We start from the raw sequence: 144,179 nt of genomic DNA, 5'->3' as shown, positions 1-144,179 counted from the left end.
CTCTGTAAAATGTAATTAGAAGTGATGGGTAATCAGTGTGTTTGACTTTCTGGTTTGCTGTCTGTGAGAATGCTTCAATGTGATAGACTGCTTGATGACGCCACTATTGTTGGATACCTGGAGATCCCCTTGACACTGTTTCCGATTTAAACTAACAGCAGAAGACAGAGGTTCCACACGGAAGAGGTTGCTGGATCTTTGTGATTGTATACAGTGGACAATCAATGCATCCATGGGAACAGAAGAGATCGAGAGTGCAATCAGTCCAGGATTGTGACAACCATACTTGGATATGTTGACAGTGTAGAAGGTTTCAAAGGTGACACCATACTGCACATAAAAGAGGATGCGATTTTGACAATCAACCCTCCCAGAAAGTACTACATTCACAAAAAGAAAGTCTTTAAGAAACTGGATGGCATGGAACACAATGGCATCATGTGTCATGTGAATTGCCAAAAAGCCTGGTGTAGTTTTATTTTAATTGTGTAGTGGGGGTCTGTTTGGATGTGATACACCTAGACTTCTCCCAAAAGAAGATCTTGCACAAGATTCCAAGGGAATTGAATCCCTAGCTCATAGAAGCTAGTTAGTTTTCCAAGCAGTTGGCAAGCATGGATATTAGTCAGTACACTATGCCAGGGAATCTCAGGCAACTACAGCCTTTAGAAAACTGTTTGGAAGATACTGGGCTGAATTTTACATTTGTTTTTGGCAAAGGCTGAATTGCATTGAGTCCTTTGGAGAGCTTTTCTCTGCAAAGCTTGGCAGGTTCTCATGCTGTATGTTGCTAAATTTTCCACATTAATTATCTATCCCTAAGCCACTATGGTAGTTCTCATGTCCAATTCTGGCCCCATCTGAACTGTGTACCACTCCCAGAACAACTTGTCACTCCGCTGGTATCCTAGAATTCACCAGTATTCTTTGTATCCGTGCTGTTATCAAAAAGCTTGCTGTGCACCCAGACAAGGACCGTTAGTCCAGAGCCACATCACATACTTCCTGACATTTGTCCCAGAGTTGATAAATAGGGGCAAATTGGCACCCTGCTATGTTGGTAGGGTGCTGGAAGTTCTACTGGATGGGGTGGTGCAGAGATAGGACTTCCAGATCCAAATTTGCGTTCCGAGCTAAAGTCTAGAGGAAAGCCCAGCAATGTAGGAAGGAGGGCAATTGCATTCTCCACTCTGCCAGCACAAGTGCCACTCTCTTCCCTATGTTACCTCACGCTCAAGTCTGTTTCTGCTACTGTACCCATCCCTTATCAAGGGTCATGTTCTACCACTCTCACTAATATCTTCAATGTCGTCTCTCATTTGCTGTCACTGATCTCAATCCCTCACACCACTAACCCTGCCTTCCTTCTGCGCTGTCTATTCACTCAGTGGATACACCTTCCTACCTTAGGGCATTCAGCTCCTGACCTCCTGACTTTGACTGCTCTGAGTGGCTAATTAACCAGGTATCTGGACCAGTATCGGTTTACTGTGCCAGGACTCCCTGAGTGAAAACTAAGCGCTTGATTCAACCGAGGTCTGCTGACAACCATGACCAGCTTCCTTCCCTTGTGTCTGTGTTAAAGGTAATATCTGGAAATAGTTGTCGGAATTTATAGGGATCTGAGCAATATGAGCTATTGTGAGAGGGCAGGGCAAGGCAGAATATGAGCCCGATAGTTGCAGCAGCAGCAGCAAATTGCAAAAAGGCAATGCAAGGCAGGGGATGCTGTGAGCCTCTCAGTAAGAGTGCACTATGACAGAAAGAAACAGGCTAGAGGTGCAGTCTGATCCCATCACAGTCTCAGTATGTGTCTCTGAGCACAAAGGGTTATAATGGTAGGTCCCTGTGTATCTTCAAATGCAGAAGCATTACAAAAGTAGATGGGAGACATGACATGATGGCTCTAGATAGTGGCTCATATCAGGTGTTAATGTCCGCGGATATGGGATGTTTTTACTGGTGTCAAGGAGCGTGACCTACAATGTTGATGCCAAGTTTCCAACATCGAAGTCATTAGGAGCAAGTGGCAAGCTGAATTTGCCAGGTACCTGCTCTGGTTTCCACGTTGAGCTTGTTTGATGAGTTAGATCACATAGAAAGCAAAAAGTTACTGAGATAAGTTGTGGTGTTAATAAGGTATTCAACAAGTTATAAGCCCTTTAATTGGCAAGTTGCTGCTGTTTAGCAAGAAACTCACCAAGCCACTTGTGAAAAGTGTAAAAGATAGAATGCATTGCTTCCAACATTGAAATGGGCCTTTCTGGACTCCTCACCCAATTCTGTCATATATCTCACCAAAGCTCATATCGATCAGATTCCTATAAATTCCACTTACTATTTCCAGACATCACTTTTCAGTTTGTCAATCAGTGAGGATCTGTAACAGTAACAATCTGGACAGAAGTACAGTTTTAAATCTGTGCTCCCTTATTCTGTAAAGTTTCACACTTCCAAAAGGTTACACCACAATGAGATCGAGAAGAGTTGTCAAACTGCTAGAACAATATATGGACTATTTGGCATCTGTACTGGTAAATTTCTCAATCCTTGCCTCTGTATAGCTAACTAAGTTTGCTATTGCCAATTGTTTGGTTTTGACTTGTGGCGTATTCTGTAAAGAGTAAGGGTGCACTTTGTCAAGAATACCCCATTGGTGGAAACATCTTCTCAACATCTATCATATCAAGATGCCAAGAATCATTGTATGTTTTAATAAGATCACTCCTCATCCTTCTAAACTCTGAAGAATAAATATCTAAGCTGTTTATCTTCTCGTGAAAAGTCAACACCTTCATCCCAGGATTCAGTCTAGTGAGTCTCTTTTGAACTGCCTGCAATGTCAGTGTATTTTTTTATTAAATATTGGGACAAAGCTAGACACAATATTCCAGATACAGTCTCACCAACACGCTGTACAGTTGTAATAAGACTTCCTTTTGTCAAACTTCAAACTCCAAGCAATAAATGCCAAATTAACATCTGCCATTTTAGTTACTTGTTGTTTCACTCACTGAATCATTTTCAACAGTAATAAGAACTGGGTGAATAATAGTCAAATCAATATTTTTGGGTGTATATATTCAGGTTGTGGAATCTGTCCTGACCTAGGCAAAGTTGAAAATGTAAGACAAATGCCTGCCGCACAAGAAAACAAGACATACAAAGATGTGTTGGGGATTCTTTGACTTCTTGGCATCGTACATTCCAAACTTTTCGATGGGAAGGACCTTCACTGAGAGAGCTCCTAAAGAAAAATGTAAGATGTGCATGACAAGAGGACCATTAACATATCTTCAAGACAAACATTGTCCATAGAAAACTGAACCGTACAATACAACAATCAAAGTCTGAAGAAACTTCCAAGAAACTTCCTGGAAGGTTTTGTTTTGGGGAAAGGGTTTGGAATTTAGCAAATGGCGAGTGAGCCATGCGACATCCTATCACATTGCCCTAAATCAAACAGTCTCGCTGAGCAAGTGGTTCACACAAATAAATAATACATCCTGAAGTGTAGAACAACAAAACATAACTTTGCATCATCAAAAGTATAACTGTGGATATGGGGTTACCATGTCTAGCAGTGACCATGTTTGAACAGTAGATGAGAATGACATTGTGAAGCCTCCATGTATCTCTGAAATGAAAGATGCAGTTCTCGACAACTGAAGAAGGATGAAGGTGGTACATGACTAACATCTGGGTGCAGGACTAGTTGAACTATATATAAGACAATAGGGCAGTCACCACAATTCACAATGGGAACATGATTACCCTCAAAGGTTTCCAATGTCATGACACCTGATAGAGTATTGATAAGGAGGAATAGAAGCCAGTTAAGGCAAGTGTATAATACACCCATGTTCTGCACAGCAAACATGAAATAAAATGCCAGATGATAGTGTGATATAACTCCAGGACAACAATCAACACATTGGTGATACATTTGCATATCAAACATAACCAAGGATGAAATGCACACTTCCAAAGGTTACACCATAATGAGATCTAGAAGAGTTGTCAAACTACTAGAACAATATATGGTCAAAGTTTGGGTGAAGATTTGTAGCTCGGGTGCTCGTTGTTGTGGTTCTGTTCGCCGAGCTGGAAATTTTTGTTGCAAACGTTTCGTCCCCTGTCTAGGTGACATCCTCAGTGCTTGGGAGCCTCCTGTGAAGCGCTTCTGTGGTGTTTCCTCCGGCATTTATAGTGGCCTGTCCCTGCCGCTTCCGGTTGTCAGTTTCAGCTGTCTGCTGTAGTGGCCGGTATATTGGGTCCAGGTCGATGTGTTTGTTGATGGAGTTTGTGGATGAGTGCCATGCTTCTAGGAATTCCTTGGCTGTTCTTTGTTTGGCTTGCCCTATAATGGTAGTGTTGTCCCAGTCGAATTCATGTTGCTTGTCGTCTGCGTGTGTGGCTACTAAGGATAGCTGGTCGTGGCATTTCGTGGCTAGTTGATGTTCATGGATGCGGAGCGTTAGCTGTCTTCCTGTTTGTCCTATATAGTGTGACACCTAGCATCAGCAAAACTAATGTAGTGTACAAATTCCCATGCAAGGACTGCACAAAACACTATATAGGACAAACAGGAAGACAGCTAACGATCCGCATCCATGAACATCAACTAGCCACGAAATGCCACGACCAGCTATCCTTAGTAGCCACACACGCAGATGACAAGCAACATGAATTCGACTGGGACAACACTACCATTATAGGGCAAGCCAAACAAAGAACAGCCAAGGAATTCCTAGAAGCATGGCACTCATCCACAAACTCCCATCAACAAACACATCGACCTGGACCCAATATACCGGCCACTACAGCGGACAGCTGAAACTGACAACCGGAAGCGGCAGGGACAGGCCACTATAAATGCTGGAGGAAACACCACAGAAGCGCTTCACAGGAGGCTCCCAAGCACTGAGGATGTCATCTAGACAGGGGACGAAATGTTTGCAACAAAAATTTCCAGCTCGGCGAACAGAACCCCAACAATATATGGTCTATTTGACATCTGTATAGGTTAATCTCTCAATACTTCACTCTGTATAACTAACTAAATTTGCTATTGCCCCAATGTTTGTTTTTGACATGTGACATATGAAAGCTTTCTTTGCAGGATAAAGGGGATGTTGCCTTTTTCACATTTGGATGGTGTCCCTTTCAGAAGCTTAACATACAAGTAAGCCAGATTTTTTTCACATGACCAAAGGCTGTCTGTCGTGTTGCACTCTAAGTGCAGGCTGTGTTTGGAGAAAGTTCTGCTGCATATATTAGTTCAGCTGCAAATAAACCTCCTAGAGATCTTCAAGTAAACAGAATCTATGTGTACTCACTTGTTTCACTTAAAATGTAACATAACAATATTATTCCATAGTTGGTCCTCGGGCTTTCAATTAACAACTTGCAGAAAAAATGCTATTTTGCACCATTCTATATGTGCAAGGTAATACAAAGCGAGCTGTACAGAGATTGGTGAGCAATTGGCTGGCCAGGACATAGACCTTGGTTAAGATGTCATTCCCTTGAGTTCTGAATTTTATTTTCAAGAAAAACAACAGATGTGAATCCCATTCCTACTGGAAACAACAATTGCATCTGTGAAGCTGTCACACCTACATCAATCCACAATGTCAACCGTTGAGGTGACAATAATTTCCTGACTAAGGTGATAATTGAATCTTGTTACATTATATCATGGAATCAAAACCCATCCTGAGATGTGGCATGCTTGAGTGATTTTTGTGGGCCCACAGCATCAGGTAAAGACATTGGAACAAAGGGGATATGGAATATTTCACTATTCAGGGAACAATCCTAAAGCCCTCACTGTAGCCTCATTACATGGAAACAATCTTCTTTAGCTGCAGCTCTGCAATTTTCTATGAAGTATGGCAATGTTGAATATGTTGTACAATACACACTGCACATATTTCCTTCCACCTAGCTACAAGCTATTTTGTTTCCTGTTTGTCCAGTTAATGATTGTAAAATGGATAATACTCAGCAGGATCCTATGTTACATGCTTAAAAATTGAACAACCAGCACGTAGGGTATTTAGAGATTTAGTAATAGGGATAAACTGATAGGCATTGCAAATGTCATCAAGCATCAGTAACTCTGTATGAATAAGTACTGTTCTGTGATATTACTGTGTTAAAAATTACAGAGGGCCTGGTGATAACACAGGTAATTGGCACACATACAATGGACTGAATGGTTTCCCTCTGTGCTGTGAATTTTCTATGTTCATTGATTTCATGTTTGTTCTACGCCGTAAAATTATATCTAACATGGCATGTGGAGGTTTTGTTCAGGATAATATATTGTCTGTAGGATTTAGTAAATCATTTCTGCATAAACCTGCAGTAATTATACTGCATAATAGTCCTTGAGAATAAACATCATTGCTAATTAGTGAGGTGGAACATACTGAGTACTTCACTGATGACCACTGCTGTAAGAATGATGAACCAAAACTCAATTAAAGTAACTCATAAAATTTAGGTGCAGAAGCACAAATAGTGTAGGAAGGTCCATAAAATTAAATAATACAATTAAAATACTTGAATGCTATTTGATTTCCATTCTGTGCCTGCCATCTTGGAACTGACCCAGCAGAGAAAGCACTGCTGCGCATTCAATCTCTCCCGCTGCCTGTTAGCATATTGCCAGTGATGAATAATGCATCATACACAGACTCAAAGGAAAGCATCTGTCCTCTGCCTGACCCTGAGAGAGGACGGCCATAAGAACACATGCAAATATTCAAAGGTTGACGGACAGAAAGAGACCTCTTGTTTAATCCAGGCTGCCCTACACAATTCTGATGCCTTTTCATGCATCATAATAAATATCCCCTCCACTCTGAATCATATAACCTCCTGGCAATACAATTCAATTTCTACAGAAGGAAAATACCATTGATGCAGTGGATATGACATTTGAAACAAAACTCTAGAAATATTCACGAGTTCAGGTAGCATCTATGGAGAGAAAAACTCTTAATACTTCAGGTTCTGCAAGTTTTTATCAGGTTGGGCTGGTGAAATCTTGCATTGTAGAGGTGGGGACAGCTGGTGGAAAGCCATTGCTTTGGATTAAGTCATGAAGAGGCAGCGTAATGGTTGTTTTCATGACTCACATCTCAACCAGGGGTAATTTCTCACAGGTGCAGTGCAGATATTGTTCTTGAAGATCATCACTGGAGCCTTGGACAGAAGTGCGTGGGGTTTCTGAGACTAGTCAGGGAGTAATGGGAGAGAGGAATAAAGGAAGGGTCATTGTCAAGAGCACAGATAGTTTGCTTCACATAGTTCAGCCATTTCCACTGGTGATCCTCCACTGGGTGTTCTCCTTTGTCATTAATTAACTGTGAACTGTGTACAGTAATTGTGCCCCTTTGACAGACAAGTCATCACATAATGTCCCAATTTGACCACCAAAGTGACTAATTTGGTTCACTGACTGCTATTCAGCTCAGTTTCCATTATTAACCAAAAATGACACAATTTGTTGTATTACATTTAATTTTAACAAATAGTAGAGAAAAGAAAGGATTCATACTCTATTCCTGTGCAGCTTAAATATACCCCTTTAAAAGCCCCAAATGTACACACACACGCATTCACAACTGAAAGAAACAAAAGACAGGCAGTTTGACAGAGATATCATGGGTGGAAAAAACATGTATAGACAATGAGCAAAATTCTGAAAAGTCCAGATAATAAGGGTATTTTAATAATTATTTTTCTCTCACAGTTCCTTTGATTTTCGCAATGATGACTACAGAGTTAGTCATTCTTCACTTTGAAAGTTGATCAGTGGAGCCGGTTTAGATTAGATTAGATTACTTACAGTGTGGAAACAGGCCCTTCGGCCCAACAAGTCCACACCAACCCACCGAAGCGCAACCCACCCAGACCCATTCCCCTACATTTACCCCTTCACCTAACACTACGGGCAATTTAGCATGGCCAATTCACCTAACCTGCCAACTTTTGGTCTGTGGGTGGAAACTGGCACCTGGAGGAAACCCACGCAGACTCAGGGAGAATATGCAAACTCCACACAGTCAGTTGCCTGAGGCGGGAATTGAACCTGGGTCTCTGGCGCTGTTCTTTTCTTCCTACAATTATTTCTTTTAAACATCCTTAGTTTTTTCTGTCTTTTCACACACACCAGGAACTGAGGGGGGAGAGTAAGAAAGAGAGAGACTGATGTTTTCAGTTTGTTGTTTCTGGTGGTTTCTGACTGCTCTGAATTTACAGTTTTGTCGTAAACTGTACCTAACAAATCTGAGGACTGTCCCCAGGCAGTCGTTCATTAACTTTTGGCGCTACTCTGACCCAAAACTCACCTGTTACTTTACCTTTAGAGCTGTGTTTGAATTCTGTAAAGATTTTGGAGTGGCACGATAGCACAGTGGTTAGCACTGCTGCCTCACATTGCCAGAGACCCGAGTTTCATTCCAGCCTTGGCTGACTGTCTGTGTAGAATCTCCACAATCTCCCCATGTCAGCATGGGTTTCCTCTGGGTGCTCTGGTTTCCTCCCACAATCCAAAGATGTGCAGGTTAGGTGAATCGGCCATGCTAAATTGCCCATAATGTTCAGGGATATGTAGGTTAGCTGCATTAGTCAGGGAATAGATCTGGTTAGGTTACTCTTTGGAGGGTCAATGTGGACTTGTTGGGCGGAAGGGTCTGTTTCCCCACTGTAGTGATTCTATTCCATTCTATATGATATCTGGCTAGATGGGTAACAATGGGGAAGAACAGGAGGATATAGACAGATTGGTGAGATGAACAATTCAGTGGCAAATAGAGTTTACTCCGATAAGTATGAAGTGATGCTCTTTGGAAGAAACAATAAGACAAGGAAGTACTCAATGAATGGCAGATCAAGGGAACAAAGGGATCTTAAATCCCTCTAGCCTTTTGAGACACTGGCCTTTATCAGTTGTGGCATAGAGTAGAAGAGTGGGGAGGTTATGTTGGAGGTGTGCAGGACTTTGGTTAGGCACAGCAAGTGCATTTTGTGTGGTTCTGTTCACCACACTATTGGAAAGGTGGGATTGCAATGAAGGGATGCAGGGGAAATTCACCAGGACATTGCCTGGGACAAAGCTATGAAGAAAGCTTGGATAAGTTTGGGTTGTTTTCTTTGTAACAGAGAAGGCTGAGTGGGAAGCTGATTTAGATGCATAAGATTATGAGGGGCACAGACAGAGTGGTTAGAATTCAGCTGTTCCCCTTAGTTGAAGGCTCAATATAAGGGAACACAATTTGAAGGTGAAAGGGAGGAGGTTTGGGAGGATTTTAGGAAACAAATTTTCACTCAGGTTGGTGGAAATCTGGAATGCACTACTCAGGATGATGTTAGAAGCAGGAAATTTTACAACCCTTAAAAAGTATTTGGATGAACACTGGAAATGTCAGAACATTGAAGGCTATTGGCCAAGTGCTAGAAGTGGGACTAGAATAGATTTTGGATCTTTTTTTCAGCTGTGCAGAATTGATGGACCAAAGAGCCTCTTCTGTACTGTATGATTCTATGGTTCCATGAAATTCAGATTTTACATTACTCTTGGTTATGGGTTGTAAGTTTGCTCGTTGAGCTAGAAGGCTTGTTCTCAGATGTTTCATTACCATGCTCGGTAAATCATCAGTGAGCCTCTGGTGAAACGCTGGTTCTATCAAATAGAACCGGAAATGATATCACCCACTGTAACAGACCAAGGCACATAATTAGAAAGCAGAACAGACCATCAGCACTTCACCAGAGGCTCACTGATAATGTTACCTCGCATGGTGACAAAACGTCTGAAAACAAACCTTGCAGCTCAGCGAGCAAACTTACAAACTAAACCTCAACCTGAGCTACAAATCTTCTCAAAAATCACATTATTAGTTACAAATAGAAAAAGATTTTTTTAAAAATAGGAACAGTGCACAGGTTGCAGTTGCACTGAACCTATAAAGCAAATGAATGCAAAACAAAACAGATGTTTAAAATATTCACTGGCCATGCCAAAAGGCACACAACTTCAATCTTAGAAGAAACTTAAAACAACAGTTTTAGCTGTTTAATAAAGGGAACAGTAAGATGGACTGGTGAGGGAAGCAGCTAGAGTTAATTGTCTCAGCAATTCACAATAAAAGCATTGAAGAAATAGGAGGTATTGTAGGATGATATATCTCCAGTAGCCAGACGGCTAGGCAGTAGTATACAGAATGTTATCCCAGATGGAGTTAGAATTCAATAAGCAACTAAACCTAAAGGAATTGTAACTTCAAAACCATGGAAATATCTTTGTATCTTGCTTACAACGCAACAGTGTCTGCACTTCAAAAGAAATCCATGGGCTATAAAGTGCTTTGGGTTACCTCAAGATTGTGAATGGAGCTTCATAACTGAAGTTTTCTTGTATGTATGTATCTGTTATTAACTGAATTTAATGTGAATTCCATAATTTTAATATGGCTCTTGTTGTTGTCTACTAAAGTATGCTGACTATTGTACTGTTACAATAATGACATTAGTGATAATAAAGCTTTTTATACAATATTCATGGAACAGAAAAATGCCTTTTACAGATGAAATTAGCTGAAACCAAAATGAGCATCAGATTAAACAAAACGTATGTTAATGCAGAGCAGTCATTAAGATAATAAAAGATAAGACTGAAAGCTTCCTAACTTTGTTACATATCAACGCTAAGCTTAGACTAAGCAAAATGTACAAAATATCCCCATGTCCAAATAATGAGAACATTATAATTGCCTTCCCATTTAAATTATTAGGTTCCAGTGTAGAGTCTGAAAATTTTAAATTGACTTATCTCCTATGGTAACGTTCAAGAAGAATCCATCTCTGGAATATGCATTTGATGCTCACAGCCACCTAAGGTAAGAGCCAAAACTGGTTTTGTCCATTATTGTAAAACAGAAAATGGACAGTACCAAGACCTAGCTTGACATTTTTAAAGTTAAAATATTACCTCTCTTGGCAATGCTACATGCTGCATGGCTTCTCTAATGTTAGACGTAGAATCTTTTAGGGACCTGAATAACACATACTATGGTGAGATTTAGAACAGGATTGCCCAAGATGCCCAGTCTCAAAGTCTACAGCAACTCCTTGCATCCTTTATGCACTTATTGGCTTTGAGGCAAGTTTCTCACTAGGCAGCAACAAGTTACCTATTGAAGGGCATTATCACTTTTTTAACCAGTTCATTGCTGCTTTATCATGCCTCACTACTATGCAGCTTCCTATCTTTAGAAATGCACAGACCAATTGGATGCCGCAAATTCTCAACATGAAATTCACAGTGGGTACCTCGCGGCAACAGCTCACTGCTACCTGTGAAAAGCTTACATTACCCAAAACAAACTAGCATCTCAGTGCACAAAGCACAGGCACCCAGCCATGTGCACCCATCACCCATAAACACTGACATATGAGATATATGAACCTCTCATGATGCTCTCAGATTCATTTGCAGGATGCTTAGGAAGTACAGACCTGTATCACAGGGTTCACAAGCAGTTAGCATTGAAAGGTTTTTACAAGGACACTGCACACAGGGCCAGGCCAACTCACAGATTAGACCCAGCTGCATTTCAGGGCTGCTCGCTTACTCTCTTAGCACTTATTAGCACCTACTTGCATATTCACACTATCCATACCTTGCTATTCTGTGCCATGCCTGTTAGTGCATTAGTGCTTTAGCCAGAGTGTAAAGGCAATCAGTATTCCCCAAACACACACACACTCGCATGCTCCCTTAACACACACACACACGTGCATGTATACACACACACAACATTCACATACATACAGGCCGACAGTCAGTAGGGAACAGTCTGGGAGTGGAGGAACACATCTTGCTAGCAACCTAACCCTTACCCTATCACAGGTGAAATGTCAGTGTAATACCCAGAGTAAGCCAGCAGCCTGTCTGGCAAAAACACAACCTACTTGTTCAATCAAATGGCCATGTCAGAAAATGGGTGGAGGTCATCCTCTGTCCAACCAAGGTGTGATTCTGTACAGGCCGGGGACTTGGATATGGTCAGTCCTCCACTCAGGCCAGGGGCAGAGGGTGATATTTACAGAATGTGTTTAGACAGAATATAGCTAGTGACAGGTAAATGGTGTGGCCTGGTTAAACAGTGAAAGGGTGAAAGAATGGGATTGCATATACAAGTGAGTGTCAGCCATACTGGATATGTGCCGTGAGCAATGTGGTTTTGTGGCTGCTGTGCCAATGTATTGTCAGTGATAGCCAATGCTCGTCAGGGTATGCAGCTCCTTTTAATGATGGCATGGACCCAGGAATGTCTGCATTTTATCTAACAGATGAGAGAATGGAAAAATGTACATTAATGATGCGAGATTAAGTAATTACACATTGCAAATAGGCCTCTTTCCACTAACTAGCAAGAATGTCATCACATTATTTAACACTTGGTTGGAAAAGGGAACTTCCTGCTCTCTATAAAGGGTGGATATCTTGTGCAATTTTCCCAACATCCTCACCATGGCCCACATCATTCTGTTCTTGGGAAAATTCCACTCTATGTTTCATAGTCCACCACATGTCTGGGTTAATATGAAGTTAATAGGCTACAACAGAGCAGCATGTTGCAGATGATTCATGTTAAGATGGAGTATGAGATCTTTATACTCTCAAATCACATGCTATGATACAGTGGTGTCACGAGTGTCCCCCAAAATTATACTGGTGTATTGACTGTGAGATAGAACACAACACCACATAGACCCTGCTGCATCTGCCAGAGGTGCTTCAAGTACAGTCCCATAAATATAGCAGCATTTGTGTATTGGTGACCTACACTTCCTGCCTTCTCCATAAGAATGCAAAAAAAAAGCATAATTTGCTTCCAGAAAAACACTGAGTATTTCCAGACACATTGTAATGGCAAAGTTATCATAGATTGTGAGATTACTATGTCTTGAATGCCTGATCATTTGAATGTTGGTGCTGGGTCCATCATGAAGCACCTTTGTAGATTGGTATGAAAATTCATTACTTGGGGCTAACATTAATAATGATATAATGACTGAGTATTTTAATTGCATTCAGGTCATTGAGACTCATTATGTTTCAATATCTCGGTACAGACAGAAAATATATTTTTGGGTTTAATGGTGCATGTTCTGAATATGTGCTCAAAATAAATGCTTCTACGTGTGTGAAGATTGGATCGAGTTCTGTCCTTCAGAACGTTTTATGAAAACAGTGTTGCTTAAATTTGAAAAACTGGCATCATATCAGCTGGCTAGTTTGCATGATGTCAGGAAAATTCAGTGTTACAGTTGCTGAGTGCAGACTCAGAGTACTTTTGCAGGCATCATTTTGCACAGGCTTTGCTGCACACATCACATTTCAACCACTGGTCACACAGCAATGCTTGAGAAGTAGAGCTGTACCTCTTGTTGTGCCACCTCAGGCAGTTCTACACAGATAAATATTATGCCAATAGTGGCCAATGTTAACATCAAGCTGCAGTCGAAACAACTTCCTGACTTTGGAAGTGCTTCATCTCAATTTGCTTTAATTAATTCTGTTTTAGCACCTTTGAAAAAGAAATTTCCAAAGCTCAGAAACACAAGCTTTCAAAGCATCCAAAAATTTCCTTTACTGCCGGATAACACAAAAATAGCTTTGTGACCACTCCTACCCGTCAATTATGCAATGGAGGAAAATAATTTTGTATTTTTAACATATGTCATTGTTCTCAACTCCAAATAAAGAAATGCTTAATACCAACATTATCCTACATGCGCTTTGTGCTGAAATGGTTAATTGCAACCCTGCATTATTCAGGAAAAGAATTAGAATTGACTTCCTGAGAAATATGATATTGCTACTATGCGTGAAGTTGATGGCAGCCCATCTGTTGTTGCTGAAGCTGCTTTTGAAGATGCAACTGGCAATGTGTCTGTGATATGTCACCTGGCAGCTGACAACCATCACACCCAGGACAATAAAATTTATCACATTTTAAAATTTTAGAACTGCTAATTAGACATATCTAGTGAATTCACAGCTAGACTCTGATAAACAGATTGAAAGAAGTAAAAATTGGTGTAGATAATTCTATACTGAAGCACAAGCACTCTTTTTTAAATGGTGTCTCCTGTCAAATAAAAATGCCTTCTCCTCTTGAACTGTAGTCCAGCATTTAAGTGCATTATGCACATTTTAATCAATACTAAGAGCAATGTGTTCCCATTACAATTTGTAATCTTTGAGCGCTAGCAAAGGTATGTTTATTGCAGCTGTAACTAGCAACTAAAGGAAGCAATATTGCATTGAATGTGTGCAAAATGAAAAAAAAAACTAAGTGCGTATACTTAATTTGGAAGGTATTAAATTCCAAGGTTTTTTTCATTAAGGTATGCCTATGGCACACATTGGGACTTCACCGAGAGATGCAGTGTTGAGTGACCCAAGCTTAACAGGCAAGAAGATGGAAGATTAAATATTTCAGCACAAAAATGAAGTACACCACGTGTCTCATTAAAATTCCAGGATCTTCAGCACACAAAAAAAATCATAATTTTCAATTAAAAGCTGGTCCAGTGAAAAGGAGCATCAGTATGCAAAATAAATTATGGGAAAGGTCACTTTTGCAGAGGACTGTGGGGGTCATGGGGGGGTGAGGTTCAATAATTACACCTGATGTATTTCATGTGTTATTGGGAAATAACACAGATTAAGTAGTGTGAATTCAGTTTGAGTGAAAATCTAATTTGTTTACTTGATAACTCAGGCTATAATTTGCACTGTATGCATCCTCCTTTGAGTATATTTCTGTTGAACTGCACATGGCAGCTGCTCATGTGGTTTTATGCTGGCTTTCAGCTCTTAAAAGAGCACAGAATCTTAAAACAACAATGCATCAACCTTCTTTTCTGCTCTGGGATCTCCAAGGCATACAGCAAAAGGCTTGTCACCTGCTTCTGACAGCCTCTTCAGCTCCATTACCCTGTTTACTATTGCAGTTTCATGGCTCAGGTTCTGATCAGTTCTGACACACAACAGCGAAGAAGGTCCGAGCTGTAGAAACATAGAAAAATAGAAAATAGGAGTAAAAGTAGGCCATTCGGCCCTTCAAGCCTGCTCTACCATTCAATATGATCATAGCTGATCATCCAACTCAGTCCCTTGCTACTGCTTTCTCCCCATACCTTTTGATCCTTTTAGCCCTCAGAATAATATCTAACTTCTTCTTGAAAATATTCACTGCTTTGGCCTCAATCTCTTTCTGTGGCAATTAATTCCACAGGCTCATCACTGTCTGGGTGAAGACATTTCTCCTCATCTCCATTCTAAGTGGCCTACCCAGTATTCTCAGACTGTGACCTCTGATTATGGTCTCCCTCCACCTTAGTTTGGTTTGTGGAGTTGTGATCAGTGAGGTTGATGAGGGTCCATCAGTCTGAGAACAACTATCTGGTTATCTCCTGCCATGCTGAACAACTTGAGGGTGTGAAGATACCGGAAGCCTTCAAAGAACTACAAGGCCAGATGGTACAACTCTCTCTCCAATACGATACCTAAAACCTGACAAAGGCCAATTTGTTTTCCCTCACCAATTGGTGTAAATCTTTGGCCTTTAACCAGTAACTAAGACATTTTAAGGTACCAATCACTTCTGCCTCCTGCAAAGAAATTGAAAGGACCTGGAGATAAGAGATTGAAAAACAATAAATCCTGGCAAGCTAAAGGGCATCCAGCACATCCTTTTGATTGGGGTAGTTAAATTGCTTTCCCAACATCTGTAACACAAATGTTGTTTTGTCTGCCTGTGTATAGAGAAAAGCTTTAGAAGTGAGTTATTTTTAACTGGTGGAGTTATATCTCAACAGTTCATAATAGTTCACCTGTAGTTAGAACGTATTCATTCCTGAAAATTGCAATTCTTGTTGAGTACAGAAACTTTGTTTTCTGTTAACTTGAACAAGTAATTTGGGGATGTTTCTTACTTTCAGAAAATATTTCAGTGACAACTCCAGGAATAGTGGGACTTGATTTCCTACATGCTACCCCAGTAAATGTTAAATTTATGTATAACATTACAGAAATAAATAGTGAATGAGTACTGACACAAAGTTAGAGTCATAGAAATGTACAGCATGGAAACAGACCCCTCGGTTCAACCTGTCCATGCCGACCCGATGTCCCAACCCAATCTAGTCCCACCTGCCAGCACCCGGCCCATATCCCTCCAAACCCCTCCTATTCATATACCCATCCAAATGCCTCCTAAATGTTGGATTTGTACCAGCCTACATCACTTCCTTTGGCAGCTCATTCCATACCCGTACCACCCTCTGTGTGAAAATGTTGCCCCTGAGATCTCTTTTATATCTTTCCCCTCTCACCCTAAACCTATGCCCTCTAGTTCTGGACTCCCGGACCCCAGGGAAAAGACTTTGCCTATTTACCCTATCCATGCCCCTCATAATTTTGTAAGTCTCTGTAAGGTCACTCCTCAGCCTCCAACGCTCCAGGGAAAACAGCCCCAGTCTGTCCAGCCTCTCTTTATAGCTCAAATCCTCCAACACTGGCAACATCCTTGTAAATATTTTTTGAACCCTTTCAAGTTTCACAATATCTTTACGATAGGAAGGAGACCAGAATTGCGCACAATATTCCAACAGTGGCCGAACCAATGTCCTGTACAGCCGCAACATGACCTCCCAACTCCTGTACTCAATACTCTGACCAATAACAGAAAGCATACTAAATGCCTTCTTCACTATCCTATATACCTGTGACTCCACTTTCAAAGAGCTATGAACCTCCACTCCAAGATCTCTTTGTTCAGCAACACTCCCTAGGACGTTACCATTAAGTGTATAAGTCCTGCTAAGATTTGCTTTCCCAAAATGCAGCACCTCGCATTCTCTGAATTAAACTGCATCTGCCACCTCTCTGCCCATTGGCCTATCTGGTCAAGATCCTGTTGTAATCTGAGGTAACCCTTTCCGCTGTCCAATACATCTCCAAATTTGGTGTCATCTACAAACTTACTAACTGTTCCTCTTATGCTCTCATCCAAATCATTTATGTAAATGACAAAAAGTAGTGGACCTAGCACCAATCCTTGTGGCACTCACTGGCCACAGGCGTCCTGTCTGAAAAACAACCCTCCACCTCCAAGCTCTGTCTTCTACCTTTGAGCCAGTTCTGTATCCAAATGGTTAGTTCTCCCTGTATTCCATGAGATCTAACCTTGCTGATCAGTCTCCCATGGGGAACCTTGTCGAACGCTTACTGAAGTCCATACAGATCACATCTACCGCTCTGCCCTCTTTAATCTTCTTTGTTACTTCTTCAAAAAACTCAATCAAGTTTGTGAGACATGATTTCCCAAGTAGAAAGTCATGTTGATTATCCCTAATCAGTCCTTGCCTTTCCAAATACATGTACATCCTTGCCCTTAGGATTCCCTCCAACAACTTGCCCACCACCGACGTCAGGCTCACTGGTCCATAGTTCCCTGGCTTGTCCTTAAACAGTGGCACCACATTTGCCAACCTCCAGTCATCCGGCACCTCACCTGTGACTATCGATGATACAAATATCTCAACCAGAGGCCCGGGAATCACTTTTCTAGCTTCCCACAGAGTTCTTGGGTACACCTGATCAGCTCCTGGGGGTTTATCCACCTTTCCCCATTTCAAGACATCGAGCACTTCCTCCTCTGTAATCTGGACATTTTGCAAGATGTCACCATCTATTTCCCAACAGTCTATATTTTCCATATCCTTTTCCACAGTAAATACTGATGGAAAATTCTCATTTAGTATCTCTCCCATTTTGTGTGGCTCCACACAAAGGCTGCCTTGCTGATCTTTGAGGGGCTCTATTCTCTCCCTAGTTACCCTTTTGTCCTTTATGTATTTGTAAAAACCTTTGGATTCTCCTTAATTATATTTGCCAAAGCTATCTCATGTCCCCTTTTTGCCCTCCTGATTTCCTTCTTAAGCATATTCCTACTTCCTTTATACTTTTCTAAGGATTCACTCGATCTATCCTGTCTATACCTTACATATGCTTCCTTCTTTTTCTTAACCAAACCTTCAATTTCTTTAGTCATCCAGCATTCCCTATACCTACCAGCCTTTCCTTTCACCCTGACAGGAATATACTTTCTCTGGATTCTTGTTATCTCATTTCTGAAGGCTTCCCATTTTCCAGCTGTCCCTTTACCTGCGAACATCTGCCCTCAATCAGCTTTCAAAAGTTCTTGCCTAATACTATCAAAATTGGCCTTGCTCCAGTTTAGAACTTCAGCTTTTAGATCTGGTCTATCCTTTTCCATCATTATTTTAAAACGAATAGAATTATGGTCGCTGGCCCCAAAGTAGTCCCCCACTGACACCTCAGTCACCTGCCTTCCTTATTTCCCAAGAGTAGGTCAAGTTTTGCACCTTCCCTAGTAGGTACATCCATATACTGAATCAGAAAATTTTCTTGTACACACTTAAGAAATTCTTCTCCATCTAAACCCTTAACACAATGGCAGTCCCATTCTAAGTTTGGAAAGTTAAAATCCCCTACCATAACCACCCTATTATTCTTACAGATAGCTGAGATCTCTTGACAAGTTTGTTTCTCAATTTCTCTCTGACTATTAGGGGGTCTATAATACAATCCCAATAAGGTTATCGTCCCTTTCTTATTTCTCAGTTCCACCCAAATAACTTCCATGGATGTATTTCTGGGAATATCCTCCCTCAGCACAGCTGTAATGCTATCCCTTATCAAAAACGCCACTACCCCTCCTCTCTTGCCTCCCTTTCTAACCTTCCTTTAGCATTTGTATCCTGGAATATTAAGCTGCCAGACCTGCCCATCCCTGAGCCATGTTTCTGTAATTGCTATGATATCCAGGTCCCATGTTCCTAACCATGCCCTGAGTTCATCTGCCTTCCCTGTTAGGCCCCTTGCATTGAAATAAATGCAGTTTATTTTATTCGTCCTACCTTGTCCCTGTTTGCCCTGACTGTTTGACTTGCTTCTGTTCTCACCTGTACAAGTCTCAGATTGATCTCTTTCCTCACTATCTCCCTGGGTCCCACCCCCCCCCCCCCCAAACCTTACCAGTTTAAGTGCTCCTGAGCAGCTCTCGCACTTTTCCCTGCCAATATATTAGTCTCCTTCCAATTTTGGTGCAGTCCGTCCTCCTTGTACAGGTCACTTCTGCCCCAAAATAGATTCCAATGATCCAAAAATGTGAATCCTTCTCCCATACACCAGCTCCTCAGCCATGTATTCATCTGCTCTTTCCTCCTATTCCTGCCCTCACTAGCTAGTAGCAACGGGAGTAATCCATATATTACTACTTTGAGGATCTCCTTTTTAAATTCCTGCCTAACTCTCTGTAATCTCCCTTCAGAATCTCAACCTTTTCCCTTCCTATGTCGTTGGTTCCAATATGAACAATGACCTCTTGCTGGCCCCCCTCTCCCGTGAGAACATTCTGCACCCTCTCTGGGACATCCTTGATCCTGGCACCAGGGAAGCAACACACCATTCTGCTTTTTCACTGCTGGCCACAGAATCATCTGTCTGTACCTCAGTCTTCAGAATCCCCTAACACAATTGATCTCTTGGAAGCCGATGTACCCCTCGTTGCATTAGAGCCAGTCTCAATACCAGAAACTTGGCTTTCGTGCTACATTCCCCTGAGAATCCATCATCCCCTACATTTTCCAAAACAGCATACCTGTTTGAAATGGGTATAGCCACAAAAGACTCCTGCCCTAGATACTTACCTCTCTTACCTTCCCTGGAGTTAACCCATCTGGGTGATTGTGTCTGAGACTTTCCCCTCTTCCTATGCCATCCATCACATACTGTTGCTGTTGCAAATGCCTCATTGCTTCTAACTGTCTCTCCAACTGATCCAATCGATCTGATAAGATTCACAGCCAACAGCATTTATGGCAGATATAATCTGCGGTAACCCTTAAATTCTCTTTAAACTCCCACATCTGACAAGAAGTACATATCACTGTACTAAAAGCCATTTTTGCTCCTTCACAATCTACAGACCTAGAAAATAGCACCGTCTTATTCCTCTACAAAACACTGCCACAGGTTAAATTAATAGTTATGTCTTACATTTTAAGTTTAATCAAGAGACATATCTCCAAAAATATATAAACAAGAAAAAACCCACTCTACTCACTACTGTAGCCTTTCTGTTGGACAGACTTAAAACAATGATTAACTTATCTGATTCTGTGTTGTGAACTTCACCCAAACAGGTTCCTCCAAGATTAATTGTGAATTTCACTGTTTGTTAATTTTCCCAGACGTATTCCGATGTCCATCGATACATGAATTCAAAACAGCAAAGGCAGTAACTGTGCAGGTTCTCTTTCTCTCTCTCCTGCACTGTCGTCACCATGTGCTTCCTTTTGTCACTACTCAAAAATAATTGTAGGTTTTCTGTTGCCAAACATGCTTTTTCCATTTGCCAAATCAATACTGAGAAATTGTAAGTGTCTATGTTAAAGCTAGTTGAGTATTCAGCATTATAAATACTGGAAAATATGACAATTCCACAATGTCAATAGCAAGCCATATATCTGCAACTTTGTTTCGTAGTAAGATGTAAATATGGGTGAAAAAGACATGAGCCAAACTATGGTCATGTGATCAATATGGGTGACAACTTGCATTGAATGACATTTGTTCTTTTCTTCTTTAATCTGCATCTGTTCTCTCTGTCTAAATATAAAATTTGGCAAAGGTAAGTTGTTATCTTTTCATGCATCACAGGCTAGGCCAGTATTTATTGTCCAGAGAGCAGTGAGGTCAATTACATTGCTGTGGATCTGGAGTTAGATGAAGCTTAAACCAGGTAAGTATATTCGTGAACCAGATCAGTTTTTAAACAACTACTATGGTTGCACAGTCGTCCTTAGGTTAGCATTATATTGGGTTCAATTTCACCATCCACTATGGTGGATGTTGAACCCATACCCCCAGAATGTGAGTTTTGTCCACCCTTTCCAAGCCATGTATTATCTTGTAAGTTTCTATTAGATCTCCCCTTAATCTTCTAAACTCCAATGAATACAATCCCAGGATCCTCAGCCGTTCCTCGTATGTTAGACCTACCATTCCAGGGATCATCCGTGTGAATCTCCGCTGGACATGCTCCAGTGCCAGTATGTCCTTCCTGAGGTGTGGGGACCAAAACTGGACACAGTACTCCAAATAGGGCATAACCAGAGCTTTATAAAGTCTCAGTAGCACAACGGTGCTTTTATATTCCAACCCTCTTGAGGTAAATGACAACATTGCATTCGCTTTCTTAATCACGGACTCAACCTGCATGTTTACCTTAAGAGAATCCTCAACTAGCACTCCCAGATCCCTTTGTACTTTGGTTTTATGAATTTTCTCACCGTTTAGAAAGTAGTCCATGCTTGTATTCTTTTTTCCAAAGTGCAAGACCTTGCATTTGCTCACATTGAATTCCATCAGCCATTTCCTGGACCACTCTCCCAAACTGTCTAGATCCTTCTGCAGCCTCCCCACTTACTCAGTACTACCTGCCTGTCCATCTAACTTTGTATCATCGGCAAACTTCACTAGAATGCCCCCAGTCCCTTCATCCAGATCATTAATATATAACGTGAACAGCTGCGGCCCCAACACTGAACCCTGCGGGACACTGCTTGTCACCGGCTGCCATTTCGTAAAAGAACCTTTTATCCCAACTCTCTGCCTTCTGTCAGACAGCCAATCCTCAATCCATACCAGTAGCTCACCTCAAACACCATGGGCCCTCACCTTACTCAGCAGCCTCCCGTGTGGCACCTTATCAAAGGCCTTTTGGAAGTCTAGATAGACCACATCCACTAAGTTTTCCTGGTCTAACCTACTTGTCACCTCTTCAAAGAATTCCAACAGGTTTGTCAGGCACGACCTCCCCTTACTAAATCCATGTTGACTTGTTCTAATCCGACCCTGCTCTTCCAAGAATTTAGAAACCTCATCCTTAGTTTTGGATTCTAGAATTTTACCAACAACCGAGGTTAGGCTAATTGGCCTATAATTTTCCTTCTTTTGTCTTGATCCTTTCTTGAACAAGGGGATTACAACAGTGATCTTCCAATCTTCCGGGACTTTCCCTGACTCCAGTGACTTTTGAAAGATCTCAACGCCTCTGCTATTTCCTCAGCCACCTCTCTCAGAACTCTAGGATGTAGCCGATTGGGGCCAAGAGATTTATCAATTTTAAGACCTTTTAGCTTTTCTAGCACTTTCTCTTTTGTAATGGCAACCATACTCAACTCAGCCCCCTGACTCCCTTTAATTGTTGGGGTATTACTCATGTCTTCCACTGTGAAGACTGACGCAACGTACTTATTAAGTTCTCCAGCTATTTCCTTATCTCCCATCACTAGGCTTCTAGCATCAGTTTGAAGTGGCCCAATGTCTACTTTTGACTATCGTTTGTTTCTTATGTATTGAAAGAAACCTTTACTATCATTTCTAATATTACTGGCTAGCCTACCTTCATATTTGGTCCTCTCCTTCCTTATTTCTCTCTTTGTTATCCTCTGTTTGTTTTAGTAGCCTTCCCAATCTTCTGGTTTCCCAGTGCTCTTGGCCACTTTATAGGATCTCTCTTTTTCTTTAATACATTTCCTGACTTCCTTTGTCAGCCATGGCTGTCTAATCCCTCCCTGGATAATCTTTCCTTTCTTGGGGATGAACCTCTGTACAGTGTCCTCAATTATACCCACAAACTCCTGCCATTTTTGTTCTACTGTCTTCCCCGCTAAGCTCTGCTTCCAGTCAATTTTCGTCAGTTCCTCTCTCATGCCCTCATAATTACCTTTATTTAACTGTAACACCATTACATCTGATTTTGCCTTCTCTCTTTCAAACTGCAGACTGAACTCTACCATATTATGATCGCTGCTTCCTAAGTGTTCCCTTTCTTTAAGATTTTTTATAAAGTCTGGTTCATTACAAAGCACTAGGTCCAGAATAGCCTGCTCCCTTGTGGGCTCCATGTCAAGCTGTTCCAAAAGATGTTGATGGTTCAGGTTAAGTTCATTTAATCTAAACTATTAACATCTTTTCTCCCCTAGAACACTCCACACCCACACCCCACCTCTCACCCCCACCCCCGCAAAACCAACTGTTGCATAAATACTGCTCTTTCCACACTTCACTTCAGCTCTAATGAAAAGTCATCAAAACTCAAAACATTAGCTTGCTCTCTCTCTCTGTAGATGCTGCCTGACCCACTGTGATCTCCATTATTTGTTGTTTGCAGTATAGATTCCAGCATCTGCAGTAATTTGTTCCTGCATTGTACTGATGTAGAAGTTGGAAATAGCAAAAACTGAAGGACCTCCAACTAGGTGTAAGAAATATTGCTGGCATTTCATCAATCTAACCAGAGTTCACCAGCTGCAGAAATTATACATTAAGTTCAGTAGCCTAATCAATGCAGTGTTTACTTAACAATCCAATGTTTATTGTTGAAATCCATCATTTTACTATGGAATTGGTGAAACTAGCCATTTGAGAACACGAATCAGAAATTTAATATGAATTTAGGAAACAGAGTTGACCATCCCTATCCTTTGTCTGACTTTCATCTGATTTCAGACCCACATTATGTAGCTTCTCTGATATCTTAAAGTTCAGTAATAAGACAAAACACAGAAGAGAGACAAGTCCCTATTGATGGCCATTGTGGGAGCTATGCATTACTACAGTGACTGGAGAAATTCCATGAGAAGGTCTCCAAACAATTTCTCTGAGAAATTTGTGACTGGCGATAAATAATGACCATGTCAAGAATAAACTCACACAGACAGCAAATTACAAAAACAAAATTTTCTAAGACCAGTTTATATTTTCATTACTTGGCGCTAACTGGGAAGAATCAGAGTTGAAGAGTATGTTGCTGGAAAAGCACAGCTAGTCAAGCAACATCCAAGGAGCAGGCAGTGCTTTACCAGCACCACATTCTTTGACTCTGATCTCCAGCATTTGCATTCCTTATTTTCTCCCTGGGAAGAATCATAGCCAGCCAGTATGGTCAGTCATATCTTGTGTCAGTTAATGTTGGTTGGTTTATTCCAAATAGGAGTCTGGAATACTGAAGACCTGCCTGGCTCAGATAGCAAATTACTTTGATTCCTGATGAAGGGCTTTTGCCCGAAGCGTCGATTTTCCTGCTCCTTGGATGCTGCCTGGCCTGCTGTGCTTTTCCAGCACCACTCTAATCTTGACTCTGATCTCCAGCATCTTGCGTCAGTTAATGTTGGTTGGTTTATTCCAAATAGAGGTCTGGAATACTGAAGACCTGCCTTGCTCAGATAGCGAATTACTTTGATTCCTGAAGAAGGGCTCATGCCCGAAACGTCGATTCTCCTGCTCCTTGGATGCTGCCTGACCTGCTGCGCTTTTCCAGCAACACATTTTCAGCTCTGATATCCAGCATCCACAGTACTCACTTTTGCCTTGCTAATTACTTTGCCTACCAATTCAAATGCAGAGGGGATTTGGGAAAAAAAACATTTTTACTCAGCTAGTGGTAAGAATCTGGAATGCACGACCTGGGAAGATAGGGGAGGCTGGAAACCTTACAACTTTTTAAAAATATTTGGGTGAGCACTTCATATATCATGACTTTCAAAGATATGGGACAAATTGGGATTAGCACACTTTTAGCTGTATTTATGTCAGAGCAGACTTGATGGGCTGAAGGGACTTTTCTGCTCCGTCTGAATCTATAAATTTAAACCAGACAAAATCAACTTAATTTCAATTGATCCTCTCAAAGTATGTCATTTTATTCTCAAAGGGACCTTATGGGAATTTTCAGTTTCAGTGGCAGAAAACAAGAATTATTGTACCAGTGCAAATGACATTAATGGAGAAAATACTAGGGGGTGCTCTACTCTAGTTGAACTTGAAAATTGCCTATAAAGTTTTTATTGATAGGCCAACAAAGATGGAGACAGGGCCATCCCAATAACCAGTCATTAGTTTTAATCCAATTTCACAATTAATATCTGCTCTGTGATAGTCCCTTCCAAATCATAATCTTTTGCTGTTTGGTCAGTAAAATCCTACATTCTGGAATTGCTGTCATAATCAAATGGCCATTCTCTGTGCTTTTTTTTAATCCAAAAGACATGAGCGGAAGTATTTTGTTCGGATAATCAAATGTTCGAATAATCGAATGTTCGGATAATCGAATGCCGAATAACTCAGTTTAGCCAAGCATCGGGACCTTGCGATCTTACCCAGATAATCCGAAATTCGGATAATCAAACACCGGATAATTGAGGTTTCTCTGTACCAATGTAGGAGCAGGAGGGAATACACTCACTATATTCTTTGTAAGACTCCTGTTGTAAGCACAAGAGAGTTGGATGGAAAGGTTTAATATACAAACCAAACAAGATAGCCTTGTATTGACTTTTCTTTTCTCTCAGTTCTATCAATAGTATAAGACTGCCACTTCTGTATTAGAAGACATAGATAGCTTATTTCAAAGCTGCACCATTATATGAAGGTGTAATTACGAACCTATTGGTGGAATTTGAACAGATTTGACATTTAAGTAAAATGAGTTATTCTAGGCTACCTCATCTGTTGATCTTCAATACACTGCCACACAGCAAATTATTGTTTGTGCGACTCAAAATGTTAAATTACATTTAAGATTGCCTACTTTATCTCATACTCTTATATTTAGTTAGATCTACAGGTTTCCATATACTTGTTGTCAAATATACTCATCTCTTCCAAAATTAGTTTATTATCCTGCTGGTTACCACCTAGCATCCTCCTTCAGCTGATGAGTTAGTACTATTTTACATTGAACACCAATCAGAATAGTACTGAACATAATAAGAGGACATGATGTACGCTGAGTGAAGACCTCAGTATGTCTCCCAAAGAGCGGCTTGGGAGCAATGCAGCTGACTGAACTGGCTGAGTCCTACCAATCTGAACTTGTGAGAAAACCAACTCAAGCCCAAAGATGTGCACGTTAGGTAGACTGGCCATGCTAAATTGCCCATAGTATTCAGAGATTTGTTGGTTAGGTGCATTAGCCATGGGAAATGCAGCATTATAAGGATAGGGTCTGGTGGGATGCTCTTCAGAAGGTCAATGTTGGCTCGTTGAACCAAAGGGCCTGTTTCTCCACTGTAAGAACTCTGTATGTATATAAGTAGAAGAACCAAATTGACTTTGCCCTACTTAATCTAACTGATGCATATGTATTTATCCATGGTAATGTGGTTAGAAATGAACACAGCACAGTTAGCTTCTTCTTCAGCTTGAGATTGCCTCCATTAGGTTGTGAGTCAGTACCACCATGCTAAATGTAATAGATTCAGTCAAATAACTCCATGGAATCCTGTCACCAAGTACCCTTTATTCACATGTGGAGAGTACTTGACATTGATCCAGATCTCTCAGAGCTACTGGATGTCAGATTTCCCTGTTCTTATCTGTCAGCCAGGGTCCTGATTGAACAAGATTAATACCCCAATCAGGAATCTATGCTCTATGAGGTCCACCTGGCCAACATCTTTACAATGACTACATCCCTCTGTCTCTCTGAATCCAAGGACATGGGCCAGTGTTTGTTTTGTAGCTCATACTGGTGCATTTTAGCACCGGGTCAGGTTCCTCCAACTCTGCCTCTGATACAGGCAGCATGTCATGCACAATAGCTCACCTCCTGTGCCCAGAGGGTTCAGAAGAAACTCATTCTCTTCTCCAGGTAGAAAAGGCATTGAGGCGGCAATGTCCACCATGAATATCTCATATTCTGAAATAGATTCAATGTCTGATAGTGGGAGAGCTCATGGTTTCCAGAACTGTCAGAAAAGCTGTTTTTCTCTTGCACTGCTTGCAAGTTTACAGTTTACATTTGGTCCATGTGCTTGTTTAGGAATATCTCACCCATCCAAATCTTAAACATCACTGGACTGGATTTCCCGGCGAACCATGCAGTGCTATTCCGATGGATCCCAGACCAAAGTTCATCCCTAAAGCAAACAATCTCTCTCATTTAGTGCAGTATTGTGTCCAGCATTGGCGTTTCCATTGGAATACCCTGCAACTCATATGCTCCACTTGCCACATTTTCCAAATGATAAAGCCAACTGTAGTGCCTGTTGGGTATCAGCTAGTAGTCACTTTTGCATGGTTGCATCATTAATCCCACATTCTAAATGGTACCTCAGCATCTCCTTAAGATTAAACCAAAATTGCATGCCTCTGTAAGTCATCTTAACCTCATGAAAATTCTCAATACAGATTCCCCTTGCTTGTGAATTGCTGAGTAAAACCAATAGCATCTCAGGATTAGGAGAGGCTTGGGGTCATAATACTCCCTAAATAAATCCATCAAATCTTGAAAGGTTTCTGTATCTGGTGCCTCAGGAAAGGTTAGGCTCCTAATAACCGAAAAAGTGTGGGCCCGCAAGCTGTCAGGAGAATGACTCATTGTTTTGCTTCATTATTAGCACATAGTTGAAGATTACCAGCTAAAGTTCAATACTTGTAAACAAGGATCTTTTTGTTCTTCTTCCTTGGGGGTCTGCATATCAAACCCAGCATTTGTTATCCATCTCTCATTACCTTTGAGCTCAGTGTGCATTTCAGTGTAAGTTACAAGTTAATAGTCAAGAATATGTGCATTGCTGTAGCTTCAGTTACAAGTGATAATCCAACTTTGCCTTTGATATTACCATGAGGTAATTTCTGATGTGATATTTAAAGTGACCATTGAAACATAAGAGAAGAGTTTGGGTTGCACCATCCTACATCATAAATCTGATATTTGGGTGAATTTCAAGTCATCATGAAAAACTGTCAATCGACTAATTCACTTCGCTGAAACTTTTTGTCAACCTTGCCTTGCACTCAACCAATCTCTGCCCTGAGAGTTGCTGCTCATTTCTCTTGACAAACATCTGCAAGCTCCAACAACCTTTCAATAATAATTTTAAATAAATTTATGTTTGATTTCTCATCAGCTTTCAGATAATGGAGAATGTTGAAAAACTAACATCTAGCAAGAATATGGCATATTCTATTGCCATATTGTACTGAACATTGGGCTAGTGTGATGAATGACTTTCAATTCAAGATCATGATATAAATGTATATTTAATTTCAACAAAGTGAGTTTTAATTAGCCACCCTGAAAGCTGTGGTTCATTACAAGATCTTTCTCTAGTGATGTCTCATAGGTTTCAATTTGTGTTTGACTGCTCTTTCATCTTTATCAATATTCGTGTGTTCATTACTTATTTATCAGGCCTTAATATCTTCAAGGAGCAAATCCAGCTGGACATACACAGCATATTTGGTGCAAATATCACATTAGTATCCTCTGATACTGTCTGGATTCAGAAAAGTAAATTGATTCAGTGACGATTTTGCAGTTAATTATCATTCGGAGACCCAGTCTGCTTTGGATATTTACTATAGTGATTTTAATATTAGTTTTTCTTGGACACAATTTCAGTAAAATATTTATTGCCAGTGATTTGATCATGCTGTTATTAAATAACATAAGATTCACTTTGGAAATGTCTACATTTCCACACCAATCAACTCTGAGTAGAGCAATGTGACATGCGTGGGTTGCTTTTTCTATGGAACACTTGAGGCCAAATGAACTGGCTTCATCACTCATCCCACTTTCAGTAAATTCCCGCTTTATCCTTATCAGTTTACTACTTATCAACACTCATTTTTTCCCTTACCTGTCCCCTGTCGTCCTACCCTATTACAATATAAAGTTCACCACCTTGATGCTATTTTCTCTGCCCCACCTATTCCAGTTAGTTTCAGCTTTGTTCAAATGTTCCCACAGAGTTAGTTTAGACAATCAATTTACCCTGAATGAAATAACTCATACTTGGCCTTTAGCAGAAAGTACTGCTTCTAGGCATTTTGATGCCATTCTGAAGTTACTTATTCTTTGTTGTTGCTTGTTGATGAGAAGGAAATTAAAGTGATTACTTTGTTAATATTTGTCAATATATTACTTGCTAAATAGGATTGTATTCCAGTGGTAAACTTAAATTGAATCCATACCTGTCAAAGGGCCTCACCTGTGAGAATTCCATAATTAACTCCAAAACCTAATGATTTTTCATGTTCCTATCAACGGCAAAACAGAAACAGAAGCATTTTGCACATGCCTAACTGTTGCCCCTTGCATATTAATTAAATGTAATTTTATTTTTACCAATCCTTTATTTTCATTCTCACTGAGAATGCTAACCATCTTACTAATGTATTAGCATCCAATTCTGGCTTCCCTGTAGACAAAATCTCTCATTTACTGATACTATGTGGTTGTTTCTGTTCTAATTTAAATTAATAAACCTTTTTAAAATAAGAATCTTTCATTTTTCTGTTACCTCTGTTCTAAAATCCGCAGCGATGTGGGATTAAGTGCTAACATGGGATTCTAAATGTGATTCTTTTTATCCTGACAGCTCTTGCCATCCTCTATGCTGGGTGCCATTGTTCTAGATAACTGTGCTTTTGTCCTTTGGTTAGTGGAATTTAACAAGGTCTGCCTTTCATAACTTTGTTTGTCTAATGCCAAAATTTTGAGATACTCTTTTTGATCCATTTATGGCTGACCGGCACTTAATCCAACAAAGAGTTATTTCTTGAGGAAGACTGAATTTCCTGATAAATTTAGGATTGCATTCACCAATAACATTCTGGTAATTGTTCAATATAAAAAGACATGGATCCTATATTCTATATTTAAACAAGTTACTTCAGCATTTTTGAAAAGTTACAGCAATAACATCGAGTGAGGAAAACTGGTGTAACACAAAGTGTAGATGCCTTTCATTTTGACAGCATACTTCCTTTCGAAGAATGTCTCTGGTGTCCATGTGTCCAACTGCATGCTTTGTGAGCGTATAATCTTCCCTTCTGTAGGATTAACTGTGACTGACAACCTCTCCAATACTACACCACACATTCATCTGTTCTGTGGTGTGCATGAACAACTCAAAGTGACTGGATTAACTAGGGACATGTTCCTGTGACTGACTGTTGCATTCACATGTGTGTGGGGTACGTAGAGTAAATTTATTTGAAGGGCAGTTAAAATGGAAGCATTCATGTTGATCAAGCACACAGGAAGAAAAAGATAATTCAAAGGTCATTCTCTTTCTGAGCATCAGTTTTCTTCACTCTGCAAAATTTTCCATTATGTCGGTTCACTAATCCTGTTTCAAAGACAACACTGATCTACTCTCACTCAAGCTACATCTGTGAGAAATGCAATTAACCTGAATCTTTTTTTTTGCTGTCCCTTTCAAAAACTCTTTCTCCTCGTATTTTCAAACTTAATTCAGTTTGTTTCATTTTCATGCTCACGCTCTTTTACTTGATTCTGTCAACAATCTGCTTCCCTTCATTCATTGTTTCTTTGTGGCAACAAATAATGCTTTTGTACCAACGATTCCATCCAGAATTTCAGTTGAGTTGTATATGCAAGTATTCTCAAGGCTATATGAGAGAAAAGAGAGATATTGTAGCTAGTTCACCTACAAGGGCAAGCTTTTTTTTCAAATCTATTCATCAGTGAAACCCAGTTCTCAAACAGCCTCTAGTGGTTCACCTGAATAGTTATGCCACCAGATAATGTAAGACATCAAAAACTCCAAGCACATCCCCAATGAGCAATTCAATCAGCTCATAGTGGAAGACCCTGTCTGAATTAATGCTCTAATGATGAATCCAACGAATTAGGTATGCTGTCTCCAAGGAGAATTGAGATGTAGTCTGGTTTTCTGTGGTTTATAAGATATCCTACAGGAAGGAAAACAGAAAGTCTATTTTCTTACATGTTTAGCCTTGCAGTATACTTAATAGCACTGATGAAATCCAAAATAATAAGATTAAGTAAATTAGGAACACATTATTAACTGTAGATCTAAAACCTGTAGCTGGATTATTATTTGTTGGCTTTCATTACCATAAACTTAAAAATCACCTAGAATTACACTTTGTGTAATTGCATTCAAAATGTTGGAACATATTTATGACTTTATTGCAACAGTGTCAGTTTAACCTACTGTCCAGTTTATAGAGAAAAAAGCAACTTGTATCAGTTGGGTGATTGATGGGTTATGCTAAGTTATACCTTCAGGCTTCAGCTCTCAGGACTGTCTTTCTACTTTTCCCTCTCTCAGACCAGATTGTTTTATAAAAGACATGACAGCTCATCCTTGCTTGCCACAGCACATTCCTTCATTGCACTAGATTCCCAGGTGGCCTTGCTGCACTCAGACAAAGAGGCAATTTTGTGTTACTTATCCACAGCTTACCTTTCCTCTTGTTACTGGTCATCACCATGCCCTTTTGAAAGCAAGGCTGAAATAAAAAGCAAGCAAATAACAAATATTCCAAAGCAAACTTTCAAACCAAGCCATCCGATGTTCCATATAAGCTGAACTAATTGACGTTTTTCATTTCCTGAATGCCTGTCTTTTCTGTGCTTAAGCCTGTTCTAGTGCTCCTAGAAAGTGCCACCCCATTGCCTGCCATGTGGTTAATGGAAACTGTTGACTATCAACGGAGGACACTGCAGGGGGCTTTTCAAGATGATTGCAAGAAGGTCTCACCATTCAACTTCTGACTTCCACCTGTGCCCCCTTTATTGAGAGCAGTATTCTTGCTGACTGGCAATGACAGCAGCGCTGGCATACTGGCAGTGGTGGATGTAAAACTATTGTCATTGTGATTGAGGACAGCAGGTTTGTTCCCCACAGAGCCACTACCACTGCATCATGGTGGTCCTAAGCAATCCTACAAAATGTATTGAAGCACAAATTGCTGGAGAGCTACAAGATCCAGTAAGCCCCTTGACATGCTGGGCATCCTGAACCATTATCACTGCAGTCTGAGCTGGCATGACAATAGAGATGACATAAATTCGGCAGCAATCAAATACTGGATGGCGTCTGCTTTTTCTCCAGTGGAAGCGAAAACAAAAACTATCAGATCCAGCTTTGTGGATGTTGAATGCCCAAGTGTGCTACTGGAATTAGTGTCCCATAAAGTTTCTATGGGACCATAGGGTTTCATTAAACAGAAATTACTGATGGTGAGTTGAACCTGAGTGTCACCATGCTTTGGGTGAGGGATGAGGTCGAGAAGGCATGACCTCATGGTGACACCCTGACGAAGGGCTTTTGCCTGAAATGTCGATTTTCCTACTCCTCGGATGCTGTCTGACCTGCTGTGCTTTTCCGGCACCACTCTAATCTTGACTCCGACATCTGTAGTCCTCACTTTTGTCTCATGGTGACCCCAACCAGTATGGGAGTTGAACTTGTGCTGTTGGTGTTACTCTGCATTTCAGACAGCCTTCCAGTCAACTGAGCTAATTGACCCGCATCTGGCCCCATAACCCTGCTGCAAAGGAAAAATTCCAGACTCTGTGCAACTTGTGAGCAAGGTTGGGGCCAGGTTCTGCTTTGTTTTCCAATATTACCAGCATTACAGTATTTCTGGGCAGGCTTGCCAATACCCCAAGTATTTCCCTGTACATTCCCACCAGCATTTTCCTGCAGTGAGGCCTCTTCTGTCATATTGTCTGCAGTCCTGGTTGTTCTGTTTTAGGAAGAATATTATTAAGCTGGAGAGGGTTCAGAAAAGATTTACCAGGATATCACCAGGAATAGAGGGCTTGAGATATAAAAATAGACTGGAAACACTCGAACTTTTGTTCTGAAGCCCAGAAGGTTAACGAGTAACCTTCATGAGGTTTATAAAATCACGAGGGGCGCAGAAAAGGTGAATAGCATGGTTCTTTTCCCTGGGGTGGGTGAGTTCAAAACTAGGAGGCATATTTCTAAGGTGAGAGGGGAAAGATTTAATAAGGATGCGAGGAGCTACTTTTTCACACAGCCAGTTTGTGTAGATTGGACTGCCAGAGGAAGTGGTGGATGTAGTAGAGTTACGATGTTGAAAAGAAATTTGGAAAATTCATGAATAGGAAAGATGTAGAGGGCTAAGGGCCAGGCGCAGGGAAGTGGGACTAATTTAGTTTGGGAACATGGTTGGCATGGACTGTTTAGATCGAATGGTCTGTTTTTATGCTGTATGACTATGACACTTAAACCCTCATCGGAGTCTTCTGTAGCAGAAACCGAATGTTACCGCACTCTCTGAAGTGGATCTGTGCTATGCATGTCCCCATTTCTGACTGCAGACCACTTTTGTCCAGTTTCACCACATGCGCAGATCTCAGTCCAGAGATAACCTCTGAACATGCACAATGTCAGCATCTGAGCTGGTAACTGTGACTGCCAGATCACGTAATGATGTTTCATCGACAGCATCTGCTCCTTGTTCTGTTTTTGTGCTACTACATCATTGCCTGACTAGGTGGCTGTTCTGCAACATTTATAAGGAGAAAGACACAAAGGCCATTACGCTGAGGGAGTAAACATGTGGTGCAAGCTTGCACTTTCTGCCACTTATAACTCGGAAGAGTTTGAGGAACGAGGGCAGTGTGATGTGAGGAGGAAGATTAGATATGAATATACAGCTATCTGCATCAGTGTAAGGGTATGGAGCCATACCTGTACTTGGCAGTTAGGTAGCCTGCTGTGGTTCTGCCATACCTTTTGTTCCAAGGAATCCACTGTGAGACTACAGCAATCATTTTAGGTAAGTGCCAGTTGTGGTTGAATACCTGATGATTGTAAGCAAAGAGACACAATTGCAGCAGTGGGAAATGTTTAAAGATGAGATGCAGATATAAATGTAAGATGTGGGTGGTAGCTGATGTAGATTATTGATAGATGAGTCAACTGAGATGTCAAACTGTGTAGTGTGATCCATTCCTAAGGATATAAATTTTAATGACACAATCACTGGCCTTGGCTGCTCCGGTGAGGTCATTGACCTTCCTACTGCACTGTCTCAAAGCAGTCGTGATTTGGACTGTTTTGATGCTGGTGTTGGACTGGCAAAGTTAAAACCACCTAAAGGAGCTCTGAAAGCTAGTGTGCTTCAATTAAACCTTTCTTTTAGATTACTTACAGTGTGGAAACAGGCCCTTCGGCCCAATAAGTCCACACCGATCTGCCGAAGCGCAACCCACCCAGACCCATTCCCCTATATTTACCCCTTCACCAAACAGTACGGGCAATTTAGCATGGCCAATTCACCTAACCTGCACATTTTTGGATTGTGGAAGGAAACCGGAGCAACCGGAGGAAACCCACGCAGACACAGGGAGAATGAGCAAATTCCACACAGTCAGTCGCCTGAGGCGGGAATTGAACCCAGGTCCCAGGCGCTGCAAGGCAGCAGTGCTAACCACTGTGCCACCATGCCACCTGTTGGACTATAATCTGGTGTTGTGTGATTTTTAACTTTGTCTCAAAGCAGACTGCTGACACAGGTAACCAGGAAGGCTTATGGAACGTTGACCCTTATTTCATAGGGGTTGGACCATAAGGGTAGGGAAGCTTTACTGCAACTGTACAAGCTGCTGGTGAGACCACATCTAGAATACTGTGGGCAGTTTTGGTCCCCTTATTTAAGGAAAGATATAATTTCATTGGAGGCAGTTCAGAGAAGGTCTGCTCAGATGATATCTTTTTTGGAGGGATTGTTTTGCGGACAAAGTCTAAACAGGTTGAGGCTCTACTCATTGGAGTTTAGAAGAATGAGAGGTGATCTCATCGAAACATATAGGATTCTTACGGAGCAATGCTTGGAGGATGTTTCCTCTAATGGGAGAATCGCGAACCAGTGGGCATAGTTTCAGAATAAGCGGGTGTTGATTTAAGACTGAGATGAGGTGGAATTTCTTCTTTCAAAGGGTTGTGAGTCTTCAGAACTTCTGGCCACAGAGAGCTGGGGGCAGAGTTTTTGTAGTATATTTAAGGCTGAGAGAGATGGACTCCTAAGCAGTATGGCAACCAAGGGTTAAAGGGAAAGGGCAGGAAAGTGGACGTGAGGAATGTTGGATCAGCTGTGATCCTATTGAATGGTGAAGCTGACTCGAGGAGCCCATTTCTTGATCTTACGATCTTTTTAACCACTCTGCTCCCACATCATCTCTTCTCCTTCCCACCTTTTGCATCAAGATATCCAGCTCACAAAACCTTGGACCATGCTCTTTATCCTATTGCACTATTATTCTGTGGATTTCCTGCTCTAACACTTCTTTATTCCAGCTGCCTCCCCCACCCATTGTGAACACAATACTTCAGAAAATGCAGATTAACTTTAGATGCGTTACCTTTGCCATTAAAGCATTCAAAATGTTAAAATAGAATTATAGGCACTGAAGTAAATCTATGAGGTTACAGACATGTTTCATTTTTTGATGCATTTACTTGGACTTTAACCTCCATCCTGCCATTTTGAAAAATATTATTTTCATTTCCATAATGTATTATTGAGCAAAATAGTTAACAGCGGAATGGTTGATCAGTGTAAATGTCATTACAATAGGTAATTATATCAACATGAACCTTTAAAAAAATCAACTTCATTGCACTTAGCACAAAATTGAATTTGTGGCTCCAGCAAATGTGTACTAATTATTTGCATAACTGCAATGAAACCAGAGAAGAATTAGTAAATATTCAATTGATAATTAGACTAAATGCTAACCTCAGAAAGATCTATCCCTTGGCCTCAAATCCAGTTTCTAATCTGTTTTGTCTCGATTGATCTGCTGGCTTCATTTAGAATGAAAAATTGGTGGTGCTGTAATGAGTCTGCATGCATCTGATAGAATTTTGAGTTTATTTTTCTTCCCTAGACTGTCAAACACAAGTAAATGAGTTTTTCCTCTTTGTCTTCAACACACGATATCAATGTGTCTGCCTTTGATTTCTGCCTAAAGTCCTCATGCTAGCTGTAAACTGTGGAGTGGGTGCATGTGTCATTATCCTCACTTAGGTAGACTCCAGGCTTTGAAAGAGTGCAGAAATATTTGCAGTTTTCTCAAGCTTCTTTTTAATTGTATATATATTGCTGAAAAGGCTTAGGTCTTCAAAACCTACTGTTTGTGTTGCATTTGAAAAACCTTGATCATCTAGCTAATAACAAACTTTATACATGATTGAAATCCTGAGGTATACAACATTGAAACTTGTTTTGTTTGTGCGAGTGTGTAATATTCTTCTATCATACTTAGTTTTAACTAGGCACAAAATCAGACAATAATTGGCATTTATGTATAGGCTAATTTACATGTTACTTATTGCATGATTGGAGTTGAAGTCAATTAAATACAGCACTTGAAGTTGTGAAGGTTAAACCTCAGGGACATTGTTTAACTGCATCAACTGCAGTGAGGAGTACATCTCTTTTCTTGACTATTGTTTAGAATACAAGATACTGTACAACAATATACTTCTCTTGCAAATACTTAACAAGGGGAACAAATGTACATGGTCGACATTACAGGGTGCTCCAATTTTACAGTAAAAACATTCTAGCATTGATGCGCATGCTTTTTTGTGGTAAATACATAAGAACATTGAGAAACGAAAGGCAATATTGCTATGTAAATGAGTCTGGACCCACAGGATATGAGAGGCATGTGTGGCAGCTGGTTCTAGAAGTTCTTCAATGCCAGTCAGTTTCACACAAGTGTACTCAGCATGTCAAGTATGGGGACAACCTGCTGTGACACCTGTGTCCCGCAGTATTGCAAAACACTTTACAGTGTGCTCTGGTTTTATGCGTGTGGTTAAATCAATACTTCACAGTTTCCACAAGCCTTTTGACATATGGGGCTAATTACTTTCTCCTTCTCTCTCTCTCTCACACATACATACACACACTCTCTCTCTGTCTCTCTGTCGCGCTCTCTCTCCCTGTCTCTCTGTCTTGCACGCTCTCAGATTCTGGTGCTAATAAGGGGACAGCACCTGTGCACTATTTTTGAGTCCTTTTAACTGTTTTGGCCTGATGAAGAATATTTCCAAAAGAGAATTGGCCTTCTGCCGCTTGTAGTCTCGTGTACTTTCATACTTGATCTTACTTAATGGTTACAAGTAAGGTCGACTTCACCATCAAACATTCTAACTTGTTCTGAGTGATGCTCCTCATTTTCCGGAATCATATAATCACTTATTACCTGAGCTCTTACATATCGGGGCAGCTGATTGGACAGAAGAAAACATTGCTGGAGGATAAAATGTGTTTTACTTATTTTTGTGTTCACACATGCTGAGGATGTCACAGGATTATGCACAAATACTAAAAATTATGATGGAGCAGTTAAATCCTACACCTATTTTCTGCAAGAAAACTGCACACATACAGCATAGCCTAATCTATAAAGAAGGGATCGATTTACATCATTAAATGGAGCATGATTTTATAAACTGGTCCAAGTAGTAAAAGCTTAAGTATTATCATTTTCTCCTTTCAGCAAGTCAATTTGTCAGCAGTATGTCCAATTTTGATGACAGCCAAAATGTGCATTTACTTAGAACCTTTAGCAAGAGTTATCAATTAATGCCATTACCAAGACACAGAAGGTGTTATCAGAACAGATGACCAAAAGCTTGGTCAGGATTAAGTTTTAGGAACCATCGTAAAGGAGTGGGATAGAGAGGCAGGATGATACAGGAAGACAATTCCAGAGCCTATGGCAGAGGTAGCTGATAGCCTAGCTCCTTGATCCAAAATTGGAGGAGTGCAGTGATCTCAAAGGTCACTTGGAATTGAGGAGACTACAAGGTGATTTTTTTTTAGCAAGTAGATGTCATGCGATTCATCTTCATTTTAATGCTGTATCTAGAAATAGGTGTTGTATATTTTTATGAATTATTTCACTGAAGGTTTTACGAACAGTACAATTTTGCTCTTATACTGATCATACGATGGATACAATCTGCACAAGATAAACATAAATCAAAATAACTACATTGACCAAATCATGTCCAAAGTAACCAAATTTACCAAACTATCACCAAATGAAGAAATCAGCAAAAATAATTATTTTTTGTTTTAAATCAGATCAAAAGCAAATTAGACATGAATTAAGAAACAAATTTGTACTTCAAATAAACAGATTTGAAACTCAGCATATGACATTTAGGATTCCTCATTTTCCCACTCAATGTTTGATCATGTTCACCAGTAACTGGACTTCATTCGAGGCCTCTGGATACAGTTAATGCAACAGTTCCCTTTCTCTAAAAACCTTCGACCACTTGGGTCGTGTCTTTCCTGAAGGATGTAGTTGTCTATATCTGGTTCATGATCTGATACAAGGCCTCACCTCTTTTAGTTTCCTGAACTATCTGCTTTTAAGGTTCTGTTCCATTGAGCGGAGTTATACATCAATTCTGGAATTCTAAATCTCTTTTTATTTTCAAAAAGAAAACTGACCCTTTGAAAAGAGCTCAGTTTGCTCATAAACACAATGGAATTTGATAAGGTGCCTTGCTGCAACACCACTTTATGTCTGACAGCAACATAGCTCCTGATTTTAGTTACTTTCCTACTGGTACTGCTTCCAAGTCAAGGGTTACTATATTGCATGAACTCGCATTTATTATTCAAGTGTGCAGGTCAGGTAAATTGGCCATGCTAAACTGCTCATAGTGTTAAATGCAATTGTCAGAGTGAAATGGGTCTGGATGGGTTACTCTTTGGGGTGGCACAGTGGCTCAGTGGTTAGCACTGTAGCCTCACAGCGCCAGGGACCTGGGTTTCATTCCTGCCTTGGACTACTGTCTATTTGGAGTTTGCACATTCTCCCCGTGGGTTCCCTCCAGGTACTCCAGTTTCCTTCCACAATCCAAAGATGTGCAGGTCAGGTGAATTGGCCATGCTCAATTGCCCATGGTGTTAGGAGCATTAATCTGGGGTAAATATAGGGTAGGGGAATGGGTCTGGGTTACTCTTTAGAGGGCCGTGTGGACTTGTTGGGCCAAATGTATGGAATCTAAATCTAAGTAAATTATAACTGATGCCTTATCAATGAACGTAGTCTTAAACATCGTTTTAAACATAATTAAGATCACCAATAACTTGAACAGATATCATAAAGATACTACAAATTTTACCTATTGTCTGGGTTAAAAGTCATCATCAGATCAAGTGGCTGATTTAGAATATATGAACTATATTGGAAAATTTGAAGTGATGCAACAGAGGGAATTATAAGATCCTAATGTTTTATGTGAAATTTCTGCATCAACATGATTCAACAGCAACAATGTGCTAATTTTATTAAGATCACGAGCATCAAAAACTTAGAAATTGTGTCTCTCTTTGTAAGGTTGTTCTTTTGCTAATAGACATAAAGAAAATGCACTAAGGGTTTATATGGAACATCAAGATTAATGTAAATTGGAATGTGTTCAGTTTTAAAAATTATTTTAAATATAGGATACATTAGTAACCCTACATGTATTACCAATAACTAGAATATATTCTTTCAAAGTGTGAAATATTTTCAGGAAATGTTTGCTCATGCAATCTTTGTGTTGGTTAGTTGAATATTTTATTTTCCTGTGGAAGAGTGATCTTGGCATTTATATGTGTTATAATTAGGGCTTTCCAACCACTTTTGTTTTCACAGGAGAGAAGGGGATGTTATATTTAAGGGTTGCTAAATAACTCTGCAGAGGCTAATATCCTGTCAGCAAGTCATCCTTTATTTACACATGGAGAGTCCTTGACCCTGATGCAGATCTCTCAGAGTCAGCTCTCAGAGTGAACAGGATGTCTGACACTCTTGTTCTTTTTTTTTCTTTTTTTTTTGCAATGCTGATCTCCTGGTTATATCTTTTTTTTATATATTAACCCCCACACTACCACCTAAGTGCGGTAGTGCTTTTTTTTCCCCAGCACCCATGGTGTGTGTGTGCACGTGTGAGACACAGTGAAAGACATAAAGTGCACGAATCTTTATTCAATTTCCACCACCAGGAAGATAGGAAAACACCCGAGTGGCCAGTGACAAGCAGTGCCCTTCACATCAAAGGGCAGTGCTGTGTGATCAAAACAGTGAAGGGGAGGGTAGGGACTAAATCAAAATAGAGTTGGAGGGAGAAATGATGCACTCCACTCCCTGCGGTGCCCACCTCTCCCTGAACAACTCCAGGGTGTTGGTCGACACCACGTGCTCCTTCTCCAAGGACACCCGGGCCCTAACGTAACCGCAGAAGAGGGGCAGGCAGTCAGCCCTAACGATCCCATACATGGCCTGCTGCCTGGACCTGTTAATGGCCAATTTGGCCAGGCCCAGGATCAGACCCACGAGGAGGTCTTCAGACCTGCCCTCCCTCCTCCGTCCCGGGTGCCCAAAGATCAGGAGCATGGGACTGAAGTGCAACCAAAAGCAGAGGAGGAGGTTTTTCAGAAAATCAAAAAGGGAGTGCAAATGCCCACACCCAATATACACATGGTCCACGGACTCCACAGCACCACAGAACAAGCAGTTGGGCTGGGAGTCCGTGAACCACCGCAATCTGCGGATGCAGGGGACTGCTGCGTGCAGCACCCTCCACCCCAGATCCCCGAGAGAAAGGGGGAGGACTCCCACGTAGAGAGCCCTCCACTGGGGATCCCCACTGCCCGGTTGCAAATGGGCACGCCAAGGCGTGACCGGACGGTGGATGAGGGAGAAGAGGTGGACGGTGTGCAGCAGCAGTCTATTCAGGGCCCTTCTTTTCACATCCCTAAATGAGACAAAATTAAAATTTCAGAGGCGGCTCAGGTTGTGGGGCACAGGCTCCCGCTGGACACTCTTGTTCTTTTTTTCCACCAGGAAGATATTCCATGGTTATATATATATTTTTTTTTTTATTTAACCCCCACACTACCACCTAAGTGCAGTAGTGCTTATTTTTTTCCCCAGCACCCATGGTGTGTGTGTGTGTAGGTGTGAGACACAGTGAAAGACACAAAGTGAACGAATCTTTCTTCAAATTCCACCACCAGGAAAACACCCGAGTGGCCAGTGACAAACACTGCCCTTCATATAAAAGGACAGTGCTGTGTGATCGAAACAGTGAGGGGGAGGGTAGGGACTAAATCAAAATAGAGTTGGAGGGAAAAATGATGCACTCCACTCCCTGCGGTGCCCACCTCTCCCTGAACAACTCCAGGGTGTTGGTCGACACCGCGTGCTCCTTCTCCAAGGACACCCGGGCCCTAACGTAACCGCGGAAGAGGGGCAGGCAGTCGGCCCTAACGACCCCCTCCACGGCCCGCTGCCTCGAGCTGTTAATGGCCAGTTTGGCCAGGCCCAGGAGCAGACCCACGAGGAGGTCTTCAGACCTGCTCTCCCTCCTCCGTACCGGGTGCCCAAAGATCAGGAGCGTGGGACTGAAGTGCAGCCAAAAACAGAGGAGAAGGTTTTTAAGAAAATCAAAAAGGGAGTGCAAACGCCCACACCCAATATATACATGGTCCACGGACTCCACAGCGCCACAGAACAAGCAGTTGGGCTGGGAGTCCGTGAACCACCGCAATCTGCGGTTGCAGGGGACTGCTGCGTGCAGCACCCTCCACCCCAGATCCCTGAGAGAAAGGGGGAGGACTCCCGCGTAAAGAGCCCTCCACTGGGGATCCCCACCGCCCGGTGGCAAATGGGCACGCCAAGGCGTGTCCGGACGGTGGATGAGGGAGAAGAGGTGGACGGTGTGCAGCAGCAGTCTATACAGGACCCTTCTTTTTACATCTTTGAAACGGACAAAATTAAAATTTCGGAGGCGGCTCAGGTTGTGGGGCACAGGCTCCCGCGGGACACTCTTGTTCTTTTTTTTTCTTTTTTTTTCAAAACAGTGAAGGGGAGGGTAGGAATCTCCTGTTTATTTTTTTCTCTCTGTCTCTTTTTTTTTTCTTTTTTTTTCTTTTAACCCTCACACTACCACCTAAGTACGGTAGTGCTTATTTTTTCCCCAGCACCCGTGGTGTCTGTGTGCAGGTGTGAGACACAGTGAAAGACACAAAGTGCACGAATCTCTATTCAAATTCCACCACCAGGAAGATAGGAAAACACGGGGGGGCCAGTCAACACATCAAAGGGCAGTGTTGTGTGATCAAAATAGTGAAGGGGAGGGTAGGGACTAAATCAAAATAGAGTACATTCCTATTTAATTTTTTTTCTTTTTTAATCTCTTGTTTCTTTTTTTTGTTTATTTTTTTTCCCCACACTACCACCTAAGTGCGGTAGTGCTTATTTTTTCCCCAGCACCCATGGTGTGTGTGTGAAGGTGTGAGACACAGTGAAAGACATAAAGTGCACGAATCTTTATTCAATTTCCACCACCAGGAAGATAGGAAAACACCCGGGTGGCCAGTGACAAACACTGCCCTTCCTCTGAATTATATATATATATTTTTTTCTTTTTCTTTTCTTATTATTTTTTTTCCCCAGCACCCATGGTGTGTGTGTGTGCAGGTGTGAGACACAGTGAAAGACACAAAGTGCACGAATCTTTATTCACTCTTGTTCTTATCTGTCAGTCAGAGCTCCCTGATTGGACCAGATTAACAGCTCCAATCAGGGAGATCAACCTGGCTGACCTCATTATAATCACTATGTCCCTCTCCCTCTAAGGTTACCCAGTTTACCAGGCTATTCCCACAAATGTGAGGGAGCTGCTGGTGGTTACGTTTGCCCTAGTTGGCACTCTGGATACTGCCCACCAATGTGGCTATATCTGCATCCAATCCTGGCCACCAGATTTAACTTCTTGCCAATGTCTTCAGTTTGGATACTCCTGGATGATCCTGGTGGAGGTCAGCCAGCTTCTAGCAGTGACCTTTGCTCAGGACGATCACTCTTGCTCTCCGTAATAACATGCTGTCCACTACTGTGATCTGGTCTCAGCGAGTCCAAGAAGGTTTCAATTCTGATTGTGATGGCCCATTGATTTCCCCCAACACCACCAGTCACTTCAGATCTTTCTGTGTCCAAAGTCTCATATTGTCAGCTGTGACTGGAAGTGTGTCCAGAAAATTTAAAACCATTAAATACTCTTCCAGTGGTGGTAGCACCGGTGGTGTACCGGCCAGCAGGAGGCGGCTCAATGCATCCGCATATGTTACTTGGCCTCCCGGATGATGTTCCAACTTATAATTATATGCACTTAGTATTAGAGCCCACCACTACATTTGTCCTGAAGCTATGGGTGGCACTGTCTTATCCTCTTTAAGTCGACCTCACAGGAGTTTGTGGTCTGTTATTATTACAAATCTTTGTATATAAATATATTAGTGGAACTGCCTGATTTTAAATATGACCGCCAAACATTCCTTCTTTATCTAGGTTTCGACTATTCATTAGCCAAAGTCCTGGATTCATACTCTAATGGGCATTCCTCTCCATTGGGCCACCTATGAGCTAATACTACCCAGATGCCACATGGGGGGGCATCGTGTGTCAATGCTGTCACATCTCATTTAGGATCATAACGTACCAACATCTTGGAGGATGAATGCTGTTTTTTCACTTCACTGAAAGCTATGACTTGGCAGCGTGACCATTTCCAAGGCTGATTCTTTTGTAGATATGATGCAAAGGTACCAGGATAGATGCCAGGTTACGTATGAACTTGCTGTAATAATTCACCAGCCCAAGGAAAGACCTGGGTGGCATGATGGTTTAGTGGTTAGCACTGCTGCCTCACAATACCAGAGTCTCAGGTTTGATTCCAGCCTTGGGTGGAGTTTGCATGTTCTCCCGTGTCTGTGCAGGTTTCCTCCGGGTACTCCGGTTTCCTCCCACAATCCAAAGATGTGCAGGTCAGGTGAATTGGCCATGCTAAATTGCCCATAGTGTTAGGTGCATTAATCAGAGGGAAATGGGTCTGAGTGGGTTACTCTTCGGAGGGTCGGTGTGAAATGTTTGGGCTGAAGGGCCTGTTTCCACACTGTAGGGAATCTAATCTCAAAAAGTTCAGTATAGATATAGGAGCTGGAGCACCTTTGATCACTCTCACCATATCTTCTGAGAAGTGTAACCTGGTCTTATCAACTCTGCTGCCCAAGTAGGTCACTTGGGCATCCTGAAATACACATCTTTTCCTTCTAAGTTGAATACCCACCTGGGAATAACATCTAAGGACTTTATCCAAGTTCTCTAAGTGCTCCTTATTGGTCTTCCCTGTTATTAGCATGTCATCTAGATAAATGGTACCCTTCTAAAATGTTCTCCATCATGTGCTGAAAAGATGTACAGGCTGACAATGCCTCAAGTGGCAGTCTCATTTATTGGTACAAACCCTAATGGGCACTAACTGTAGCATACTTCTGGGAATCCTCTTCTAATCACCGTTGCAAGTGCCTATGGCACATGTCCAGTGCCATGAAGGATCGACCCCTGCCAGTTTTGCTCATAAATCCTCTATGTGAGGGATTGGGTGCTTATTCAGCTGAAAAAAGTGGTTTACCATTTGTTTAAAATCCCCACAAGGACCTCTTTCAGGATAGGTCCTGAGCGAGGCTTTATAATTGCCTTCACTCGTGATAATATCCAAGCTCAGTCGCCCGGGTGAAGTGGTCCACTTTTATTGGAATACCCTGCAACTCATATGCTCGACTTGCCACATTTTCCAATGATAAAGCATTGCACTGCCTGTTTGAAGTCCCGTTGACCTTCAGCTGGTTGGCACTTTTGCATGGCTCCAAGATTAATCCCACATAGTAAACAGTCTCTCAGCATTTCATTAAGGGTTAAACCAAAGTCACATGCCTTTGCCAGCAATCTTAACCTCAACAAAAGACCTGATATAGATTTCACTGGTTCCCAAATTATTGAGTAAACCCAATAGTGTCTCAGAATTAGAGGTGGCTTGGTGTCTTGATATTCCTTAATTACAGCTGTCAACTCTTGAAAAGTTTTAGTACCTGGCAACTCAGGAAAAGTTAGGCTCCTAATAATTTAAAAAGCTGTGAGTTCATAAATTGTCAGGAGAAGTACTCGTTACTTTTTAATGTCATTTGCCTGGAAAAATTAATGCATTCTTTCCCCGTACTGAGCCTAGTCTTCAATGGCAGAATCAAACGAATCAAGCGTCCCAAGTAATGACACAATGCCAGGAATGCTTGGCCCAACTCAAAAACAACTGCTGTGAGCGAATTTCTTCAGGAACATGCTTTTCTCTCGTCGCCACTGAAATAACTCCACAGAGGCTGGTATCCCGTCACGAAGCCACCCTTTATTTAGACAAGGAAAGTCCTTGGCACTGATCCAGCTTCCTCAGACCCAGGTCTCAGAGTGAGCAGCACCTGTGACACTCCTGTTCTTATCTGTCACTCAGATTAACAGCCCAAATCAGGGAACTCATATCAATGAGTATCTGGCTAACCTCATTCAAATCATTACTGGTTGTGGATTTAAAGAAAATATTTTTACACAAGTTTTGAAAAGGTGTTGAAATGAAAGTATTGTAAATGCTAATAAATTGACATTTGGCCTCTTTTCCCAAAGCTTTCAAATAGGTTAGGGTTTGAAAGATATCTGTGGTTCTTGGAGCTCAGTGGAACAATCTTTCATAAATCCTCCTCTTTATCAACACTTGCAGTCAGATGTCTAAACAGAAAGCCAATGTTAGGAGGATAGTTGTTAAAGATCCTTTGCTTTAAACTATGCACTACAACCCACTGGTGGAATGTATATCGTGTTCATTTATTTATACTATTTCATACAAACAAATTGTTTGAATACAAAAAGTGTTTCAGTTCATAACTGTTTCCACACTATGAAATAAAACAGTTACCACTTACTATCCCGCCTTTGCATACCTTATATTTCTAAACAAGTTAAAATGTCCTCTTCCATTCCCAAACCATAACAGCCTAGTGCTTCAAAGGTAATCAGTGGCTTAACTACAATACAATTCAATACTCTGACCACCTTAAACCATGACCTCACCCATTATTCACTTTATAAACAGAACTCACAAGGCCTATCCTTGCAGTTCAAAGCTGTTGAATAGCTGTCATATAACTGCCCAGATAATCAAACAGACTGCAAAACAATTATCGCAACATATGTCTAATTTGAATTCATAAAAACGAAAGGAAAAGATAAAGCATTTGTACCAGGTTGTCACACAAAGCAACCTTTTCAATAGTATGCAGTGTACATTATCTTTTTATCCAATAGATCTGGATTGTTACAATATCAATATGCTACAATATTGATTCAGGGTTTGTCACTCCTCCTAATTACAGCATTGCCATCATCACTCAGTTATCAAACAGACATACAACTCATGCTACAATGTTTATATGAAAGTTAAAGGAGCAAAAATGAGTTTATGTAGGTTACAAAATCTTTGTGACTTCAATCCATAGTCTCCATCTCTTGCAGCTCATGTAAAATTATGCAGCTGCTTAAATCTGGCCATCTCCATGAAAATTTAAAAAGCTTACCCCAACGAACCCACTTGTTGTCTGTTTCATGAGTCAGGGGATTCTGGAGCTCTCTCCATTACCCATTCCTCATTAAAATGACCAAAAGCAGAAACAGAGGCAAGTCCTGCATTTGCCCCACTCGCCGTTTATTTTTCTCATCCTTCCTTTTGGAAACTGAAACCATGGAAATCCAATCTTCAACATAAAATGTTTAAAGTGTTTACTGGAGTGACTAACAGTTTTTACCCAGGAGTGGGTGGCACGGTGGGCGGCACGGTGGCACAGTGGTTAGCACTGCTGCCTCACAGCGCCTGAGACGCGGGTTCAATTCCACTGTGTGGAGTTTGCACGTTCTCCCCGTGTCTGCGTGGGTTTCCTCCGGGTGCTCCGGTTTCCTCCCACAGTCCAAAGATGTGCAGGTCAGGTGAATTAGCCATGCTAAATTGCCCGTACTGTTAGGTAAGGGGTAAATGTAGGGGTATGGGTGGGTTGCGCTTCGGCGGGTCGGTGTGGACTTGTTGGGCCGAAGGGCCTGTTTCCACACTGTAATGTAATCTAATCTAATCTAATACTTAAGGCACTCACTTAAACTGTATCAGATAATGTGGTGTTCTAATAAGTAATTTGCCGATTTTGTTCTTGCACTGCATTTGCTGGAAATACTGAAAAGACAGTTTCGTACACAAATTATTTTGTTCACTGGTGCCTACTGCTGCCAAGGGGAGCTGTGAAAATACTAATGGCCATGGAATAAATCACTTGGTGGCATCCCTACTCATCTTCCTGCTAACCACCTGCAACCTATGAGGTTTCATTTCCTAATTTATTTTGATGAGCAATGGAGCAGTCATATTTCAGAGGCAGCAACAGTTAATGTTGAAAACTTTACTGCCACACTACAGAAAAAAGGATGAAGTTGAAATTGTGCAGAAAAAAATGAAGATGATCACAGTGCTGCTGAGAGGAATTTATTCTGAAATGCAGTTTTTTTTTCTGTTTTATTTGTGTTTGCACAATAGGTACTGATCCAAATGAAATTTTCATCAGCAGGATTGTGCTCTGAATCCCCCTGCCAGCTATTTCAGGAAGTGTTCTTGTATATCACTTTTTTTTAGTGGTGGAAAAGTCTTGAAGAGCATGTTTTATTAAAGGACACATGTTCTCTTTGGAATATATCTAACTAATTATGCTTTCTTAAGGCTTTTGGAGAATGGTACTCATTTATTGTTCTTCAATGCAGAGTTGCAATGTAATAGAGAGAAGGAACACACACACATATTTCAATTGATTTGTATTTTTGCATCACAGTATGAAAGCTGGATGAAAAATAACCAATCTGTGTGTGATTTTAACTTGGCTACACACACGCTCAAATGTAAATTCATAACTATACAGATAAGTCACCCTTTTCTCCTCCCTCCTATGCTCACACTGACTGATTAATCAAAGCTATGATGTGTACATCTTTGTAAAATATATATTTTATATATATAAACAAGAGCAAAATGGTCCTTGCTATTAAAAACAATGACTATTTTACTTGATTGATTGTCTAAAGATGTCAAAGCTCTGAAGTAGAGCATGTCTGCACTCCTGCACAGAAAGCAAACTCTTCAAGTATCTAGAAAGCAACTTGCAACAATCTGCCCAGTTAGCTTTGGACGCGTATTTCCCATTAAAAATAATGGAGAAAAATAGGTTTAAAACTATATTGCATTGGTTTGATGACATTCTGTTGGCATGTTGCAATCATATTTCACTGAGCTATAATTATTATTCTTACAGTCTAAGTGACCTTTCATTCTTTTTCCACTGGAGGTAAGCATTTACCTTTCTTCCATTTGAAAGGTTCAAAGGTGGCTGAGCTTTCTAAATAGAGCGAAATCTCAGATCTCCCTTGAAAAGCAACGGTGACAGTGTGGAAAGGAGTTTGTGTTTAGTTGTCAGGTCAGTTTAGTGCGAGGAGATCAGCAAGGTCATAGATGCCAGTTACTGAGAAGCATTCTGGATGAATGCTTTTTTTACCCAATAAAAGCCAACTGCCACATCTGGTATTTTGAAAAGACATCATGTCAAGTTTCGATATGTGTTGCAGAAAAGAAACTGTTATTTCCACTCAACCAAATAAATAAGTGAATATTCTCCCAATGCATGAGTAGAAATTGAAAATCTAAAATGATTTTCTGTCTGCTTCTATCATATTCATTGCTGTAAGAGAAATACTTCTGTCTGTAAACCAAGTATCTTGCTGGCCATGAACACATATTATACCATGTTTTCCACACAAGTAACACACAATAACATTCTACCTCATCCAATATTACTTCTGTTGTGTCTCAATCTGTATACAGTATAGAATCTGAGTGATTCTAACTCACGTTCATAAATTGAATCATAGAGTGCAACTTTGTCAGAATGTTTAATTTGACATTATGAAACCTCTTCTTTGCTTAACAATGAATATATAGTGGAGCCTATTTCTTCCACTACCCAACACGATTCCAAGTAGTAACTGTCCAATTATACTGTACTGAGAAAATGGAACAACATTTTAAAATTCTGTACACTTAGCAAGCACATCAACTAATTTGTTAACAATGAAATAGTTTTGATTTGTTAAGTATGAATGATTTTAAGGGGTTACACATATGAACAAATGAATTAAGAGCATCAGTAATCTATTCGGACCTTCAATCTTTTTTGCCATTCACTTCTGGAGGCCTCAGATCCGTTCTGGCATCCAGCTAGTTCCATCACTGCGTTCTGTGACATATAGAGCCTACGTCAGCACTGTGTCTCGCTCATCCCTGGGAAATGGAGTCTAACCTGAAAAGCTCAGAGCATCCTGCACACCCCACACACTCTGAGTGGTCCGACAGCAGTGACCTTTCCCTGAACTGGTGCCACTTATAGTCTGCGGTAACTTGCTGTTGCTCCTGGATTTGTTGTAAGTTTTGGTCCTTCTGCATCCATCTTCACCCTCTCAAGAAGACAGTACAATGACCAATAACCCACCAGCGGCATGGTGCAGGACTCTCAGTGGAACTACATTGGAACATGCAGAACAGAAGAGGTTCTTAGAAGTCAGAAGAATTGCCGGTAGCATAGCCTGCAGACGATGGCTGAACACGCTCCTCCATATAATGGAACATCTCAGTGATGCGGGTCATTCATTTAACTTCAGCTGCAGCATGTGCACCAAATCGGTGAAAGGGCCAGGCCAGCTCAGTGATCAACACATTATATCAAAATGCAACTCCTCAAGCCCTTCTTTTCCCAAACCAACATCAAATGCTCAATTTCTTGCTGTAAATTGTTGTTAAAATTATGTGACAGTCATGATGACCTCTGCCTCCCATAGCACTCTTGACATTGCATGAATAATGTTTTTTTTAAGCCATTGGCATCTCATTGGTGGTGAAGTTAGCAGCAATGTTCAACTTAAATCACCAATGGAACGAGGAAAAATCATCTTCGACCAACATTTGACTGTGAATTTGAATTGAATTTATTGTCACGTGTACCGAGGCACAGTGAAAAACTTTGTATTGCAAGCAATACACGTAGATCACAGTGTTAAGTAGCATAGATAAGTAAACGATAGATAAACAGCGGCAAAAACAAAAAAACACAGGTACAGGCAAATGTTAATAGTTTGTGAGTCCATTCAGTATTCGAACAACAGTAGGGTAGGAATTGTTTCGAAATCGACTGGTGCGTGTGTTCAGGCTTCTGTACCTTCTGCCTGTTGGTAGAGGTTGTAGAAAAACATTACCAGAGTGGGATTGATCTTTGAAAATGCTGGTGGCCTTTCCTTGATAGCAGGCCTGGTAGATGGATTCTATAGATGGGAGGTTAGCCTTTGCGATTGTCTGGGCTGAGTTCACCACTCTCTGTAACTGTCTGAACTCCGCCTGATCCCTAAGCACCTTCACTCTGCGAATGGGCGTTAAAATAATTGAATACTCAATATATCTGGAGTTAATAAATGGTTGTTTCATGTATTGGCTCCTTCAACAGCCAATCATCCAATAAATGTAGATCCCATGTTTTACCCATAAAACTGATAGTAACTCTAGCCATCCTAGGCTATTGCTACAAGCATTTCGCATTCAGAGAACAGCACACAATGCCAAAAGGTTTTAGCTATAGTTTTGTTTACATATCTTTAAATCTGTTGAGGTGAATAGTTCAGTACATTAGAAACACAAGTACAACAAAAAAAAAGGAACTGTTGCCTTGCAACAAGTTGCAAGGACACTTGCAATTACACAAGGAGCCAAATACAGAAACACATTCATTTAGATAGACAGTGTAAACATTTCTTTCAGGGAGAAGCAGGTGAGTTAGCAGGAAAAGGAGCAGTGCAGTTAACAGTTTCTAAAATGGCGCAATGGAACCAAAATCATGAATGGCATCATATCATTCAGAGAAAAGCTCCAGAAACAGAGGTTGTAGAAGTGTTGTTTCACGAAGGCATATTAAGTGATAAGTGAACTCTGTTCGCAATTTACAAATCCCAGGAAGAGACATTAGTTAAATAGGTTTGCATGAAGTGAATGCAGACATTTGACAAAAGAAACTAAGTACAGAAGTGTCCACTGAACAAAAATCTTTAACTGAAAGCAAGGAGACCCTTCACTGAGGTTTCAACAACTGTAAGGCTGTTGTGAGAATATAAGAGTTGAATCTTTATTTCTGATATTTGTAATGTTATATTTTCCTTTGGCTTCATTCCAAATTGTATCATAGTATATGTTCTTTTTTTTCATTTGTGTAATAAGTTTGCATGTTTGTTTTCCTTAAAAGTACACAGATGGCCTCTAGTGAATGTGCTCAGTGAGAAACCATTACAAAATAGTAAAATAAAACTTACTTTCTATCAAGCTGGTCTCACTTTGGGATCTGTCTAGTCCAATATAATCAGGTGGGATTGTAACAATGGTAAATGTACTCCCAAAATGCTGTTTTGTCAGGCGGTCCAAGATTTTGGCTAAGCAATGTTGAAACACTAGTGATTTATGTCTGAGGCAATATCGTATAACTTGCAGATACCTTGTTTTCCAAGCTTTGAGAAATTTTGCAGCTCAGGTTGACTTTTTGGTAGTAGATTTGCTCACTGAGCTGGAAGGTTCATTTTCAAACATTTCATCACCATACTAGGTAACATCATCAGTGAGCCTCCAGATGAAGCATGGTGGGATGACCTACTTTCTATTTAAGCATTTAGGTTTCCTTGGGCTGGTGATGCAATTTACTGTGGTGATGTCATTTCCAGTGGTGATGTCATTTCCTGTTCTTTTTCTCAGGGGGTGGTAAATGGGATCCAAGTCAATGTGTTTGTTGATAGAGTTCCAGTTGGAATGTCATGCTTCCAGGAATTCTTGTGTGTGTCTCTGTTTGACTTGTCCGAGAATAGATGTTCTGTCTCAATTGAAGCGGTGTCCTTCCCCATCTGTATGTAAGGATACTAGTGAGAGTATCCAACAAGCAGACAAAACATATCCAGAAACTCTAGCCACTCTCCCCTCCATCAATGACATTTTAGAAAGGACTGCCAGACTACTCAGACCTCTTGGCACCCTGGTAGCCCACAGACCCACCAAACACACTAAAACAACAGCCAATGAACTTGAAAGACCCTATACAGACAACAAGCAAAAATAATGTCATTTACAAAATACCTTGCAAAAACTGCAACAAACACTATATTGGATAAACAGTCAGAAAATTAGCCACCAGGATACATGAACGTCAACTAGCATTAAAAAGACATGATTCACTCTCACTAGTATCTTTACATACAGATGAGGAAGGATGCCACTTCAAGTGGGAAAGCACATCCATCCTAGGACAAGCCAAACACAGACATGCATGAGAATTCCTAGAAGCATGGCATTCCAACTGGAACTTTATCAACAAACACATTGACTTGGATCCCATTTACCACTCCCTGAGAAAAAGAACTGGAAATGACATCACCACAGGAAATACCATCACCACATCACCAACCCAAGGAAACCTAAACACATAAATAGAAAGCTGGACATACCACCAGGCTCACTGATGATGTTACCTAGTATAGTAACGAAATGTTTGAAAATGAATCTTCCAGCTCAGCAAGCAAACCTACATCCAGTGCCTTGTTGTCCCTTAAGAGTGCCTAACTTAAACAACTCTTTTTATTTTGTCCAGCTTGAGCTACTACTCAGTGTTTTTATATTTTAATGCTGAGATATTGTTGTTTTCATTTTTATAAATACTTGATAAGTAAGAATTTTGTAAAGCTTTGGGTCATTCAGAAAAAAAGATCATACGATTATGGAACTATATCCAGGACAATTGTGAAAAAGTTGGTTATTGTAGCTTTGGTCTCCAACCAAGATTATGACAATCCCATATATATACTGATTTTGTCCCTGCAACCACTTAGTCTGTAGAACTGTTTATGCAAATGAACTTTTGGTCAGTTGGCATTAGCGAAATTTATATTTTTTTGTCTTGGCAGAATCATTATTCGCAGATATGTTTCAAATGTGACAAGCCAGGGAACTATAGACCAGTGAGCCTGACTTCGATGGTGGGCAAGTTGTTGGAGGGAATCCTGAGGGCCAGGAGGTACATGTATTTGGAAAGGCAAGGACTGATTCGGGATAGTCAACATGGCTTTGTGCATGGGAAATCATGTCTCACAAACTTGATTGAGGTTTTTGAAGAAGCAACAAAGAAGATTGATGAGGGCAGAGCAGTAGATGTGATCTATATGGACTACAGTAAGGCATTTGACAAGGTTCCCCATGGGAGACTGATTAGCAAGGTTAGGTTTCATGGAAAACAGGGAGAACTAGCCATTTGGATACAGAACTGGTTCAAAGGTAGAAGACAGAGGGTGGAGGTGGAGGGTTGTTTTTCAGACTGGAAGCCTGTGACCAGTGGAGTGCCACAAGGATCGGTGCTGGTCCCTCTACTTTTTGTCATTTACATAAATGATTTGCATTCAAGGTTAAGAGGTACAGTTGGTAAGTTTGCAGATGACACCAAAATTGGAGGTGTAGTGGACAGCGAAGAGGATTACCTCAGACTACAACAGGATCTGGACCAGATGGGCCAATGGGCTGGGAAGTGACAGATGGAGTATAATTCAGATAAATGCGAGGTGCTGCATTTTGGGAAAGCAAATCTTAGCAGGACTTATACACTTAATGGTAAGGTCCTAGGGAGTGTTGCTGAACAAAGAGATCTTGGAGTTCAGGTTCATAGCTCCTTGAAAGTAGGTAGATTGGATAGTGAAGAAGGCGTTTGGTATGCTTTCCTTTATTGGTCAGAGTATTGAGTATAGGAGTTGTGAGGTCATGTTGCGGCTGTACAGGACATTGGTTGGGCCACTGTTGGAATATTGTGTGCAATTCTGGTCTCCTTCCTATTGGAAAGATGTTGTGAAACTTGAAATGGTTCAGAAAAGATTTACAAAGATGTTGCCAGGGTTGGAGGATCTGAGCAACAGGGAGAGGCTGAACAGGCTGGGGCTGTTTTCCCTGGAGCGCGGAGGCTGAAGGGTGACCTTATATAGGTTCACAAAATTATGAGGGGCACAGATAGGATAAATAGACAAAATATTTTCTCTGGGGTCAGGGAGTCCAGAACTAGAGGGCATAGGTTTACGGTGAGAGGGGAAAGATATAAAAGAGACCTAAGGGGCAACTTTTTCACGCAGAGCGTGGTACGTGTATGGAATGAGCTGCCAGAGGATATGGTGGAGGCTGGTACAATTACAACATTTAAGGCGTTCGACAAAGTTCCCCATGGGAGACTGATTAGCAAGGTTAGATCTCAAGGATTCCAGGGAGAACTAGGATGGGTATATGAATAGGAAGGGTTTGGAGGGATATGGGCCTAGTGCTGGCAGGTGGGACTAGATTGGGCTAGGATATCTGATCGGCATGGACGGGTTGGACCGAAGGGTCTGTTTCCATGCTGCACATCTCTATGACTCTACACACAAAGGATGCTTAATGCGCAAGTTTCAAAGATCGTCTCGTAGATGTATAGCTTTGTTTAAATAGAGTTCTCTTTAAATTCTGGCTGTTTTCAGCTTTTTGTTCCACCCTCACCTTTTGAAAGTGTTCAGATTGTTCTCTCAACAATGTCACTCAGCATATTCCAGCAAATTTACAGTTTCATCAGCAGCTGTAAGACCAAACTATTAATAGTTTGTACAGTGACATTTATATTTAAAAAGCTGTCAGTTGGTGTAAGTGAGAATTGAGTGATGGGCTTTTTGTGTCTGAATTCACTTCTTCACTTCAGTGAAAAAATTGAAGGGTTTTGTTTTGCAGTGCTGAATGAGAAAAAGCACCAGATAATGGTATGATTTTAACCCAACTGGCGAGCAATTCATGCTTTCCAGTTGGATTTTTTTCAGGTGTTTGTCAGATATTCTGTAGCCACACTTTATGGAAAATAAACATATCTTGACTTTAGTCTGTAATTTCACTCTATTTCTGGCATATGGAACAAGATTTGGATGCAAGCATGTGGTCATTAAGGTTAAAAGCTGTGAACTCTGATATAGAATGATAACAGGTTGCTGTGATTCAAACAAAGCTGTTAACCACCTTTATGCAAAGCAACTGAAATGTGTTTGAAGGAGGATGCCTTATGGCTGTTTTATATATTGGAAGTTTATCTGCTTTATCTATTTATCTGTTTTAAACAAAAGTAGACTCCTTTGCTCCCAGTTACAATTTCATTAGGGCATGTTTAGGGAAGGTCATAACTATGTGAGAAGTCTTCACAGGTGTCATGTGCCATTATAGTATAACCTTGTTGCTACATCTTTTATTCTAAAAGAAGACCAGGAAAGATCACAAAAAGTGGTTTCCAAGGATTGTTTAACATATTTTATGGATTGAGACACCTCCCTTTCTCAAAAGGAAGAAAATGATCCATCCAGACTGATGTTGACTTAATTTTGGAGCAAGTTACTGCAATGCTGGAATCCGTACTGAAAATAACAAATACTGGAGATCACATCATGTCAGGCAACATCCATGGAGAGAGACCAAGCTCAGTCATCTAAACTTGAAAAGTTAGCTTGCTCTCTCTCCATGGATGCTGCCTGACATGCTGTGATCTCCAGTATTTGTTGTTTTCAAATGTGGATGCAATGCCTTTCCTGAAATTAGGAAAAGGGAATTTCAAATTGAAACAGTCATTCAGATGCAAAGATAATGGCTGTCTCAAGCTCTTAAAGTGCAAATCCACAATAGACTGAGACAATTAGATCTTATAATGATATTGCTTTTTTCTTTTGTATATCTCTAATCATTGTGTATATGACTCTGTAAAAGTTGAGTAAGTGATTTGCCATGTTTTCAATCTCTCGAGCAATGTCTGGTTATAAATAACCTTCATTACACTGTGAGGGATAATGGTAGCATTGTTGTAGTGCTGAAATCCTGAATCCCGAAATCCTGAAAGCCAGGTGAATGTTCTTTTTTCATCTCTATCTATTTTATATATATGTTGAGAAAGTGAGATGTCATTCTTCTAAATCTTTAATTACATGCATGTGATTGTAAGCAACATTCTTTGTTTTAAAACTCTCCAAAAGCCTACTGCTAGAAATTATTTAATTAATAGGGCAGCACAATGGCTCAGTGACTAGCGCTGTTGCCTCACAACACCAGGGACCCGGGTTCGATTCCAGCCTTGGGCGACTGTGAGGAGTTTGCAGATTCTCCCTGTGTCTGAGTAGGTTTTCTCCGGGTGCTCTGGTTTCCTCCCACAATCCAAAAATGTGCAGGTTGGGTGAAGTGGCCATGCTCAATTGCCCATAGTGTTCGGGGATGTGTAAGTTAGGTCCATTAGTCAGGGGTAGGGGAATTTGTCTGGGTGGGTTATTCTTCGGAGGGTTAATGTGGACTCATTGGGCTGAAGAGCCTGTTTCCACACTGTAGGGAATCTATGATTCTGGAACACAATCACAAATCTTACACATTAACATACAAATCACAGACCATCCTGTTCATTACAGCAATTGCATTTGGAAGACAGACATACCTCAATTCCAAATAATTAAATGCCTCTGATTCTTGTTTACTAACTGGCAAATTGCTCTTTAATGAAGGAAATCATAATTAAGAGAAAGAGGATCTTCAATAAACAATGGACCTTATTCTATATACTATATGAACCCCAATCATTGTTTGAATTTGGCTCTATCCCATTGATATTAGAATATTCAGAACTGATCTAATGGAGCTTTTGAAATGATAAAAGAAATTGATAGAGTATTGTTATTCTTTTGTAGGCAATCAAAGAAAATGTCACATTGTAATCCAGTTCATCCTGGACTCTTCAAGATGGAGGATCAATATGCCAAAACTGTTCATTTCCAAGTATGATTGTTTATTTGAACTGTTTTCTTTTCCCTCAGGGAGATTATTTTCCTAAACAAATGCTTAAGCGAATCTGGATTTTTATCAGCAAAAATGTTCTGGGTGCTGAGTTATTCAAATTTTTAACATCAAAGCCAAATGTAACAAGGTTTTATGGTTCATATTCTGGATTAGTGGTGCTGGGAGAGCACAGCAGTTCAGGGAGCATCCAAGGAGCAGTGAAATCGATGTTTCGGGCAAAAGCCATTCATCAGGAATAAAGGCAGAGAGCCTGAAACGTGGAGAGATAAGCTAGAGGAGGGTGGGGGTGGGGAGAAAGTAGCATAGAGTACAATAGGTGAGTGGGGAAAGGGATGAAGGTGATAGGTCAGGGAGGAGAGGGTGGAGTGGATAGATGGAAAAGGAGATAGGCAGGTAAGACAAGTCCGGACAAGTCATGGGGACAGTGCTGAGCTGGAAGTTTGGAACTCGGGTGAGGTGGGGGAAGGGGAAATGAGGAAACTGTTGAAGTCCACATTGATGCCCTGGGGTTGAAGTGTTCCAAGGCGGAAGATGAGGCGTTCTTCCTCCAGGCGTCTGGTGGTGAGGGAGCGGCGGTGAAGGAGGCCCAGGACCTCCATGTCCTCGGCAGAGTGGGAGGGGGAGTTGAAATCTTGGGCCACGGGGTGGTGTGGTTGATTGGTGCGGGTGTCCCGGAGATGTTCCCTAAAGCACTCTGCGAGGAGGCGCCCAGTCTCCCCAATGTAGAGGAGACCGCATCGGGAGCAACGGATACAATAAATGATATTAAGACCCTCCGCTCCACGCTAGCAGCAATGCGCCAGCATCAAAACTCTCTACAGTCAGCCCTGCCTCCGCTGAGGGCCACACTCTCTCAGAATTGCAAAGGACCCACTCTCTACTACATCCTCAGGAGAATTCATACTCTCAACAAACAGTATTTCAATTCCATCTCAAACATCAAAAACTGTAAGTACAACAAACTTTTACCTACCTACCTCCATAACCAGCGCTCCTCAAACATTCCAGAAGATTCCCCTGGCCTCGGAAACTAATCAGACGCCATTAGCCATGCGGCTGATGCAGCTGCCAACCCCACGCTGATTGATGATGTCACTTCCGCCCCCATCATGGCCGCTCCCACAAAACCTTCTGCCCCTCACAATTCCTCATGCATCACACGTGACATCACTTCCGCCCCTCACATCATCGCTGATGCCACATGCTCAGTGACTTCTGCCACCCCTACTGCCGTGGTCACCACCACCTCCGCCCCCACCAGCACCACTCACCTGCATTCTGCTGACACGCCCCCCACAGACCCCACTGTCACTAACCCCACTCCCCAGAACCCCGAGGGGAATACTACCCCTGATCATGACTCCACCCTCATTCCCCCCACCACCACACCCACTCCAGTTACAGATTCTGCCCCCACTCCCAGCTCCACACCCACACCAGATCCCAGCTCCCAGCCCTGCTGAGTTTTCACCATCCCTCCAGACCTCCCCTTCACTGAGGACGAATGATCGGTCCTCAGCAAAGGACTCACCTTCATCCCCCTCCGTCCACGCATCAATGAATTTAATACACGCCGTGACGTCGAACAATTCTTTCGTCGCCTCCGCCTCCGAGCTTACTTTCACAATCAGGATTCCCGCCCACCTTCCGAGGACTCCTTCGCCCAGCTCCAACACACTGCATCCACCTGGACACCCTGCGCTGGCCTATTACCTGCCCTCGACCTCTTCATTTCCAACTGCCACCGGGACATTAACTGCCTCAACCTGTCTACCCCCCTCCCCCACTCCACCCTCTCACCCTCTCAATGCGCAGCCCTCCAATCCCTCTGCTCCAATCCCAACCTCACCATCAAGCCAGCGGATAAAGGGGGTGCAGTGGTAGTCTGGCGCACTGACCTCTACACTGCTGAAGCCAAACACCAACTCGAGGACACCTCTTCCTACTGCCCCCTCGACCATGACCCCACCCCCCCATCACCAAACCATCATCTCCCAGACCATACAGAACCTCATCACCTCAGGAGATCTCCCACCCACAGCTTCCAACCTCATAGTCCGGGAACCCCGCACTGCCCAGTTCTACCTCCTTCCCAAGATCCACAAGCCTGACCACCCTGGCCGACCCATTGTCTCAGCATGCTCCTGCCCCACTGAACTCATCTCTACCTACCTCGACACTGTCCTATCCCCCCTAGTCCAGGAACTCCCCACATAAGTTCGAGACACCACCCACGCCTTCCACCTCCTCCAAGACTTCTGTTTCCCTAGCCCCCAACGCCTCATCTTCACCAAGATCCACCCTCTACTCCTCCATCCGCCATGACCAGGGCCTCCAAGCTCTCCGTTTTCTCCTCTCCAGACGTCCCCAACAGTACCCTTCCACCGACACTCTCATTCGTTTGGCCGAACTGGTCCTCACCCTTAACAATTTCTCCTTCGACTCCTCCCACTTCCTCCAGACCAAAGGGTAGCCATGAGCACATGTATGGGCCCCAGCTATGCCTGTCTCTTTGTTGACTACATAGAACAGTTGATCTTCCGTAATTACACTGGCATCACTCCCCACCTCTTCCTCCGCTACATTGATGACTGCATTGGCGCCACCTTGTGCTCCCGCGAGGAGGTTGAGCAATTCATCAATTTCACCAACACATTCCACCCTGACCTTAACTTTACCTGGACCATCTCTGACACCTCCCTCCCCTTCCTGGACCTCTCCATCTCCATTAATGATGACCGACTTGACACTGACATTTTTTACAAACCCACCGACTCCCACAGCTACCTGGATTACACCTCTTCCCACCCTACCTCTTGCAAAAATGCCATCCCGTATTCCCAATTCCTCCACCTCTGCCGTATCTGCTCCTAGGAGGACCAGTTCCACCACAGAACACACCAGATGGCCTCCTTCTTTAGAGACCACAATTTCCCTTCCCACATGGTTAAAGATGCCCTCCAACACATATCGTCTACATCCCACACCTCCGCCCTCAGACCCCACCCTCCAACCGTAACAAGGACAGAATGCCCCTGGTACTCACCTTCCACCCTACCAACCTTCGCATAAACCAAATCATCCGCCGACATTTCCGCCACCTCCAAAAAGACCCCACCACCAGGGGTATATTTCCTTCCCAACCCCTTTCCGCCTTCCGCAAAGACCGTTCACTCCGTGGCTACCTGGTCAGGTCCACGCCCCCCTACAACCCACCCTCCCATCCTGGCACCTTCCCCTGCCACCGCAGGAACTGTAAAACCTGCACCCACACCTCCTCCCTCACCTCTATCCAAGGCCCTAAAGGAGCCTTCCACATCCATCAATGTTTTACCTGCACATCCACTAATATCATTTATTGTATCCGTTGCTCCCGATGCGGTCTCCTCTACATTGGGGAGCGTTTTAGGGAACATCTCCGGGACACCCGCACCAATCAACCACACCACCCCGTGGCCCAAGATTTCAACTCCCCCTCCCACTCTGCCGAGGACATGGAGGTCCTGGGCCTCCTTCACCACCGCTCCCTCACCACCAGACGCCTGGAGGAAGAACACCTCATCTTCCGCCTCGGAACACTTCAACCCCAGGGCATCAATGTGGACTTCAACAGTTTCCTCATTTCCCCTTCCCCCACCTCACCCTAGTTCCAAACTTCCAGCTCAGCACTGTCCCCATGACTTGTCCGGACTTGTCCTACCTGCCTATCTCCTTTTCCACCTATCCACTCCACCCTCTCCTCCCTGACCTATCACCTTCATCCCCTCCCCCACTCACCTATTGTACTCTATGCTACTTTCTCCCCACCCCCACCCTCCTCTAGCTTATCTCTCCACGTTTCAAGCTCTCTGCCTTTATTCCTGATGAATGGCTTTTGCCCGAAACGTCGATTTCACTGCTCCTTGGATGCTGCCTGAACTGCTGTGCTCTTCCAGCACCACTAATCCAGAATCTGGTTTCCAGCATCTGCAGTCATTGTTTTTACCTTTCTGGTTCATATGATCATCCAGGACAAAGCAGGCCACTTGATTGTCAACACCTCTACAAACATTCAGTGAGTATACCACTAGCGTTCAGTAGCAGCACTGCATTTTATCTATAAGATGAATTGCATAATTCTTCAAATAATCTTGGACAGCACCTTCCACTATCATCTAGAAAGGCAAGGTCAGCAGACATATGGGAATGACCCTATCTGTAGGTTCCCTCCAAGACATTCACTATGCTGAAAATCTATCACTGTTCTTTCCATGTCGCTGGTGAATTCCTGGAATGCCCTCTATAACCACATTGTTGTGATTCTGTTCGCCGAGCTGGGAATTTGTGTTGCAGACGTTGCGTCCCCTGTCTAGGTGACATCCTCAGTACTTGGGAGCCTCCTGTGAAGCGCTTCTGTGATCTTTCCTCCAGCATTTGTAGTGGTTTGAATCTGCCGCTTCCGGTTGTCAGTTCCAGCTGTCCGTTGCAGTGGTCAGTATGTTGGGTCCAGGTCGATGTGCTTATTGATTGAATCTGTTGATGACTGCCATGCCTCTAGGAATTCCCTGGCTGTTCTCTGTTTGGCTTGTCCTATAATAGTAGTGTTGTCCCAGTCAAATTCATGTTGCTTGTCATCTGCGTGTGTGGCTACTAAGGATAGCTGGTCGTATCGTTTCGTGGCTAATTGGTGTTCATGGATGCGGATCGTTCGCTGTCTTCTTGTTTGTCCTATGTCGTGTTTTGTGCAGTCTTTGCATGGGATTTTGTACACTACATCGGTTTTGCTCGTGCTGGGTATCGGGTCCTTCGTTCTGGTGAGTTGTTGTCTGAGAGTGGCTGTTGGTTTGTGTGCTGTTATGAGTCCTAGTGGTCGCAGTAGTCTGGCTGTCAGTTCGGAAATGCTCTTGATGTATGGTAGTGTGGCTAGTCCTTTGGGTTGCGGCATGTCCTCGTTCTGTTGTCTTTCCCTTAGGCATCTGTTGATGAAATTGCGTGCGTATCCGTTTTTGGCGAATACCTTGTATAGGTGTTCCTCTTCCTCTTTTTGCAGTTCTGGTGTACTGCAGTGTGTTGTGGCCCTTTTGAATAGTGTCTTGATGCAACTTCTTTTGTGTGTGTCGGGGTGGTTGCTTTCGTAGTTCAGGATTTGATCTGTGTGTGTGGCTTTCCTGTATACCTTTGTGGTGAATTCTCCATTCGGTGTTCTCTGTACCATCACGTCTAGGAATGGGAGTTGGTTGTCCTTTTCTTCCTCTCTAGTGAATCGGATTCCAGTGAGTGTGGCATTGATGATCCGGTGTGTGTTCTCTATTTCTGTGTTTTTAATAATTACAAAGGTGTCATCCACATATCTGACCCAGAGTTTGGATTGAATTTGCGGTAAGACTGTTTGTTCTAACCTTTGCATTACTGCTTCTGCTATGAGTCCAGAGATGGGTGAGCCCATGGGTGTGCCGTTGATTTGTTCATATATTTGGTTGTTGAATGTGAAGTGTGTTGTGAGGCACAGGTCCAGTAGTTTGAGTATGCCGTCTTTGTTGTTAGGTTCAATGTCCTGTTGTCTGTTCTGTATGTCCAGCAGGTTGGCTATTGTTTCTCTGGCTAGGGTTTTGTCAATAGAGGTGAACAGTGCTGTTACATCGAATGAGACCATGGTTTCTTCCTTGTCTATGTGTATATTTCTGATGGTGTCCAAGAATTCCTGTGTTGATTGTATAGAGTGTCTGGATCCACTGATCAGGTGTTTCAGTTTCTGCTGTAGCTCTTTAGCCAGTTTGTATGATGGTGTCCCTGGTAGTGATACTATAGGTCTGAGTGGGATGTCTGGTTTGTGGACTTTAGGTAGCCCATAGAATCTGGGGGTGTTGTTGCTTTCAGGTTTCATTCTTTGTAGGTCAAAGCTGGTTATCTGTCCGTTTTTTTTGTAGGTTCCTCAGTGTGTTGTTTATCCTACCAAACTCCCTCTTTTGGTAGGTGTTGGTATCTGCAAGTAGTTGTTACGCTTTTTGAATGTAGTCTGCTTTGTCCAGGATGATCGTCATTCTGCCTTTGTCTGCAGGTAGTATGATCATGTTCTTGTCATTTCTTAGTGATTTTAGTGCTTCCCTCTCCTTGGTGTTGAGGTTATGTGTTTGTCTTTTCCTTGTTATCAAAGGTACGATACTTTGTCTCACTGTTTGTTGTGTCTCTTCTGTCAGTCCATTGTTCCTGAGTGTGCATTCTAGTGCTGCTAGGAAGTCTGCTGTCTTGGCGTCCCTGTGTTGTAGTTGAGTCCCTTGGCCAGTATTGTTCTTTCCATGTCTGTGAGCTGTCTGTGGGAGAGGTTTCTAACCCAGGTGTGTGTTGTGGTGTCCTCTCTGTTGTGTGTTAGTTTGGCCATTTTTTCTTTTAGTGCCGTTTTTTTGTGGTGTGTGGTCCTGTTCTGTCCTATGGTGTGGTCCAGGTCCATTCCTGATTGGTGGTTTTTGAAATTAACGATTCTAGGCGCGCAATTTCTTGTCTGTATTTGTGGCAAAAAGAGGAAGAAGAACACCTATACAATGTATTCGCCAAAAACGGATACCCGCGCAATTTCATCAACAGATGCCTAAAGGAAAGACAACGGAATGAGGACATGCCACACGACCATACATCAAGAGCATTTCCGAACTGACAGCCAGACTACTGTGACCACTAGGACTCATAACAGCACACAAACCAACAGCCACTCTCAGACAACAACTCACCAGAACGAAGGACCCGATACCCAGCATGAGCAAAACCGATGTAGTGTACAAAATCCCATGCAAAGACTGCACAAAACACGACATAGGACAAACAAGAAGACAGCGAACGATCCGCATCCATGAACACCAATTAGCCACGAAACGATACGACCAGCTATCCTTAGTAGCCACACACGCAGATGACAAGCAACATGAATTTGACTGGGACAACACTACTATTATAGGACAAGCCAAACAGAGAACAGCCAGGGAATTCCTAGAGGCATGGCACTCATCCACAGATTCAATCAATAAGCACATCGACCTGGACCCAATTAACCGACCACTGCAACGGACAGCTGGAACTGACAACCAGAAGCGGCAGATTCAAACCACTACAAATGCCAGGGGAAAGATCACAGAAGCGCTTCACAGGAGGCTCCCAAGCACTGAGGATGTCACCTAGACAGGGGATGAAACGTCTGCAGCACAAATTCCCAGCTCGGCGAACAGAACCACAACAACGTGCACCCGAGCTACAAATCTTCTCACAAACGTTGAACCACATTGTAGATATATCTGCAGTACATGGATGTAGTGGCTCAAGAAGGCAACTTATTATTACTTTCGCAAGGACAACTAGAGACAGAAACTAAGTGCTGGCCTAGCTAACAATGCTCATGTTCCGTGAGTGAATAAAAAGAAATTCATTCCGTATTGAAACAACCACAGCTAAGTTGGATTGCTCATGTCGCCAGATTGTTTGACACCGCTTTACCAAAGCAAATCTTCTGTGAAGTGATTGAGTCTGTGGTGCACTCTTATGGTGGTCAAAGGGTGAATGATGAATGGTTTCATTGTCACATGTATTTTACAGTGAAAGATATAGCAAAATACAGTGAAAAGCTTCCACTGTTGTTACAATCTGGTGCCATTTTGTCATTTTAAGAATAATTTTAAAAAGAAATAGCTTAAAGAGTGCCCATAATCCTTCTGCTACCATTCCACTGCTGACAGTGCCAGACCCAACCAACGTTGAAGTTGCTACTCCTCAGGTACCATCTTTCACTGCTGGCCCTATCTTACCGACATTGCCTCTGCCAAAGTAACAGCCGATGTCAGATCCCGTACCCACCTCTTCACCAGTTGCCTCCTCTATGACGCTGCCAGGGTCCCCCTCCAGCCTCACCAGCTGTTGTTATGTTCTGGACCTCAACAAAGCCATCTTCCACCTTCCTCATCAATGTCGCCACAACTACGCTCTCCCCAGAAGGTAAGTAGGAGCAAAGACTAAAAAGAAAAGAAATGAGAAAAAAAGAACGGAAAGAAAAGAAATGTGGCAGAGCCGATGAGCCCCAGACTCAGGAGCCCAATAAAGCCTACACTACCGCCACTCAAGTGTTATAAGGATAGTCTGAAGGCTTTGCTTAGAACTTTGATGTAACTTCCAGTAATGAGCACTTGGTGCGACTGAATAAAAAGCGATCGAGCTTCCTTTGAAAGTGAGCATGTATCAGACTCAGAGAGGAAACTGCGGCAACACGATGGCTCAGTGGTTAGCACTGCTGCCTCACAGGACCCAGGTTCGATTCCAGCCTTGGGTGACTGTGTGGAGTTTGCACATTCTCCCCTTGTCTGCGTGGGTTTATCCACATGCTCTAGTTTTCTCCCACAGTCCAAAGATGTGCAGGTTAGGTGAATTGGCCATGCCAAACTTCCCACAAGTGTCCAGGGATATGTAGGTTGGTTGCATCAGTCAGAAGTAAATGTGGGGGAATGGGTCTGGGTGGGTTACTCTTCGGAGGGTCGGTGTGGACTTGTTGGGCCGAAGGGCCTGCTTCCACACTGTAGTAATTGTAAATCCTGAGCCAGCAACTCTTTTGAAACTCAATTATCTGTGGCATACTGTTCTATTTGTAGCAGGATCTTTTTTGGTGCCAATAGTTACGAGCATATCTACAGAAACTCCAGGAAACAGCACAGATAATGAACATGATCATCCTTGCCTTCAAGAGGACAAGAAGCAAGAGGTGACTGATAGTGTAACAAGCCTGAAGGTATGAATGGTCTACTTAAGATGTTGTTTGGTAGAGGCATCAAGGATAAGGGGTAAAAGTGGATAAATAGGACAGATCACCAAAGACCTATTGAAAGGAAAACAGGATACAGGGAGTGATTTGCTTAAACATGTCCCTATTCTCATAATAGGCTTTTAGATCAATTTGGAAAGAATGTTTGATTGCAACTATTGAACACTTAATTTTATGACAGCTATGACACACTATGTATTGCTGCTAAAAATTAGTAAAATACATACGTTATCAAAATGCTATTAATAGAACCTTTCTTTCTACATTATCTTCCATCATTACCTAAACAGAAACCAAATGGGATCCATTATAATTTGTCTTGATAAAATTAATATTAGTGAACAATAACAGAAAGCTCTATTATTTGCATTTGCCTGGCAAAAGGAACAACTGATGGTGGACAGCTGATCTCAACCAAAAGCTTTAAAACAAAAGCTGTTTCTCAAATGTAAAAATCAGATTTACTTTCTTTCAGTAAATTATTCTCTGCGATGTTCAAGAGCAAAAAATATCATTAGCTATCTTCTACATAAATAGAAAATTCATTCAATTTTATGTAATATTCTAATCTATCTTCCTCAGAACTCACTTATAACTGCATTTTGTTATTGTCATAATATCGTGCTGTGTGGCTCGTTGCCTAACGATGCTTCCAATCTCTTTTTCTGACACTTCCTGCTAGTTTCTATCTCTATATTGTTTTGTGATTTACCTCCAGTCCTGATCACACCCACTGTGTCACCCCCCTGTTTTGAGTTTATTGTTCAAAGCTATTCCCTACTCGCTGATGGCATTGACATCAGCTCAGTTGGTAAGGCAGCAGGCAATGCAGTGTAGGATAGAAGAAAAGATGCAGGAAGGAACCATTTATTTTCGATGAGCAAAATTATTGATCTTGCACAGTGGTTGGTAACACTTAAAGTTTTTAACCTTATTAACGGCCCAAAAAACAATGTCCAAGCTACCATCAGCTTTCTTAAGTAATCAGATTTCAATAACAGATGCTTCATCCTGCTTTAGTTTTTATTCTGGTTTAAATAATTCTACTTTTCTTCACTGCTGTTTCCTTTCTTCTAAATCTTTGCACTTATTTGCACCTGCCTTTGTGCATACTGCTGTAGTTCTACTAAACAAGTAAAGGCATTCTCTGCTGCACACAGGAAGAACAAGTACTCTTGAGCACTGGATATGCATTCATAACTCTTGGCAGTTTTGCATTGAGGACGGATTTGGGTGAAAGACATTATTGTTTGATTTTACATATGGCTAGACCACAGAATTGCTAGCCACAAAATGTCAAGGCCTTGAGTTAGTTTAGGTGAATTGATCTTGAGCCATTACAAATGATTGCAGAAATTTGAGAACAAGTGATTATAGATGCAACTTATTTTGTTTTAAATTCCCAATGTTTTGCACTATTTCAGTTATTTCCATGTATTCTGCACTAATACTTGGGCATAATACATTGTAAAATTCCAGGTCCCAATATTTCTCATCAATCAATTTTGATCCATTTTACATGAAAATAACTTAAAATTTTAATTCTACTTTTGTGCATCAAAACATTAAATGCCAGAGGACATATTTTAAACTTGACAACACTGAATATTCCAGCTTGATACTTTTAGTATGTCATTGTGAAGCTTTGCAACTCAAAGTCATCATAATCAGATCTCTCTGCGTAATGTCAATCTATTTATGCATGATTCTGTCCTGCTGTGTGACAGGAACAAACTCTGAAGCCAAGATCGATGCTTCAATCACACCAAATTCCTAACAGTGATTTTTAAAGACATGTCGCCTAATTACACTAATGACAAATTAGTAATCGAAACAACAGCAGCTCGCTGCAAGATTAAATCGATGTCAAAGACACTTTGTCGGGGGAAAAATACCACTGAGTGAAGGTCAGAGTGTTTGACAGTCTTTGAAAATTAAAAAGAACACCATGGTGTCTTCCTTCCTGTTAATACAGTCAATTGCTGTTAACAGGAAAACACTTAGTTGTCACCTGGGGAACGAAGTGATGCTGGATACTGGAATGCAAACATTTTTCCTCAGGAAGCTACTATTAAATCCACCTTGATAGAAGGGATTGAAACCTGTTCCTAAAATTTGGGTCAGCATGTGAACCAAGCTCTGTCAGCATCAGAAGGAGTGCAGCTTTGTGCAGCTACGAACTGCCTCATATCATCATTCAAAATTCTGCAAGAAGCATGTGAATGCACTGAACTTAACTGCAGCATTTTTTAATGTGACAGGCTGACTAGAGATAGAGAATAACAATGAATGTTGGTTCATGTGGCATTCTTTTGCATTCTATCTCTGTCCAGTCTGTCATTACAAACACACAGCAATGTGTGCAATTGTGGCTTAGCAGATGTCAATGAGGATGCCTATACCTAAACACAAATTGGACATACAAAGTATCTGGCTACAGTTCAGTTGAATACCCTGTGTGGATATGGTCTCCTAATGAGACCCCACTTTTCCATATCCCATTCTCTATCTTCTAGCAGCTTATTCTTCTTGAATAGCCTCTGTTCATTCTCCAAATCTTGGAGTATTCAAAGAACATGTCTATTTCCATACACCTGGCTCCTGAAAAAGTCTTACAGTTTGCCAGATCTTATCTTATCACCTGCCAGACCACACCCCTCAGACCCCTTTGCAGTTTGAAGCTACTCTAGAAAACACTAACTAAATTGGAGAATCATTGTATCAGCCAGAATAAGCCAGCTAGCAACCAGCCAGTAACTGATTGCTTTTAAATAGCACCATTCTAAGGTGAAGGATCTTTTGTGCTGTTGAATGCTTGTTCAGCTGTTCAAGGTTGACAGGATGTTAGCTGGAGCATTGAGCTCCAAATTTGCTCCGTGCACTAAATCAGAGTTGTTCACTGTCTAATATCTGTTTTCAATACTTCCAGCACCCAATTACTGCTTGCAGCTTATTACTCTTGCCTACATGTCATCCTACAGATTTCTCCCCAGTGGTTATATGTGCAGTGCAGATGTCTTTATGAAGCTCTAAGCACACCAGACACACTTGAAAAAACAGGCACCAACAATCTCATTGTCTCAAAGATAATACTAACTGATATGAGTAAGGAACTTAAACTCTGTACAAGAAATGTTTATCCTGAAGAAGGGTTACCACTTGCAGGTTGTGATGTCCATCTTATTGATGGCATGTTGTAGCGTTGGACTTGAAAATGATAATTCCAGACAAGACCATTAAGGGTTAATCATTCAGGGTTATTTGGACATATCAATGAACAATGGAATCAAAGTGAGAAAATACATGAAAGCATGTCTGATTTAAAACCAGCCTGTTTTGGCTAGAAGGTAACTGCATAACTTTAATTGTCTGTGGGAATCAACCCTTTATGCAGTTAACATGGAGCCACTTGGAAATCTTCTAAATTTGTTTTCTGCACAATGAAATTTCTAGGAAAATACTGAGAGTATTCTGAATTGGCAATTCAGCAAATACTATTAGGTGCAGAATCATATTGATATCTGGGACATTGCCCCACTCATTGAACTTTTCATCATCGGGCTGGGGGTTCACGAGACCAGTTCCACGGAATCTGAGATTGAGCTCTGAATGGTATCAAAGTCACCAATGGATAGGAGGCAGCGTGTGACTCACCAGTTTGTGTGTCTATATATTATAATGTAGTTTAAGTTAATAGATTAACTCATTTGTTTGCATTTATCTTAATATACATTAAGTAGATTAGGCTAATAAATTTGCTTCATATGAAAATGCACATCTTCTTGCTATCATTTTGACCAGATCCTAAATAACCCATTAGGTACTTTCAGCCTAACAATACACATGTTAATCATAGTTTAATCATTAGTACAGAAAATGTTTAAAATATTTAATTTTATTGCTGTGAAACGCGAAACGTTTCAGAAAAGATTTACAAGGATGTTGCTAGGGTTGGAGGTTTGAGCTATCGGGAGAGACTCAATAGGCTGGGGCTGTTTTCCCTGGATCATCAGAGGCTGAGGGATGACCTTCTAGAGATTTATCAAATCATGAGAGGTGTGGATAGGGTAAATAGACAAGGTCTTTTCCCTGGGGTGGGGGAGTTGAGAACAAGAGGGTATAGGTTTAGGGTGAGAGGGGAAAGATTTAAAAGGGACCTAAAGGGCAACTTTTTCATGTAGAGGGTGGTGCATGTATGAAATGAGCTCTTAAAGGAAGTGATGGAGGCTGCTATCTGGATGGGTATATGAATAAGGAAGGGTTTAAAGGGATTAGGCCCAAGTGCTGGCAAATGGGACTAGATTAATTTAGGATATCTGGTAGGAATTGACAAGTTGGACCAAAGGGTCTGTTTCCCTGCTGTATGACTGTATATTCTTGCCCAATTAATCTATCATGTTCAAAGCAGTAGAAAGCCAGTTGTAACTGATTTCAGAAAAGGAGAAAAAAAAGTCCAAGCATCAGTAAGAATATTATACTGGAAACATGCATAAAAGAAGTGATTGCGAGAATTCTCTATGAAAACAGCTTTGAGTTTGATGTTTTAATTATGGAATTTTTCTATCTATGTTTGAAGTTTCTAGAAGTTTTTAAATGATGGGCAGAATCACCCATTTGCTTTATATGCTTCTGCATCTCTTCATTAAAGACTTGCTAAACATTGCATTCTTACTGAATGAGTCTGTAAAATGACTATTGCCCTATATCTAATCCAGTAAGATCCTGTGATTAAATGTAATTTTGCCTGTGTTAAATTATTTAAATTCTTTGTTGCTGGCAACTGTATGCAGTTAGTTCTCATATAAATAGGTTCCTTTCAGCAACATGCTCACTAGATACTTTCCCATCAGCAGGCAAGTCTCTTATATGTCTCAGGGAGAAAGTGAGGTCTGCAGATGCTGGAGATCAAAGTTGAAACTTTATTGCTGGAACAGCACAGCAGGTCAGGCAGCATCCAGGGAACAGGAGATTCGACGTTTCGGGCACAGGCCCTTCTTCAGGAATTCCTGAAGAAGGGCCTGTGCCCGAAACGTCGAATCTCCTGTTCCCTGGATGCTGCCTGACCTGCTGTGCTGTTCCAGCAATAAAGTTTCAAATCTTATATGTCTCAACCAAGTCATCTTTTACTCTTCGAAACATCAGCATTTACAAGCCTAGCCTGCCCAACCACGTTTCAAAAAACAACCCCTTCATTCAATTGTTAGTTTGACAAAAACCTTCTCCAAAGTGCTTCTAACATATTTGCATCCTTCCTTAAATAAGGAGAACAATAATGTACATAATGTTCCTGAAGTGGTCTCATCAGGACCCATCTAAATGAAGCACAACCTCCCTACTTATGTCTTCAGTTCCCCTTGCAATAAACGTTCTTTTAGATTTCTAAATTACTTCCTACACTTGCATACTAACCTGTTGAGATACAGTCACTGGGACAACTAGATCACCCTGCATCTCAAAGCTTTGCAACTTTTTGCCATTTAGATCATATGCTTCTTTTCTATACTTCATGTGAAAGTGGACAACTTTACATGTTACCACATTACACTGTACTCCATTTGCCAGATCTTTGCCCACTCACTTAACCTGACTACAGCTCCTTGTAGCCTCATTACATCCTATTCACAACTTACTTTCTTCCTTATCACTGTGTCATCAATAAATTTACATTTATACCTTCGGCCTCTTTATGCAAGTCATTTGTGTGTAACTTGTAAGCACTGAGGTCCCTGCATCACTCCATGTGGCACACCACTTGTTACATCTTGCCAACCCAAAAGAAATTGATTTTTGCCTATTCTGTTCCCCGTTAACCAGGCAATATTTTATTCATATCAATATGGTGCCTTTACACCATGAGCTTCTCCATAATAACCTTTGATCTGGCACCTTATAAAATCAAATTACAGTGCATCTCACTGACCAGTTACACTTAATTCACAACACTCACTAGTTCCTCAAATAACTTCAATAAATGACTTAAACATGACTGCCTTTTGACCATTGACTTGCCCTGATTAACTTGAACTTTTCTGAGTGCCCTACCATAATGCCAATTACAGATAGTGGGCTCTCTTTCTTCTTTGAATATATCCATCTGGAATATCTCCTTATATGCCTGCCACGGTATCTCTATTAAATATACCTTAATTAATATGCTAGTTCACTTTATGTAGGTCTGATTTCATGCCATCATAATTGCCCTTATTTAAGTTTAAAATGCTAGTCTTGGACCCACTTTTCTCTCCTTCAAACTGAATGTAAATTTTAATTGTATTCCAATCACTGATACTTATGGGCATCTTCACTATGCAGTCATTAGTTAATGCTATTGAGATTCAATACCAGTTCTAGGATAGACAGTTCTCTAACTTGGTCCAGAATATGAACTTCTAAGAAACAATTCCAAAAGGTTCATGGGCTACCTCTGCCAATGTAACTTTACAGTTTTAACCGACTATGATTATTGCTATAACTTTCTGGAATGCTTCCAATAGTTCTTCACTTATAATCTGTCCTTCCACATTGTTTCTATTCAGGATCTGTACATCACTCCCATAAATCATATCTTAACATTTATTATTTCTTATATTTACCAAAACTGCTTACACATCCTGGTTTCTTGAGTTTAGGTCATCCCTTTCTATTATGTTAATAATATAATTAATTATCTTTTCACCTTTATATAGGCAGCTGTCCTTTGTAAATGTCATGTGAGATAATTGTTTAGGTCCTAATCTCTGTCATCAGTCATGACACTGCAATGGTTCTTAGATCATATTTATTTATCTCAGTTTGCACTATAACCTCATCTATGTTGTTTCAAATGCTATATGCATTCAGACACAAACTCTTTAGTCTTATTGTTCTAATCTATATCCTTGTCTGTTAATTTATTCTTGGATTTATATTCTCTATTCCTTCCTGTCATGGTCTGGTTATCATCTCTAATATATTTTGTGCTTGTCTTGCAGCTACTCTTAGATTTATTATATCTTTCCTAATTTATCGCTTGTCCCACTATTTAATTAACAACCTTCTCTATGTCCGTGGGCATGCATCTTGTTGGGACTCTAAACAGAGGCTCAGATGTAGATCCCATCCCAAAAATACAGCCACCACTTTCCCTTGCCTGGATCTCACAAACCAGAACCCATTTCTACCACACCAGTATTAAAGATACATAGTGATTTTATTTTCACTGTGCCAATTTGCCTGTGGCTCAGTTAATATCCACAATTTTCTTTTTTCAGATTCTGCTTCTTAATTTGATGTCCAGCTCCTCACACTGATTATGCAGAACCTACTTTCTTGCATTGTTTATGTTGCCCTGTTTATTTTGTTATGTTGTCTTGCTTATTTTGTTCTTTAAACTTGTTTATTTTGTTATTGTACTGCCCCTCCTCTCCCTCCTCTTAAAATTCCTCTCTACTGTGTCCTCTGTGAATTGGGTCTGTTTCCTGATTATAAGATGCATTCAGGAAAACATTTCTTGCATGGAATCACTTCATTATTCGAATGATGAAGTGACTGTAATTTGCTCCAAGAGTAAATGTATTAGGGCCAGCAAGGACCATCAGTGAGGAGATCAAAAACTGTATGTTCAGCCATTTGATGTTATTGTGTCAGAAATGTAATAACAATACTTAATTTGCTAATAATTAGCCAATCATTGGTCCTTTGTTTTTGCTAAATTAAAGTAGTGAAGAAATCAAAATCTATAATCTACTTACTCAAAATGTGTAATTTTGGTAGCAACAGTCTATCTGGCAAAGAATCTCGCCTCTCACCAATGGCAGTGCTGTCTTGATCTTTCATTAGTAACTGTTTATCCATCCTCTCAGATCCAGTCTGTCTCCATCATTTGTGAAACAATGAATAATAATTGAATAAGAAAATTGCATGTCGTATATTGTAATCAGGCATTGGTGTAGTTCTATGTTTGTTCCAAACCTAGATGGTAATTTAGGAGCAAATTATTGCAGATGCTGGAATCTGTACTCTGCATGGATGCTGCCTGACCTGTTGTGATCTCCAGCTGGTAATTTGACAGGCAGCTGCAGCAAGTGTTTATTTTGGAGGGATTTTTAAACATCATGCTCTAATGTGTTGGAGAGTAAAACATTCTTAACACTCAAACTTGATCCCAACCTCCAAATCATAGTAGTTCTGTCATTCACTGGATCAGGAAACAGGCAAGGACAGGCTCTTAAGAAATGAGTGTCAAAAAATCCATTACAGAAGGTTTGTGTTGCCATTTTGAACTGAATGTTATTTTTAACACAAGCAAAGCAGGAATAACAGGATTCTGGACACTCATCAGGTACTAAGTACAGACATTTAGAAAAAGATTGTGGGCCATAGAACAGAATCACAGAATTCGTATGGCACAGAAGGAGGCCATTTGGCCCATTGTGTCTTGTACTGGCTCTTCAAATGAGCTTCATTACCTAATGCAATTTCTATCCAAATGATCATGCAGTGACCTCTTAAATGACTCAGTTGAACCTGCTTTCACCACACTTTCAGGTAACGTATTCCATACCCAAAGTGCTCACTGAGTGAAAAAGGTTTTTCTCACTTGCTTCATTTACATATCACTTTAAATCTATGCCCTATCATTCCTGTTCCTCTTACAAGTGGGAACAACTTCTCCCTGTCTATTTTATCTAAACTGCTCATGATTTCGAAAACCTCTATCAAACCACCTCCCATCCTTCTTCTCTACAAGGTGAATAGTGCCAACCTCTTCACTCTATCTTCATAACTGAGGTTTCTCACCACTGGAACCATTCTTGTAAATCACTCTGCACTCTCCAATGTATTCACATTTTTCTTGTAATGTGGCAACCACACACAACTACACACAACACTCCAGGTGAGGCCTAACAAATGTCTTATACAAGTTTAACATCACCTCCTTGCTCTCCTGCTCTAGAATTATAGAGTACAGAAAAGGTCATTTGGCCCACCGAGTCTGTACTGCCTAAACAACACAAAATCTACATTAGGCTTTTAATTAAATTATGCGAATCCATTGCAGAATAGGAAAATGACACGATATAACTTTTTAAGATGTCCCTTAAAAGCCATCTCTTTGGCAAAATCTCGAGTCACCTCGTATTTCCTAGCTTTTTTTGAGCGCATGCCAGAATATTCCAATTAATAAAGCCGACAATGTCACCTTTATTAGCTGCTGTCTCTACTTGTCCTGCAACCTTCAATATCTATGCATATATACACCTACCTCTCTCGGCTCCTGCACCCGATTTAAAATTGCACTCTCTGTCTTATATTGTCATTCAATGCTCTTCCTACCAAAGTACATCACCTCACACTTCTCTGCATTGAACCTCATCTGCTACCTATCTGGCCGCTCCACCAGCTTGTCAATGTCCTTTTGGAGGTTTACACTGGTGTCCTCAGAGTTTACAATTCTTCCACAGCTTGTGTTATCTGCAAATTTTGAAACTTATTGCCTCACATCAAGATCCAACTCATTAATATATATCGGAAAAGGGAAGGGTCCTAATACTAACCCCTGGTGAGCTTCATTACAAACCTTCCTCAAGCCCAAAAAAAAATCAATTGACCACTACATTCTGTTTCTGATCACTAAGCAATTTTGTCTCCACGTTACTACTGTCCCTTTTATACCATGACTATCACTTTCCTGACATGTCTGTTCTGTGGCACAGTATAAAATATCTTCAATAAAGTAAAATAAAATCAATAAAATAAATGCATACATCAACAGCATCACTGTCATCAAGGATTTCTGTTACCTTTTCAAAAACTCCAACAAATTAGTTAAGCACCATTTTCCCTTTAGAAATCCATGCTTACTCTTCTTAATCAACCCACATTTTCCTCTGTGACTACTAATTCTACCTCAAATAATTGCTTCTAGATGTTACCTACTGCCAAAGTTAAACTGATTTGTCCATAATTGCTGAGGTTATCATCACAACCTTTCTTAAACGAGCTGCAATGTTTGCAACTCTCCAGTTTTCTGGCACTTTCCTAAGTCCAGGGAAGATTGAAAGTTTATAGTCAGCGCCTCCATAATTTCTACCCTCACTTCTTTCAAAATCCTTGGATACATCAGGAGCAATTAATTCCTTATATGTCTAATAATCATTGATCACCTTCAACATTTGCGATCTCTATCTCTTCTAACATGTCCAACTTTTTACAATTATCAGGAAAAGTCCTCCTTGCCTATCATGTCCCTGTTACTTGCTGCCTGACAGGCAGTCATGTAGCAACGAGGTTGACTGTCAGACAGAAAATCTGTGCAAGAAAGATGAAACTTGCCCTATAGTTCACTTCTATATGACAGCTAGAGATCTCATCCTGCAGTTAATTGCAGCAAGGCGTCCTGAAACTCTATAATTCTGGGTTTTAAATTTGGAAATATGTTCCCAATGCTCAGTTCTTTGACAGCCATGAATAGATATTGGGTCTTTGTATCTATAACAAAAAACATACTGGCCTTTTTACAAAAGATAGAAAATAGCCTTATCATATCTCATCTTAATAACAACAGACATTTCCATGCAAATGCAAAATGTCTAATGGTGCTTCAAAAATATAAACTTAGGCAAGCAATGTTAAAAAAGACAAGATTGAAAACATGGTTGTAGAAGAGGACAAATGTGGGGAAGCATTAAGCTGGGAGTGAAAATTTCAGTGGTGCTCCTGTGATTAATATTAATATTTAGTTTCTTTTGTTTGTTTCTCCAAGGTAGAGGGATATATGTTTCAATATGTCAAAGACATTAATACACAATTCAGATTTGGTTTCTGGCAAGCAATGACAACATGCATATGTAACGTGTCTTTTTAAATGTAGAACATTCTCTCAAAGTGTTTCAGTGGCATCATCAGCAAAAGGGAAGCTGAGCCAAAGTAGTTGATGTTTGGCAAAATGACAAAAGCTTGATCAAAGAGATGTGTTTGAAGAAGACTTTTGAAGAAGGAGGTGGAGATAAAATGTTAGGGATGTAAATCAAGTGAGTTCATTCCTTTCAGACTGTCAACTAGTAACCCTGAAATGGAAACAGAAACTACTGGAGAAACTCAGCAGGTCCAGCAATATCAATAGAGAGAGAGGGAGAGAGAGACGTGGAGTTAATGCTTCAAGTCCAAAGACCCTTCTCAGGAATGAAGAAAGCTGGAATGATTAAGGGTCTTATGTTGTTGGGAAGGAGTGAGGAACAAGTGGAACAGAAGGTGGGGTAATAGGAGTGTAAAGGAAGATATACTCTACAGAATTCACTGCTAATAATAGTCTCCTCTGTGTTGGGGAGATCTAACACAGACTGGGTGATTTCTTTGGTGAATACTTCCACTCAGTCTACAAGAATGACCCCAACCTTCCAAGCACCTGCCATTTCAATACATCAAAAACCTCATACACTTATATCTGTGTCTGAGTTCTGCTGTACTATTCCCAAGTCAAGAGCACAGCAGGTCAGGCAGCATCAGAGAAGCAGGAAAATCGACATTTCAGGCAAAAGCTCTGAAACCTCGATTTTCCTGCTACTCGGATGCTGCCTGACCTGCTATGCTTTTCCAGCATCACTCTAATTTTGACTCTGATCTCTAGCATCTGCAGTCCTCACTTTCACCTGTTCCCAAGTGAAGCCCAACCCAAGCTAGAGGAAAAGCACCTCGTTTTTCATTAGGCACTTTATAGCCTTCTGGACTCAACATGGAGTTCACTAACATCAGGCCATGAACACTGACATTCATTTTAGCATTTTCCTCTGCCTGTTTGCTTCCCCCTACTTACTGCTGATGTCTGTATCTTGTTTTTCATGGTTTTACTTTCAATCAGAGCACATCCTCATTCTGTTATTAAAGTTTACTCTAGATCCATACTTATCCTCACTTTGAACAACTTCTCTTTTAACTCCTCTCACTTCCTTCAGATCAAATGTGTTGTCATGGTTACTCACATAGGCCCCAGTTATGTCTTCTCTTTGTGGGGGAGATGGAATATTCCTTGTGCCAGTCCTATTCTGGTCCCTCCCAATAACATTTTTCTCTGGCACATTGATGACACCATTGTGACACTCTAATAAAGAATTGGAAATATTTATCAATTTTGCTTCCAATTTCCACCCTACTCTCAGCATCACCATCTCTGACTCCCCCCTTCCCTTCCTTGACATTTCTATTTCCATTTATGTGGATAGTCTAGCCATCAATATACACTACAAAGCCACTGACTCGCACAGTTACCTGGACTAAATGTCTTCACACCCTGCTTCCTGTTCTACATTTAAAAAGACATGTTACATATACATGTTGTCATTGTTTGCCAGAAACCAAGCCTGAATTGTACATTAATGTCTTTGACATATTGAAACTTATATCCTTCTCTATCCCAACTTAATGCTTCCATTCTATTCTCCCAATTTCTCCATCTCCTTCACAATGATTCTGATGGTACCACCTCCTGGAGATGGCATGTGGGCAGGGGTGTGCCTCAGAAATGTCCACATTTTCCTCAACTGAAGATTTCCAACCATCATGTTGATCGGACCCTGAGCCAAGTTTGGCTTACTTCCCACACTTCTTCCTTCACTTCTTCTCTTCTTTCACAGAATACTGAGAGGGTCCCCTTGGTCCTCAGTTTCCACCCCACTCGCCATCGTGTCCAAAGGATCAGAGGCTCCATTTGTGTCACATCAAGCAGGTTGCCATGAGGAGACACATACTCCTTTCCTCCCCATTGTCAGTGTTTCACAGTGATCATTCCCTCTGGGACCCTGCTTCACTCCTCCTCCACTCCCAACATTTTTCCTTGCCCCAACGGCATTTTCCTATGCAATCACAGAAAGCACAATACTTGCTCGTTTACCTCCTCCTGCCTCACTATCTGAGACTGCAGACACATCTCTGCTCTCTGTCTCCATCGATATATCCACTTTGTTTCTCCCCAACCCCCTGTTATCAACAGATATACCCCATTTTCCCAGTTCTCTGGTTGATATTATTCTAGATCTATGCTTCGTCTTCTTTTCAATCAATACCACTCCCTTTGTCATTTATTTGACTTTTACTCTATGGTACCTTTGATCTCTAATCTCCCCAAGTCACCACAATAGTTCGGCTTTGACAATTTTTACCATGAAGTGACTTGGTTTGAAATTCTTTGCCTTCCAGCATGGTACAGTACACTCTGGAGGAGGCTGCTCTTAGCCACTAGCGAGAGAGTGAAGGATACATAAGGTGGTCCCCAGGAAGGAGAGGTGATGTCATCCAGTGACTTGATAGTTCGGGGGACCTGCTGTGCGGAAAACCCTGTCAGCTTCATTAAGATCTATATTTAAATTTCCAATCATCACCTGGGAGTAGGATCATCATCCATCCCTTGTTCCCTTCCCATTAACTCTGATCACATTCACACCTTTAGTCTGGTATCAGGGGCTGCCACTGACTGTGCCAGGACCCCCTGACAGAAAGCTATCTCTCTTGACTTGAATGAAGCCTGTGGACAATGATCTGGCTCCACAAAGGGTTCAACAATGGTTTACCAGACTGATTCCTGGGATGGCAGGAATAATCTATGAAGAGAAATTGGATCAATGAGGATTATATTCACTGCAGTTTTTAGGGCTTTTTCCTAGGCTGGAGAAACTAGAGGGCATAGGTTTAAGGTGAGAGGGGAAAGATTTAAAAAGGACCTGAGGGGTAACTGTTTCACACAGAGGGTGGTACGTGTATGGATCAAGCTGCCAGAGGAAGTGGTGGAGGTGGGTACCATTACAACATTTAAAAGACATCTGGATGGGTACGTGGATAGGAAGGGTTTAGAGGGATATGTGCCAAATCTGGGCAAACAGGATTAGGTCATATTTGGATGTCTGGTCGGTGCAGATGAGTTGGACCAAAGAGTCTATTTTTGTGTTGAATGGCTCAACTTTTCTCTGACTCTATGATAGCGAAGCAAGCTTCCTAGATTTGAGTCTGCACTAAACAGCATCATAAAACAGATATAAGCTGAACATGATATCCCTGGCTGAAGGGGCACTGTGCAAAAAGCTATGACAATGCAAGACAGTGAGCCTCCAGGTAAGCTCAGAGTGAGTGAGTGCTATGACAGCTCGTGAACAGCACAGGGATGAAGCCTGACCCAGTGCATGAGCTCAGTTTGTGTCCCTATGCCCACAAGGTCCCTGCAGCAGCATTGCAATGATAGTTACAGTTGCAGTATTGAAAACATATTCTAATTAGATCATGGATGTACCTTGAGGGTTCTTAGAGTTGTGGCATTAATAAAGTGTTTAACGGGTGATCCAAAATGGCGGCATCCTGTTAGAATCACGTTTGCTGCACTCCACATTGCAACACCGACGCGACAGAGCCAGGAGCCACCCCAAACACTTCACTGTGAGTAAGAACACAGTAAAGGAGTTAGAAACCTGAAAACAAAATTGACTTACCTTTGTCCTTGCAACTGAGAATGCCAAAGAAAGGAGGAAGCTCACCCGTGGCCCAGCCCTCTGAAGCAGCGGGCTTGCTTACTCACCAGACCCTGGTTGAGGAGCTGGCCAAATCTCATGAGGTCCTGGGAAAGCAGATCCAGGAAAAAGTTGAGGAGAAGCTTCCTCTGTATCTGCTATGCTGCAAGACCTGGGAAAAAGGACTGATGAGTGTGAGCATTGGGTAGAGGCAGAGATTGACTCCTCCAAAAGCTAGAATGAAGCCCTGGAAACACAGGTCCAGGGTCTGTTGGATCTGGTAGATGATCTAAAAAAAGGCAGAAGAAAGAACCTGCGCATTGTTGTTCATGCCGGAGGGGACGGAAGGTGATCAACCGGTGCAGTTCCTCAAGAAGCGGTCCCCGGAGTTCCTTGGTTTGGAGGTTGAGAAGGGAAGGATAACAATTGAAAGAGCCCATCGGATCACTGCATGAAAGCCAGGTACAGATCAACGTCAATGCCCTGTCCTGGTGAGGTTTCATCACTATAAAGACAAGCAGAGGATCATGGAAGCCTCTAGATCCCAGGGGAGAGATTCGAGGGCATTGGTATGTGGCAGCTCCTGGGTCATGTTTTCTCAAGACTTCTCAGCGGCAGTGGTCCTGAAAAGGAAGTCCTATGATGGTGTCAAGAGGAGATTGAGAGAGCCTGGAATCCAGTATTCTTTAAGATATCCAGCGATGCTTCGGATCAATCATAATGGATCTATACATTTGTTCGACTCGCCAGAGAAAGCGAAGAACTTCGTGGACATGTTGACTTAAGTCGAACGGCCAAATAGGCATAGAGGATAGAGCTGTATGGGTCTGCTCTTCTTTAAAAAGGACTTGGTGGAGTCTCCTTTCTGGTAATAAGTTGTGTGAAATGGTGTCTGGGATGGATAGAGATAAGTTACGTTAAGGGATGGGTGACATATTTATTTTTAGTTTATTTGTTTGTAGTATTAACCTTGTTTTGGGTGGTTTTTTTCTCTATCTGGTGGTCGGTGTATGTGGCATGACCTTAGCTGGTAGGAGTTGAGAGGGCATTTGGGATGGTTTGTAGGGTTGTAGGATGTGTAGGTATCCCATTTGAATGGAGGGGAAAACTCCTCCAATAGTGCCTTTGGCGATTTTTTTTTGTTTTTCTGTTTTTGCTGCACGTACTTTTTGTAAGTTTTGCAGATTTGATGCCTAGCTATTTTGATGCCTAGTAGTTTTTGGGTTTTGTGGAATCTTTTGCATTAAAGCTCAGAGATATGTAGTGCATGTTCTTCCTCTCTGGAGTCTAAATGATGCCAAAGAAGATTATGGTTAAGAATGTGTTTAACTGGTGCACCTGGAATATTAAGGGGAATCACTCACCTGTCAAGAGGAAGAAGGTACTTTCCAGCCTTAAATGGAAGAGACTGGATGTTGTCTCTTTACAAGAAACACACATGGATGATGCAGAGCATTTGAAGCTGCAACAGAGTGAGTATGACTGGGTCTATTTTTCATCTTTCAATACGAGTAGAGGGGTGGCTGTTCTAGTTAGAAAGAATCTCCCATTGAAGTTTTTAGAGTGTATTAAAGACACGCACGGGGGTTTGTAATCCTTAAAGCTTTGATAGATAGGGAAAAATAAGGGATCTTAAATGTTTACTGTCCCCTGATCCACCCCATTAAATTCTTGACAGATGCACTTTCTAGACTGGTTAACCTTGCATCTCAACATATCATCGTCAGAGGGGATTTCAATTGTCTCACAGACCTTATGGAGGACAGATTGCCCAAAGAACCATTGATATCTTCTTTGCAATCTAAACAATTAAGGGATCTGTGTGCTGAATTGGGGTTGGTAGATGTTTGGAGGCACTGTCATCCTACTAGCAGGGACTTCACATTCTTTTCGAACCCACATAAATGCCATCCCAGAATTGAGCTTTTTCTAACACCCGCAGCACATCTGGGCTCAGTGGCTTCATGTACAATTGACAATATCACTATTTCTGATCACGCCCCATGTATTTAATGGTTAAGAGTAATGATACGGTGGTGGGCTCAAGGCAATGGCGACTGGATCCCTTCATCCTCAAGGATAGCAAGTTTATCGAATTCTTTTCTACTGAGATCAGGGCTTTTTTAGATATTAATTCAGGCTCGGCCAGTAACCCATCCATTCTTTGGGAAACAACTAAATTCTATGCTGGGGGTGTTGGTTATTTCCTATTCAGCCAGTAAGAAGCGATAGACGGGTGAGCAACTATGCTTGCTGGAGACGCACCTGAAAGTAGCTGAAAAGGCATATTTTGACAGGCCCTCGCTGGTTAAACTGCAGAGGATCATGGTGCTTCAGTCTACACTGTACTCTATGCTCACACAGACAGCCAAGAGGGAATTTGCAAGTCAAAGGCTGTTTGAACATGGGGATAATCCGGGCAAGAACCTAGCATATATTGCAAGGAAAAAGAGTGCCCCCAGGCCATTGCCTCAATCAGAGAGGACTCTGAAAATTTGACCTATGATTCTACAAGGATTAATGCAGCATTCCACAAATTTTACTCTGAATTATACCAATATGAAAGCTGGGAGAGTGGGCAGGTTAGGATGGAGGCTTTTTTAAAAGAATTTGGACTTTCTGGGAATGACCCCTGAACGAGAGTCTCTTCTCAATGCCCCATTGTCAGAGCAAGAGGGGCAGAAGGCTGTGAGGCAGCTCCAGAATGGAAAGACACTGAGTCCTGACAGTTTCCCCTGTGAGTTCTACCAGGAATTTATAAGTATATTGTCAGAGCCTATGCTTAGTATGTTCAATGACTCATATGGCCTTCTCCCACCATCTCTAAGAGAGGGGAACATCTCTCTCATTCCTAAAAAAAAAGGCAAGACCCCAGAGGACTATGCTTCCTATCGACAAATTTCACTTCTGAATGTTGACTTCAAAATCCTATCCAAGACTCTGGCATTAAGGCTAGAAACTGTACTGCCCTCCATCATTAAGGAGGACCAGATGGGGTTCATAAAAGGTTGCAGATCAATGGATAATGTCAGGATATTACTTAACATGATCCAAGTTTGTCAACAATAATCGATACAGGAATTGGTGATCTCCTTAGATGCGGAAAAGACATTTGACAGGGTCGAGTGGCCTTAGCTTTTTCATACTTTGAAGCGGTTTGGCCTGGGAGAGACCTTCATCAGGTGGGTGAAGGTTTTGTATAGTGATCCTCCTGCCGCAGTCCTCACCAATGGTGTACGATCTAGCAATTCTAATATTTGTAGGGCTGTCCTTGTCACCATTGCTTTTCACATTGGTGATTGAACCGCTGATGGAGGCAATACGCAGGGATCCCAATATAACTGCTCTAGAAGTGGGAATGAAGTCACATAAGATCGCACTGTATGCGGATGACGTTCTTATCTTCTTATCAAACCCAACAGTCTCAGTGCCACACCTGATACCAAGCATCAATCTATTTGGTGGCTTCTCAGGTTATAAGATCAATTTTGTGAACTCAGAGGCCATGCCCATGGGTGGTCTCCAGAGAGTGCCTAATCCTGTGGGCAGATCTCGGTTCCCTTTGAGATGGTCACAGTAGGGCTTTCTCTACTTTGGTGTATTTATTACTCCCATTTTTGATCGGCTATTTAAAGCCAATTTTGCCCATTTATTTGACAGAATCAAGCAGGACCTTCATAGATGGGAGGTACTTCCAATCTCTTGGTTAAATCGGATAGTCCTCATTAAAATGAACATTCTGTCCCGTCTGCTGTATCCTATGCGAATGCTTTCTCTGCATTTTACTGAGCAAACATTTAGAAGACTGAATGTCTGGTTTAGTTCTTTTATTTGGTATTGCAAGCTGCCCCTAATTAAATTGACTAAATTGCAGTTACCTTACAGACTGGGAGGAATGGGCCTCCCAGATATCAAAAACTATCAGTTAAGCTTGTTGCTATCTTACGTGAATGACTGGGCCCAAGGGGAGCCTCATTCACTTTGGTTGGACATTGAAGCATCTCAGGCAAGATGCCCTCTTATTAGCCTGCTGTTCTTAGACAGAATGAGAACAGTTAAGGAATATTGCCACAGCCCAATCGTTATTAATACTGTTAAGGCGTAGAGGCCAAAACATCAGAGTGAGGGCAATATTGCCAAACATCATTTTTTACACCCATAGTTGGTATACCAGGTTTTCAGCCAGGGATGATGGATCCTGGGTTTAAACTATGGGTAGCTAGGAGGTGTGTCTTGCCTGGGTGATTTATTCGAAGGGGGCACATTGATGTCATTTGACCAGTCAGCTCAGAAATATGACTTGCCCAGTAGGGACCTCTTTTGTTTCTTTCAAATTAGAAACTTCATACAAAAAGAGACCACACCTCTAACTGATCCTTATAGGTCCGACATAGAGAAAAGGGTGTTGAGTGCTGTGAATACATTATCTGTTAGCAATGTTTATCATCTATTGGGAGAGGGTCCCTCGGACGTGACCAAATGGCTCTGTAAGGTATAGGAGAGGGAGCTGGACATTGAGATCTCTTGTGAAATATGGGAAGATATCTGGCAAATTGCAAGAAGGATCTTGATTTGCAACAGAACCCCCGCCTTGCAATTGAAGATTCTCCACAGGGTCTGTCTGGCCCCAGATCGCCTGGCTAAATTTAAAGCGGGAGCATCTCCAATGTGTCCGAAACGTAAAGTAAGCGTAGGCATGCTTACTCATTATCTTTGATCCTGCCACAGACTGCGGGCATACTGGAACGCTGTGTCAGGTGAAACAGAGAAGACCTTGGGCACAGAAGTGAAGATGGACCCATTATCTCTTCTTCTTGGCTTTGTTAATTCACTTTGGTTAGATGCACACAAAAAAAAGGCTTTTCAGTATCCTCACTTGGGTGTCAGAAAATCCCCTGGGGATGGCGGGCTGGCGTAAACTAGTCATGGAGTAAATCCCTTCAGATTTCCTTACGAGTATGGCGCACCATAAAACGGAGAATTTCTATAAAATGTGGCGGCCCTTTTTGGACTACTTGGGTACACATTTGTCCACCATACTAATAAGAGCCTTTACATAGCCAGGGCAATTCGATGAAATGAATCTGGTATCCAGAAGGGAGGAACTACAAACAAATGAATATGTATAAACCTATGCGCTCAATGATCGAGGGCTATTGCTTTATTTTGCTGAGCTGTGTTATGGTTATTATTGTTGTTGAGATTTTTCTTTTTTTTTAGTTTAGTTATTAATTATTTATGTAATTAGCAGGTTTGTTTTTTAATGTTAGTTTGAATTGTTTGGTTTTGTATTTGTTGTAATATTCAAAACAAAAACATTCTTTTTAAAATCAAAATAAGGTTAAATAAAAATAAGGTGTTTAACAAGCGATATTCCTCCTTAAATTTCAACTCGCCACATCCTTGCGAGAAACTCACCTTGCCACATGCCAGACGCGAAAAGGTGCAGAGATGTGTTGACATCAGGTTCACCTTGCTGCATTTTTTGGCTGATCCTCCCACAAATCTCCCCATAGCCCATAGCTACAAGATTCTGCATGTTGTTAATAACAAGCTCAGCATCACCATTGCAAAACCCAAGGTGGAGTTTTTTTTATTCCAAATCCTTAAAGGAAAAACTTCAGCTCCTATTTGCCAATCTGGCTTCCTTAACATTAATTAGAGCCACTTATTTCTGCATATTTTCTTCCCCCCCCCTCCCCTTCATGCTCCCCCACCTCCTTGAATGCTATTAGCCAGGCTCATTTGCAAAGGTCAAGTGACTAATTTTGAGTTATTAAATTTGAATAATTTTGGATTATTTATTACTATGATTAGCATGCAGCTAGCCCAGAATTTTTTTAGTTAAATGAACAGTTACAACTCAATTTAACCAATAATGTTTTGCAACAGCCATTAAGCTGAAAACGAGCCATTACTTTTCATAATAGCCTTTTACTGATTGTTTATCAATGATGTCATCTTGAATCTGAAATGAGACTATCTGTTTTGTTAAAGAAAAAAGCAGGAGGCTTATACCAAAGAAATGATTGCTGATGGAGTTCATTGTTTAATGGGAGAAAGTGGCATTGCACTGTCAATAATGTTTCCTGTATTGCCCTATCCTACAACATAAATTGAAATGATATCTGCAGTTACCATTTGAATCCTTGTTCATTTAACACAACTATCTTTCTTAACATGGAAACATAGTAAGTAATTTAAATATTAAAATAATCTGTTTGCAACTAAATGCTAAATATACATATTAATATATTTTATAGAAATGGTGTATTGAATCCATATTAGGTCTTCTGATGAGTCTTGAACCCATTTCAAGCACTATTTCTCAATGCTTTTTAATTTTCCTTGCCAAGATCTTGGATGAATCAGGGATTACAACTGTGAGTTTAGAGGGGAGCTTGGACTTGAGTAATCAATAAAAGCTGAATAAGTTAAGTTCCAAGGTGCTAAACAAAACAAAATGTTGAGAAGTCTCTCTATTTTAGAGCACACTGTGTGTTTTTAAACAAACTAACAGTAGCTCTCTGTTCTAAAAAAAAACTTGTTAGCGAGGACCAACATAAATGAATAAAGTAAAGGATTGCTTGAAATATATGTACACTTGGAGACAATTAAAAGAGGAAAACAAGACAAAGTTGTTAAGTCAAATGGGCATTGAATAATGTCCAAGGAGTAAATATATGAGTCATTCAAAACAGAAATGCTTCTCTCTAGAGGCAATAGAGTTTATTTTTACAATGGAATTTGTTACATTAGTTTTATTCTGATACACGTTTATGATCCCAGATCAGACTGACAACTTGATATGATTCTGGATGAGACCACCAAATTATATTTTGCATTTTTTAACATTAACTAGAGGTAAAATTACTAAGAGAAAAAGACCATAATGTTCCATGCTTTTGAAAAAAAAACTATCCTTCACTATACAAGTTGAAACAGTAATGCTATCTACAATATATGTACAACTTATTTTTAACATCCAGAATTAACATGTGGTAAACATGGGTAACATAGTGATCAAACGCACCACATTAAATCGCAAATGCAATCAAGACAAATCCAGTGAATTTCTTGGTAACTCCCCTAAATGTTAATGGAATCAAATCAGTGGGACATCAGATCTCATTAAGCATCAAAAGAGATTACGATTCTCCAATTTTGCTGCTCTGACCTTGACATTTCTTTTTGAAAGTTATTCTCAAATATACTACCTCAATGATCAGTCCTTTTCTGGTCAATCACCCGAGTGACCTGGGTCTATAGTCTCCTTGACTTGGAAAACTGCCATCAAACATTTATTTATTGACTCCAGTTCTTCACCAATTACTATCTCCTACCTAGAATATATGTTGTTCAATTGCCTTCCCTGTATTACAGCTAAAATGAGTACTTCTGACATAGAAGGTATATCCTTCAACCAAAAAAGAAAGAAATGTAGGTGCTGGAAATCAGATGCAAGATCAGAATTTGTTGAAGAACACAGCAGATAAGGCAGCATCTGTTGATAGAAAGCAGAGTTAACATTTCGGGTCTGGTGACCCTTCTTCTGAACTGGAATATCCTTCTCTGTCTGAAATCTCACTTACATTCAGTCCCTTTCTGTAATCTTTTTGAACAGTTGTACTATGATCCCAGACAGTACTGAGTGATCTATTAAAAACTTTGTAATAAGCTTCACCCCAACCACATTGCAGAATTGAATGTTACTCCCTGGAAAATCTAGAATGGAGGTTACATTACACTTTGAATGCTGACTTGGGAATTGAAGTCACTTGGGAATTTCATCACAATGTTAAAATCTTCTGCATTTGAAATTGAATGATCCCCTTTCTGCAGACAGGTCTTGTTGAGTACAATAAAAAGTATGAACTGGGTGCAGTATCTTGACTTCTAAAACTGACATTGGAAAGGCCAGGCATTTTAATTTTCTTTTGCAAAAAATGTTTTGCAATTTTCGCATTATGTTCATATATTTCTTTTTGTACATTTTAACTCATTGTGTTACGACATGGAGTAAACTCTCCTGCTTAATTTAAAACCATCAACACAGAAAAGATTTATCCCGTACAATAATCTGTGAAAATTCAATAGGCCAAGAACTAATTAAAGTAAAAGTTAACAACATAATTTCTTAAGTATTAACAGGGAATAATTAACTCACAACTATTTACATCTCCTTTCTCTAAACTATCTTTACCTTCTCTTCTATAATACTAGTCCAATAAAACTCCCAATTAACATTTGCAGGACATTTCAAATTTTAAAACAAGCCAGCAGTCAAATCTCTTTCTTTATCTTCGACAGTAGATTGGCTCTCCAGGTCAGTGTTGAGGTTTTTCTCTGTGCAACCTCCTTCTTTCGACAGGTACCTCTCAGAGCATTCTGACTAGCAGTCTACAGCTGTTGGTCTGGTGGCAATTCTCCTCCCAACTGTTCAAGTTTCTCCAGTCTTATACCTCAAAGCATCAGATAGTGTCATTGGCTTTTAAGATTGTCAATATACTCAATTCAAACTTGACTGGAATTTGGTATTTTTTCAGGGTATAATTTAAAGTGATTGGCCAAATTTGGATCTGTTTCATCATTTCCAGGCAACGCGATAGGTGGAAGGAGGTTAAGGTGAGGGTGATAGGCCGGAGAGGGGGTGGGTACGGAGAGGTCGGGAGGAACATTGCAGGTCAAGAAGGCAGTGCTGAGTCCGAGGGATGGGACTGAGATAAGGTGGGGTGAGGGGAAATGAAGAAGCTGGAGAAATCTGCATTCATCCCTTGTGGGTTGGAGGATTCCTAGGCTGAAGATGAGGCACTCTTCCTCCAGCCATCATGTTGCCATGGTCTGGCGATGAAGGAGGCCAAGGACCTGCATGTCCTTGGCAGAGTGGGAGGGGGAGTTCAAGTGTTCAGCCACAGGACGGTTGGGTTGGTTGGTGCGGGTGTCCCAGAGGTGTTCTCTGAAACGTTCCGCAAGTAGGTGGCCTGTCTCCCCAATGTAGAGGAGGCCACATCGGGTGCAGTGGATGCAGTAAATGATGTGTGTGGAGGTGCAGGGGAATTTGTGACGGATATGGATGGATCCCTTGGCACCTTGGATGGAAGTGAGGGGGGAGGTGTGGGCGCAAGTTTTGCATTTCTTGCGGTTGCAGGGGAAGGTGCCGGAGTAGAGGTTGGGTTGGTGGGGGTGTGGACCTGACGAGGGAGTCGCGGAGGGAGTGGTCTTTCCGGAATACTGATAGGGGAGGGGAGGGAAATATATCCTTGGTGGTGGGGTCTGGTTGGAGGTGGCGGAAATGACGAAGGATGATACGATGTATCTGGAGGTTGGTGGGGTGGAAGGTGAGGACCAGTGCGGTTCTGTCCTGGTGGTGATTGGAGGGGTGGGGTTCAAGGGCGGAGGAGCGGGAAGTGGAGGAGATGCGCTGGATAGCATCGTCAACTACGACTGAGGGGAAATTGCGGTCTTTGAAGAAGGAGGCCATCTGGGTTGTTCGGTAGTGGAATTGGTCCTCCTGGGAGCAGATGCGGCGAGCGGGAAGGAATTGGGAATATGGAATGGCGTTTTTACAGGGGGCAGGGTGGGAGGAGGTGTAATCTAGGTAGCTGTGGGAGTCGGTCGGTTTATAGTAAATGTCTGTATTGAGTTTTACTCTTTTTAAGGTATAGTACACCCACAACTTCATAACAGTTGTTAGAAATTAACATCTTTCCATTTGCTTAAAATATAATTTTTTTAAGCATTTATACATTTATTTATTATCACTGGTGTTTTACAGTGAATAATACAATTGAAATAAGTGCACAGAGGCCAGTATCCCATTATCAAGTCACCTTTTTTTTACACATACACAATACATGGATTCTGACCAGCTGTCTCAGCGCCAGTCCCTACAGTGAGGAGACTCTCTGAGTCTCCTGTTTTTATTTTGTCAGCCAGGGCTTCCTGATTGACTTAGGTTTAGTTCCCCAATCAGGAATGTTATACACAATGAGATCCACGTGGCCAACCTTGTTCCAATCTCTATATCCCTTCCCCCCATATCTTGGGAATGTAGGCCTGTTCTTCTTGTAGCTTCACTTGGGACATACTTACCCCAAGTCTACATCCTCCGATTCTGACTCAATCGCATGCAGCGTGTACTGGACTGTAGCCCATCTCTTTGAACCAGAGTGTCTTGGGAGAAATTCCTCTTCTTCTTCAGGTGGTAGCAGTATTGAAGCTGTATCCATCTTGGACTCCCAGATTTCTTTGATGCTCGATGGAAGGGCAGAAGATACAGTTTCCAACAGGCCTTTCTGGCTGTTCTGAGGGGCCTGGTATGTTTCCTTCCTGCACTGTTGTAAGATACTAGCTTTCCACATGTTTGTTCAGTACTACCTCAAATACCTGAACTTTGCGAACATGGGACCTGACCTCACATTGACTTCACCTTATACCACGCAGGGCCATTTCCGTCTCAACACCAAACTTCGTCCCCAGAAGTAAACCTCTCACCTCTCACACTTAGAGGTGGCATGTAGCTGGCGCTGGCAATCCTGATGCCATCCTAGGCCTGGGAATATCAGCTTTAACCTAGTGCAGAGTCTTCTCCTCATTAGCAACTTTGCTGAAGCTGTCCCTGTAGTTGCATGTGAGGTGGTCCTATAATCAAACAGGAACTGGGACAGTTTGGAATCGAGGAAAGCTGTAGGCTGTTTCTTTAAGACTGCCTTCAATGTTTGGGCCCCTCTTTCCATCAGACCACTGGGCAATGGATGGTATGGAGCTGTCCTTAATGCCAAATGCCAGTCGATGTTAGAAAATACTCAAATTCCCTATTGGTAAATTATGTCATATTGTCCATGACCAATATTTCCGGGAGGTCGTGTATCACGAACGATGCTTGCAGATTTTTGATCATTATCCCTGAGTTTGACAAATGAACTTTATGCAAGTCCAACCACTTTAAATGGGCATCCACAATGACTGAGAACATTGAACCCATGAAAGCACGGGCATATTCGATGTGTAACCGAGTCCAGGGTTTACCTGACCATTCCTACGAATGTGGGGGAGCTACTGGTGGTTATTTATGTCTTTCTTAGCACTTTAGGCACTGCCTCATCAATGTGGCTAAGATGGCATCCAGTCTTTGCCACCAGGCATAACTTCTTGCTGACATTTTCATTTTCATTTTGGAAACCCCTGGATAACCCTGGTGGAGTTCAATTAGTATCTGGCGGTAGCTTTTACTCAGGCTGATCACTCTTGCACTCCATAATAAAATGCCATCTCTATGGTGATCTGATTTCACTGGGTCCAAAAAGGTTTCAAGGTTAACAGCTCTAATCAGGGCTCTCATACTCAATAAAATCTATTTGGCCGAACTCGTTCCAATCACTATAACAGTAAAATACAGTGAAAAGCTTCAACAACTGGCACAATCCAGCGCCATTAAGAATAAAAAGGATCAAAGATATAACCAAATAACTTTATCAATCGCATGTAAATCGAATTAAGAAATTGATTACACTTGCATACTACCAGTTACAGGTAAAAAATTATGTAAATGGTTATAAGCGGATGCAACATATTTAATTCTTACATCCAATTTAATTGAAGGCTAAAAAGCAAATTGCTTAATAGCTTGCAAGAGTTAATGAGAATGAGAGTAAAGCAAAAGTCTCCAGTTGTTGAACCTGCACACCAGAAAGACATCCCAAAATGCTTCAAATCCAATCAATTGCTATTGAAATATTATTAGGCCCTTCTGAAATAATACCCATCAGGCTAGTAGAAAATACCTGCAGAGATTCTCAAACATACACAAGTGCTCAATGAAATAACGATCAAAAGGATGCCCATTTCATCTAGAATGTGGTGGTTTTGGATGAAGGGCATTGATGGCTATGACATACTTTTCCTTTGAATATCATGTGATTTTTATTAGGGTCCACCTGAACAAGTAGCTGAGAATTCAGTTTATCATCTCATCTGAAATATTTTACATCTGGCTCGCACAAAAGTTTCATATGTGATTATGAGCTCAAGTTCTGAAATGGCATTTATCCTCTGACTTGAGGCAACAATGTGCTAATTGGTTCACTGATGTGAACAGACTGCATATGACTCAGTTAAAAGGGTTCTGGGGTCAGGATAGCTAAAGCTTCTAAGCAGACTCTTTTGTGATGTTAACGTCAATGTTGAGGGTTAAACATAGCCTGAACTAAATAGTTTCAGTATAACAATAATGAGCACCAAAAATAAATGGATAAACCTACTTTCACAGAAAAAATCCATAGACACACATGGACTAAAGATGCTAGGATTTAATTGTGAGCTTCTTCTGTAGCCAACAATGAAATGCATAATGACGTGCTCTAGTTCCCAACAGACTACCATCTGTTGAAGTATTGTTGGATGAAGTCCCTACATGTATTCCTGGCACCCACATACTCAGCCTCCACAAGAACAGGGACAGCAATGCCACCACCTGCTGTTCAAAAGCCACCTTTATCTCCTCAGGAAGGTCTATCAGACATCCTCTGTACATGCCAATAATGTGAGTTTAGAGATTGCCAAGAAAAGTTGGCAGATCCTATGAGCAATGTATTACAAAATCCTCTGGAGTGGTCCAGACATCTGAATTGTATTTTTAGCTGTACAAAGATCCATTCAAGGACACTAGATAAATCAGAGTGCCTGATCTTTGAGAGAACTACTGAGCTACAGTAAAGGAACAGGTCCAATATGTTAGGCTATAACCATTGTCAGTCACCAGATGGCTACACAGTGTTCTCCTAAATAAAGATGCAATCAGACTGAGTGATACATAATCTAGAAAGATCCTATGTAATCACCAACATAATTGTTATCCACACAGCCCATTTCTGCTGTTAAAATGGATTCAATATTTACAGTAACATGTTTCATAAATGCAAAACCTGAAAGCCTCCCCCTCCTCAGAACTTTGAACAGCTAGATGACCTGAAAGGTCTTCAGTATATTGTTGCTCAAGTATTTTATACAAAACAATTACATAGCAATCTGCTACTATGTTAGTGATTTGAAATTGTTGTAAATGTTATGTCTCTGATCACTTGCTGAAACATGGAAAGAGGCAGCAGCTAAGATTAATTCATTCTTCTCCTTTGCTAATGATAGGCCATCAATCTCCTCTCTGACCTCTATTCCAAATGAAATCCTTTAAGACCTGACAAGCATGTAAGCAAGTGCTTGCTTTTGTGTAAGAGAATAATACTGTATTTCTATCCAGCCTAGTGAAGAATAAGATCTTTTCTGTCCTTTGTGACTGTAATGATCCATTGGGTTGGGAAAATCCTGCATTTTCCTTTGCGTGATGTTCCTTTAAGCCCAAGTTGGAACGGAGAGTATTTTGTAAGAATGTGGATAGTTTCTGGATTACAACATTCGTACATTTCAAAAGATGCTTATGTGATTTGGGTGTTTCCTTAGGGATGGATAGCTAGGAAACAAGGGTACTGTAATAACCAGGTGAGAAGATGTAAGATGTCTTCCCTGTTTTCCTATTTCTTGCTGAACTGCTGTTACCTAAGTATCTTGAAACACTCTATGCGCTGTGCATATATAACAGTATGACTCTAGCAGTTAGTCTGCTTTGGGTGTGCAGACTGGGCACACATATATAAGTTGTTTGCTTTATAACTTACAATGTGATTTACTGCTTTAAATAAATCAATGCAGAGTTTATCAAATCCCTATTGAGCATTGATCATTTGACCATCATAATTGACATGACCATGATTAGCAATGGAAAGCATCATGCTGATGAGTCCTGTAATACTTGAACAGCCATCAAAAATGTTGACGTATAGGTAAACATATGTTCAACAGTTTTAAATTGTGCTGAAGTATGTGAGAAAATATTTGGTTTCTTTGTTCATTACAACATTGGAAAGTTTTGGCAACAGCTTGTGGGTAAGCAGACAATTCCCTGTTTGTCAGTTTAATTCACTTCAGATGGGCAAGAGATCAAGTTTGGATCCCGAGCAATCAAGGAAAGATCAAAGCCATATTATCAGAATGTCCACAGAATTCCTAATTCAAATTGGGACACAACAGATCTCCTAACAGAGCTTAAAATGTTTAAACAGTATTCAGAGCTATGGTTTCTATATTCAGGTGCATCCAAAATAGAAAAGCAAGTAATTAAGCAATTGCAAACAAAGGTGAACATGACAGTATTAGGCTTTGACTGTTTTGTACCTAGACTACTAATGATTTCCTGGAAAACTTCAGCCATACCAGGAAAATCACTTATTGGACTGTATCTCAATTTGTAGTCCATATTGAGTTAAAATATTAACTTTTCCACCACTATGCTAGCTGTAATTGTTTTCAAAGCAATAGCTACTAGGAACTGGCTTGCCATATCCAGAATTGTGAAGATATTCTGATGTTCAGCTTGCATTTTGGCAATGCTATCCTCCACTATCTATTTACACTTAATTAAGTTGTTCTTCAAAAATTAGTATAGGTATCAAAGATGGAGGTTTAATTACACGTTGAGGTTTTTATTTACAACCATCCATGTATGACATGCTCTACAGAACTGCAATACATCTTTAAGAAGACTTGTTCATGCAAAATACATCTTTATTGATGCCTACATTTTCCGTAATCTTGTGTAGCCTGATATAGGATTTTCACGTGTTACACAATATCACCATATGATAGCTGGTGGTTATTACTATTTAATGAACAACCTCTATTCTTTGTCCACAGTTCTGTGAGAAGGTCTCCACTTCCTCATCAGAACTGAGATTTTAGTTTAATAATACTCTAGAACTCCTTCAATTTCAGCTTCTGTGTGGGTTGTCTGTGCCAACTCCATCTACACTCAGGTAATTTCTTTACCACCAGACTACTACTAGTCGAGATAATAAGTCACTCTCTATTTGGGCTTCAAACAATGGAATTGGTGCATACTCTCCATTTATCAACATTCATAGACACTTCTAAAAGCTGGACACTTCCTCACACCCAACTCCATTGCTTGAACAAACAACAGTAAATAGCATTTACAACGTCAGACAATTTACTTTCAACAAGTGCACCAATACTTTCCATAATCATTAGTTTTTAAAGTAATCTTTTGTCCACTTCAATCCATGGTCAAAATGTAGAAGAATAACAAAGTATGTTTTTTACACTACTTTGTGTGCAGATACAGAGAGAAGAGTTTATTATGTGGTTCTTCTGATGGCAAGCCAACAAACAGAATTGTTGAATCAATGATCACATCTACCTTTGTGGAAGCTTTCTCAAAAGATTTGCTAGACGAACAATAGACTTACAGTTTCAAAGAATTACAGAAGGATAAACATAAGTATACAATCCCTACAGTGTGGAAACAGGCCCTTCAGCCTAACAAATCCATACTGCTCTACATTTACCCCTTACTAATGCACCCACCCCTAAACACTATGGGCAATTTCGCATAGCCAATTCACCTTACCTACACATCTTTGGATTGTGGGAGGAAACCCACACATATGTGGGGGAGAATGTACAAACTCCACACAGACAGTCACCCAAGGATGAATTGAACCCAGGCCCCTGGCACTGTGAGGCAACAGTGCTAGCCATTGAGTCACTGTGCTGCCTGGTATGAAGTGGTCCTCACAGGTTCCACATACAAACTTAACAGTTGACCAACCATTAAAACACAGGAACACAGCAATGCATGTGGCAGATGTGAACTGGAGCATGTATAAAGGAAATGGCAATCTTTCAATTAATTTTGAAAAACATGTGACATAAAAGCCACTTGAAGAGGTAATGCGCGAGAGCAAAGACTGATTCAGCTCTGAAAACTCATGGATCAACGTAACAAGATCACTCACAAAGAGTATCTACAAGCTGCAGTAAAGACCAACTAGTATCCTGTCAGAGATATATACATATGAAGAGATCAAAAAAGTTGAATTTGGCAATGTGTACACTGAGAAAAACAATAGTGACCACATGTTTCCATCAATCATATAGAAAACATTTGACGTCATCATGCCATCTGAAGTATATGCAGAAATTTTACTTGTGGATCCTCATTAAATAATGACTATTCATTATTGGCCAAGATTGACACAGGAACAAGTATTAATTTACCATCCCTGTGAATTCTAGATGAGATAAAGTCACAGAGCTGAAAAACCATGATGAAATAGAGAAATGTAAAATAGATTCACTAATTCCATGTGCAAGATCAAAACTGCAAGTTCAATCAATCTGCATGGACATCACAGATGTTCTCTCTTTTCGATACTGCTGGATTAGCAATTGCAGGTACAGCAACATGCTGTTGCCTTGCACTATTTGCAATTCAGGGAATCAGTGAAATACCAGAGAAATAACAGATATTGCCTCATACTATTCAACTAATTCTGGAAGGACGAAGGATGGAAAAAGAACAGAACATTTCACTTTCTTCTGAATTAGTGAAACTAAATTCTCATTCTTCTCTGTCTTATTGTGTGATCTTGTTGCTTCTCCCTCTGGAGACTGCATGTCAGCCACTGGAGGTTACAGTTTCTGCGGATGACCCTGTTTTAATTACTCTCTCCTTCAATATTCTCTTTGCATTTGAAGCAACGCTGCAAGAAATCCAACCACAACAAGGGCTTATGCCCGAAACGTCGATTCTCCTGCTTCTTAGATGCAGCCTGACCTGCTGTGCTTTTCCAGCAATACACTCTCAACTCTGAGCTCCAGCATCTGCAGTCCTCACAACAATGTCCATGTCAGATAAGCAACAAGGAATGTTCAAAAAACAGCTTCATTTCTTTAAGCGTAGTCATGAGTCCTCACATAAATTATAATGAAGTGTTACGTTATGCCATAAGATACTGTGGCATCAAGAGTTCCCAAGGAAGTCAATGTCATATTTCAATTAGGAACTCTGAAGTGTGTATTCTTATCCAAATACATGTTGCATAACCAAAGTGCTCACGTTAAATTAGGGGAGTAGAATTTTACCAGTCAGCCACTTGAAAGCTTGTAATCTCCCTTCACAGACACAAAGGCTCCCTTGCACATCACAGATCATGTCCTTGCATACTTATAGTTCAGTGTGTAAATGTGGCAATTCAGAAGAATATCTTCCAGTGATAGCTTTGGAATGTGTTTGAGGAATGTCAAGCCCAAGTGACACTTTTAAGTCAGGTTTTATGCTTACACTTGTTTAGCTGACATGACAATTGGTGCCATCAACATAAACATAAATGTTTGGTAGAGGCCATAATTTGTAATACGCATTTTTGGACAATGGGTAACCTGCCATGCCATCAATTTGATGCCAGGTGGCTGGTGGGTGTGCAATAATATAATTGTCCCAAGCACTATCTCACATACAAACAATTTTACTCCATTCCTAAAGAAAATACCAGTACCTTAGTCTTCCCTCTCTGCATGCAGTACCAGCCTTTTTGTACTGTTTTTTACACGATTGACTTTGAATCAAAGATGGCAAGGTTTAGACTTTGTGCTCTTGTCAGTGAGTTCCATGCTTGCCTGAGACATATAAAGATTCTTAACCCTTCATATTCTCTTTAAAGTGGCTGTTCCTGTCCCCAATAATGTTTCAGCCTCCTCAATGTTTCTGTTTGGTCCCTTTTATCTAACCATTGATGTCCTAATTCACCCTCAGATCACATGGTTTGCAAACTTACATGTCCTTATTGGCGCTGCACTCTCCTCATCAACATGATGACCTATGGCAATACCTCTACTGAAGATCCCCCTTGCCTCTTGTGCAGTACGCGATCCCACTTTTATATCCTAAATTGTTCTTACTGACTGTGATGTTTAGATTCCCTACAGTGTGGAAACAGGCCATCACCGACCACACCGACCCTCCGAAGAGTAACCCACCCAACCCACTTCCCTCTGACTGATGCACCTAACACTATGAGTAATTTAGCATGGCCAATTCACCTGACCTGCACATCTTTGGACTGTGGGAGAAAACTGGAGCACCAAGAGGAAACCCACACAGACATGGGGAGAATGTGCAAACTCCACACAGTCAGTCGCCCGAGGCTGGAATCAAACATGGAACCCTGGTGCTGTGAGGTAGCAGTGTTAACCACTGAGCCACCATGCCGCCCTCAGTCCAACAATGCCCACTCCTCCCAGGCTTGAGTAGCTCAATTTCACTCGGACTCCATGGACTGCACTCTGACAAGCTCCCGACCATCATTAAGCAGAATCCTAGGACTGATCATGGCCAATCTTCGGACTGCATTGGCAGAACAGTTCCCACTGAAATTGGTCCGGCTCATAGACTGATGTCTTCCCTGCACCCTGACTGACGTGCCTGTACCCATTGAGCGGCTTGCCCTTGACGTTCAGGATTAATGGTGGCCCAATCCCTCGACTGCAAGGATACAGATCCCTGAACTCTGGTAGGACCAAATATTAACACTGACCTTGGTCAAACTCCTGGACTAGAATGTGATGAAGTCCCTAACTGACTATGGTGGAAACTGCTGACTAACTGTAAACTCCCTTGACCCGACTAAAGACTGTTCCACTTTGACTTTCTCACATGACTATTTGATTGAAGCACATGCAGTGTGTTTGCTACATACGTATGGTGCCATACAGCAACATACCCAACCCATGACATTTCAGTAAATTGAGACATGACAAATTGCTTCCTCTCCTATGCTAAATGACAATATAAGTTACAGATGGTGGCAGCCTATAACTTAGCAGTAAAGAACCAATGTATTATAAAGTAATGCAAGCCCAAAAGACTGGCAGTCTCTAAACAAATACAAAGTGAATGGGCACTAAGAAATTAGGCTAAGAGGCATGCATTGTGGTTAGATGCATGGGATTTACATGTGTCACTACTTGCAAAGCAATGTCACAGAAGCAAGCAAGTAATATGTGTCCTTGACCTTCAAAGTGATGTGTTAAAGGGTTGAAATGGTGTGAGAGTCAGACCGCCAGCTGGCATGATAACGTGATGAAGCTAGTGGTTAACCCACATCAACTTGAGTAGAAGAAGGGAGGAAAGGTGGAGGAGGATGGTGGCCTTGGAGTATGCAGGAGCATTATGCGAAATGTCACACTGGGCGAAGGCCAGGACAAGTAATCTACTAGCTGCAGCCATTGGCTACCCACTTCAATTTACAAAGCAGGAATTTGTGCTATCCAATTTCTCAGAAAGGTGGAGGAGAATTGGAAACTGCATATCAATTAAATTGAGCTAATATATGCAAATACATGCAAATAAGGTGCTGCTGAATTGCAAAATTCTGAAATAGTGGTTTAAAGCTTAAGTGAAAAATCAGAAAATATTTTCTCAATGTTAAATTACATTTTTTTTTCATTCTCACCATGTTTTCCCATATTCACGCTGTACATTTTGTTTAAATTATGCCATGCAAGGTATTGGCATCCTGTTAACTAGGAGATATTCTTCTGAGATGAATTTTCAACATTATCCTAGGTCCCAATTTTGAGACTTATGCTGGGCGACAGTGAGAACAAAAAGCAAAAACAATTACTTTTCAGAATGTAATGAATAAAAGCAATGGATGCCTATCCCCACAGGCTGGTTATCTTTTTGGCCTTTTATTTAGTTTTCAAATTCTTCCTGGCAATCAAACGTTCTCAGGTCATGGTCATTTTCACAACTCCCTCTGAATATGCCTGTTTGCCCAGGCAACTGTGGAGAATGCTAGGGCTTTGCAGAAGTGTTCCAAATTCAAATGAAACTTCTGTATAATTAGTTCATGCTGCTAAAATCTACTGCTCACTATTAAAGAAGATAACCCTTCATTTTGTGGTGTTTAGAATTGCTCTTCCTCCCAGATTTTGTGGCAATATCTATAGTGAGAATCAAACTGTAGATTTAGTTAAGCAAATTCAATGGGTTAACCAGCTTAATTCTGCTCCTTTGTCCTGTAGTAAATTATTGAGCTCATATATTATTTCCATCCAAGTAACCAATCAATAGTATTTCAATGTTTGTAAAAAAATTGTACTTTTAACTGCAGAGAAAAACATTTACCTGTTTAACCAAATCAACACAAGTAAATCTGATTAGAAATTGATTAACATATGCCTTGGCATATTAGTTTTGGAAGCCAAGGAATACCAATGTAAGAAAATAGATCGTAATTGTGAACATTCAGGTATAGTGTGCATCAAATGTGAACTGAAGATCTTTTATGGTGATCCAAAATGCACTTTAAATCCAACTAGCAAGACCCTACCCCTTCACTATGCATTTCTTTTCATTTCCCAGATGAGCCAATGTTGTGACCTCTCTTGAGTGAGCCTTCCAATTTGTATTTAAATGTGATGAGCCTTCTGCTGTGCCTACAAGGAACTGGGTTGAAACTGCCCAAAATAATTTCTTGTTAGGACACAGCCAGCATTGAAAAAGAGACATGCATTCAACAGCCTGGACTGAGTTCAGGCCCCAGGCCGGGATGTGATAGGCCATCTGCTCCCTCACTGCATGTTGCATTGCTCCGCCTTTCAATTTTCATGAACGCAAGATGTTTATGTTGCTGAGTGAAAGGGAAATTATTTTTCAGAATAGCTTGTTTCTGAAATTTAGGAAGTTATGTTCCTTACATTTAATGCTATTTGTAAATACATCCCTTTTAATATTCCATTGTGTAAGAATGAATAATCTCCAGCTTTGTATGTGTTCAGAGTTTCTAAGAAGGATTTTGTGGTGTTGAGTTATAACAAAAGAATGTCTTGTATTTGGCAATTATTTTTCAGTTATTCTGATATATTAAGGCATATTTTATTTTTCTTAATTTTATGATGTAGATGCCTTTTGCCACATCTTAGGCAAATTGTAAAATTATCCTACTGGAAAAATAGCAAACAATTGAACCAGATAGGGGCACAAGAAAACATTCATCAGTGACTGGCTGTGCATGCCTGCACCTATTAGTTATATTATTACAACTGAGAAGCTGCTTTATGTGCCTGCAGCCATTCACATTTGTGTAGAGAGGCAGAAACAGCAGGCTTCATTTGTAACCTATGGAAAAGTGCTATTGATAATCTGGTCTGACTCATTACTCTGCTCAGAAAATCTGGTTCTTGTACACATGATGAATAAAATAATTAAAGCTCCAACAAACAGGATGTCATTTAAAATCATGTTAAATTCAGTAGCTTGCACATACAGTTTAATTTCTCAAAACCATATCTTTAATTTAAAAAGTGTGCAATACCAACAATCACAGATTTGAAACCTCTTGTATATTTCATACCTTGACCTCAGACTCATCTTAACCCTTGTGGTTAATGTGGTTTTTTGGGTCAAACAGCACTGGCAGTATGATAAGGTCTGTGTGTTGCTCTATGTATTAACATATGACACTATGGCTGGGGTCTTGTTGAGACAGATGTCTTGAAGTTTAATAACAATACTAACCATTTGCATTGCTATAGTCTCATAGGGAGGAACCTTACAGATCCTAAATGCATGGGCTATGGTATGAAATCTGATAAGATTGTGTGAGAAATCCAATAAAGTCATTTTTAAACTTTTGGAAATATTGATTGCATTTTCAGCAGAGGGTGTGAGAGTTGAGTTGAGATGTGCACTAGGAAATGGTGAGATGCCTATTAGCAGGATTTATGGCCGTTGTCAGCCTCATGAATTGTGTCACCACCAATCTTGCCTCACTAATATGCAGACTTCACACTTATGAGAAAACTAGTTGCCAAGAATTTGCAACATGGAAGTCAATCTCCCCTGATTGGTCATGCCCTCTCGGAGTGTGCATGATCATTCAGGGCAACTTTAGTATGCCAGTTCTTGCCCAGGGGCCCAATGGCTAATTAAAGATGGTGTCAGTGCCAAGGATCTTGGTCTATACGAGAATATTTGGCTTGCGGTGACTTCTTCCGATATAGCGATTGGCAAACTTGGATACATGTCAGACCAGAGGAGCAGGGTGGATGGCTAGTAAAGTGAGTTTGGGATGACAGCATAAGAAAACTTCCTAGATCTCATATGGATAAGACCTCCAAGAAAGTTTACAAAACTGACTCTTTGCCAAAATATGGTAAGATTCAGCCCATAGACTGGATCCTGATGTTACCGTACATTATAGGCACAAAACTGGCTGACACACCATACTAATTGCACTGGGAGACTAACTGAAGGGGAAATGTGTACCTTTATACTAGAACATTAAAGGTTCTGATATCAAGTAACTTAAGCTACACTGTCAGTATGGTCTGGAATCTTCCAAACATTAACCCTAACGCTTGACCCTTTTTGGCTACTTCTTTAAAATGTTTCAAATGTTACATTGAACTGGAATATGTTTTAAAATTAAGTTAAAACGATGGTGGAATAACATGTTAATAATGAATTCTTATGCACGTGATTGCTATTGTGGCTATCATTGATCATTCAGATAGTCTGATGTAATAATGACAGATGGACTGCTCATGCAAGGACATATTTATAGAGTGAATAAAAAAATTCCTGTGTTTCTAACTGCAAGCCATTATTTATTTCTTGACCCACAATCACTGTCCACCCTGGTTCGTCACCTTCCAGTAACATTGTAAGCTTGCCCCTCTTGATAGTCTTACTGCATGGCTTTCCCTTCTAGGTGCTTAAAAAGGCAAAACACATTAGATCCTGATAGGTTTGGACAGCTTGTCAGAGCTACAGATGAAAACCTCCCCAGTATGTCCAAAATGTTGTAAGATCTGAGTATGACAACTATATTTGCCACCAGAATTCTGAAGGATGAATCAGTCTAATTGTATGTCTGGTTTGCCTCTATTCAAGTCTTTTATAAATGACAACTTAAGGTAAAGCCACAACGACTACCTCCTCCCCTAGGAACTGGTGGTGCAGTCTGCCTTGTTGCTTTCAGTAATGAAGGCACTGTGGACTGCCGTAAGTTGAAAGCACAATATCTGCTATCAGGGTGTTGAGCATTACCTGTATTAATCTGCTCTTGTGGTCTGACACCATCTGTACATCAATGCCATTAATATGTGTCATTGTGGTGTTTAGAATGGAATTAATAGCCATGTGCATTTCATATTTGAAAAACCTGCTCTCCAGTAAGAGGTTCTGTGCTCACTCAAGCTGATGCTTCAATTCCAGAGAGAAAATGATTTTGTTCCCTCTGGCAAAAAGGTTTCTGTGATTTGAACATTTCTGGGAAGAGAGGCATGCTGCCAAAGCTTTTCATCCTACCATTATTAAAACAAAGGCAAGAATGCCACATTTCAAATGAGGGATCAAAGGATATGGGGCAAAAGCAGGAACACGCTATTGAGTTGGATGATCAACCATGATCACAATTAATGGTGGAGCAGACTTGAAGCATTGAATGGACTACACTTGCTCCTATGTTTCTATGACAGGAATAAAGGTGCTGGTTTATGGCCAAGTCAATTCCCATTGGTTAGGGTGTTGTCAATGAGAAAGCAATAAAGGGGAAGCTAAAATTGCCATGGTCCTACCAGACCAAGGGGTTGCTTTCTCAGAAGAGACAGATGTTTAGTGGTTCTTTAACCTAAGGGTCATTATAGCTCAGGGGTGGAGAGAAGTGGGCCACAAGAGTCCTTCATTCTAACCTCAACCAGTGTGGAAATTGAACCCACTTGTTAATCAGGATTATCAGTACCCTTCAAGTTTCAACGCCTCCTCCCATTCCCCCAAGGACATGCAAGTCCTGGGCCTCTTCCACTGCCAAATCTAAGCCTCCCACTAACTGGAGGAAGAACACCTCATCTTTCACCTTGGGACTCTTCAACCACACAGCATCCACATCGATTTCACTTGTTTCCAAATCTCTCCTCCCACTTCATCCCAAATCCAACTCTCCAATTCAGCACTACCCTCTTGACCTGTCCTACCTGTCCATCTTCCTTCCTACCTATCCACTCCACCCTCCTCACTGACCTATCACAATTTCCTTCCACCTGCATCCACCTATAAACTTCCTAGCTACCTTACCCCCAGTCCCACCCCTTAATTATTTCTCATCCCTTTATCCCCCTCCACATTCCTGATGAAGGGCTTATGCCCGAAACGTTGACTTCCCTGCTTCTCGGATGTTATTTGACCTGCTGTGCTTTTCCAGCACCACATGTTTCAACTCTGACTCTCCAGCATCCGTTGTCCTAACTTTCTCCTCATTCAAAACGGTGCAAGGTAAGATCAGGTTTACACTCAGGTGAGTGTTTTATTGAATATAACTCTATACAAGTGAATATAACTCTATACAAGATTGTATAGTGGATATTTTTGCAACCCTACCAGATATAGGTTTCAAACCGGACATGACCATGACATTGCTCCATACACACATGCTCCATTGCTATTCTCATGAATAAGTCTAGTTAATCTTTTGTCTACATTTCTGCCCAGTTCTTCCCCTGTATCCCTATTAATCCTTAACCTTTAACTCCAGTGCAAACAGGTTTGCCCTCAACCTGCTCCCTCCTTAGTCTCTTTTGCCTGAGGCTTTAAACTCCACTCGTATTCTTGGCTCTGTTCGAGTGTGTTGGGGGCATATGTACACCCAGAATCACTTTGAAAGATGATAGTATTGGTGGAGTGGGATACCAGCTTCTCATGATTTCTATTTCTGATCTGTACAACAGGGAACATTTATCATAGAAAGACTAATTGAGGAGGCAAATCTCCAAAACATAAATCATCACAATCCTTTGAAAAGGAAAACTATCAACAGAAATTCTGACTCACCTGTTTACCTGTGCCATATTCTGGGCAAGTGATAAATCAAGTAGATAAAACAAAGAATGAAGGGCAGATTAAAGACAATTTTGGAGATAAGGAATAAAGACTTTATTATTATGGCTAGAAATAGAGGCAGTGGCATTAGTTCCAGACTTGCTTCAGTGTAAGGCCATTCTTCTGCACACAAGAACACCTGTGGAAGTTGATCCGAAAGTAGAATTGCATCATCTTCAACAAGGAGGTCATTTTCTGGACCAAGATCCATAAGAAGTTCCTGAGCAACTCTGTGGTTTGCAGACTGGATGGAAAATTGCAGGATATTCCGAACATAATATCTGTCTAGTGTCTTAATCTCAGTAAATTGTTTTGACTGATTAGCGGGTTTAAGTTCTTTCTGTTTATTTCCAAACTTTAAAAAGTCCATCACCCTGAAGGTGATTGCTGCCTTAAATGGGCTAACCTTCCCCAGGATTGTCCTCTGCAAACATAAATTAAGATTTCTATTCTCCCTCTCTCGAGAATTTCTTTTACAATCAATGAGTGATGATATTACTCTGGTAACAGAATGTTTTCTTCAATTAATCAAGAGCAGTGATCTTCAAAATCTGAATATTTCAGTAAAAGATAGATATTTTTCTGTTCAAAAGTATTTCTTTGTTGCTTCAATTGAGTAAGAGAAATATCTGTCTCACTGAAGAGCTGTGGAAATTTTCTGTAAATGTTTCTTTCTCAGCATCTATGGCTTGAACGTGTTGTGTGACTGCCAATAACTGCGCTTTTAGGTTATCGGACACTTTCAGGTAGCGAGACTACTCCAGCCCTTTTTCTCATTTTGGTCTGTTTAAGCTCCTTTTTGATGCTCAATGTTAAGCTTTTCCAAGGTACTCCTCACCTCCAGTAGATCTGCAGTGAGTCTCTACTTAATTACTGAAAAAAATACCCCCGAACATTTCCATATCTTGTTGATGGGAATCAGTTACAGACTCCAGCTACCATTTGTGCAAATTGATATTTTTGAATGTTCAATATTGGCATGATCCAAATTGGAATTAACTGTATCCTATTTCATTTTATTGGCTTCCAAATGTTGAAAAATTGACTATTTGAAGATTTTTGAAATGTACCACATTCATCTTGATATTTTTCATACATTGTTGCAAGGATTTGTTGCATCCAGTTAATTTCTGCCAATTCAAAGGTGTGCACGTTAGGTGAGTTGGCCATGCTAAATTGCCCATTGTGATCAGGTATGTGCAGTAGTCAGGGGTAAATGTAGAGTAATGGGGGCATGGGTTTGGGTGGGATACTCTTCAGAGGGTTAGTGTGGATTTGCTCGGTTGAAAGGCCTGTATACATTGTAGGGATTTTAAAACATTCTTCTAAAAAACATAATAGAGAATGGTTATTATTAACTTTGCCTGGATCTTCAATATCCATCAGTGCTGTGATCACTTTCTCATGTTTGATTTAAGAATTTTTCTCCACTCCTTAATCCAAGACTTCTGAGATGTTGCAGCCAATTTGCAGACTGAGGCAAATCTTGAACATTGACTTATGTTCATTTGTGATTGAACTACTGTCTTGAGCTGCTTCCTCTTTAAGTGCCCAGGCATCTATCATTTGTGCCTGTCACTCAGTTAGCTTGGAACACCAGCTGACTTTACCTTCAACTGAGTTTTATCTTAGCCTGCTAGACACACTTTCCTCATTCCTGAAGAAGGGCTTATGCCCGAAACGTCGATTCTCCTGTTCCTTGGATGCTGCTGCGCTTTTCCAGCAACACATTTTCAGCTCTTCAACTGAGTTGCCTATGACATCATTCAAGACCCTGTTCAGCTTTGTCAGATGTGAAGGTGCAGCTGACAACACCTGAGGCTTGTAGATGCTAATCTCTTTCTCCTTTCTTGTCATGCTCTGACCCTCACTGCAGGGAGGATTTGTTCAACTAATTGTGTGTCCGCTGATGTTGCTACCATGGTATAGTCAATTGAATGTGGACAAAGTTACCTTATCATTATCTTCTTAGAGTCTTGGAGATGTACAGCATGGAAACAGACCCTTCGATCCAACCTGTCCACGCCAACCAGATATCCCAACCCAATCTAGTCCCACCTGCAGCACCCGGCCCGTATCCCTCCAAACCCTTCCTATTCATATACCCATCCAAATGCCTCTTAAATGTTGCAATTGTGCCAGCCTCCACCACTTCCTCTGGCAGCTCATTCCATACCCACACTCTGTGTGAAAAAGTTGCCCCTTAGGTCTCTTTTATATCTTTCCCCTCTCACCCTAAACCTATGCCCTCTAGTTCTGGACTCACCGACCTCAGGGAAAAGACTTTGCCTGTTTACCCTATCCATGCCCCTCATAATTTTGTAAACCTCAGCCTCTGACACTCCAGGGAAAACAGCCCCAGCCTGTTCAACAAAGGGATGATTCTTCTTCAAAAAGGCAGCTTGAATAAATAGTGCAGAACAAGTCAGTGTGTAGGAAGGTGAAGGACATCTGTTTTTACTAAGTTAATCAGCACATTCATTCTCCACTTCTCTGTAACAAAAGAAGAAAGAAGAATGCCTTCTTGTACCTAGTTACCTTCATCTTTAATGCTCTTCCCATCACTATTTGTAAACATGAGGACTCCTCTGCATATTTTCTTCTAAATAATAAAGGTCTATTGGCTTGGAGAGTCATTTTGGGTGCACTTAGTCAACTTCAAAGTTTTTTGTGAAATGTAAAAAAATTTTCAAAGTTACACTCACATCACCACTTAATAAAGAAGAATGATGGTTACAAACGACATGCAAACTTTTGGTGATTTCTCTCCCTTTGTTGCAAAGTGTGTTGTGCATCTGCCTTTTCACTTTGATAATGATAGCTCTCTACCTCAACATTGATTGAAACACTGAGAATTTGTGGCCTCAACCATGGTCTTGCATCAAAATGATTGGATGTAACCTAAATAGGGTGGCATAGTGGCTCAGTGGTTGGCACCACTGCCTCACAGCATCAGGGATGCAGGTTTGATTCCAGCCTTGGGCAACTATCTGTGTGGAGTTTGTACATTCTCCCCGTGTCTGTGTGGGTTTACTCCGGGTGCCCCGGTTTCCTCCCATAATCCAAAGATGTGCAGGTTGGGTGAATTGGCCATGCTAAGTTGCCCATAGTGTTCAGGGATGTGTAGGTTAGATGCATTAGTCAGGGGAAATGTAGAGTAATAGGTTAGTTGAATGGATATGGGTGGGTTACTCTTCAGAGGGTCGGTGTGGACATGTTGGGCCAAGTGGCCAGTCCCTACACTGTAGGGATTCTATGAACCTTCTCTATGTCCAACTTATTAAGTTTTCTTATTTAATCATGACACCTACACACTAGAATTAGTCTTGTGGTTCCATAAATTCTAGGAAATTTGAAACATGTATTGAAATTTGTAATCCAGTAAGAACAATGTATTCCGATCCTTAGTATCCTCTAATGCTTGCAAACTTACAAGTTGTGATCTGTTTTGAATTTTCTATGCTGCTGATCCAACTCTGCAGTGGTCTGTCTCTTGGCTGTAATGAGACATTGCAATTTCTCCACAGTTGCTTTCCTAAATGGGATTGACTGCACCAATTTCTTCAACTGTTTTCTGCTGGTGTGGAGTTTGCAAGTTTTCCTCATGTCTGCATGTGTTTCTTCTGGGTGCTCTGGTTTCCTCCCACAGTCCAAATATGTGCAGGTTGGGTTGATTGGCCATGCTAAATTGCACATTGTGTCTAGGGATGTGTATCTTAGATGGATTAGCCATAGGAAATGCAGGGTTACAGGGATGGGGGGTGATGAGTCTGGGAAGAATACTCTTCGAAGGCTCAGTGTGGATTCATGTATCAAGTGGCCTGCTTCCACACTGTATGGTTTCTATGATACCTGGGGTCTGTGGTTGCTTCATGTAACTGTATATAGCTTCTAGTTCCTAGAGAATTTTGATGTCCATAGTCCATTGTTTTCTCAATAGTCACTACCTGATTAATCAAAGTCAGCAACTAATCAGCTTCCTTTTCTTATTTACTGAAAATTGGTGTGCTTGTTTGAAATTTGGTATTCTTGTATTTGTCCTGATGACTGCAAGATTAAAGTAACATATCTTTTTTCTATGCAATCTTAAAGTTCTGTACTACCAGGTCATTGTTGCTTTGAAATTTTTATGCATCGGGTGCATTAAAGCTGACCATGCTGGTAAATTCCTTGGGAGGTGCGCCTTGTATTTAAAAAGATTGTAATAACCAACAAAACCTCCAATAGGATTGTCTCTGTAGCAGGTTTTAAGTGAACGTGATACTCAAATATGGCACAATTCTGTAACTGTGATTCTTGTCACCACAATGGTGTGGGAAAAGGTATGTGTGAAAGCAGTGCAAAAATAATTAGCAGCATTTTCTACACCAAAGGTAATGTGGACAGAGCACAGCAAAATCAAAATGTCGTGTATCAAGTTGATATCACCTTAACATCACAACTTTTTAAAAAACAAAGTTCAAAAGCAGGTAATAAGACTTAATTTAAATGGTCAAGCAGTGCTGAAAGAGTGACCAGAAGAAAAAAAAGATGGTCAGTCTATTTCTGTAGGTCATTACTAATCATTACTTTGTGCAATACGATTCATACACATTCTGTAAAAGCTTAAAGATATCGATAAACTTTTAAACAGCAAAATTCAATGCCTTCAATAATTCACTTGAATCTGCAGACTAATTCAGTGAGATGTACACTCAGAACAGACTGACTCTGCATCTATCTATTCTTGTTGCTAATGATGTGGACATGATGGAGGCCAAATGATTGCCTCTGTGCCCGAAATATTCTGTGCTTTTTTTTTAACAAGTCTACAGGAAGCTATCGGCACAACCTGAGTTACCAAGTGAGGAATATACTTTGTCAAACTTCAATGTCATTGTAGTGTGTGGAGTGAGGTGCATTGTGCCACTGCTCCTCAGCCTGAGGTTAAACATAGAGCCAATGTGAGTCGTAACAGCAAGCAAATCAGCTGAGAAATATCAAAATTAATCTTAGCTGTAGTTGCAGAATTGAAATATTTTAGAACCCTGGAGTCTAATTGATTAGTTCTGCATTCCACACAGATTTAAAAGGTAAAATAGCTCCTTGAGGCCTTTCCCATCAATATGAAGAGGTGACTTCTTTGAACAGTGATTGAGTCATCATCTTTAGGTAGTAGCTGACTATATACAGGACAGAACTGGAGAAGGAATGAAAGACTACATTAACTTTTGTATTTCTATATGGTTTCTTAACTTGCTTTTCATCTTTTGCACTCTTAACTTCCCCTTGTTTTCTCTCCCTCTGTTTTGATCCATAGAGTTCTGCAAGTCCAAGATCTTACAGCTGAACAAGTGACAGAATTGGCAAATAGTAAGGGACAGGAAAGGAAACTTGAGAAATAGAGCATGGTATCTGGATCTTGTGTACTGGAGCACCGCAAGAACCCAAGAGAGGGGGAACACTGGAATAAGGACTGATGTTTACATGACAATCACTTCATGTAAAGAATCAAATTAGCAGTAAATGTTGGTGTAATTAAAATAAAATAGAATGCCAGTTCACTACTGACAACTTAACTGACCAGGAACTAATTTCATTCTCCATGGCCAGTAAGTTATGCTTTGTCATATTGATCTTCAAAAGTTAGAATAAATTGTTTAAGCTTTTACTTCCTGCTAAATGTATGGATATATTCACCCACAAAATTAATTTATGTCTAAAATGATGAATAAAGGAATTTCAGGCAAATACATTAAATGTTTGTCTGCTAATATTATATGGAATCATCTTAGAATATAAATAATTTGAATCACATTTTCAAAAACAACAATAGAGCTCAGATAAATAATTAGATACCAAAAAAGATAATTTTTGGAGACAAGGTAAACAAGCTGGTGGATGACTCATCTGATCACAGTTTAGCTGCTTAAATTTTCAAGTTCCACATTTGATATTTCCAATAAATTAATTTGCTCGGCACTTCAGTTTGGAACTGATGTTAACTATACATCTCTCTTACACTTTGACACTTAATATTTTAAACTTTAATTATCAAAGGATGTTCAGATGGCTATTAATAAGTTGTTGCAAATCTGTACTTTCAGTGTTAGGCAATAACAATTTACATAAGGAATGAATTTTTAAAAGATTCTTGTTTTCTTCCTTCTCCTTGAAAGCATTGAGCTGTTTTGGGGTAGTTGTCAGTAGAGCATTCCTGCTCCACTTTGTTGCTCATGTCATTTCAGCAGATGTATTCATCCGTGAGATAATACTGTTTGACATCACATAACACCACCTGTTCTCACCCAATGTCTCTGCGTGCACACCTCAGCAGAGGTTGTTTTTCGTTCTCTTCAGTAAAACTAGCATTAGGTTAATTTTTTAAAGTTATATTTGTACAGCATCCTCTATGACCACAGGAGCACCAGATAATTATGTACATTTGAAGTGTAGTCACAGTTGTAATGTCGTAAGCAATGCACAGAATTGGTATGCATCCAGATTTGCAATGATACAATGCCACTATTATGTTATTTTTGTGTTCTCATAAATGCTGGCAAGAAACTGGGATAGCTCCCACTCCTCTGAATACCACCATGATGAATTTTACATTGCTGAGAAAGAAGATTGAGCCTTGATTTAGAAATACAACTTCAGACAGTGTTCCCTTAGTACTGCACACAAGTGTCAGCCTGGCCCTTGTGTTCAATTGGAATGGGACTTGAACCCAAATTAATGGGCTGAATTTTCCCATTTCAAGTGAAAATATTTTGAGCGAGGTTCGTGATATCTGGTCCATCATGACTCACAAGGTGCAATCTTCCTCTCTTCACTTCACTAATTATGTACAATATCCTATTTGTGAAATCAAATCACTGGAGAGGTGATGTGATATCCAAAGCTAAGTTACAAACACTTTAAGCACTGCAAGACAGGAACGCCCTTCACACTGCGGTGTAGCATCATTATCACAGGGGACATGACCCTCAAAGGCAAATTAGCTCCCTGCTTCTGTGAAAGGGACCTGCAGGTGCTGGGGGGCAGTGGTTTATCCTGCAGACCAGCAGAGGAGGCTGTGGAACCAGACCCAGCCACTCTGGAGTAAGATAGAGGCGCAGCTCAGCATTAGGACAAGGGTAAAACAGAATGCATAGCAGTGTGCAAAGAAGGTTAATAATCTTCTGCTCTTCATTTTATATTAATTTTGTAAATCCTTGATGATTTACCTGCATACAAGAATGTGTTGCCTGAAGTTATGTTAGACAAGGTATATCACCTACCCTGATGATTTGAGGAAATGCAGAACATCAATGAAATAAAAAATGTGTCCCCTTTATAAGGTCATTTGACACCAAAGAGAGTTCTTAAAACTTTTGCATCGCAATACTTATTACTAATGATTTTCCTGCCAAAAGAACTTTGGTTGTATTAGTGTATTTTAATCAATGTAAATAACCTACAAGATTGCAATGGAGTTTCAACCCATCCATAACACTCAGCTATTGTTTCTCTATGACTTATCTAATATGTCCAGTCCGAGAAACGTCCAAGTTCATAGTTACTTTGATCTGAATGAGCAAGAGGAAAGGTGACATTTTCTTTAGTATAAGTACTGAGCATAGAAATACATTCCTGGCTATTAATATTAAAGTGACTGCAGAGGGTAAGGGCCATCATGTAAATACACAAGGTAGGTCTTTCCCATACATGTTTGTCATTTTTTTTCTATGGACCTGACAGACAAATAGCTAACTCTGACAAAAAAAATCTATACCATGTTTACAATCTGTATGCTGGTCATAGTCCAGTGAAGTGTCAGTACTGGCAGCAGGTGCAAACTCGATGCAAAGAAAATTTAATTTCTAACTTGGTTGCCCTGATTCATAAATATTATGCAACATTTCATCATGGAGCAAATACTTAAGAAGGAGAATTTAATGCAAATCACTAGGGAGAATTGTGAAATTGCATGTTTTACGTTGTACCTTACTTCTCTTGCCTGGCCTCAGGTCAACCTGCTATCTGGTTTGCATTACTGTCCAAGATCAATCTAACTACCAGCATAAAGAACAATTTAATTCTGTCATTTTTAAAAAATGCAAAACAGATACCTGAATTAAGCAGAGCAAAACCCAGTGGAAGTTAGGTGTGAATTAGGCTATAATAATCAAGACAAGCTCCCCCAGATGTGGTCAGTGAGTCATACAGCACAGAAGCAGACCCTTCGGTCTAACCAGTGCAAGCCCACTATAACCCCAAAATAAACTAGTCCCAGTTGCCTGCACTTGGCACATATCCTTCCAAACATCTCTTATTCATAAAGTTATTTAAATATATTTTAAATGTTGTAGTATCTGCATTCACCACTTGCTCTGGAAGTCATTCCACACACACTGAGTCATAGAGTCATAGACATCTACAGCATGAAAACAGGCCCTTCAGCCCAACTTGCCATTGCCGCCTAGCTTTCACAATTTAAACTAATCCTATTTACCTGTGTTTGGTCACTATCCCTCTCGATGTAAAAAAAAATGCCCCTCATGTATTTTTTAAATATTTCTCCTCTCGCCTTAAAAATAGGCCCCCACCTAGAGAAAAGACATCCAGCATTCACCTTATCTATATCATTCATGCTTTTCTAAACCTCTACAAGGTCACCTCTCAACCTCCTATGCTCCAGTGAAAAATGTCCCAGCCTATCTAGCCTCTCCCGATAAAGCAAACCCACCATTCCTGGCAATATCCTGGTAAATCTCTTTTGGACCTTCTCCAGCTTAATAATACCTTTCTTGCAACAGGGAAACCAGAACTGGATACAGTACTCCAGAAAAGGCCCCTGTACAACCTCAACACAAAGCTCCAACTCCTATGCTCAGAAGTCTGAGCAATGAAGGCAAGCATGCTCAACGTCTCCTTAAACACCTTATTTATATGTGATGCAAACTTCAAGGAATTACATACCTATCTTTAGGCCTCTTTGTTCTATAAAACTACCCAAGGCCCGAGCTTTACTTGGACAAGCCTTGCCTTTGTTTATTTTACAAAAATGCAATACCTTGCAATTCTCCAAATTAAATTCCGCCTGCCACTCTTCAGCCCATTGATCCAATTGATCTCTTCGTAATCTGAGACAATGTTCTTCACTGTCCACTATACCACCAATCTTGACGATATCCACACACTTTCTAACCATGCTTTCTATATCTTTATTTAAATCATTTACATAAATGACAAACAAAAGGGCACACAGCATAGATCCCTTTGGAAGACCACTGGTCACAGGCTTCCAGTCTGAAAAACTACCCTCCAACATCATTGCCTGTTTCTTGCTGCTAGGCCAATTTTGTATGCAGTCAGCAAGCTCACTGTGAATCCCATGTGATCTCACATTCAAATTCTGCTATGCCTCCACAGAAAGCTAATTCAGATGGCAAGGTCAAACATAGGCTCAGTGGCTCACCAACTGGGAACTTTGGATTGGATTTGAGTGTGGGTCATTTTTAAACTTCATTCATGGAATGTGGGCATCATTGGCTCAGCTAGCATTTATTTCTCATCCCTAATTTCCCAGAGGACAGTTAAGAGTCAACCACATCGTTGTGGTCTGGAGTCACATGTAGGCTTGATCAGATAGCGATGCAGATTCCTTCCCTAAAGGATAGTAATGAGCCAGATGTTTTTTTCTCCCGTGATAATCAGAAATAATTTTGTGGTCATCATCCGACTCTTATTTCCAGAATATTATTGAATTCAAATTCCATGGCCTGCTCAGCAAGGATTTGACCCTAGGTACCCACAACTTTATCTGGGTCTCTGGATTAATAGTCTAGCAGTAACAGCAGTAGACCATCATCTATGAGCAGGGGAGGAAGTTATAGTGGGTGAATAGTGAGCTACATTAATGGTGTGGAGCTGAGAGGAGCACTACTGATTGCCACACCATAGTCTTCTTTTAATTTCTTTTTTTCTTCTTTTTCCCACTTCTTTCACTAAGAATTATTGGTTAGGTCATTGCACAACTGGAAATAGCACATGTTCTGACAAATATTAATGAATTTCACAAACAGTCTTTAAAATATTCACATGACTCCCATTATCATGTAGAAATGAAACCTGTGTCTGTTTAAGACAGTTTGTCAAGAGCACCTAAAGAGACACCATGACAAATTTAGCAGTGGCCCAAATAGCAATCCTGAAGAAGGGTTATACCTGAAATGTTGACTAAAGATCTTTCTGCTTTAATAGGGTTCTTGGGAAAGAGCAAAACATTCTAATCATGTTCTGTTTTATGAAATAGTAAGAAATAGAGTCCTTCTACAGCACGGAAACAGACCCTCGTTCAGATAGCCCAAACTAATCCAGTCCTATTTGCCAGCACTTGGCCCATATCCCTCTAAACACTTCCTATTCATATATTTCTCCACCTCCTGATACTGCCTGTCTTGCTGTTCTCTTCCAGCCTCCTGTTTGTCTGCAAATACACAGAGATGAGCATACAAATGCAAAATTTGTCATAACCATGGAATCCTGATGCTGAATTTCTTCCCTCCATTTTTGTAAGAAATTGCTCGAATCTGAGGGTAAATTTGCTCTTCAGGGGTTTTGTAAAGTGCTAACAAATGAATTAACAGGACAACTGGCTTGAATGGAAAAGAGTGGCATGCTGTGTGGCACTACAAATGCACCACTTCACCATCTTCCATTTGCCCCAACCACCAAGAATAATTAAAACTTGTTCTCATTGACATCCTTCAGAATTAAGTTCCACCTAAAAGATAATACAGGAGGGCCTAAAACCAAACCACAATAGATTCACGTGGCTTCCAATGATACTGGAACATACTGCTACTGCATCAAGATCCAATCCAATCAAAATAAAAGCTCAGTGTGGACAAAAACACTTACAATTGATTTCTTTGATCTTCTCCTATGAGTACATTTGGTCACAAAGTGCAAGAAAATATCTCCAGTTATTTTAACACTAGCAAACTCTATGGAGAAAATAACTTTTTATTATTAATGTGTGGGTTGTTTAGCAACAATGTGCAGAGATACCAGCAAATATATGGTGATCAAGGAAAATGGGGACACATATATTGGTAATATAATTCAGTGACACCAGTGAGGCAATGTTAGCACAAAGGTTCAATTTGCATTAGAATGCTTTTTCAAGAATAGATAATCAAGCATCTTGGAGATGAAAATACCATCTCAATAGACTATCAATGAAACATTGAAACAGAAATGTTTCCACCATTCTGTATGTTGGTATCTCCTTGACAACATATTGCTTGTGTATGTGAATATATGATATTCACAACTGTAAAAAGAACTTGTTTGCAAAATCTCCCTCAAGTGCACTGACAGTTAACAAAGTGCAGCCCTTGGTAACAGTTCTTTTCCAAGTGAGTGGGCAACTGCAGACAGACATCATAAATAGTGCAGCAGTTTATTTCCCACCACGTTCATTGGGAACAAATTTGCTGCACTGATAAAATACAAATTGTACTCTATTGAGACTTGCTCATGGTTTATTGTTCCCAATGCAATAAAGCCTAGTGAGGTGGCACCGGCAAGATTCGATTTTCTGTGAGAAAACAAACGGTTTAATTTTGTAATGTTAACCCTCCAAGGACTCTATTTCTTACTATTTCATAAAACAGAACATGATTAGAATGTTTTGCTCTTTCCCAAGAACCCTATTAAAGCAGAAAGATTTTTTTTGCAATGGATTCACTTGCCAACACCAAGTCAATACTCCTTTATGTATGTCTTGCAAAAATATTAAAGTCTGAAATATTTCAGACAAGTTAAATTGTAGATATCTTTTGCTGGAGAGAAAAGGTTGTTCTATAATATTGTAGTGATGATTGGCAAGACAAATGTTGGAAAAATAATTTGTTTGGAGGTATTTAACTAGGGAATCCTATTTGGATGCCACATCTCATTTATGTTCAAGATCTGGGAGAAATTCCCAGAGGGTTGGTGGCATGGGTGTTTTACAATAAGCGATGCAGAATCTTTCTGGTCCAGCCGAACAGTAATGATTATTTCCATTTTCCTTAGAATACATACAAGGCACTGAATTATTCAGGATAACCCGTTAAAATAAGGCTTCTGAATGCCTGTAGTCTGAGCCGGGTGACTTTGTGTCACTTCAGTTAGGATGTCACTTTACAATTAGAGTCAACAGGACCATTTACTATGAATGCTGTCAGCTCTCTTGTAGCCTACTCAGTGCATGCTTGCTTATTCCTCAGCTGCTGCCCCACATGAAAATTCCATTAAAACAATAAACCCGGCTGTGATAAATCTTAGGCTAGATGCAGCATGCACATGTGTGCACAGATATGTATACGGTGTTAGATTTTCGATTTGTGTATTTATGTCTTTCAAAGTAGCAACACATTTTTTGAATACAAATAGGCCGGATATTAGTCTGTCAACCACCCAGCTGAGAAGAGACCAAAATTGAAACATCGCAACTATTGCTGGCATCTCACCACAATACCTTTAGAACAAGCTGGATAATGCACTTGTTGTCATTTTTCTCATCATCACTGGGTCAAAATCCTGAAATATCTGATGTAACAGCTGTCTATCATAAGTATTTTCACTACATGTTCAACAGTAGTTCAAGGAGGTGGCTCACCACTATCTTCTTGCTAACAAACCCTATTGCCTAAGAATAAAATTTCAAAAGTGGGCATCCAGCCCTCTGGTGAAAGAAGGAGTGAGCCTGTAAACAAATCAGGATCTTTTGATGAAAGTCTAGGACCCTGACATTGTTTTGAATGGTGAACATCCGATGTTCACATTGAACAAGCCTTGCCTGTTACAACCATTTATAAAGGGACCACTGAAGGTCGCACTCTAATAGGAATATATATCTGTTCTGTGAAACAAGAAATAACATGACTCTTCCCAACCTTTGACAGAACGTTTTTCAGCCATTAGCAAACATCTGGACTTCCCTCTTAAAATGCACTTGGCAGCTTTGTTTCATGAAGGGGCCATCAGTTCCACATCACCATAATCTACAGCCCAGCTTGATTAGATTTCCATCAATCAGCTTTGAACATATTGGCTCCAGGGGGTTACTCAACATCAACTACGCAAGGTCAGTTAGAAACGGACTGAACTTTACAGCAAAGCCTGAAACCCATACCTAACTATTTCTTTAAAAAAACATTCACTAGTTAATTATCAACACTAGTTTCCGACTAGCAGCTAACTGTTTTTTATTTGAATGAGGCCCAACGATGAAAATAGCTCAAATCTCTATGGAATTAGGTCCAGAGTAGGTTTACCTCACTCATTCACTTGTTGAAAATGGTGAAATAAAACTCAGTGCTTTTAAAAGCCTCACTAGTTTCAGTGCTACTATCCATCATGTTAAATTTCTCAGTGGCACAGAGGATTGGCTCCATTTTTCCCAATAATAAAATGGATTGGTGGCTCTAATACCATTTCTCAGACCATAAAACAACATTATCTTGTTAATCAACACACATATCAATCCAGTAGGTCACAGTTTTGCAACATTTATGTAAGTTTGATCCAAGTCTAGGTCAGAAATTATCGTGCACTCAACTTTTCTCACTTTATGATAGAACAAAGCTGAGTTCATTTGCTTAAATACTTGATATTTTAATTATAATTGATTTACCAGTTATTTATTTTGGTAACAAAACAGATTTTGCAACAAAAGCAAATGAAAATTTATAATAAACTTATCGATCACCAGTGTTTCTCACGCAGTGATACTCTCTAAAGTCTGGAGCACATTTGTAGCATTTCAGTGATAAGTTGAAGCTGGTTAACATAGTGATAGCTCAGTTACTCATATTGCAGGAGTTATCTAAACAGTCATGTTTAGCGAGTGGTAGTATAAGGAAAATATTCTGCCTGGAAGTCAGTGGTGAGTGGTGTTCCACAGGGCTCTGTCCTTGGGCCTCTACTGTTTGTAATTTTTATTAATGACTTGGATGAGGGGATTGAAGGATGGGTCAGCAAGTTTGCAGATGACACAAAGGTTGGAGGTGTCGTTGACAGTATAGAGGGCTGTTGTAGGCTGCAGCGAGACATTGACAGGATGCAGAGATGGGCTGAGAGGTGGCAGATGGAGTTCAACCTGGATAAATGCAAGGTGATACATTTTGGAAGGTCGAATTTGAAAGCTGAGTACAGGATTAAGGATAGGATTCTTGGCAGTGTGGAGGAACAGAGGGATCTTGGTGTGCAGGTACATAGACCCCTTAAAATGGCCACCCAAGTGGACAGGGTTGTTAAGAAAGCATATGGTGTTTTGGCTTTCATTAACAGGGGGGATTGAGTTTAAGAGTCGTGAGATCTTGTTGCAGCTCTATAAAACTTTAGTTAGACCACACTTGGAATACTGCGTCCAGTTCTGGTCGCCCTATTATAGGAAAGATGTGGATGCTTTGGAGAGGGTTCAGAGGAGGTTTACCAGAATGCTGCCTGGACTGGAGGGCTTATCTTATGAAGAGAGATTGACTGAGCTCGGACTTTTTTCATTGGAGAAAAGGAGGAGGAGAGGGGACCTAATTGAGGTATACAAGATAATGAGAGGCATAGATAGAGTCGATAGCCAGAGACTATTTCCCAGGGCAGAAATGGCTAACACAAGGGGTCATAGTTTTAAACTGGTTGGAGGAAAGTATAGAGGGGATGTCAGAGGCGGGTTCTTTACACAGAGAGTTGTGACAGCATGGAATGCGTTGCCAGCAGCAGTTGTGGAAGCAAGATCATTAGGGACATTTAAGAGACTTCTGGACATGCATATGGTCACAGAAATTTGAGGGTGCATACATGAGGATCAATAGTCGGCACAATATCATGGGCTGAAGGGCCTGTTCTGTGCTGTACTGTTCTATGTTCTATGTTCTATGTGTGGAAGGAGTCCATAAATGGAAGCTATCACATATTCAGCTCCTGCTCTTGAAGAAAGACAAAATTACATTCTGCAAAATAAAAATCAGGAAATCACAGTTTTAACTCCTTTTTTAATAACAACTAACATATTAAATGTAATAAATGCATGGTAACTATTGGACTTCTACATTTCTACATAGGCAGTTTAATATTGGAGCATGTTTTCTAACTTTGATTTGAAATTTCCCAATTTTATTGGTGTTTTAATATAATCTGCATTCTGTATGGTGAAACATTTTTTTGAGTTCACATAATTCATACAGAGCTTAGAACTCAGGGTCAAAAATGCTTTACTGACTTTCACTATTGTTCTTATATTTATAATTTCACCTTGACCTGAATGGCACTCTTGAGGGAAATGACCCACCCTGCAATCTACAATATCCAAGGCCAAACAGTTTTTGTGTTACCGTTTTGCAATCAGAGAGTTGATTGCAAGAAGTGCCACCTTTTGAACTCCAACAACTGAGGCTGTATTGTGAAGAATGTCAATGGAACATTGCTTCTGAGCTTCAACTATGATCGCCACTTGTACCAAATGTTTACCAGGGTATAAAATAGTTAATGCTGGAAAAGCGCAGCAGGTCAGGCAGCATCCAAGGAGCAGGAGAATCGAGGTTTCAGGCATAAGCCCTTCTTCAGGAATGAGGAAGGTGTGCCAAGCAGGCTAAGATAAAAGGTAGGGAGGAGGGACTTGGGGGAGGGGCGTTAGGAATGCGATAGGTGGAAGGAGGTTAAGGTGAGGGTGATAGGCCAGAGAGGGGGTGGGAGCGGAGAGGTCGGGAAGAAGATTGCAGGTCAAGAGGGCGGTGCTGAGTCTGAGGGTTGGGACTGAGATAAGGTGGGGGGAGGGGAAATGAAGAAGCTAGAGAAATCTGCATTCATCCCTTGTGGTTGGAAGGTTCCTAAGCGGAAGATGAGGCGCTCTTCCTCCAGGTGTCGTGTTGCCATGGTCTGGCGATGAAGGAGGCCAAGGACCTGCATGTCCTTGGTGGAGTGGGAGGGGGAGTTCAAGTGTTCAGCCACAGGACGGTTGGGTTGGTTGGTGCGGGTGTCCCAGAGGTGTTCTCTGAAACGTTCCGCAAGTAGGTGGCCTGTCTCCCCAATGTAGAGGAGGCCACATCGGGTGCAGTGGATGCAGTAAATGATGTGTGTGGAGGTGCAGGGGAATTTGTGACGGATATGGATGGATCCCTTGGCACCTTGGATGGAAGTGAGGGGGGAGGTGTGGGCGCAAGTTTTGCATTTCTTGCGGTTGCAGGGGAAGGTGCCGGAGTAGAGGTTGGGTTGGTGGGGGTGTGGACCTGACGAGGGAGTCGCGGAGGGAGTGGTCTTTCCGGAATACTGATAGGGGAGGGGAGGGAAATATATCCTTGGTGGTGGGGTCTGGTTGGAGGTGGCGGAAATGACGAAGGATGATACGATGTATCTGGAGGTTGGTGGGGTGGAAGGTGAGGACCAGTGCGGTTCTGTCCTGGTGGTGATTGGAGGGGTGGGGTTCAAGGGCAGAGGAGCGGGAAGTGGAGGAGATGCGCTGGATAGCATCGTCATCTACGACTGAGGGGAAATTGCGGTCTTTGAAGAAGGAGGCCATCTGGGTTGTTCGGTAGTGGAATTGGTCCTCCTGGGAGCAGATGCGGCGAAGGCGAAGGAATTGGGAATATGGGATGGCGTTTTTACAGGGGGTAGGGTGGGAGGAGGTGTAATCTAAGTAGCTGTGGGAGTCAGTCGGTTTATAGTAAATGCCCGTGTTGAGTCGGTCACCTGAGATAGAAATGGAGAGGTCTAGGAAGGGGAGGGAGGAGTCTGAAATGGTCCAGGTCAATTTGAGGTCGGGGTGGAAGATGTTAGTAAAGTGGATGAACTATTCAACCTCCTCGTGAGAGCACGTGGTAGCGCCAATACAATCATCGATATAGCAGAGGAAAAGGTGGGTGGTGGTGCCAGTGTAGCTGCGGAAGATGGACTGTTCCACATATCCGACGAAGAGGGCCTTAGACATAGCTGGGGCCCATGTGGGTGCCAATGGCTACTCCTTTGGTTTGGAGGATGTGGGAGGATTGGAAGGAGAAGTTGTTAAGAGTGAGGACCAGTTCAGTCAGTCGAAGGAGTGTGTCAGTGGAAGGGTACTTGTTGAGTCGGCGGGAGAGGACGAAGCGGAGGGCTTGGAGGCCTTCGTGATGGCGGATGGAAGTGTATAGGGACTGGATGTCCATCGTGAAGATAAGGTGTTGGGCACCGGGAAGCGAAAATCATGGAGGAGGTGGAGGGCGTGGGTCATGTCCCAAACATAGGTGGGGAGTTCTTGGACTAAGGGGGACAGGACCGTGTAGAGGTATGCAGAGATGAGTTTGGTGGAGCAGGAGCAGGCTGAGACAATGGATCGGCTGGGGTAGTCAGGTTTGTGGATTTTGGGCTGGAGGTAGAAACGGGCGGTGCGGGGTTGTGGGACTGTGAGGTTGGAGGCGGTGGATGGGAGATCCCCTGAGGTGATGAGGTTATGGATGGCCTGGGAGATGATGGTTTGGTGGTGGGAGGTGGGGTCATGGTCAAGGGGGCAGTAGGAGGAGGTGTCCGCGAGCTGGCCTTTAGCCTCAGCAATGTAAAGATCGGTGCGCCAAACTACCACCGCGCCTCCCTTGTCTGCCGGTTTGATAGTGAGGTTGGGGTTGGAGCAGAGGGAGTGGAGGGCTGCCTGTTGCGAGGGTGAGAGGTTGGAGTGGGTGAGAGGGGTGGACATGTTGAGGCGATTAATGTCCTGGCAGCAGTTGGCTATGAAGAGATCAAGGGTGGGTAAGAGGTCAGCACGGGGTGTCCAGGTGGATGGGGTGTGTTGGAGGTGGGAGAAGAGGTCGTCAGAGGGTGAGCGAGAATCCTGGTTGAAGAAGTAGGCGCGGAGGCGAAGGCGGCGGAAGAATTGTTCGATGTCTCACCCCGTGTTGAACTCGTTAATCCGGGAGCGTAGGGCGATGAAGGTGAGGCCTCTGCTGAGGATTGATGCCCAAAATCCACAAACCTGACTGCCCCAGCCGACCCATTGTCTCAGCCTGCTCCTACCCTACCTTGGCGCTACCTCGTGCTCCCACGAGGAGGTTGAACAGTTCATCCACTTTACTAACACCTTCCACCCTGACCTCAAATTTACCTGGACCGTCTCAGACTCCTCCCTCCCATTCCTAGACCTCTCCATTTCTATCTCGGGCGACCGACTCAACGCGGACATTTACTATAAACCGACCGACTCCCACAGCTACCTAGATTACACCTCCTCCCACCCTGCACCCTGTAAAAACACCATCCCATATTCCCAATTCCTTCCCCTCCGCTGCATCTGCTCCCAGGAGGACCAATTCCAATACCGAACAACCCAGATGGCCTCCTTCTTCAAAGATCGCAATTTCCCCTCAGACGTGGTTGACGATGCTCTCCACTGCATCTCCTCCACTTCCCGCTCCTCCATCCTTGAACCAAGCTCCTCCAATCGCCACCAGGACTGAACCCCAATGGTCCTCACCTACCACCCCACCAACCTCCCAGATACATTGTATCATCCTTCGTCATTTCCGCCACCTCCAAACAGACCCCACCACCAAGGATATATTTCCCTCCCCTCCCCTATCAGCGTTCTGGAAAGATCACTCCCTCCGCGACTCCCTCGTTTGGTCCACACCCCCACCAACCCAACCTCCACTCCCAGCACCTTCCCCTGCAACCGTACAAAATGCAAAACTTGTGCCCACACCTCCCCCATCACTTCCATCCAAGGCCCCAAGGGATCCTTCCATATCCGTCATAAATTCACCTTCACCTCCACACACATCATTTACTGTACCCGCTGCACCCGATGTGGTCACCTTTACATTGGGGGGACAGGCCGCCTACTTGCGGAACGTTTCAGAGAACACCTCTGGGACACCCGCACCAACCAACCCAACCGCCCCGTGGCTGAACACTTGAACTCCCCCTCTCTCTCTGCCAAGGACATGCAGGTCCTTGGCCTCCTCCATCGCCAGACCATGGCAACACGACGCCTGGAGGAAGAGCGCCTCATCTTCCGCCTAGGAACCCTCCAACCACAAGGGATGAATGCAGATTTCTCCAGCTTCTTCATTCCCCCTCCCACCACCTTATCTCAGTCCCAACCCTCGGACTCAGCACCGCCTTCTTGACCTGCAATCTTCTTCCCGACCTCTCCTCCCCCTCCCCCTCTCTGGCCTATCACCCTCACCTTAACCTCCTTCCACCTATCGTATTCCCAACGCCTCTCCCCCAAGTCCCTCCTCCCTATCTTTTATCTTAACCTGCTTGACACACCTTCCTCATTCCTGAAGAAGGGCTTAAGCCCGAAACGTCGATTCTCCTGCTCCTTGGATGCTGCCTGACCTGCTGCGCTTTTCCAGCAACACATTTTTCAGCTCTGATCTCCAGCATCTGCAGTCCTCACTTTCTCCTATAAAATTGTTAATACATACTTTATATTATATACATATATAAATGGATAGATATGCAATACATAGATATGCAAGTTACAGTTCAATAATGCATATTTAAATACTTTTAATTGTTTGTTCGCGTTGTAACATGTTGTCGCGCAATACTTGAGAAATATAGTGCATTTATTGTAGGGTGAGGAGGGTACTTCTGCAATCAAGCTAACATTAACATTCTCAGTAATTCCCACTGTCATACTATTAGTCTGGAATTACCTTAACCTCTTCTCCAAAGACTGAATGCGACACGCATTAAATAATCTGAGATGGGATTTCTAGCAAGAAGCTTTCAATGCCACAGGTAAAGGTATAATCATTGCAGAAGGTTCTTAAATTATGGGACATTTTGGGGATATGTACAATGATATGCAAGAAGCGAATGGTTTGCCTTAACTTTTATTACACAGACTTTAACTACAACATTTCCAGTTAAAATATTTTGATTCCAAGCAGCTACTAATATTTTCCATTTTGAAATGAACCATTTTTCACATATCATTACAATGTGAGCTGACTGCACAAAGTGGGTAGTGAATGTTTGAAATAAGACCATAAGACCATAACAAATAGGAATGAAAGTAAGGTCATTTGGCCCATCGAGTCCACTCCGTCATTTAATCATGGCTGATGGGCATTTCAATTCCGCTTACCTGCAGTCTCTCCGTAGCCCTTAAATCCTTCCAATATCAAGAATTTATCAAACTCTGCCTTGAAGACATTTAATATCCTGGCATCCACTGTGTTCCGTGGTAGTAAATTCCACAGGGCCACCACTCCCTCTCGCTGAAGAAATGTCTCCTCATTTCCATTCTAAATTGACTCCCTCCAATTCTAAGGCTATGTCCTCGGGTCTTAGTCTCCCGCCAAGTGGAAACAAATTCCCAGCATCCACCCTTTCTAAGCCATGCATTATCTTGAAAGTTTCTATTAGATCTCCCCTCAACCTTCTAAACTCTAATGAATACAATCCCAGGATCTTCAACCGTTCATCATGTGTTAGGCCTAACATTCCAGGGATCACCCATGTGAATCACTGCTGGACACGCTGCAGTGCCAGTGTATCCTTCCTGAGGTGTGGGGCCCAAAATTGGACACAGTATTCCAAATGGGGCCTAACTAGAGCTTTATAAAGTCTCAGAAGTACATTGCTGTTTTTATATTCCAACTCTCTTGAGATAAATGAGAATATTACATTCGTTTTCTTCATCACAGACTCAACCTGCAAGTCAACCTTTAGAGAATCCTGGACTAGCACTCTCAGATCCCTTTGTGCTTCGGCTTTATGAATTTTCTCACCATTTAGAAAATAGTCTATGTCTTTTTTCCTAAGTGCAAGACCTCGCATTTGATCAAATTGAATTTTATCAGCCATTTCCTGGACCACTCTCCTAAACCGTCTAAATCTTTCTGCAGCCTCCCCACCTCTTCAGTACTATTTGTGTGTCTGCTTAACTTCGTATCATTGGCAAACTTCATCAAAATGCCCTCAGTCCCTTCATCCAGATCATTGATATAAAAAGTGAACAGCTGCAGCCCCAACACCGAACCCAGTGGGACACTACCTGTCACCGGCTGCCATTCCAAATAAGAACCCTTTATCCTAAGTCTCTGCCTTCTGTCAGGCAGTCAATCCTCAATCCATGCCAGTAGCTCACCTCGAACACCCTGGGCCCTCACCTTACTCAGCAGCCTCCCCTGAGGCACCTTATCACATCTTTGCAACATTTACGTAAGTTTGAGCCAAGTCTAGGTCAGAAATTATCATGCACTCAACTTTTCTCACTTTATGATAAAATAAAACTGAGTTCATTTGGTTAAATACTTGATATTTTAATTATAATTGATTTACCAGTTATTTATTTTGGTAACAAAACTGATTTTGCAACAAAAGTAAGTGAAGATTTATAATAAACTCATCGATCTCCAGCATTTCTCATGCAGTGATTTTAGATAGAGAACATCCACTGGGTTTCCCTGATCTAACCTACTTGTTATCTCTTCAAAGAATTCTAACAGGTTTGTCAGGCATGACCTCCCTTACTAAATCCATCTGAACCATAACTCAGCAGTGATTTACTCTGGATTGGTACACAGGGGAATGAATAAACAGCTGTCACAATCTTAATTTTTCATTATTCTTTTTGGATGAGAAGATACGTCTCAACCCCATCAAAATTGCGATGTTTAATTCTCTGGAGAAGAAGACATCACTTGCTGATATGACCAGCATTCATGGCTTTGATTGATCTATCATTGTTACAAAATCTCAAACCAGGAGAAGGGCAATTTCAAAAATACTATGGCAGGAAACATCTCTGATTTGAATACTTTTACTGACCCACTTGAGAACTGTATATGATGTCACAATATATTCAAGAAAGAGATTTTATTTTAGATATTAAAGGCATCAAGAGGTATGGGAGAAAGCGGAAAATGTTTTTTTTTGATTGACCACCAACTATGATTATATCAAAAGGTGAAGCAGACTCAAAGAACTGAATAGCCTACTCCTGCTCCTAGTTTCTATGTTTCTATGTTATACTTGTTGCAGAGTGAAACACAGCTACAATTGCTTTGAACTTGTGTCCTTGTTCCAATAGGGCATCAATGGTATATTTTATAGGATTGTCTAGATCAGCCTTCTGGAAGAATTTAATGGGTGTGATAACCAGTTCTGTAAACCTTTCAGCTATGTTAGTTTGGTGAAATAATGCTCTGTAGCTTTGCATTACAGCTGCTGATGAGTCGATTGATTGTTTCACTTTGCTGTTGACAGTATGACATGAACTCAAGACTGTGAATACTGACTCACCCTAGCTCTGGTACTCCAGCCACCTCTGACCAAGGCTCATGCTCAATCACTTTCACTGTTGCCTGCAGTCCCTTACCACGTCTTCTCCCCATCCCAACACCAAAAACACTAAACCTGCACGCTTTTTGTGGTGTATACTCCACTTGAGATACCTGCTACAAAATTAACAGCTGTCCCAGTTATAGAGTCATAGAGTCTCTATGTGGGCAGCACGGTGGCACAGTGGTTAGCACTGCTGCCTCGCAGCGCCAGAGACCCGGGTTCAATTCCCACCTCAGGCGACTGACTGTGTGGAGTTTGCACATTCTCCCCGTGTCTGCGTGGGTTTCCTCCGGGTGCTCCGGTTTCCTCCCACAGTCCAAAGATGTGCAGGTTAGGTGAATTGGCCATGCTAAATTGTCTGTAGTATTAGGTAAGGAGTAAATGTAGGGGTATGGGTGGTTTGCGCTTCGGCGGGTCGGTGTGGACTTGTTGGGCCGAAGGGCCTGTTTCCACACTGTAAAGTAATCTAATCTAATCTAATCGAATCTAATCTAATCTAATCTAAAAAAGTAATCTAATCGAATGTACAGCATGGAAACAGACCCTTTGGTCCAACCCGTCCATGCCGACCTGATGTCCCAACCCAATCTAGTCCCACCTGCACTTGTCTAGATGCCTTTTAAATACTTTCACCTCCCTCAATATCTTTTTTGGTTTTTATGCCAGTAGGAAAGCAGCCCGCATTTGTTCAAGAAGAGCCAAGACAGGTAGTAGGCTCCCAACATCTGGCACCATGCCCCTATGAGGAAATCATCCTGACTCTGACTGCCCCAAGCAGCTAACTGACCATGTCCAATCCCCTGTACTGCTATTGAAGGCTGCCCTTGATTTATTGTATCAGCACCCCCGCAGCGGAAATCCTCTCCCCCCACCCCCAACCTCGATTGGATTGAAGACTGCTGACAACCATGACAAGTGTCTAGTCTTTATGTTTGTGCTAAACAGCAAGATAAGACAGCAGTAACTTGAGCCTGGTACCTCTGACTAAACAGAAAAATGCAAAAGACCAAGGCAATGCAAGGAAACCATGGACACCAATGCAGGTTCAGAGTGAATGAACATGATGACACTGTGAAGAGCACAGACATGTAATTTAGTCCAATCCACAAGCTGGGTGTGGTTCCTGAGCACACATTATCCTACCTATCGCATTACAATGCAAGTTGCCAGTGCAGTCTGAGGTGAGCATTAAAGTGCAGAAGAACCTTTTAAGTGGATCAGGGATGTGCCATCATGGTTCTTAGAGGCTGGTAAATGATGGATGCCAATGTCCATAGATACAGGATGAGGTTGAGTGGTGTTCATGGGTTGAGGTTGAGCATGTTCTGAGACATTGGTATCCAGTAATGTTCCTTTGAAGCAAGCAGCAAGCTGAAATCAGCAAGTACTACGTAGACTTTCATAGCAAGAACTGTCAATGTTTAGTTTCTTTTGCATATTTGAGATGAGAGGTTGAAAAATAATTAGGCAATTCTTGGTGCTAATAAGGCAGTTAACAAGTTATAATCCCCCTTAATTGGTAACTCACCACTTGCTACTGAGACATCCACCATGCTATTCAGCAAGAGCATAAAAGACAGAGTGAGATGCTCCAGATATCCTCATACAGACTTCATGTAATACTGTGACTGCCTCTGGTAAAGCATGGCCAGCAGGTCCACTTGGTAAAAGGTCTTGTTCCATCATGTTACACATATCTTCCAATATGTGAAATGAGACCGCACACCTACTGAACCATTCATTTCAGAGCTATGTTGGAAGCTCATTCCATGTGAGCGTTTCAAAAGTAAAGCATCCATTTCATTCAAGAATTCAAGCCTGCCACAAAAGACACTGAGGTAATTATAAACTGTAACAGTATGTTAACTTTATCTGTATCCAATTCTGTGTGTATTACATGCATGAGTGAAATGTTGCATTATTTTTGTGGTAATTAGGTAGGAATAAATAACCTTCTTTATTATGAAACTCACTGGATTTATTTAACTGAGAAACTCACTCTGAGGACAAGAAAATATATGCCTCTTATATATGACACTGATCAAGGCAATAAAGAGAACACATATTCTGTCTGTGATACAACATAATAGTTCATTGGACAGTTTGCTTTTATGAACTGCAGTATCTCCAACAATATTTTGTCAACAGTAAGGGACAAATCATCTTCAGTCTTATGTAACTTCTCTGCTGGTCATTTAATTCTTCCACTTATGTATTTGGAGATGTCATCACAGAAGTGGAGTTTGTATTTGGTAGTTTGCATAGCAATCAGCACAAAACTGTTGGGAGTCCAGGTCTAGAGAATATGTGTCCTCCCTTGAATTGGTTGCTTCCAGCTGTGCAATAACCAATTGAAAGTGAGCATAATGCATAATACATAATATGTTATGATGACTTTCAACTGGTTATTGCACATCAGTTCATACATACATAAACTCCCATAAAGTAATGATATAATTATAAGAGATATGTTCACATTTTCCTGTCCCTGTGGAGGCTACATTCTCTTGATGCAGACAGAAGATAAATGAGCACAGTTCTGCCAGGTCTCTGCCCCTGTCCCTCCATTCAATGGTTTTCTGTGATTTCACCAACCATTAGTTTTCGGGCAGATCCACTTCATGTCTTTAAATGAGGTGCGGGGATCTACTCCCAGCATTCACCCTTTGTTGTATACTGCAGATTTTTGGATGAAGGGCCTGATGAAGGGCTTATGCCTGAAACGTCGATTCTCCGGCTCCTCGGATGCTGCCTGACCTGCTGTGCTTTTCCAGCATCACATTCTTGACTCTGATCTCCAGCATCTACAGTCCTCATTTTTTCCCAGATTGTTGGGTACTACACTGCGTAGCTGTCTGAACATGTCCACCACTGACTCTGTGCCTCCATCGATCATGGGGCCTGTGGCAGTTCTGAGACTCAGTAGAACATTTGCAAATTTAACTTTTAAACCCTCCACCATTCCCAGGTAGATATGAATCTTGTAAGAGGTTTATACTGATGCTTTGTGATTGCCTGCCAGATATTTGGATGCATACCATCAGAGGGAGACCTTTACAACCATTTTTAACCACAAGTGCTGTGTGGATGATCTATCTCAGCTTCCTCCATCATTATAATTGATAGTCTTCAAACAATTCAATTCACCCAATGTTATCAAAGAGGCACTGATCTGGCAATTACAATGCATCCTGTCACGATCCCAGCTGTTGTGTTAAAAATTTATGCTCCAGAACTCACTGAGTTCCAAGAGTCATAGAGTCACAGAGATGTACAGCACGGAAACAGACCCTTCGATCCAATTTGTCCATGCTAACCAGATATCCTAACTTAATCTAGTCCCATTTGCCAACACTTGGCCCATATCCCTCTAAACCCTTCCTATTGATTTATGTATCCAAATGCCTTTTAAATGTTGTAATTGTACCAGCCTCCACCACTTCCTCTGGCATATTACATCATACACCAATCCTTGCATGAAAACATTGCCCCTTAGGTCTCTTTTCAATTTTTCCCCTCTCATCCCAAACATATGCCTTCTAGTTCTGGACTCCCTCACTCCAGGGAAAAGATGTTGTCTGTTTACTCTATCCACGCCCCTCATGATTCATGCAGGTGCAACACTGGCATTTACCCAACAGTGTGGAATGTTATATTCAAATCCCAGTTCTGTCCAATGACAAATTGATCAATCGCTATCCAATTAGTGCCCTCTCAATCATCAGCAAAGATGTTTTTGACAGTGATGTCAAGCAACAAATTCTCAGCAATAACCTACTCACTGATGCTCAGTTAGTGTTCAACTAGGGCACACAGCTCCTGACCCCATTATAATCTTGGTCCAAATATAGGAACTGAGCTGGAGAGAGGGTGACTGCCCTTGAGATTGTGGCAACATTTTCCAAGTGTATTATCATACGAACAATGAAAGCTGGCCTTGCTAGTGATGCTCATATCTCAATAAAGAATAAAATCAAATCCATAATCAAACAAATACAAAATGATTTTACAATAGTGGTAAAATTGACAATTGAATTTTAACTTCTATCATCTGATGGTTTAACATTTAGTCCTTTCATGGACAAGTTTTTTTTTACAAAATAAAGGACCAAATATAGCTACCATGATCACCTGACTACACATTATCCCAGTTTCCTCATTTCCTTTCCCCTCACATTATCCATGTCCCAAGCCTCCAACTCAGCACTGTCCTCCTGACCTGTCCATCATCATTCCCATCTAACTGCTCTACCCCTCTAACCTATCACCTTCTCCCTCACCGCCATCTACCTATTGCATTCTCAGCTACATTCCTCCCAACGCCACGCCCTCCCATTTATCTCTCAGCCCCCGGCACACAAACCTCATTCCTGATGAAGGGCTTATGCTTGAAACATTAATTCTCCTGTTCTTTGGATTCTGCTTGACCTGCTGTGCTTTTCCAGCACCACACTCTCGACTGACTACAGATTGAGACAATTTCAATAAATCCACATGGAATAAATGAAACTATCTGCACTAAAATGATCACTTTTATCAAGCGACATCAAAGCCAGGTTACAGAGTCAGCATTAAGAAATTTTCATCTCCTGTTTTAAGTTGCACGAATAGGATGGAGACGAAACATTCACCCGCCATTTCAACAACTGATTTTGAGCAGCAGAGAGAGTTAAGATGGGTTTTTAAGTAAACATCGGATGTCCCTCGCTCCCTCAAGCTCTCTCTTACTCCTGCCTGGTGTAAAAGTAAATTGGGAAAATAACTATTCACCAAGAACTTAATGTTGTCCACTGTTTCTGCTACAGCTATGGATACAATTCATCCACTAAACAGCATACAAATAAAGTCTTCCCTCTTTTACACAAGAACCTTTGGTAATTGACTTCTTCATCTTGTAACATTATTTCTTAATTAAATTGTCTTAAAAATTATTATATATATTGTGACTGACCAAGAGGGGAATAAAAAAAGGAAACTATTTCATCTGCTCACCTAGTTGGAACAAGGATTAAAAATAGGAGCTGCTTCTTTCTTTCTCTTTGTGTAAGTCAGAAGCAACCTTTATGCCCTGGAAGTGCCCCAAGAGGAAAATCTACCCTGTAGTTCTTTTGTTTTAATAAAATGAGGCGGATCTTTCTGAACAATTGCAAATCTTAAAGTCAAATTGAAAGAGTAGGTATCAGCACCACATTACATTAAAAGAATATTGCTGCTCAGAAAAGCAATATGTAATACATTTCGTGATGCAATCATTTGTATGCTGCATTTGAGTACAACATCACCATACCACAATAAGTTGTCTGCTGGGAATTTAAAGAAATACTGGAGAACTAATGGGAAAATTTCAAACTTTTCTTGCAAAAATAACTCAAGGAAGCTTATTTTAAGATGCAATAATGACAGCTGCACAAAACAACACAGCGGAAGGAAGATGGTGCATCTCAAACTGTCATGACTGTCCTCTCAGCCAGAGACTAATGATTCTCTCATTTCTCTTAATAATTCAAAATTTTGAAAGCCTCAACTAAATTATAAACAATCATGCTGCCTGAGCCTACAATTTGATATCAATTGGCACGAAATGGGTTGTCTCACTCCGAGAAGTCAGGAAGTGACCAGTGGAAGGCATTGGACTAGAAATTAGGTCTTTCCAAAAGAAAGGACATTATTCTGGTGTGGCCCAGGTTCAATTTTGGGCTGGCCTTTAATCTCCCTCCCCGGATTCAGAAATACAGACTGAATTGTTAATTGTTATGGAGACAATTCCAGACGCAGGCAGATTCTCAGGCTCATCCATTCAAACAGCATCATTGGTTCCTGAAGCCTCAGTGACATAATTAGATTTTCCATGGGAGGGTAGTTGCGAAGAGCTGCAACCCACAAGCCTCCTTGTTAAGCCTGTTGTAGAGATAATTAGGAGTAGTGATAAATTTTCAATTGGCCAGCATGCACAATGCAGAGGATCTGGGACACAACTGAGCACAGCTGTCAGCAGCACAGCTGGGAGTCATTAATGCTCATGACTATAATGTGAAAAAGTTACATAAAAAGGGGTAATTTAAAAATCAGTTGCTTGAGCAGTGGCAGAGAGATATGATTGTTAGAGCTGTGAGGCCCCATTCTCTGCTGGGAGAATGTTTGAACTCCTGAAAGGAGTATGAGGCTGTGAGCACCTGTGGTCATCTTCAGTCATGCATGCTTGGCTCTGACTTTGAATTCCTTATCCTGAGGTTTGGAGGACCACTGCCTTGATGGAAGCACCATAAAATCACGGGGCTGCCTTGGAGCCCAAAAACACTTGGAACACTTTGCCTCTCTCCTCTGTGATTTCCAAAGGCAATAGTGAGCCCATTAGTATATTTTCCTTTTAAATTTTCCTTTTAAATGATACCTTTGTGTTTAGTCCCTTCCTTCAAATGAACCCTGACATCCTGAACTAAATGCCAAACTCCACTCCATGCTGCTTATTGGCTGACGTTTTAAAAATTGTGCTGCATTGCTGACTTGGTGTGGGATCCTGGAATGTTCTGTGTGCTGGACTCCTGATCCAGAGTGAAAACTCAGACCATGTGAGGCTGCATCACTGCCTCCCCTGGCAGAATAAAATGGCCAATGAATTTTTACCTCAATCTTCCCATTGTATGATTAACCCAGGCTTTAGTTCATATTTATTCTAAATGTAATTCTTGTCACATGTAAACAAGATATCTTTGTAGTTGGAACAAAAACTGGAAATACTCAACAAATCAGGCACCATCTGTGGTGAGAGGAGCAGCCAATGCTTCAGGTTCATGTCCTTTCACTAGAACCCTGGTGAATGATAACAAGTAAATTAATAAAGTGTAAAGTGTTAAATATCCCAGAATTAATGTCTCACAATGCAGAATACAATCATTTTGAGGAAAGCTTAAGCTGAGAGTGAAGGAATGAACTTATCTTATTCCTACTAATATGTAAAGCTAGGTAAATTGGTTGAAAAATTTGTTTCACTGTTAATATAGCATCAATGAATAAATTGTAAAAGAAATGTTTTATGATAATAGGCCTTTGAGGTGATTAGGGTTAAACGTCAAAGGTAGTTTTAGCATTTTCTCGTTAAATTCTGTGTCTAAAAAGTTACAATGCAGAACAAAAAAATCTTTTCATCAAAATCTGCTTCTGTTTTGAACTCTTGAAATAAATGTCTTAACTAATGACAATTTAACTTTTCTATAAAATTTTCTCCTTTTATTCAAAGTTACATGTATTATTTATCCTTCACAATACAATCTGTGAGTCAGATTTCTATTATTGTAGTTTGCATTAATGTGTGTACCCAGCAGAAGGTGGGAAGGGTGGACACCATTTTTTGTAAGTGGTTCTTGTGGCATAGTGGTGGTGTCCTTAGTGTATCTCTAGACCAGAAAGCTTGGGTTCAAGTCTGACTTGCTCTGGAGCTATATAATATCACCTCTGAACGGTTTGATTTGAAAACATCTATGACCCCATTGTCCATTGTGGGAATCTATTTGTACTGTAGCAGGGGTTATTGTAGCTTGTTTGTGATTGAGGAGAATGAAAGAATTAGCTGATAGATTAGAAAGGGACAGTTGTAATGGTACAGTATTTGGAAGATTCATGGTTCAGAAATGGTCAATCTTTCCCAATAAGCAAGCAGGGTCTGGTTTCATAATTTCCTAGCAGCAATTAGATGATCTAATTATAATGACTCCCTGATGGAGACAAAAGTGAATATGCAATGGATGTAATGTGTTGATACTGAGACAGAGCTGAGGGATTAACACAAGACAATGAGAATGTAACAAAACACCAACTAGAATGGAGAAAGAAAGTTCAAAGCAGGATAATATAAAACTGAGACATAAAGATGAACAAAATCTTTAAGCTTTTAAAGTTGTTGTTGTTGTATATGTTTACAGAGGCAACAAAAGAATTGAAAAGGAAAGGATTAGTTCAATTTTGCATAAATTAACAGCCCATCTGCTATATAGTATTCTCTCACCAATTTTCATTAAAGCTCATCAGTGCAGATATTTTATAATCAACCTGTTCAGAGATATCATTACACACCATTAGAGGAGGGTATGACTTGAACCAGGCCTGCCTAGATCCAGAGGTGAGGACACTACCACTATGCCACAGAGAACCCTTGATGCAAACACTATGCCCTTGCAATCATTTCTTACACATGTACTTATCTAGCTTTAATGCATCTTAAACCATTCCATTTGGTGATATGCTCCATATTTTAGCCACACATGGAAAAATAGGTGTCTCCTAAATTATTCACTAATGAATGAATTCATTAGTGGCTATCTAATTATTTGTCATACGTGCAAACTACCATTTTGTGATTGATGCTGTCTGACACCTAGATCCTGTTGCATTTCAGAGTTCTGCATTTTTTCACTATTTAAATAATGTGCTTCTTTCTTTATTCTTTCTGCCAAAATGGACAATTTAACATTTTCATATACTCCAATTTCCAGATACTTTAAAAACTCAGTTGGCATTTCTATATTCCTTTACAGACTCCTTAATACCTCTTCACAATTTGCTTCGTGCTGCCCTTTGTTTATTTCATAGAATTTCTCAGAATCCTTGCAGTGTGGAAACAAGCCATTTGGCCCAACATGTCCACATTAACATTTTAAAGAGTATCCTACCCTGATCCATTCCCTTACCCTATTATTTTACATTTCCCCAAATAATACAATTAGCCTACACATCCCTGAACACTATGGGCAATTTAACATGGCCAATTCACCAAACATGGCCCATCTTTGGACTGTGGGAGGAAACTGGAGCACTTGGAGGAAACCCACACAGACACGGGGAGAACGTGTGCAAACTCCACACAGACAGCCACCCAAGGCTGAAATTGAACCTGGATCCCTGGGCAGCAGTGCTAACTACTGAGCCACCGTGCCATCCCACACCATCAACAAATGTTGTCAACAAATTTAGCAATGATAACAATCATCCCTTCATCCAAGCCATTTATATTAATTGTATATGTTGAGGTTCAGCACTGATCCTTGTACTATACATCTTACCAATCAGAAAAAGATACATATATGGCTACTGTCTAGTCCTGTTAGACAGTCAATCTTCCATCCATGCCAACATGTTATTCCATTCACCATGCAATGTTCTTATCTTCCATTATCCTTGACATGGGGCTACATCAAACTCCTTCCGGAAATCACAGTACAGTGCAGCCACAAGTTCCCCTTTATCTACTACAGCCAAGGGAGGCAATGGCCTAGTGGTATTATCACCTGACTGTTAATCCAGTGTCCCCGGTAATGTCTTGTGAACCTGGATTTGAATCCCACCATGGCAGAAGGGTGGAATTTGACTTCAAAAGCATCTAATAATGACCATGAATCCATTGCTGATTGCAGAAGAAAAATCCATTTGGTTCATTAATTACCTGGTCTAGCCTACATGTGACTTCAGACCACATAGCAATGTGGTTGACTCTTAACGGCCCTCTGTGTAATTAGGAATAGACAATAAATGCTTACCTATGCAGTGATGAAATTGTAAAAAATACTATGAATGAATTTTTAAAAATTAATATTCCTCTAGAATTCTGATAAATTAATTAAATATGATTTCTCTTTCACTTAACCGTGTTGACTCTGCCACCTATGAATCAAGTGTTCTATTATAACTTCTTTAACACTTGATTCCAACGTGACAGATGTTAAACTAACTGCCCTGTTTTCTGTCTCCCTCTCTCTTTGAATAATGGAGTTACATTTATTGTTTTCCACTTAAAAGGGACCTTTATCAAATTTAGGAGTCCCGGAAAATTAAAACCAATGCATTGACTATCTCATGAGTCACTTCTTAAGGTCGTAGGGTAAAGACTAATAGGCCCCAGGGACTTGTCAAACTATAGCTTTGAAAATTTGTGTGGTTCGACTTCCTTGGTAGTAGTAATCAGCAAATTCACAATGAGTTGATCTATTTTGCTGGTGAAGAATTCTAATGGTGGTGGAATATTTACATATTGATTTTAGTAAACTTAATTGTAAAGTACCAACCTCTGCTCCTATTAAGTGAGATATTCCCATTCTTTTGTCAAGGATTCCAGTTGGATTCAAGTAACTTTCCATTATCGATAATTCCAATGGATTTTCTGAACATTCACATGAGAAAAGGGGATCAGTACGAATATGCTTTCACATGTGTAAACTAAAGTTACACTTGGTGACGTTTACCACAAATGTTCCATCATACTCCGACAACATTTCACAAAGGAATGGCCATCATTTTGAGAGTTTTCTAACTCTGGCTGCCTGTTGAAACATGTTGATAACATTAACTGGGCAACTGAAGCTGTGAATGAACATTTGCACCTATTCAGTTAACTACGTGAGATCCCAGCTCAAATGGTTTTGAAGGCGAATCTATAAGTGCTCGTTTCTTCAAAGAATAAGTACACTGTTTGGAAGTTTTACTTATACCAAAAGGGACAAATCCAGACTGCCAGCAAATAGAAACTGTCCAATTCCTACAATCAAAACTTCCGACAATAATTTTTGGCTCTAGTCAGCTATCAAATACGTTTTATTCCAAATTTTGCTGAAATGATAAAACCTCTTTACAAACCTTTAAAAATCAGTGGCGACAATATTAAGCCAGATTGGTAAAATGTCACACTATAATTGTAACAAAACTTAAGATGGCAGTTATTCACATTAGGGGTAATGCCTGGCCATTCTCAACCATTTCAACAAGACATAATTTCCACAAAATGTGGTTTAACTGCTGTACATAACCAGAAACATTCTGAAAAGTTACAACTGATTGTATGTGCATTGAGCAGCAAGCACTGCACACTGTGTGTACTGAGCAGCAAGCACTGCACACTGTGTGTACAAATGTCTACTGGTTACATTCTGGGCAGTATGGCATTTTACATGCCTCACAGATTTTCAGCATGTAATTTTACATTTGCCACACACACAACTGAGTTCCTTGACAAAACATAAAAATTCATTAGTTGAATCAGTAATGAGTAAATGGATTTGAAAAGATACATTGAAATTACAAAAAGAAAATGACAACTCGACAGCCTCACTTTTGCTTTATGGTGGAAATCCTCAAGTGTGCAATTCCTCTAATTGACTTTGAATCACATCCAATCACGAAGGAATCATTTAAAGGTGCTCCAGATGTGCATTTAAATAGCTCCTTTTACCATACTGAAAGATCATGGCACACAGACAATGCTGTAATATTACCAGGATGGGTTATTAAAAGGCAATGGCAAGAAATGTGACAAAACCACGCAAGGTGTCCAGAAAAACTATCTTGATGTTGAGAACAACTCACTGCATCTTTTAACTAGGTTCTGGGCATTAAGGTAAGCCTCTGGCTAAGCTATGTCAAGTTGTTTATGAAGCGGGTTTAATACTTGTTGATGATTTTATTAACCATAGATCTTGACTCTCTAATATGCAGCTTTTTATCATACTGTCCATCATGTACAAACTGGACTCTGGGAATTTGTGATATGGAAGTCAGAGCTAGTGACCTTAGCTTGCTGCTTTTCCAAAAGGCTTCCATGCTGAATACCAGGTACCAAAACCAACCGTCATAGCATATCTTTGGTCCACTCCTCTGTACATCAGTACTGCACCTCAGGACACAATCTATCATTGTAATGGCAACTATCATTATAATGCTGCAGCAAGGAAACGTTGCAATCAGGGACATGCAGCCTATCTTATGGACGAGACCAGTTGTTCACTTGCATTCGGAGCGGTCGCTCACGTTGAGCCTACTTGGATATTCACAGCATCCCTGCCTTGCCTTGCATATATGCACCTTGAATCTTCAGCCAGGAATATCTGAGCTCTCAGTGCTGCTGCAAGGCCATGTTGTTTGGCAAAGACACAAAACCAGGAAGCTTGTCATGCTTCGGTACCTGGTATTCAGCATCTGCAGTCCTCACTTTCTCCTAGTTGATCTTAACATACTGCGAATCCTCTTGCAAGGATGCCTACCTTGAAGAAGCTCTCCTCCTCCCTCTACAAGGATCTCAGTGAGTCCCTCTCTCACTGCACCCCCCCAGGTCATCTCCTCTGCCCTGAAGGTCTTCAGCCACGTCCTGAAACAGACTCGCTACCACAGCCACATCTCCTTCCTCAGCACCTGTCTACGGAACCGACTGACCCCACATGGGCTCTGGACTACGTTCAGACCAACACAATTTGGACCCAACCAGGACAACCAGTACCTGCAACAAATCCAAAGCCTCCAGCAACAGACCTCCCTCCGGATCCTCCGCTCCACGCTCACAGCCATGTGCCACGACCTACACTCCCTGCAGTCAGCCCTGCCCCAGCTCAGGACAACACTCTCCCAGACCTGCAAAGGAACTTTGCTGTTCTTCATTCTCAGAAGATTTCATACACTGAACAAACGTTTTTTTCCTAGCCATATCGAACATCAAAGAAAGTAAGTACAAAAAAATTTCATGTACTCATCCCCACACTACAGATTCCTCAACCATTCTGAACCTTCTCGCGACCTCCGGAACCGCTCGGGCACCATTGCCCACACGGCCACTGCAGCCACCACCGCCGCGGCGAAAGGTGATGTCACTTCCGCCCCTACCGCCGCACGGACAACAGCCACCACCGACCATGTAGCCTCCGCGATAGCCGCCCAGACAACTGCCTCCACGATCGCCAGGAAGACCATCGCCAACAGATACGCGGCCGCCGTGGGATCTACGGCCACCGGGGCCAGCGCCATTTCTGCTTGGCGTGCCATTTCCACCCCCGGAGCTGCCGTCGCCGCAGCAACGTCCGCCCCCAGTGACGTCACTCACCTGCTCAAGGACCACACCGCACGTTACGCCACTCCCACATCGATCTCCGCCCCCATGTCGAACCCCATCCCCACGTTAATCTCCATCCCAGGTTAATCTCCGCCCCACCGACCAACGCTGCCCCCACGTCGATCACCACCCCCATGACTAACTCCGGCCCCATGACTAACTCCGGCCCATGACTAACTCCGCCCCCACTCCCAGCTCCAGCCCCACACCAGGTCCCAGGTTCTAGCTCCCAACCCTGCCATATTTTCACCATCCCTCCAGACCTCCCCCACTCTGAGGATGAATGATCAGTCCTCAGCAGTGGCCTTACCTTCATCCCCCCATGCTCCCGGATCAATGAGTTCTACACGCGGCTAGACATCGGGCATTTCTTCTGATGCCTTCGCCTCCGCGCTTACTTCTTCAAACAGGACTCTCGCCCACCCTGTGATGACCCCTGCTCCCGCCTCCAACATACCCCATCCACCTGGACACACCTGGCCTGTTACCCACCTTCAATCTCTTCATATCCAACTGCCACCGCGACATTGACTGCCTCAACCTGTCCACCCCCTCACCCACTCCAACCTCTCACCCTCACAATGCACAGCCCTCCACTCCCTCCGCTCCAACCCCAACCTCACCATCAAACCGGCAGACAAGGGAGACGCTGTAGTAGTTTGGCGCACCGATCTTTACACCGCTGAATCTAGACGCCAACTGGCGGACACCACCTCCTACTGCCCCCTTGACTATGACCCCACCTCCCACCACCAAACCATCATCTCCCAGACCATCCATAACCTCATCACCTCGGGGGATCTCCCATCCACCGCCTCCAACCTCACAGTCCCACAACTCCGCACCGCCCGTTTCTATCTCTAGCCCAAAATCCACAAACCTGACTGCCCCAGCCGACCCATTGTCTCAGCCTGCTCCTGCCCCACCAAACTCATCTCTGCATACCTCTACACGGTTCTGTCCCCCTTAGTCCAAGAGCTCCCTACCTACGTTCGGGACATCGCCCACGCCCTCCACCTCCTCCATGATTTTCGCTTCCCCGGTGCCCAACACCTTATCTTCACAATGGACATCCAGTCCCTATACACTTCCATCCCCCATCACGGAGGCCTCCAAGCCCTCCGCTTCTTCCTCTCCCGCCGTACCAACCAGTACCCTTCCACTGACAACCTCCTTCGACTGACTGAACTGGTCCTCACTCTTAACAATTTCTCCTTCCAATCCTCCCACTTCCTTCAAACCAAAGGAGTAGCCACGGTCACCCGCATGGGCCCCAGCTATGCCTGCCTCTTCGTCGGATATGTGGAACAGTCCATCTTCCGCAGCTACACTGGCACCACCCCCAACCTTTTCCTCCGCTACATCGATGATTGTATCGGCGCTACGTCGTGCTCCCACGAGGAGGTTGAACAGTTCATCCACTTCACCAACACCTTCCACCCCGACCTCAAATTTACCTGGACCATCTCAGACTCCTCCCTCCCCTTCCCAGACCTCTCCATTTCTATCTCGGGTGACCGACTCAACATGGATATTTACTATAAACCGACCGACTCCCACAGCTACCTAGATTACACCTCCTCCCACCCTGCCCCCTGTAAAAACGCCATCCCATATTCCCAATTCCTTCGCCTTCGCCGCATCTGCTCCCAGGAGGACCAATTCCACTACCGAACAACCCAGATAGCCCCCTTCTTCAAAGACCGCAATTTCCCCTCAGACGTGGTTGACGATGCTCTCCACTGCATCTCCTCCACTTCCCGCACCTATGTCCTTGAACCCCGCCCCTCCAATCGCCATCAGGATAGAACCCCACTGGTCCTCACCTTCCACCCAACCAACCTCCGGATACATCGTATCATTTCTGCCACCTCCAAACAGACCCCACCACCAGGGATATATTTCCCTCCCCACCTCTAGCAGCGTTCCAGAGAGACCACTCTCTCCGCGACTCCCTCGTCAGGTCCACACACCCCCACCAACCCAACCTCCACTCCCGGCACCTTCCCCTGCAACCGCAAGAAATGCAAAACTTGCGCCCACACCTCCCCCCTCACCTCCCTACAAGGCCCCAATGGATCCTTCCATATCCGTCACAAATTCACCTGCACCTCCACACACATCATTTACTGTACCCGCTGCACCCAATGTGGTCTCCTCTACATTGGGGAGACAAGCTGCCTACTTGCGGAACATTTCAGGGAATACCTCTGGGACACCCGCACCAACCAACCCAACCACCCCGTGGCTGAACATTTAACTCCCCCTCCCACTCCGCCAAGGACATGCAGGTCCTTGGCCTCCTCCATCGCCAGACACTGGCCACATGACGCCTGGAGGAAGAGCGCCTCATCTTCCGCCTAGGAACTCTCCAACCACAAGGGATGAATGTAGATTTCTCCAGCTTCTTCATTTTCCCTCCCCCCCACCTTATTTCAGACCCAACCCCCGGATTCAGCACTGCCCTCTTGACCTGCAATCTTCTTCCCGACCTCTCCGCCCCCACCCCCTCTCCGGCCTATCACCCTCACCCTCACCTCCTTCCACCTATCGCATTCCCAGCGCCCCTCCCCCAAAATCCCCCCCCTTTTATCTCAGCCTGCTTGACACACCAGCCTCATTCCTGAAGAAGGGCTTATGCCCGAAGCATCGATTCTCCTGCTCCTCGGGTGCTGCCTGGCCTGCTGCGCTTTTCCAGCAACACACTTTTCAACTCTGGTCTCCAGCATCAGCAGTCCTCACTTTCTCCTAGTTTGTCATGCTTGTCAGTCAGACTCACGGTCCTCAGTTGAGTCAAGGCAGATGCTTTTCAGTCAGAGGATCCCTGTAAAGAAAGTTAAGGGCAGCCTCTGATATCAGTCCAAGAACTTGCCACCATCAATCAGTCATTCTTCTGAAGTTCTGAAGAAAAGTCACTAACTCTGTTTCTCACTTCTCAGATGCTATCAGACCTGTTGAGTTTCATTAACAGCCTCTGTGTTTGTACCATAGCTGTATAATTGGATACTCACCAACAAAGAGATAAGATAGATGTATAGTTGAAAGGAGCAAATACAAGCAGCCAACATTAAACTTCTCCAGGTTTATATCAAATATGTTTTTATCAAGTTAAAGATTAACCATTCTTATACACTTGAATTTAAAAATCAAAAGTTAGAAGTTGCAAACATAAAACAGCTCCAAAGAAAGTATGTCAAAAAGATAAATGCAATACTTAGAAACAATTGACATGAAGATACATGTTTAAAATCAGATTAAATAAAGGGATTGAACAGTCTATTGCTCTATTTTCAAGTTTAATTATGATCAAAAATAAAGACCAATTAAGATAAAGAGTATGCCAGCCAATCCAATGGTGACAAGAACATATTAACACATGGAGAGCTCCCTCCAACTCTATTTTGATTTAGTCCCTACCCTCCCCTTCACTGTTTTGATCACACAGCACTGCCCTTTGATGTGAAGGGCAGTGTTTGTCACTGGCCACTCGGGTGTTTTCCTATCTTCCTGGTGGTGGAATTTGAATAAAGATTCGTGCACCTTGTGTCTTTCACTGTGTCTCACACCTGCACACACACACCATGGGTGCTGGGGATAAAATAAGCACTACCGCACAAAGGGGGTAGTGTGGGGGTTAAAAAAAAAGGAATAAACAGGAGATTTTCCTGTCTTCCTGGTAAAAAAAGAAAAAGAAAAAAAATATATATAACAAAAAAAAACACATGGAGAGCAGTGTTTTTGAAACTTTGCTCAAAGGTTTTTAAGACTCTTTCTTTGTAGAGAAGGGGAGTTGTGGGACAGAAGTGCATTGAATGTGATAAGTATGCTTGTTTCCTTTGAAATTATCCAGTCAAAATTGTTCTAGAGTAAGAAAAAAACAGTGAACCATAAATAAATAATTTGTGTACTAAAAAGGTTATTAATGAGTGAGTCTTATATATTTAGATTTAACCATTATAACTTAAATATTTTAACATAACTCTGTCTTTCTTTAAATAAATTTTTTTGTATTTATTATTTGAGGTTAGATTGATCTTTAACATCAAACACTTGTTTACTCTATGGGTTAATTGACTTGCTTTGATCTTGAGAATTAAAACAATTTCA

At 41.5% G+C, this 144,179-nt stretch overlaps 1 protein-coding gene and 1 long non-coding RNA gene across 3 annotated transcripts; one reads left to right on the top strand and one right to left on the bottom strand.

Annotated features, from left to right (window-relative positions):
• Nucleotides 1-48,929: 48,929 nt before the first annotated feature.
• Nucleotides 48,930-63,780, bottom strand: LOC148145112 (uncharacterized). Of its 2 annotated transcripts, XR_015750988.1 has the most exons (3): nt 63,597-63,780; nt 60,878-63,370; nt 48,930-50,407 (listed from the first exon to the last, which is right to left on the bottom strand). XR_015750988.1 is itself a non-coding variant. In XM_087973804.1 (2 exons), exon 2 carries the CDS (start codon nt 62,753-62,755, stop codon nt 61,364-61,366), a length of 1,392 nt encoding a protein of 463 aa, XP_087829930.1. In that variant the 5' UTR covers nt 62,756-63,370; nt 63,597-63,780; the 3' UTR covers nt 60,837-61,363. The 2 variants fall into 2 exon arrangements, 1 of the variants encoding a protein (XP_087829930.1); XM_087973804.1 differs by lacking the exon at nt 48,930-50,407 and having other exon boundaries at nt 60,837-63,370.
• A 2-nt stretch (nt 63,781-63,782) lies between these two features.
• Nucleotides 63,783-110,628, top strand: LOC148145111 (uncharacterized). Its single transcript, XR_015750989.1, has 3 exons — nt 63,783-64,848; nt 65,496-65,632; nt 110,229-110,628. It is a non-coding gene; the product is annotated as an uncharacterized LOC148145111 (long non-coding RNA).
• The last annotated feature ends 33,551 nt before the right edge of the window (nt 110,629-144,179 follow it).

This window comes from Chiloscyllium plagiosum, unplaced genomic scaffold (assembly GCF_037043375.1).
Source record: "Chiloscyllium plagiosum isolate Xiang-an unplaced genomic scaffold, Cpla_swu_hap1 HiC_scaffold_26, whole genome shotgun sequence".
Lineage (NCBI taxonomy): Eukaryota > Metazoa > Chordata > Chondrichthyes > Orectolobiformes > Hemiscylliidae > Chiloscyllium > Chiloscyllium plagiosum.
Note: the sequence above shows the minus strand (reverse complement) of the source record. Positions and strands in the feature narration are given on the sequence as shown.

What these genes read in the sequence shown, in the direction of transcription:
- LOC148145112 (XM_087973804.1), bottom strand. Translation starts at nt 62,755, where the DNA reads ATGAAACCTGAAAGCAACAACACCCCCAGATTCTATGGGCTACCTAAA.